At 41.6% G+C, this 144179-nt stretch overlaps 1 protein-coding gene, 1 long non-coding RNA gene and 3 pseudogenes across 2 annotated transcripts; 2 read left to right on the top strand and 3 right to left on the bottom strand.

The window, feature by feature from the left end:
- Positions 1 to 3569: 3569 nt before the first annotated feature.
- On the bottom strand, positions 3570 to 5489 carry LOC129526714 (uncharacterized protein C2orf27A). The gene is made up of 2 exons (XM_055361785.2): positions 5286 to 5489; positions 3570 to 4278 (listed from the first exon to the last, which is right to left on the bottom strand). The coding sequence occupies exons 1-2, from the start codon at positions 5320 to 5322 to the stop codon at positions 3656 to 3658; spliced, it is 660 nt and encodes a 219-aa protein (XP_055217760.2). The 5' UTR covers positions 5323 to 5489; the 3' UTR covers positions 3570 to 3655.
- A 36412-nt stretch (positions 5490 to 41901) lies between these two features.
- On the top strand, positions 41902 to 43667 carry LOC101149934 (mitochondrial import receptor subunit TOM40 homolog; annotated as a pseudogene).
- Positions 43668 to 66388: 22721 nt separating this feature from the next.
- Positions 66389 to 70990, bottom strand: LOC101151400 (double homeobox protein A-like; annotated as a pseudogene).
- A 2333-nt stretch (positions 70991 to 73323) lies between these two features.
- Positions 73324 to 111813, bottom strand: LOC101148861 (uncharacterized; annotated as a pseudogene).
- LOC129526562 (uncharacterized) lies at positions 74536 to 91189 on the top strand. The gene is made up of 3 exons (XR_008671232.2): positions 74536 to 75820; positions 82988 to 83075; positions 90441 to 91189. It is a non-coding gene; the product is annotated as an uncharacterized lncRNA (long non-coding RNA).
- Positions 111814 to 144179: the final 32366 nt, after the last annotated feature.

The raw sequence follows: 144179 nt of genomic DNA, 5'->3' as shown, positions 1-144179 counted from the left end.
AGACAGATATACGTATATTATACATATACATATATACATATATGTATATATATACACACACATATGTATATATGTATATATACAAAATGTATGTATATATATTAGACAGAGTTTTGCTCTTGTTGCCTAGGCTGGAGTGCAATGGTGCAATCTCAGCCCACTGCCACCTCCACCTCCCGGGTTCAAGCGATTGTCCTGCCTCTGTCTCCCGAGTAGCTGGGACTACAGGCATGTGCCACCACCCTCGGCTAATTTTGTATTTTTAGTAGAGACGGGGTTTCACCATGTTGGTCAGGCTGGTCTCGAACTCCTGACCTCAGGTGATCCACCTGCCTCGGCCTCCCAAAGTGCTGGGACTACAGGCATGAGCCACTGTGTTCAGTCTATTTTGTATTTTTTAATCTACCGCACTCTAAGAACACATATTTTAAATCAATTTGTACATTCAGTGCCTAGAACAAAACCAGCATTTTGTAGATTCCAAATAATTATTTGTTGTATAAATGATGAATAACTTAAATAAGTTATTATTTACAACATCTATATACAAACAATGTTACCTCAGAATACAGTGATAACATTTGTTATGTATAAAATGATTTCAGTCTCAGTTAAAAAATATTTTTTGCATGAGTTATTGTCATATACAGATGCTCACATTGTTTTGTTTAGATGAAAATGTTTGTAACTACTATGCGCATTTTTGCTACTTAAGCCTTTTGGTCTTGCTGCCATAGCAAATACTGTGCCTTTTAAGAACATGAACCTGTTTTACTTCATTTTTTAGCAGATTTCTTAATGAAATATATACCATACTATTTTGTTTAACACATAAGCAGACACCCTGTCAGAAGCAAAGAGACATCTACTCCACCATTACTACCCATCCCTCTACTAATGTGGCTGCTGAAGATGTTACCTAGAGCAGAGGACTTTGGGTTCAACCTAAGCACTTTATATCCTTTATTTTCAATTGGGTAGGAGATAAAATAATTCAGCAGCAATAAAAGTCACACTTCTTAAAGTTGCAGTCTCGCCAAGGCAACACAATGTAGCAGTCTCTCTTGTGAGGTATCACCTGGAGTTCTTCATCTGACCACCAAGATGATTAAGGAACGGGGACACACGGGTGAGGTTGGAGTGAAAGTTTAATAAGCAAAAGGAGGAAGCTCTCTGCAGCAGACAAGGGCGTCCATGTGGATTGCCGTTTTTACAGTTGAATCAAAAAGCTTTTATAAGAAACTCCTCTCAGCTATATATAAAACTGTCGGCACAATTCCCTTCATATATCCAGCTGTGGGTATGTCTCTAGTCAAGCACAAAGTGGGCTTCTCTTGTTTGTATAACTGTGGGTTTGTTTTAGGTAAGCCCCCCTCCTCCCTGCGCAAGTTCCCACAGAGGGCACCACGTATATGCCTGAAAAAGAGAGGAAAATTTTACCTGGGAGCTTGCCAATTACACAAAGAACAGAAGGCTTCTGTGCTGGACCCTGCATGCTCATCTGTGCAGGGCTTATCTCTAGGTGCAGTAGTTCTCTTACTTGTTTACTCAACTAATTTTCCTTTCCTTCTCCCTCAACATTATGCAGCAAAACAGAGTACACTTCTCTTTCCCAGTAAATCAGTGTTGTACTCCACTCTGAATACTTGTATTATTGGATTTCTTAGAAAAAAAATATTTGGGATCATAATTTAGATGCCATCAAACAATGAACAAAAATATGCTACTTCGTTTCCCTTCTCTTCTCTTGTTACCAGACAATAGCTAGTTTTCTTTTCTCTCCAACTCCTTTTTTCTGTGCTTCTACCTGATTTTTAAAAAAACTTCTTCACATTTCCAATCTTAGTATAGCAGACATGAAATATGTGGTCAAACTATGTACATAGGAAGAGTTGAATTATATAATTATATTCAAGCATTTTAAAATAATTCCCCTTCAGTTTGTTTTGCAGTTATTTTACATAATCAAATGTCTTCTGGATATACGTCCCAACCCAGTGGTTGTCAAGCTCTGCTTTGTCTCCTAACTGCATCAGAATTATCCACAATTTTTTTTTTTTTCAGATGGAGTCTCACTGTTGCCCAGGCTGGAGTGCAGTGGCATGATTTCAGCTCACTGTTGTCTCTGCCTCCCTGACTCAAGTGATTCTCCTGCCTCAGCCTCCCAAGTAGCTGGGACTACAGGCGTGCACCACCATGCCTGGCTAATTTTTGTATTTTTAGTAGAGATGAGGTTTCACCATATTGGCCAGGCTGGTTTTGAATTCCTGACCTCAAGTGATCCACTGCCTGGGCCTCCCAAAGTAAGAATTATCCAAAATTCTTATGATAAATATGGATAAATCAGCACAACTCAAGATTTAAGAAATAAAAATTTCCGAGAGAAGAAACTCAGGAATATACATTGAAAATGTCTCCCTCAGGTGATTCTGATGTGATATGTGGCCTGAGTTTAAAATGTAAGGAAAATTACCTTCCCTGCCCTCCAGTTGGCCCTTATGTCCAGATGTCCCTCTTTCCCTTTCTCATTGTGCTCTCTCCTTCTGTGCCTTTGTTCTATTCTCCCTCCACTTCTCATCCAGATGCCAAGCCCTCTTCCCTCAATTGTCCTAAAACTCCAAATGGTCAGTTTCCTCTAAACTTCCCTCTGTCCCATGAACAAGTTATGCAGGCAAATGTAGAAGTTAAGCTTGGACCAAGCTGAATCAAGAGCTGCAATTAAAGATTTCCCTAAGCCCAGAGGGGAGCAGCGAATACTTATAGGTGATTTTGGATTTCCTCTGAATGCATAAGGCTCTGGGTAACCTGATGCTATCGACCAAATGTTATTGTCCCCCTCAAATTCAAGTGTTGAAATCTAATTCCCTATGTGCTGATATTTGGAGGTGGGTCCTTGGGGAATGATTAGATCATGAAGGTAGGGACCACATGAGTAGGATTAGTAGCCCCTTTTGAAGGCACCATAGAGAGCTCCCTCATCCCTTTTGTCATGTGATGACATGGTAGAAACATGGCTGTCTATGAACCACAAAGCAAGCCCACACCAGACCTGGAATCTGCTAACCACTTGACCTTGAATTTTGCCATCTCCAGAACTAAGAGAAACAAATTCGTTTATAAGCTTCCTCATCTATGGCATTCTGTTTTGACCCCAAATTAGCTAAAAACACCAAAATATCAACTTGTACACCAAATTTTGGAAATGGATTCTAAAACTTTGATGGCAAAAGGTGACTGATCTGCCTGAGAAATGAACCTACATGATCCCTCTTTCCGCAAAGCTGGAGGGAGAGTCAACAAAAGCAAAAATAGGTCAAAGTCTTCTAAAAGCCATACCTGAAGGGTTTTCAATATCACTTGATCAGACGGCAATTTAATCACAGAAAAAACCACAACAAAACATGCAACTATCAGAGGTTTTCAACATCGCCTCAAAAACACCATCTACAATATTAGGGAGTGAAAGAAGTCATGGAAGTTTCAAAAAGTCAAACTTTATTTCAGTGTTAACAGTAGAAATTTGAAATTCTTAGTTAAGCTATGAATAAATCCTTGGGCAGGTGCAGGCATGGAGATTCTGGGGTGCAGCTGCTGAGTTTAAAAGCTTCCTTTGGAGATGCCCCTGGCCCCCTCCACCTGTCAAGAAGAGGCCATCCTATCTGCCTGTCAAGAAGAGGCTATCCTGGGCAGCACAGTAGAGGCAAATGGCCCAGATGCCTAGCTGAGGGCAAACCTCCATGCCTGGAGGAGGAGGTCGCCTCTGGGAGCAGGAGGACCTGCTGGAACCCCTGCTCACAGGCTCCTTTTCTTGCTCTCCAGCACCTCCTTCAGGCAGGCAAACACCCCCAGCAGCAGTAGCAGCAGGCCCTTCAGCAGCAGGGCTGCTGCTCTGCTGAATGAGAGGAGTCCCTCTCCAGTGAGGCAGAGGAGCCCAGGTTGCACACCCTGGTCTCTGCCTCCATAGCTTCCACTGTGCCCAGGACTGGGAGCAGTGCGGGAGCTGCTGGCTGGAGCTGTGCTGGTCACCCCTCTCTGCCACCTCTAGCTCCAGCCACACTTTCAGCTCCAGGGCTGAGGCTGGTGGCTCTACAGGAGGTGCCATGAAGTCAGGCAGCTCCTCACTGGGCTGGTCCTGGGCAGTCCCAGGGCAGCGGCAGGAGGGCTCTGGAGCTTCCTCTAGCTCCAGCGCTGTCCCTGGAGGGGAATCTGCCCCTGGTGCTGGCACTGGCTCAACAGCTGGCACTGCAAATAGCTGTATTTCTGCACCTGAAGCAGGAGCTTAAAAAGGAGAGAGGTCACCAATACCACTCACTTTCCACTGGAATTTCCAAACATGAAAACAACCTCACTGAATTTAAAGGAATTTCAGCCTGAAAACATTGTCCCTGGAAAGACTTCCAGACTGCAGGTGACCTCACCATGTGCCTGTGTCTCAATGAGCTCCAGAGGCTCCAGCTGGAAAAGGACAATGTGCAGATGTGTCCCTGGTGGGATCACTGGTGAGTCCTGGCCTGCTAGCTCCATCTGGAGCCTGATGTCTACCTGGTGACTCCTGTCCTGTGGTACCTGGGGCGGAGGGGGGCTTCTGCCAAATGGCCAGAGGCATCTGGGGTGAGGGATGAGCCTACGAGGGCGTCATCAGCAAAGAAAGGCTCTCACTCCTGCCATTCTTGAAGCCAGAGCCTGGAGATGTGGGGATGCAGCACAAGAACATCTTGCTCTCTTGAGCGTCTCCCACCAAGTGAGCTGGCTACGGGGCTAACTTTAGGATGTGGGTGCCTGGTTATTGGAATTCTTTTTTTTTTTTTTTTTGAGACATAGTCTCATTCTGTTGGCCAGGCTGGAGTGCAGTGGCATGATCTCGGCTCAGTGCAACATCCGCCTACTGGGTTCAATCACTTCTCCTGCCTCTGTCTCCTGAGTAGCTGGGATTACAGGCATGAGACATGCACCACCACACCTGGCTAGTTTTTTTGTGTTTGTTTGTTTGTTTTTTGTTTGTTTTTCTTTTCTTTTTTTTTTTTTTTTGAAACAGAGTCTCGCTCTGTCGCCCAGGCTGGATGGAGTGCAGTGGCGAGATCTTGGCTCACTGCAAGCTCTGTGTCCCGAGTTCATGCCATTCTCCTGCCTCAGCCTCCTGAGTAGCTGGGACTATTGGCACCCACCACTACGCCCAGATAAATATGTATTTTTAGTAGAGACGGGGTTTCACTGTGTTAGCCAGGATGGTCTCGATTTGCTGACCTTGTTTGTTTTTTGTATTTTTAGTAGATATGTGGTTTTACCATGTTGTTCAGGCTGGTCTCGATCTTCTGATTTCATGATCCTCCTGCCTCAGCATCCCAAAGTGCTGGGATTACAGGTGTGAGCCACCGTGCCTGGCCTGGTTACCAGAATTCTAAGTTCTGTTAGGGTCTGTTGCCAAGGAAGTGAGGTCGCTTCTTTAAGTTTCCATCCCCTCGGCCTCCTCCTTCCAGAAAACCTTCTCAGGACCCCAGTGGGCTGCTGACTGCTCACCCTCCCCACAGGTCAACTCCTTACCTGTACACAGTTATGTCCACCCAGGACCTGCTTGGACACCTGCACCTGATGTTCACCAGGGGCCTAGGAATCCACTTGCAGCCTGGGATCCTACAGGGGCCTAATGTTACCCTGCAGATTGGGTAGCCACTTGGAGATCAGGTATCAACCTGGGGACTGTGGTTGACCTGCAGGCTAATGTCCACCTGGGGACTGGTTATTCACCTGAGGCCTGATGCGCACCTGGGGCCGAATGTCCCCCTCAGGGTGAATTCCACCTCAGGCCTGTATGTCCACCTGGGGCCTAATGTCTGCCTTAGATCTATGTCCCACTGGGGCCTTGTGATCACCAGGGACTGGTATCCATCCAGCTGTGGCCTGATGACCTACTGCATCCTGTTGCTCACCTATGGCCTGGTGTCTACCTGGGGCTTGGTGATCACCTGGGAGCCAGATATCAACTTGGGGCCTGGGTGTCCACTTAAGGCCTGATGTGTGCCTGGGGCCTGATTGTCCACCTGGGGACTGGGTGTCCACCTGGGGTCTGATGTCTACCTGAAGTTAGGTATCTACCTAAGGCTTGGTGTCTACCTGTGGCCTGATGTCCACATGAGTCTGGGGTTCAGTTGGGGCCTGCTGTACATCTGGGACCTTGGTGTCTATCTGAGGCCTGATGGCTACCTGGTGACTGCTATCCTCTTGAGGCCTGATATCCACCTGGGAATGGTTTATCCATGGAAATGGTTATGTCCACCTGGGGCTGGATGTCACCCAGGGGCTAGATGTCCACCTGTGGCCCCGTGTCCACCTAGGGCCTGATGTCCATCTGTGGCATGGTTTTCACCTGAGACCTGGGTGTTTACATAGGGCCTGATGTAGAGCTGGTGCCTAGGTGCCCACCAGGGGCCTTGTGTTAACCTGGGGACTGGTATCCAGCTGGGTCTTAATGACCACCTGGGTTGAATTATTCACCTAGAATTTGGTATTCATTTAGGGCTTGAGTGTCAGCCTTGGACCTGGTGTCCACCTGGGCCTTGGGTATCAAACTAGGGGTTTGGTGTCCAGTTGAGACATCATGTGCACCTGGGGTCTGAGTGTTCACATGAGGCCAGATGACCACTGGGGGCCTGAATGTCAACCTGGTGTCAAATTCACTGGGAGCTTAGGTATCCACCTGGGGCCTGATGTCCACCTGGGACTAGGTGTCAACATGTGGCCTGATGTAAACCTCTAGTTCAGTGTCCACCTTGGGCCTGATGTCCACTGGGGGACTGATGTTCACCTTTGATCTGATGTCCACCTGGAAACCGTGTATTCACCCATGGCCTGATTGTCACCTAGGGTTGAATGTCCAGCTGTGGCCAGATGTGCAACCGGAGCCTGGGCATCCACCTGGGGCCTGATGTTTAGCTGGGGGCCTGATGTTTAGCTGGGGCCTGGAGTTCACCTGAGGCATGATGTCTGCCTGAAGCCTAATGTTCATCCGAGTGCTGGATGTTCACCTGGCGCCTGATGTCCACCTGGAGCCTGAGGACGCTTCTCAGGCCTGATGTCCACAATTGGCCTGGTATTCATCTGGGGCCTTCGTGTTAATGTGGCCTAATGTACTCCTGGGTTCTAGGGTCCTCTTGGGACCTGATGTCTACCAGGATCCTGGTATCCACCTGGGGCCTGGTATCCACCTAGGGCTTGATATTCACCTGGGGCCTAGGAATCCACTTGATGACTGGTACCCATCAGGGTCCTGATGTTCACCTTGGGACCAGGTAACCACCTGAGGCTTGATGTCCACTTAAGGCATAAGTGTTTATCTGGGGTCTAGTGTTCACATGGGGCCTGATGTCAACCTTGTGCTTAGGTATTCACCAGGGGACTAGTGTTCAGCTGGGGCCAGATGTTCACTAGGGGCCTGGTGTCAACTTGAAGCATGGTTGTCAACCTGGGACCTGATGTCCAGTCCAGTGTCCGCCTTGGGCCTGTTTTCTACCCCGGGCCTGTGTGTCCACATAGACCCTCGTGTCAATGTGGGGCCTGGGTATTAACCAGGGGCCTGGATATTCATTAGTACATTATGTCTACTGGGGTCTTTGTGTCAATCTGAGCTCTGATGTCCACCTAGAGATTGGGTATCCAGCTAAGGCCCGGTGTTTACATGGGGCCTGTAACACGAGGTTCCAGATGAACTCAGATGTCCACCTGAGGCCTCATGTCCACCTGAGTTCTGAGTGTTCACATAGGGCCTGCTGTCAGCTTGGGACCTAAGTATTTACCTAGGGCCTGGGTGTCCACCTGGGGCCTGACTTCCAACTAGATCTTGTGTCAACATGGGGCCTGATGTCCACTTTGGGCCTAGGTAACTTCCTGACGACCAATGCCCACATGGCTCCTAAGGACCATCTGAGCCCTGGTATTAATTTAGAGACTAGTATCCACCTGGGGTCCACGTATCCACTTGGGACCTGATGTTCACCTGGAGTGTAGGAATTCACGTGGGGCCTGGTGTCCACCTTGAGTGTGTGTATCCAACTGAGTGCTGGTGTCCACCTGGAGTCCAGTGTATACCTGGGGCCTGATGTACATATGGGACCTGGGCATTCATCTAGGACCTGATGTTCAGATAAGGGCTGGCGTTCTCCTGGCCTGGTGTCCACATGGAGCCTGGGTGTACACTTGAAGCCTGATATCCCAGGTGGATACCTGGGCCCCAGTGGTCATCAGATCCCAGGAAACTCTCAGGCCCCAGGTGTACATAAAGCTCCAAGTGGCCACCTAGTCCACAGGTTGATACACAGGGTCCAGGTGGACACTGGGTGCAAGATGAACACCAGGCCCCTGGTGAACACCAAGCCCCAGGTGTCTACCTAGTCCTCACGTGGACACCAGGCACTAGACTGACACACAGGTACCATGTGGCTATCAGGCCGCAGGTGAACACCAGGCCCCAGGTGGTTGGGTTACTTATAGCATAAGTGGCCATCAGGTCCCAGGTCTATAGCCACTCCCCACCTGAAAATCAGGATCCAGGTAGATACCCATGTCTTAGGTGAACACCAGTTTCCAAATGAACATCAGGCTCCAAGTGAACACACAAGCCTCAGTTCAATACCAGCCTCAGGTAGACATCAGGACCCAGGTGGACCCCAGGCCCAATGTGCATGCCTAGTCTGTTGGAATACATCATTTTCAAGGTGGACACCCACATTCCTCGTAGACATCTGGTGCCAGGTGGATATCTGGCTGCAGGTGGACATCAGGCCCCAGGTGGAGACCCAGTACACAGGTGTAAATCAGGCTCCAGTATTTCATCAGGCCCCAGTTAAACACTTGACTAAACGTGTGCATCAAGACCCAGGTTGACAGCCAGGCTTCAGATGCACACTAGGCCCAAAGTGTACACCCATGCCCAGGTAGGCATCAGGCCCAAGGTGTACACCAGAACCCAAGTGGACATCAGGTTCCAGGTTGACACCAGTCTCTAGGTAGATCCTTAAGCCCCAATTGGTCATCAGGCCCAAGGTGGATACCTTGACCCCAGGGAGTCACCAGGTCCCAGGCAGGCCTCAGGTGGACACTAAGCCCTAGGTTAACACAAGGTGTGAGATGGTTTCAGCCCCCATGTGGGCTTTAGTCATAAGGAGCTTACCTAGGCCCTAAGTGGACATCAGGTCCCAGGTTGACACAATGAACCATGTAGAAGTCAGGCTCTAAGTAGAAACCCAGGCCCTAGGTAAAGACTTTGGTCCCAAGCCAACATCAGGCCCTATGTGGACACCCAGACTCCAGGCAGATGTCAGGCCCCAGGTGAACACTGAACTCAGGGTGGTCATCAGGCCCTAGGTTGACACACAGGCCTCAGGTAGACAACAGGCATAGGTGAACTTCAGGCTCCAGATGAATGTCGGGCTCCAGGAAGAAGTCTGTGCCCCAGTTAAACACCGGGTCTTAGGTAGACATCAGGCCTCAAATGGATGCCCAGGCCCCAGGTGGATATAAGGCCTCAGGCAAACACCAGGCCCCAGGTAGACATTAGACACGAGATGGACACTCAGGCCACAAATGAACATCTGTCCCCAGGTGAACATCCATCCCAAGGTGGACATCAGGCCAGAGATGTACACCCAGGCCCCAGGAGAACCCCAGGCCCCAGGAGGACACTCAAGGGTCAGAAGGACACCCAGTCCCTAGGTAACTACAAGGCCTCAAGTGGACATGATGTTCCAGATGGATATGAGGCCCCAAGTGGATACTAGGCCCAGGTGGACCCCAGGTCTCAGGGGTACACCAGGCCCCAGGGGAACACCAGACCCTAGGTAAGCATGCAGTCCCAGGTGGACATCAGGTGCCAGGAGGACACCAGGACCCAGTTGGTCATCAATCCACAGCTGAACACCAGTTCCCCATGAACACCAGTCCTCAGGTGGGCACCTAGTCCTCTCGTGTGCATCAGGTGCCAGGCTGACATAGGCACCAGCTGAACTCTGGGCCTCAGGTGAACATCAGATCCCAGGTTGTCACCCAGGCCCCAGGTGAACACCAGGTTTTAGGTGGACACGAGGTCCTAGGTGGATGTCTATGCTCCTGGTGAACCTCAGGCCCTAGTGGACACTCAGGCCCTTTATAGACATCTGGCTCCATGTGCACTCCCAGGGCCCAGGTAGACATGAGGCCCCAGAGGAACACCAGTCCTTAGTCACCTAAGACTGAATTCCCCTAGGGCTGGAGACTGAATATTCACCTTGGGCCTAGGAATCTACCTGGGGCCAGATGTCAATCTGGGGCCTGAAGTCTACTCAGGTTCAGGTGTCCACCTAGGGCGGGGTGTTTTTCTGGGACCCAGAGTCTACCTGAAATCTTAGTGTCAACCTGGGGCCTATGTGTCCACTTCTGACGTGCACCTGAAGCCTGAGTTTTCACCTAGGATCTGATGAGCACCTGGGGCCCAGGTTTCCATCTGAAACATCAGGCTCTAGTTTTATATCTGGGCCCCAGGTATACACTAGACACCAAAAGAACTCCAGCCCCTATCTTAACGTGAGGTCCTAGGTGGATGCCCAGGCCTCATGTCTACATTAGGCCTCAGGTAGACATGACTCCAGGTGGGCATCAGGCCTGATATTGGCTCTATGTCTCCACCCAAATCTCATGTTGAATTGTAATCCGCATGGGTTGAAGAATGGGCCTGGTGAGAGGTGACTGAATCATGGGGGGCAGACTTCCCACTTGCTGTTCTCGTGATAGAGTTCTTACGAGATCTGTTTGTTTGAAAGTGTGTAGCACATCCCCCTTCTCTCTCCCTCCGCCTCCCCCATGGTCCTCTTGGCTTTACATCATGATTGTAAGTGTCCCGAGCCTGCCCAGTCATGCTCCCTATTAAGCCTGAAGAACTGTGGGTCAGTTCAACCTCTTTTCCTCATAAGTTGCCCAATATCAGGTAGTTTTTTATAACTGTGAAAATGGACTAATACAAGGCCTTAGGATAACAACCATGCTTCAGGCCATAGGTGGACATCTGGCTGCAACTGGACACTATTCCCCAGGTGGATATCTAGGCTCAAGGTTGACATTAGTCCCCAGGTAAACAACAAGCCCCAGGTGAATACCTATGCCCTAGTAGACATCAGGCCTCAGGCTGACACTCAGTCTAACCTCAACATTAGGCTCCAGGTGGACGCCCAGACTCCAGGTGGATACTAGACCCAAGGCGTACACCAGACTCCTGGTAGGCATAAGGCCCCAGGAGGACACTAGAATCCAGGTGTACATAAAGCCACTGGTTGACACCGAGCCCTCAGATGAACACCAGGCCAACTAGTGGACATTAGGCACATGAGAATACTTGGGCACCAGGCAGGTATCAGGCCCCAGGTAAACATCAAACTTCAGGTGGACATCATTCTCCATGTGAACTCTAGCCCCAGCTAAACATCAGGCTCCAGGTGGAAGCCCAGACTCCAGGAGCACTTCTGGCCACAGTTGAACATCTGTCCCCAGGTGAATATCAGACCATGGATGCATAGCAAGTCCCCAGATGGACATCAGGTCAAAAGTGAATATAGTCTCTAGGAAGACATCTGGCCCCAGGTGGATACTGAACTAGAGGTTTACATCAGGCCCTAGGTTGACAGCAAGGCCCAGGTAGACAGCAGGCCCCAAGCGAAGACCAGGCCCAGGTGTATACTGAACTAGAGGTTTACATCAGACCCCAGATTGACATTCAGTCCCCAGGTGGTCATGACACCTCAATTGGACACCAAGTCCTCAGGTCGATACCCAAGTCCCAAGTGGACACCAGGTCAAAGATGAACACAAGACCTAAGGTTGACACTCAAGCCCTAAGTGGACACCAGGCCCTAGGTGAATAATATGACCCAGGGGATCATTAGGACCCAGCTGCATACCAGTCCCCAGGTTTACACTAGGCCCCCGGTAGGTTCCTAAGCTCTAGTTGGACATGAGGTCTCCAGTAGACACCCAGGACTAAGGCTGACATCAAGCATCAGATGGACGTCTGGCCGCAGATGAACATCAAGCCTCACATGGATACCTAGTACCCAGGTAGACATCAGGCCCCAGTTTGACATCAGTTTCTGGATAGATCCCTAAGCCCAGGTGGATATCCAGTCTCCAGCTGAACATCAGCCCTTCATGGACACCCAGGCCCCAGGTGGATATCAGGTCTCAAGTGAACACAAGTCCCAAGGCAGACATCAGGCACCAGGTGCACACTCAGACCCCAAGAGGACATCTGTCCCCAGGTTGACATCACTCTCAAGGTGTACATTAGGCAACAGATGTACACCCAGGTCCAAGGCAGACACGAGTCCCCAGTAAAACTCAAGGCCCCAGAAGGATACTCAAGCCCTAGGTGGATGCCCAGACCCCAGGTAATTACAAGGCCCCAGGTGGATATCAGATTCCAGATGAACATTAGGCCCCAAATGGATACCTAGGCACCAGGTAGACATCAGACCCCAGGTGCATCCCCCAGTCTCAGGTGCACACTAGGCCCCCAGTGAACACTGGCTCCAGGTGAGCACCCAGTCCAAGGTAGACACCATGACCCAGGTGGTCATTAGGCCACAGCTGAACACCAATCTTGAGTGAACACCAGATCTCAGGTGGGTACCTAGTCTCCAGGTGGATATTGGGCCCCAAGTGGACACCCAGCCCCCAGATGAACATCAAGCTTCAGGTGGACATCATGCCTCAGGTGAACTCCGGGTCCCAGCCCAGCTGAACATCAGGCCACAGGTGGATGCCTAGGTTCCAGGTGCACAACAGGTCACAGTTGGACATTCAGCCCCAGGTGAACATCAGGCCATGGGTGGATAAACAATCCACAGGTGGACATCAGGTCAAAGATGAACATCAGTACTCAGGTGGACATCAGGCTCCAGGTTGACATCAAGCCCAAGGTGGACACTGAACTAGAGGTTTACATAAGGCCCCAGGTTGATACCCAGGCTCAGGTGGACATTAGGCCCCAGGTGGATACCTAGGCCCCTAGTAAACCTCAGATTCTAGGTTGATATTCAGGCCCCCAGTAGTCTTTTGGCCGCATGTGGACACTCAGGCGCCAGGTTCACATGATGTCTTAACTGGACACCAAGGGGTCAGTTTGATACCCAATCCTATGTGGGTGCCAGGTCCAAGGTTACAGTCAAGCCCCAAGTGGACACCAGGCCCTAGGTGAATAATACAACCCAGGTGGTCATTAGGCCCCAGAATGACACCAGTCCCCAGGTTAACAGGAAGCCCCCAGTGGGTACCTATGCCCCAGCTGGACATCAGGCCTAAAGTGGACACCCAGGATCAAGATGGACATCAGGACTCAGGTGGACATCTGGTGACAGGTGGACATCAAGCCTTGTGTGTACCTTGTCCCCGGGTAGTCATCAGGCCCCAGTTCAACACCAGTCCCTGGGTGGATTCCTCGGCTCCAGGTGGACATCCAGTCTTCAGCTGAACATTAGACCCCAGGTGAACACCAGGTCTTAGGTGGACATTAGGCCCCTGGTGGACATAAAGTACCAGTGGACATCCATGCTGCAGGTGGACACCCAGCGCCCAGATGGGCATCAGGCCACATTTGGACATTGAGGCCCCAGGTGGATATCAGGCCTCAGGTGAACCCTAGGTCCAACATAGACATCAGGCCTTAGGTTGACACTCAAGCACCAGATGGACTGCTGCACCTAAGTAGAAAACAGACCCCTATCTGGATATCTAAGATACAGGTATACAACAAGCCCCAGGCTGACATCCAGACCCCAGGTGGACACCATAGCCCAGGTGAACAGCAGGCAACAGTTTGGCACCAAGTACCTAAGTGAAACAAAGCCTTAGGTGATTACCAGGCCATAGGTAGTCATTAGTCTCCAGCTGGACAATAGTCCCTAGGTGGATACCTAGGACCCAGGTGGACACTAGACCCCAGATTAACACAAAAACCAAGTAAAAAATCAAGCCCCAAGTGGAAAACCAGTCCCTAGGTAAATACACAAATCTCAAGTTGACACCAGGCCCTATTTGGACACCCAAGCCCTAGGTGGACTTCAGGCCCCAGGTGAACACTGAACTCTAGAAGATCTTCAGGCCCTGTGTTGACTACCTGGCCCCAGGGGGACACCAGGCATAGATGAACTTCAGGCACCAGCTGTACATCAGGTTCCAGACAAATGTCCAGGCCCCAGGTGGATATCAAACCTCAGATGAACACCAGGCCCCAGGTAGACATCACAAACCAGGTGGACACTCAGGCCCCTACTGAATATCCGTCCCCAGGTGGACATCCATCCCAAGGTGAACATCAGGCCACAGATGTACACTTAAGCCTAAGGCAGACCCCAGGCCCCAGGAAAACTCCAGGCTCCATGAGGGCACTCAGACCCCAGGTGGATGCATTGGTCCTAGGTAAACACATGGCCCCAGGTAAGACGTCAGGCTCCAGTGAACAAGGGAGCCCAGGTGGGTACCTAGTCCCCAGGTGTGCATCAGGCAGAAGGTTGACCCAGTCCCCAGCTGAACTCTAGGCCCCAGCTGAACGTCATAACCCAGATGGTCACCCAGGCTCCAGGTGAACACATAGTCTTAGGTGGACATCAGGCACCACATGAACACCCAAGCCCCAGGTAGAGATCAGGCCTTAGGTGTACACCAGACCTCAGGTGGGCCTCTGGCTCCAGATGGCCATAGGTGGATAACTAAGCCTCTCCTGGATATCAGGCCCCAGGTAGACACCAGGCTGCAGGCGAACATCTAGCCCCAGGGGGACATCCAGCCCCTGGTGGACATCAGGGCTCACATGGATAAACAGTTTACAGATGGACACCTGCCACAGGTGCCTCACCTCTACTCCCTGAAACCTCGCTTCCCCTCATGGGCCTTCTGTCCGACTTGGGGTATCCCTAGCCACCCTAGGTGCACACTGGACTCGAAACAGGGACGCCAGGGTCCCTGGGGCTCAACGCAAGGGTTCATGGGAATACACTTTCGTCCGTTGGGGACCCAGTCCCCGGTTCTTGGCGGTGCAGTTGTTTTTTTTTTTTTCTCTGCCCCAGGTGCCTCACCTTCCCCTCATGGGCCTTCTGTCCACCTTGGGGTACCCCTAGCGGCCCGAGGCACACCCTGGGCTCGAACCAGGGATGCCAGGGTCCCCGGGGCACAGCGCAAGGGCTGATGGGGAGATACTTTCTTCCGTGGGGGACCCAGGCCCCGCTTCTCCGAGGCGTGTTTTTTTTTTTCCTCTGCCCCAGGTGGGTCACCTTCCCCTCATGGGCCTTCTGCCCACTTTGGGGTACCCCTAGCGGCCCCAGGCAGGTGTTGGGCTCGAATAAGGGTCGCCAGGGACCCCGGGGCCCAGCGCAAGGGTCGATGGGAAGACACTTTCACTGGTGGGGGACCAAGGCCCCGCTTCTCCGCAGCGCGGTTTTTTTTTTTGTTTTTTTTTTTCTGCCCCAGGTGATTCACCTTTCCCTCATGGGCCTTCTGCCCGCTTTGGGTAACCCCTAGCAGGCCAGAGGCGCACCCTGGATTCGAGCCAGGGATGACAGGGTCCCCGGGGCCCAGCACAGGGGCTGATGAGAAGGCCCTTTCGTCCGTGGGGGACCCTGGCCCTGCTTCTCTGTGGCGCGGTTTTTTTTTTTTTTCTTTTCTGCCACAGGTGCCTTACCTCTCCTCCCTCAAACCTCACCTTCCCCTCATAGGCTTTCTGCCCACCATGGGGTACCCCAAGAGGCCTGAAGTGCACCCTGGTCTTGAACCAGGGATGCCAGGGTCCCCTGGGCCCAGCTCAGGGGCTGATGGGAAGACACTTTCGTCCGTGGGGGACACAGGCCCCGCTTCTCCGCGGCAGGGTTTTTTTTTTTTTTTTTTTTTTTCTCTGCCCCAGGTGCCTCACCTTCCCCTAATGAGCATTCTGCCCGCTTTGGGATACCCCTATTGGTCACGAGGCGCACCCTGGGCTCTACCCAGGGTCGCCAGGGTCCACGGGGCCCAGCGCAGGGGCTGCTGGGAAGGCACTTTCGTCCCTTGGGGACCCAGGCCCCGCTTCTCCGCGGCGTGTTTTTTTTTTTTTTTCTGCCACAGTTGCTTCACCTCTCCTCCCTCAAACCTCACCTTCCCCTCATGGGCGTTCTGTCAGACTTGGGGTACCCCTAGTGGCCAGACACACACCCTGGGTTCGAAACTGGAACACCAGGTTCCCTGGGGCCCAGCGCAAGGGATGATGGGAAGACACTTTCTTCCTTGGGGACCCAGGCTCTGCTTCTCTGCGGTGATTTTTTGTTGTTGTTGTTTTGTTTTGTTTTTTTTTGCTTTTCCCCAGGTGCCTCACCTTTCCCTCAGGTGCCTCACCTTTCCCTCATGGGCTTTCTGCCCGCCTTGAGATACCCCGCGCGCCCTGGTTTCGAGCCAGGGACGCTAGGGTCTCCGGGGCCCAGTGTAGGGCTGATGGGTAGGGACGTTGGTCCGTGGGGGACCCAGGCGCCACTTCTGGGCGCCGCAGTTTTTTATTTTTTTTCTCTGCCCCAGGTGTCTCACCTTTCCCTCATGGGCCTTCTGTCTGCCTTGGGGTACCCCTAGCAGGCCGAGGCGCACCCTGGGCTCGAGCCAGGGATACCAGGGTCCCCGGGGTGCAGCGCAAGCGCTGATGGGAAGACAGTTTCTTCTGTAGGGGACCCAGGCCCCGCCTATCTGCGGCGCGGTTGTTGTTTTTTTCTCTGCCCCAGGTGCGTCACCTTCCCCTCATGGGCCTTCTGTCCGCTTTTGGGTACCCCTAGCGGCCTGAAGCGCACCCTGGTCTCGAACCAGGAACGCCAGGGTCCCCTGGGCCCAGCGCAAGGGCTAATGGGAAGACACTTTCGTCCGTTGGGGACCCAGGCTCCGCTTCTCCGTGGTGCGGTTTTTTTTTTTTTTTTTTCTGCCACGGGTGCCTCACCTCACCTTCCTCAAACCTCAACTGCCCCTCATGGGATTTCTGCCCGTCTTGGGGTACCCCTAGCGGGCCCAAGGCGCACCCGGGGCTCGAACCAGGGTCCACAGGGCCCAGCGCAGGGGTTGATGGGAAGGCATTTTCTTCCGTGGGGGACCCAGGCCCAGCTTCTCCTAGGCGCGGCTTGTTTTTTTTTGTTGTTATTGTTTTGTTTTGTTTTCTTTTCTTTTCTTTTCTGCCACAGATGCCTCACCTCTCCTCTCTCAAACGTCAACTTCCCATCATGGGCTTTCTGTCCGACTTGGGGTATTCCTAGAGGCCCAAGGCGCTCCCTTGACTCGAACCATGGACGCCAGGGTCGCCGGGGCCCAGCGCAGGGGCTGATGGGAAGGTACCTTCGTCCGTGGGTACCCAGGCCCCGCTTCTCTAAGGTGCGTTTGTTTTTTTCTCTGCGCCAGGTCCCTCACCTTCCCCTCATTGGCCTTCTGCCCTCCTTGGGGTACCGCTGTCAGGCCCGAGGCATACCCTGTGCTCGAAACAGTGTTGCCAGTGTCCACCGGGCCCAGCGCAGGGGCTGATGGGAAGGCATTTTCGTGCATGGGGGACACAGGCCACCCTTCTCCGTGGCGCTTTTTTTTTTTTTTTTTTTTCTGCCACAGGTGCCTCACCTATCCTCCCTCAAACCTCATCTTCCCCTCATGGGCCTTTTGTCCGCCTTGAGGTACCCCTAGCGGCCTGAGGCGCATCCTGGGGTGGAACCAGGGACGCCAGGGTCCACTGGGCCCAGCGAAGGGGCTGATGGGAAGGCACTTTCGTCTGTGAGGGACCCAGGCCCCACTCCTCTGCACGCGAGGTTTTTTGTTTTTTGTTTTTTTTCTCTGCCCCAGGTGCCTCACCAGCTACTTGGGAGGCTGAGTCAGGAGAATTGCTTGAGTCTGGGAAACCGAGGTTGCAGTGAGTCAAGAGATCACAGCACTGCACTCCAGCCTGGACAAAAGAGTAAGAGTCCATCTTAAATAAAGAAAGAAAGAAACTAAAGACGTAATAGGCATCACTGAAAAAGTTGGAATTAGTTAATACAGGGAAACTTTAGGATGAATGATATAAAAGAACTAAAATCAAAATGAAAATAAGTATGCTGACTCCTCACACTCTCTTTTATCTCCATGATGAAATAAATACAATTTAAATACCAAGATATGATATACATATTAAATGAGTTTTGAGGAAGGACAGTAAAAAGTAACCATGCATCTTGTATTAATGAACCAGATAACCTATTACATATGGTTTTAGCAGTAAGATTTGATAATATATGTATTTCATATTATTTCATAAGAAATATTTAAATTATACATGGATTTTTCTAGTGGCTACTTCATCTCCCGCTTCTTTTCATAGTACTGACTAGATTTTAAATTACTGATCATAATGTGTCTTAGTTCACTGAGATGATAAATAGCAAAACATTTTGAATTTAAATAAAGGAAAGAAATTTTAAGTTTGATTTTTCCACTAAGCTGAGCTACCTTCCAGTTAGATTATTTGAGATCTCATAAACAAAATAGTATCACAGCAGGACATAACCTCAGGATTCCTTTTCACTTCAAAGTTTTTTACTTTCAAAACTCCAACCTTTACACTATATTGATATAAAAGGCGGCAAGACCCGTAGACGGGAGGTAATGTTATAAATGTACAAATTTCTTATCTATATTTAGATTTATACTTTACATAAAGATGTTCCCAAAACAGAAATAATATTATTAGAAATACTAAAATTGAATTTCATTAATACCTAATTTAGATAATAATTATGAGAAAAAGCATGTATTACACTTCATTGTACCTTAAATTTTTCCCATACCTTCATTCACTAGATTCACCATCAATTCAAAATTAGATAACCCATGAAGGAGCTCGTGTATATGTATATATACTGATGAAGCACTACTATGTTACTTTTGGAATAAAAATTAATGCTTATCTATATAACTTGCCCATTAAAATCCCCAAGCATGGCAATGTGTATAGTCAAAATAGCTACTAGAGTTCATTTTTAAATTCTTGTATATATAATTCTAAGATATAACAGTAAATTAGAGTCTGGCACATAAGGTTTTTTAAATAAAAGAGAAGCTATAAAAATGCACATGAAATTACACTCATTAGAAGAGATTTAATTTTTACATAAACTTGGATTTGCCACTAGTTAGATTTGAGTCCTCAAACATAAACTATATATAAATAAGGGTTGATGTCAATTAATATTATGCTAGACTTATGCCACGACAAAAGCATCATAAAATAATACCACTCTTTATGATATAAATTATGTAATTGCTAATAAATATTATTCTTCTGAATAATTTTACCCTAGTAATTTTCTTCAACCTGACAGGGTTTCATGGACAATTCGAACCATGAGTATATGCAAATGATAAGGTCAGGATTCATATTTTCCCTCAACTACATATTATAATCACTATGCTATCTTTGTTAAGAATTTTCTATTTATTGTCACAAAAGGCATTCCTTTATGGTATAACAACCTAAATGTCAGGGTTTTCTTTATTTATTGTATAAATATCTATCTGCATTAGTTCTAAAAAATTTATTAGCACTTTAAGGGCAGAACCAAATACTGTAATACATTTACACAGCACTGAGTACATCATGTATAGTCTAAGTGTGTATAAAATACCAGCAATTGTACATGTAAAGAAAACTTACCAGACAGTTGTTTCCACATGACTGTCATTGAGCTGCCAATTATCCAGTTGGGGAAACAGTGGAAAAAGCACTTGAATCTGTCCAATTGAATGAATTGCACTATGAATTGAATGTGTTACTATCCCTTTCACATCCTATGTCTAAAAACAAAAATGTTTATTAAACTTCTATAGAATGATTTTCATCACTATTTCCTTGGTCCAAATACCTTTATAAGGGAATTAAATAACATAGTTGGAAATTTTTTAAGCCTTCAATTATAATTTTTATATACATGTAAGACAAAAAAGTGAGTACCTTTGCTAATCACTTTTAAATTTCAAATCTGAGGTTGAGACATTTTTACACTAAAAATATGAAGTTAAAATCAAATGTTATTTTAAAATCAGAAATACTATTGATGGATTTAAAGACAAGTAATTTTAATGTTACAGAATACTAGTAATATAATCTTAAAGCAAAGTATGTTTTTATATCTAACAACTAACTTATTCAGTTAATTGATTTAATTTGAAAGGCTGTATAATATATAAGATAATAGGTATGACAGATTTCCTACTAAGGAGACAAGGCCAGGGTAGACCATATTGCTACAGAAAAGATAGACATTCTTTAAAGTTTCACTTAAAAGATCTGCAAAAGCCAAAAAGAAACAAAAAGTCACAGATTTATAGATGAGCAATGTTTGATATATAAAATAAAAATATTGTTAAATTCTGACAAGAACATGAAAACAAAGCCACGATTCACCCACCTGAAGCATTAGAGCATGTTGGGAATGCACAAAAATTGATGCATCCTCTTTTGGTGATGATTCCAGGCAGAGTTGAGCATCAGTGGCCTTAGCAATTATATGTAAAGGCAATGCTACTTGCAAGTTTCCCATCGTATAAAACCTGTTTATGATGTTCTGCCAAATGAATATCACTCTTAGATTAAACTTGAAGGTACTCTGAAAAAATAAAACTAAGGTAAACACTGTTTTTAAAAGCAACAATTAAAAAGCAAAAGTTTTAAAGCAGAGAAACATTTGCAATAAGAAATTACTTGTGTACCTTTCATGTGTCAGGGACTGTTCAGTGGTGTTACTTACTTTGTTATAGTCACTTCAATTCAATGAGAGTTAAGTTTTGTTATGCCAATAAAGATGCTCAGATCTTCATTTTCTAATTTAAAGTTTTTGATTACTGGCAAAATCATTTCATTAGAAAAAAATATCAAACCTGATTTTATATATAATAGGATTTTACTTGACTACATCATAGCATAAGTTTAATTTTTCTTGTTAATACTTTAAAAAGTATTTATGTAAATAAACAGTGCCTGACACATGAATTACTTATAAAAATGACTATCATTTGAGGCTATAAAAAGTTAATATGCAAAAATATTCATATCTTTACTAAAAAGCAAATCAACCTATGAAATACCAATGCTACTCAACAATAATATCACAATATACATACTAAACTCAGAAGATAAGTTTGTTAAAACATGTTATTACTTTTTATGAAAGACAACTAAACATATGCCATCTATAACAAGAAAGGTATTGTCAGACGTGGTTAAAATTGCTCTGCAGATATGAGTCTAATAATGATAAATGATATTTAACCTTTGCAATAATCACATATCAATATTACTATTACTTTCAACTTACAACTACGAAAGCTTAATGTTAAGAAATTAAGATTTAGAAGGGAAGGGGCCAGCATGTAATTCTAAGTCTTTTGATTTATAGTCCGTATTCAATGTATCACTAGTGAAATCATCTTAAAATCCTGACTCTGCCACTAATCTTTTTCAAGCTTAGGAAGTCATTTAGCTGATGTGGCTCCAATTTTCTCACTCAATGTTATAATAGGGTTAAATGAAATGTCCCAAACTCAAGTTCTCACAGGAGGCACACAGATATGCATGTAAGCGAATTTGGCCAGATGGGGACTTCCTCAAACTAGAGAATGTTTGTCCTTTCTAAAAGTGGCCCTTACTCCTCAGTTCAAGTCAATTGTTCAATGTTGCTAGTTCTTCCATATTTTTCAAGAGAAACATGAAATCCGAATTTTTATCTAAAAGCACTATATTTTACAATTTAATTCAAACATTTTAACACTGTGAAGACCAATCATGTCAGTTTTTACTTCTGGACTAGTGTGTAGAGACTAATACAAAACTGGATGCAAACTATTAATTATTAGGCATGTGCCAAGACAAGAGCAACATGAATAATTAAAAATTTGTGTATGCTGTAGTCTGAAGTATTTCATTGATAATACTTTTTTTTGAATGAGGAGGGTAGTGTTATCACTAGAATGCTTAAGAACTCAGCATATCTGCATTCAAAAAAACAATGACTGAATTAAAACACACAAGATATGTTGTTAAACACTAAATCAGCTTTCCGTGTCTGCATTTTACAAATGCTGAAACATTTGTACATCCCATTGTCTAGAACAAAACTCTTGCTTTCATTTTGTTCATCTTGCTTACACTGGAATTAACAAGTTTTAATATATTATCTTAAAAGATTTAAAATACTTTTGTGGAAATGTAAGATGTTTAATAAAACCTATTCTTATTTGGAAATACATTGGTCTTAGTTTTTCTGAGTCCATGATACATACCATACCCTATTTTGGTTTGTAGGAGGAAAACAAGTTTATGTAATTAAATCTAACACTTTCAGGTTAAAAAAGTGTATAATGTAATTTAAATATAAACATGGAATCCATTAAATAAAAATAATTTTCTTATCTCCCCTTATTTGTACTATTAAGTTATTTCTATGTCTTTAAATTTATATATAAAGGCAGACATGCACAATGGCACACACCTGTAATCTTAGCACTTTGAGAGGCCAAGGTGGGAGGACCACTTGAGGCCAGGAGTTTGAGATCAACCTGGGCAACACAGAGAGAGACCCCATCTCTACCAAAAAATTAAAAACTAGCCGAGTGTGGTGTCGCATGCCTGTAGTCCCAGCTCTTCAGGAGGTGAAGTGGAAGGATCACTGAGCCCAGGATTTTGAGGCCACAATGAGTCATGATCATACCACTGCACTCCACCCTGGGTGACACAGTGAGACCCTGACTTTAAAAAAAATTTAAAAAGAAAAACTTTTACATAAAAATATAAGCCTTTATATAAATATCAATATTTATTGTATTATTTCTTTCAGAAGGATTTTCGGAGGAAGAATTGTTATATAAAACTGTATGAATAGGACACGGATGAGAATGAGGAGTGATTGCAAATAGGCAGGTAGGATCCTTCTGGGGTGATAGAAATGTTCTAAAATTAAATTGTAGTGATGTCTGCACAACTTTGTAAGTTTATAAAAAATAATTGACTTGTACACTTAATATTAATGAGTTGTATGGCATGTAAATTACACTTCATTAAAACTGTTATAATTATTTTAAAAGAAGAAAAGAAGGTATGAATATATTTTGTACTAATTATACTCAAATGAGTAGAGTATTATGCATGCTTTTCAATACGGACCACTTCAGCATAACAAAGAAGGTGGATGGAAGCAAAGTTATACTGAGCTAAGGAAACGACTCCAAGTGGTAACTGAATCCGCAGAAACAAATGAAGAGATTCATAAATGATAAATCAGAAGATCAATATAATAAAATCTACAAACATATACTGTATCACCTTTCTTCTCTCAGCTTCTTCAAAATACACAATTATATGAAGTAATAATTATGTCATGTTGGGTTTGTAACATATACAGATACTATATGTGTAACAATGTCACAAAAAACGTAGAAAACAAATAGAGCTATATAGAAGTAACATTTATATAACTCACTAGGATAAAATTAGTATAAATCTGAGGCTGATTCCAGTGAGTTAAGATGTATATGGTAAGCCCTAGTGCAATCACTAAGGAAATGTTTTTTTAAGTGAAAAAAAATTATTTAAAAATTGAAAATGCTATATAAGAAAATAAGCACATAATCCAAAGAAAGTGGTAAAGAAGAAATAAAGAAATAAAAAGAACATGAGACAAATAGCTAACAAAAAGTAAAATGACACATGGAAACCTATCAATAATCACATTAAAGATCAATGAAATAACCAATCCAATCAAAAGGCAGAGATTGTCAGACTGGATAATAAAGTAAGATTCAATAACATACTGTTTATAGAATATTCAAAGATAAAAACATATTTAAAGTAAATTAAATGGGAAAAATATCAATAAATCACAAGAAAGCTGGAATGGCTGTGCTAATATCAGACAAAACAGACTTTAAAACAAGATATATTACTAGATATTAAAAAGACATTGGATAATGATAAAAGGGCCAATCATGAGGAGGATATAGCAATTGTAAACATATATGCACCTAACAGCAGAGTGTCAAAATACATGAAGCAACATCTGAAGAAATGAAGGGAGAAATAGACAAGTTAACAATAATAGTTGGGCACTTCAATACTCAACTTTCCATTCATAAAATCAAGAAGGAAACTGAAGATTTGAACAAAAACCAAACATAACTAATAGACAACTCTAGAACACACCATCCCAAAGCAGCAGAATACACATTCTTCTAAAGTACACACAGCTGGGCTCAGTGGCTTATGCCTGTAATCCCAACACTTTGGGAGGCTGAGGTAGGAGGATCACTTGAGGCCAGGAGTTCAAAACTAGCCTGAGCTAGCAAGACCCTGTCTCTGTAAAAAACTGAAAAATTAGTCAGACACAGTAGCTTGTGCCTATAGTCCCAGATACTCAGGAGGCTGAGGCAGGAGGATCACTTGAGCCCAGGAGTCTAAGGCTCCAGTGTGCTAGGACTGCACCACTGCACTCCAGCTTAGGTGACAGAAGGAGAGACCCTGTTTCCAAAAAATATGTACACACAAAACATTCTCCTGTATAGACCAAACTCAGGTCATAAAATAAACCTCAATAAATTTATGAAGACAGATATAATACAAAGTATATGATCTGTCCAAACTGGAATGTTAGAAACCAATAATATATGGGAATTTGAGGAATTCACAAATATGTGGAAATAAACACATTCCTAAATAACCGATGTGTCAAAGAAGAAATAATCAAAAGGGAAATTACAAAATATTTTGAGATGAATAAAGGCACAAATACCAAAATATAAGCAGTTAAGGCACTTAGAAACTTATACGTGTAAATGTTTGTATTTAAAAAGAGGACTTCAAATCAACAACTAAACTTCCCACCTTATGACCCTGGAAGCAAAAAAGCAAACTAAACATAAAACAAGCAGAAAGAAAAAAATAAAAAGAATTATAGAAGAACTTAATGAAATAGACAATAAGAAAACAACTGTGAAAACACAATAAAATCAAAAGCCAGTTCTTTGAAAAGATCAACACTACTAACAAGCCTGTACCTAGACTGATTAACATATTAATATTATTATCTCAACAGATACACAAAATGTCTTTGACAGAATCTAACACTTTTTATAAGAAGCATTGAACAAACTAGGAATAGAATGGAACTTCTAACTACCAAAAAAAAGCATCTATATAAAACCTACAGCCAACAACATACTGCAATTTGTTGCAGGATGTCAGAGCATAAGAAGGGTAGGAAGGGTAGGTAGGAGAGCTGCCCAGTTCATGAAGTCAGAATTCCAAAAAAGTGATAAGGCGTCTACCTGAAACAACAAGGAAGAGGCAAGTGGGTTGTGCTTTGACATAAAGTTTCTGAGTATGTGCAAGGTAAGTAAGGTTAGGTACACTAAAGGCTTCTCTGTGTAGAGATTCAGAGCCTGAAAAGGGTGAGAAGGCTTCTGCCTGGAGGAGAGGGCAAACCATCGGAGGCAGCTGGACCTAGAGTGGGGGTTGAAAATCATTCATTTGGTGTGTGGCTTGACATGTTGGAGCCCGGGCAGCCAGAGAAGGGCATCCTCACAGAGGGTTGCCTGGCTCAGTTTGTTGTAGCCTGAGGAAGATGAGAAATATGCACAAAGGGAAGCAACCAGGCAAGGGAAGGCACAACACCAGCAGGGCAGGGAGCACATTGCCTAAAGGAGTAAGCCAGGGTGGGGTGTCAAGAGTTCTAGAGAGAGGGTAGCATCTGAATAAGAGGGCTGCCCAGCAGGAGGTAAAGAAACCCGGGGCTCCAGAAGGATATAGGGAAGGCATCAGCTCAACAGCCTAGCTAAGTGTATTGTGCTAGAACTGAGGAAGGGTTAAGAGGCATCCATGATGGGAGGTAACCAGAAAAGAAGCCAACACCTGCCTCAGGTTAAGAGGGCATCCATATGGAAAATGAAGGAAAGACTGAGAAGCTGTTTGGTGCATTATAATGTAAATGCAGTAAACTGGATCTTTTTACTATAAAATATGCAACAAACAGCAAAATTTTAACGGGGTCTGAGAATTAAATGGTAGTAACAAATCATTGCTAATCTCTTGATTTTATGTTACAGAATAATTATGTGAAAGAATGTTCTTGTTTGTAGGAACATAACATTCAGGAACGATGGAGCATCATGTCAGTAGCTACTCTCATAGTTCAGGAAAAAAACTGGCATAGTGCTTGTAGCTTTTCTGTAATTTTTATTTTACTTTTAAATTTAAAAATGAGAGAGAAATAAAGAAGGAGATAAAGATTTAAGAGAAAGTGAAATAAAATAAGTGATTCAAGAGGAATATTAAAGATAAGCAAAATAAATAAACATGCATAGTCAAGTCTCTGGAGAAGAAAACCAAAGCAAGGAAATAGAAGAAATTCTAAAAGTATAGTATAAGAACAATTTCTTAAAATATGAAAAGATGCAAACTACATATGAAAGTGCACACCATATACCTGAGAAATTAACTCAGAACAACCAACACCAAGACATATCTACCAAAATTACTAGATTTAAGGAAAAAGAAAAAAAAGTCCTTTGAACATCTAACAAGACTGAGTGTCTTGTAATGGAGAAGATATTACATTGTCAACAGACTTTCAATACTAATACCTCATGCCAGGGAAAAATTAGTAGCATATTTAAGACATCCAAAGAGAGAAAGAAAAGTCAAGGATTTTATAGCCAGGCAAAATGACTTTCAAGTAAAAAATACAAAGCACCTTACAAACTAGTATCAAAATGCATTTCTCAAGAAATACTGTTTCCATGAACTCTTCCTGAGGAATCTACTACAGAAAGAGCTAAAACACAGCCAAAACACATCAATATAAGGAAATAATAGAAGCCCTAAACACACAGGTACTTATAGGACTATGATTAAATGAGAGTTAAGAGAGAATGGTATGTAATAACTGTGTGTGCTCACAATGTAGATAAGACCTTGTATTAGCTTGCTGGGACTGCTATGACAAAGTACCGGAGTCTGGATGGCTTAAACAAAAGTTGTTTATTTTCTCATAGTTCTGGAGGCTGTAGGTCTAACATATGTGTGTAAGCAGGGTTTTCTTCTGAAGACTCTCTCCTTGGTTTGAAGACAACCTAACTACCTTTTCTTCCCTGTGTCTTCACATGGTCTTTCTTTTGCATGTGTCTGAGTCCTAATTTCCTCCTCTTTATAAGGATACAGTTATACTGGATTAGGACCCAATAACCAAAATGACCTCACTTAATCTTAATTACCTCTTTAAAGACCTGTCTCCGAAAACAGTCACATTTCAGGCTACTGAGGGTGAGAATTTTAATGAATTTTAGGGGAACATAATTCACCTTGTAACATACCTCAACTATTTTTAAAATGGCAAGAGGGAGAATGAAGAGAACGCATGCAAAAACAAATTAACTGTATTTTCAGTAATTATAACAATTGGGCATTATTGACATTATTATTCTGAGGCTGTTCTTTATGTATAATTATGGGATTTTCTAATCTATTATCCTGTGTGTATTTGACAGTATCCTCAATGAAGAAAGGAGATTTAACTTCAAGTAGGTCAAGTTAAAACACCACACTCTCCTGCTTTTTCTCCTTATTCCCTTGCTCTCCTCTTTCTCCTTTGCTGGTTCCTCTGCATCTCCTCAACCTACAAACAGTGGCTTTCCCAAGGACTCATTTCTCAGTTATCTTTTTCTCTGAACTCACTTCATTGGCACGTAAATCCAGTCCTTTACCTTTAAATCCTGTCCATATCCTGCCAATGCCAAATTTCTATCTCCAACCTAGATGTCACCTCTAAACTCCAGACTTACTTCATTTTTCCATTTAGATGTTTATCGGGCATCTCAAACAACTATGCCCATAACCTATGTCCACAACCTAATATTTGATCTTCTCTGCCAAAACTTATTTCTTCATAGTCCTCCCATCTCAGTAAATGACAACTCTATCAGCTCAGTTGTTCAGGCTGAAATTCATGGGGTTACTTGCTCCTGTCAGTCCTCTCTTGCTCCCTTACCCCATGTTCACAGTGATAGAAAATCCTACTGGCACTACCTCTAAAGTATATCCAAAAGCTGACCTTTTAGAGTCTTAGATATTTTAGATATGCTTTATCAAAAATCTAATCAAGTCTCAATACTTTCCAGAGCTCTTTCACTAAATAACTGCAACAGCCCCCTAACTAGTCTCCCTATTTCCACCTTTTCTCCCTATTTACCATAGTAACCAGAGTGATCCCTTTCAAATTGGTATCAGGCCAGGACACCCAAAACTTTTCAATGGCTGTCCCTCTCACTCAAGAGCAAAAATAAAGTCATAACAATCCTCTGAAAGCATATAGTTGTTCTCTGAATTAATCTTCTTTGACTCTCCCCCTTGTTCCTTCTGTGACAGTCACAGGAAAACATAGTCACAGTGTTCTTTAATCTGTGAAGTAAGCTTCTGCTAATGGCCTTCATTCTTGCTCTGGCATTTACCCTTAAAGCTCTTCCCCAGATATCCACTTGGCTAGCATCAACTTCCATCTTTTTTACCTGCTTTGTGTGTCTCATAGCTCTTATCACCATATAGACACTATATATTTTTCTTTTGTTTTGTTATGTCTTCTCCCATGATACTGCAAACCCTACTTCTCCAAAATACAGTCAAGGGGTTTTTGTTGGTTTCGTTTGATTGTTATGTCCCTAGCATCTAGAACAGTGCCCAACTGTTTAATAAAAGAATGAATGGATGAATTAGTGAAGGCTAATTATTTGTATTTAGTTAGCATTGATGTATTTTGTTTTTCCTTTCAATTGGGCTTTTGTTATCTTTAATTTGAAAGAGGGGTCTACAGCATATGCTGTGGGTAAATGAAATACTGGATACATACCTATCATTCAAGAAAAGACATGCAATTTTGACTTTGATAATTTTGTTTTAGCCATTGAATGGTAGTCAACATCATTCTATCAAGACACATTGCAAAATACATAACTTTTCAACTACATAGGTGCATTTATAGCCTCTCCCCAAATCTTTCTGTGAGTTATCATATGTATTACATGTATATACACTGAATCATCCAGGTTTTCTTCTTCAGTCAGTAATGAGAGTCAAATAACAACAAATTTTTTAAATTTTCTTTCAAAAGACTTAAAGAATATTTTCACTGGATAAAAAATTCTAGGTTGACAGATTTTTTTCTTCCTTTCAGAACTTTAAAGAATTTGTTCCACCTCTATGGCTTCCCTGCTTTCTGATGAGATGTGTACAGAAATTCAAATTATTGTTCCCTTATCAGTATCTAGTTTTCCTCTGCCTGCTTTCAAGATTTTCTCTTTATCTTTGGTTTTCCACACTTTGACTGTAAATGCCTACTTTGGTTCTCTTTGCATTTATTTTGGTTGGAATTTTCAGAGTTTCTTCAATCTATAAACGTAATCCTTTTACCAAATCTGAGAAGTCTTCTATCATCATTTATTCAAATATTTTTTCTGGCTCTTTCTCTCATACTGTGCCTATTAGACCTTTCAAAACTGCCCCCATACATCTCTATGGTTCTATTGTTTCACCCCAATTTTTCATAACTCTCTTCAGATTTTCTATCAATCTATATTCAAGTACATTTACTTCTCTATAACATTAATTCTGCTAATAAGCCCATACAGCCTATTTTTAATTCTGATATATTTTTCAGCTCTAGAATTGCCATCTGATTTTGTTTTATTTCATGGCTGATACTTCCTATCTTTTAATTCATTATAAGTAAACTTTTCTCTACCTCGCTAGTTACAATAGACCTCATGTGATATTTCCAACATGTGGGTTATCTTAGAGTTGGTATATGATGATTTTCTCTTCCCTTGAGAATAAGTCACATTTTCCTGACCATTTTTAGAATAAGTACTTTTGGATTATATGCTAAATAGTGTGACTATTACTCTGTACAATATTATGGAGAAACTTTCTGGCCAGAAAATTTCCTATAAAAGCACAAAATGGGGATATCAGTCCATGTAGACTGACTGTTCCATATTTTGACTACCCTCCAAAGCTTGCCTGCTTTTATTCAATCTCCACAACCCTCAGATAGATGTTATCTATATTATGTGCAGAGTTTACAAATGGTTATTTGTGAGAAGATCAGTTTGTTAGGAGCTCACCCCTCCACACAAGTATTGGAAATCCTCTGAAGTGATTTTTAATTTTGTAGGTTGTGTTATACTTTTTCTCTTATCAGTTAGAACTTTATTATGATATAGCAAATTATAAAAGCCATTATGCTGTCATATTCATAAATGAAAGAGAGAACTCAAAGCTAAATTTTCAAATATCTGGCCATGAAGACTAACTGCTTGCTACACGGGATTAACAGAACAATGAGAAAATGTCTAGTAATAATTATAAGATATAAAAACTTTGTTAAAATCTGATTTGCAAGCTTTTGCCAAAGGGCCACCTCATACAGAATCTTGAAGACATTAAATGACCCCAAATAGAGATCCACAGTAAACTTATCTGGTAGTAAATTTTACTATACTAGACAAATCTACAGTGAGATTTTCTGTATTTTAAATATTTTCTGTATTTCCGTATTTTCCAAACTGAATGGTTTGTTTAGTTAATAAGTGATACCCTAACTTATTTACCGTTTCCAGAAAATAACCAAGTACAGAATATTTACTGATGAGATGCAAAGCTCAAAACCAAATATTCGACAGAAAAAAATTTACCTAGCACTAGAGTGACCAACAAGTCAAAATCATTTGTGACAGACTCTATTGAATACTTAGTTTGATGACATTATTTGAAGGTAGAATTAACTTATTTTACTAACTTCAAAGCCCATATGTTGACATGCTATCCACACTAAGCTCAGAATCATAAATTTTGTCTGACCATTACAATGAAAGAAAGTTCCATATAACTTAAGGCAATAAATATAAATACTATGTTATTATACAACAGTAAGTAATTTAAACTCCATTTGTGATTTATCCAAATGTTCATTAGTTATTATATTATCTACACCTTAAAAATTCCACTGTAGCCCTCTACCCCTTCTCTTACAGAGAGTGACTTTACCAAGATAATTGTGACTATAATGTGTGAACTACTCAGCTTTTCTGTCAAAACACAGTCTGATCATTTGCATTCCTCCTTCTCTATGTTCTCTGAATTTCTAAAAAAAAAAAAAAAAGCTTTTTAATATAAAAAAAATTTGCTGATGCCTGTCGTGGTGCAATTGTACTTACAATATTTACAAATTGAGAAAATGCATGTACCTATGGATTTATCATCAACCCCCACTTACAACAAGGGTGCAGTAAGCTGAGAACTTTCAAAACTTAATAAAATACTATCTGATGTAATGCCCAAATTTACAGGTATATCTCTTAAAAGTTCTGACTTTAGGTACTCTACTGTGTGTTAGGATACTAAGGATACTCTATGTCACATGAGCTGTGCACACATGATGACCGGGTTAAAAAGAATGACAAGATGACTGTTGTTAAAAAGAATGACAAGAAAGATGTGTGAAAAGAATACTACAAACTACAGAGTTTGCAAAGCTGTTCAGGACACAGTTTGCTTCTTTGTGAATAGAATTACAAAATTGCTTATATTCAGCCTTTTTCCTTGATGTTGCCAGGAAGCTCCCATCAATTCTGAAATTTCACATTAGCAATCATATTGGATTTGTATTTTCTTGATATTCTACCTTTTTATATTTCATTTGTTTGCTTGTCACTGTATTTAATATCATTCTACTAGAGCTTAAAAAGACACTGCAAGTATTTTATGAAACAACTCAAAGAAGTAGGAAAGAAAAGCAGGCAGCATATTAATAAAAAATGTGAATTACAAAAATATTCCTATGCAAGATCAACAATGGAATAACCAGGATGCAAACCCAACAAAAAGACCCATGAAAGAAGAAGTAGCTGGACAAGCACAAATTCATTTCTAGAGCTAGTAAGACAAAAACAAAAATGATATGGAAAATATATGATAGCAAGTATGTTACCTTGACATAAAAATAATAGCATTATTATTCTTCAATATTATTATGGTTATTAAAGTCACTGAGAAAAAAAGATCTTTTAATATAGGTAAATTGAAACTTTCCTCTCTCTCTCTCTCTATATATATATATATATGTGTGTGTGTGTGTGTGTCTGTGCGTATATATATATATATATATATATGACATAAAAATAAAAAGAGAAATACCAATGCAAAAATACAAAGGCCAAAGAGGGAATTTTTTAAATGTTTTTCCTTTCCATAACACAATCTTCACATTAATTATTTAAATTGAGTTCAATAAATAAACCAAGCTTCCATACAAGACAAGTACTCCTTCAGAATTATAAACACTTTGAGTATAATGTGTAATTCTCTTTCAGCTCCAAGTAGTTTGAGACTTCACAATTCCCAATGTGATTTAAACAGAACCTTTATATATTTCCCTAGCCAGGTGTACTGCACATTTAAAACTAACTCATACATGTGCATGCTATATCTTACCTAGAGTCTTTGTTCTTAAGAATCAATGAATGAGTTCATATTAAGTGCCCATTTTATAGTTACTGCTGTCAAATAGCATTTTAAGTATCTGTTTTAATATGGATGGTTTGATTTCTGAAACAACCTTTATTCTCTTGAGAGTTAATACCCTAAAATAGAGAATATAGAAATTTTTTTTCTAAAGTATAGAAAAATACAAATGATTTATAAACATTTGAACAAGTATGCTTTCTGAAGTTAAGAGGGGAAAATTAACCGGTTTCTCCCTCCCACCAAAATATAAAATACAAACTTTGTTCTACAGATTACTTGAATGCACTATTCAATTATTTCATATATATTTTGAGAAATAAAAAGTTATAATAATCCTTAATCACTAAAATATTAGTCATTTCAAGGTATCTAAAATACTTTGAGAAAAATTCAATTTTGTCCATTTCAATTTAGAAAATAAAAATAGGCTGGGCACGGTGGCTCATGCCTGTAATCCCAGCACTTTAGGAGGCCAAGGTGCGCAGATCAACTGATGTCAGAAGTTTGAGACCAGCCTGGCCAACATGGTGAAATCCCGTCTCTACTAAAAATACAAAAATTAGCTAGGCGTGGTGGCATCTGCCTGTAATCCCAGCTACTCGGGAGGCTGAGGCACAAGAATCACTTGAACCTGGGAGGCAGAGGTTGCAGTGAGCCAAGCTTGCACCACTGCACTCCAGCCTGGGTGACAGAGCAAGACTCTGTCTCAAAAAAAAAAAAAAAAAAAAACAAAAAAAAAAAAAAAAAAAAAAAACAAAAAGAAAAAGAAAAAAAAATAGTGTGTTAAAGAACTCAAAAAAGTCAGTAATACAAAGCAACAGTGTGCTTCTATAAAAGCAAGGTCAGGTCCAGACATTTAACTGTCTAAAATGCCCACCCTTTTTTCAGGTTTTTCATTCCAGGTAATCGTTAATTTATTGCAAACTAAGTCTTTTACTTGATTCGAAACTGACATATATGTTAGCCCTGATTAAAATTAGAAGAGAAAATCTTTAAAGTAGTCATTTAACCATTGTTTCTAAATATTACAAAATTATCAAGAAGAAACCATAAAAAAAGAGCTTCAAATAAATTTAAGGAAAATCTTATAGAATTTTACATGTATAAGAATTAAAGTTTGCACATATTACCTTCTCTGAGTTTGAAACTATCCAACCAGAATGCTATCTAAATAACACAGAAGACACAATCTTTATATTCTAGAGTAAAATGTAAAGTAGAGTAAAGTAAAATGTAAAGAAAACTTTACATTTCTTTTTTTTTCAGAGAAAGATATGCCACTTTTATAATAGACAAAGTTAACCTGCCTTAATTATTAGGAACTCTTATAAATCAACAAGAAAAGGAAAGCTATTCATTAGAAACATGAACAGGTGGCCTAAACAGCAAATTTACCACGAAAAAGAAATACAATGACTTCTGAACATACTAAAAGATATTTAGCTTGTAATTGTAAATGTTTGTCTAGCATGGAGCTAACCTGCACAACGTAAACATGTACCCTAAAACTTAAAGTATAATAAAAAAAAAAAAAAAAAAAAGAACACAGGCGCTGTCCAACTGCAGCCTGGTAGTAAAGTTGCCCTATTCCACTTCGTTTCTCTTCCTACATTTCTAAAGAGAAGAGACACAAATAAATACCTATATATAGGCAAAGATTTCCTGCCCAAAGACAATTTTAAGATAAATACTAGATGTATTATCATACTTATTGGTGTACTTACAATTAAAAAAGTACTCATTCAAACAATACTTACTGAGTTCTTACTACTTCAGATAACTCAATGTACTGGGCAGGATAAATTTTACTTCCTAAAGACATGAATTGGGTTCCCAAATTACTAGCTCTATGGCTTTTGGCAAATTACTTAGTATCTCTGAACCTATTTTCGTCTCTGAAAAAGGGGAATAATAATGCCTACTTTGTGGATTCCTTGTGAATATTATAAACAGATAATGTATGAAAACTATGAAGAAAAGTTCCCAATGTATTTGGCACCCATAAATAACATACTATTCACTAAACTACTATTTTAATTTTATCTACTATGTCCTCATGATGAGGTTCATTTATGCTAAAGTTGATTATTATTTACCTTTCAGAGTCATTCATTCATTCAAAAAATGTACTAAGAGCCTACTTTATGCCAAGTACCCTGTCCCAACCTTGGATCATGGATATATAAAGACAGACAACATACGCACACTCAAGGAAGTTTCACTAGAGAAACAGTTATGAGAACAATAGAGAATATCTAAAATACAGATTTGAGAGTAATAAAAGTAATTACTATAAGTAACAGGGAAGGAAAGACAAATAGAGAAGAAAGACTATCATAGAAGTATTCACTAAAAGAATAAAATGAACCATAAGACTATGCTTGAAGGATGAAAAGGAATTGTTCAGTAGACAGGGGTAAAAAAAACATTCCAGGTGGAATCTTAATATGATACAGCACAGATGCTTGACAAAACTTTCTTCAGTGTGTAGGTTTAGAAGGAAAAACAAAAACAAAAACAAAAACAGGCAAAGACCAGATTATAAACAGACCTTTAGGAAACTGGCCTTTGTTTTTTGCGTAATGTGGTATAACTAAATAATTTTGAGCAGGAAAGTTAAACGATCAGCTTCATAGTTAAGGAAAATACCTGGCAGCAATGTGGAGGTGAGATAGGTAGGCAAGTGTGGACAAAGATAAAACTGAAAAACCACTGCAAAGGTTGAGGTAAGACACCATAAGCCGCTGAACTAAGACAAAGTCATTAGTAATTTTAAAATGAGGATGGGAATTAACTAACAGAACTGATAGGAAGTGTTAACATACAACAGGGGAGTCTAAGATGGCTTCCAATTTTCACTTAGGTGGGTAAGGGTACCATTAACTTAAGATCATTAATACAGAAAAATTAATCAGATTTGGAGTTTATCAAGATTTGCTTTTGGTTGTAACAATAATATATGATAAAATTAAATGAATAAATAAATGAATGCACTGATGAATTAATGAACTGATCTCAGTTAAGACCAGAGTACTTATTTATAAGAAAAGTAATTTTTCTCTTTCCTTGGTACATCAAACTGTACTCTACAGATAACAGACACAAGTGAGTTTTTCAATGGTTAAAAAAAGCCTAACTTTTGACCTTATATATGTTGACTAAAGAAAATAAAAATAAACTTGGAAACTAGCTGTGCATACTGATATTATGTATATATAGTGAAGTCTGCATTTAGTTTGAGACTCAAAAAGAAATTTATAAAAGAAGGACACAACCAGGAATAAGGAAAAAAAAGATCCATATAAAGAATCCACAAGATATGTATTACAAATTGAAGATATGGAAATAAATTGAAGACAAAAAAGTACAGATGATATCAATAATAGCTAATATGTCTAGAGCACATATTACCATTAGGTAACATGCTAATGGTTTATACCCATTTTCACAAGTTCTAACAGCTGGTAAGTGGTGCAGCTGGGAAAGCAAAAGTTTTAATGTAAAGATTTCTTTTTGAAAGGCCAATAAATCTCTTATTAGGAAGGATAACAACAACTTAGCTAGGGCATCTTTGGGAAATTAAAGAAAGGAAGAAATAAGAGAATAAATTTATTTTGAATAATGAAACACAATAAAAGCAAATACTTATGACTTTTCAAGGTTTTTGAGAACCTTCACAGAAGACTTTTTAAAATCCACATCATTCTCCGGCCCTGCTCCTAACTAGACCCTTAGTATCATTGCATATTGAGAGCTTTACAAAGGAGAATGTGTTTTCCACAAGCAAACAGTGAAGAAAACACAAAATAGAAAAAGTGAGAACAAATGGGTTAAAGCACTTTTTATTGGCTAATGACAATTTCATTTGGTTATAACTTCACTCTAATTGTTTGCATGTATATTCTTTAAACCACTGTTTCCTAAAACTGTCTGATGAGAAAGTTACCTAGAATATTCATTAAAAACACACAATCCTAACATGAAAAATTATAATACCAACAATCTGTACTTCTAATCAATTCCACTGAAATTCAAAATAATTTGGCAATTTTAGCAAACAATCTTGGTCTTATCTTAGTTTTAATAAAACAGAATTTCCAGAGCAAAGGCAATGTTATTGGTATTAAAGTAATCAATTTGTATTAAAAAAGAAAGAATACACCATTATAACGAACGAATATATTTATTCAGATCATTGCTTTTTAAACTATTTTCTAAGTATATATTGATGAATTATTGTTAAATTGATATTCTTTAATAGAAACCACAATTACTGACATTAAATATAAAACAAATATTTTCATTAGAATCATATAAAATCTAAACAAATTTTTGAAAATACCACCCAAAATATTTTTTTTCTGTATATGACAAGACGCACATCAGATCATAAGCTACAAGAAAACAAACAAAAAAGATATGAAAAAGATATAAAGACCTCCCCCTCACCACATTTGGATTCATCATATCTATTATGATTGTACCATTAATCACAAAGGGTAAGGCGATATTTCTGTTAGGAGGAGGCAGTGTGCCCTAAAAAACGTTGACAATCTCACTGTCATATACCCAAGAAAGAACCCTGAACCTGGAAGGGCAAAAAAGCCTTAAACATGTGAGATGGGAACTGCTATGCACTCTGTCCTTGTTTTCTTTCATCTGGACTTTCAGATGGTTTGTTACTCTGACACAAAGATGGAGTCTGGTACACAGGCAGGAAAATCTCTCTAGAAAATGCCACCCGATTATGAATGAATTATCTCTTATAATTCTAATTATACAGTTGCACATTTCTCTGCATTTTCTCTTTACAGCAGTTTTTAAAATGTGTTTTGACCTTGTTTTTGCTATTATTTGGGATATTAAGTAAAGACATATTTTATGAGCCAAAACTAACAGTACAGCAACATTCAACTCCTTGAAGCCAGCATTATTAAAGCATCAGAAATTAACAAAACCTCCACTCTTAGGAAACAAGATTCAGAACTACTAGGATTAGGTAAATCTCCCCAAGAAAACTATCTGTGCATTGCTTAATCTGGGGGTTTAACATTTAACTTTTTTAAAAAAGAGGCAAAGATTTATAACTCCCTAGTGCCTACAATGGTGTCCAATACTCAGTAAATAATAAGTATCTATTGAAAGAATGCCATAGAACAGATGAGACTGAGATAATGAGAGAATGTAAGAGAAATACACGCAAGAGATCAAAGCACTGACCTTACAGAAGATAAAAATTAGACATAAAAGTAAAAAGAAAATGCAAACAAGGATAAGAGAAAACCATTAAAAGCATAGGAAATCCAGTGAAAGAGAATACTACAGAGGTCATAAAAGGATAGCTAAGAATTCTGTCATAACAAGTGAGTTATAAAAATATTTACTTTTACCTACCTTACGTGGTTGAAAATCATATTTCACACAATGCTGAAGACATTTTCCTTTGGACTTCGATGATGTGACTATAAAACAGTTGCCAACAAAATGAGCAGAGTAACCAACTCCTTTGCTAGCATAAAAACTGTAAAGACAACTGAGAATAGTATCATATCCTCTGATAAAAAGAACTAAACACCTAATGGCTATTAAATATTCCTATAAAAATAAAACTTATTTCCCTGTATGGTAGAAGGAGTTTAATATGTGTCAAATAAAAACTAAACAAAAATATAAAAGGTTTAGTTATAAGTAAATATAAGAAATTTAAACTAGGAAATAAAAGACTATGGAAGCTTTTAGTATTTCAATCTAAAATCTCAGAAATACATAAAAACAAATTAATTGCCAACAAAACCCTACCACCAAGTAGACTTTATCTACCTTTAAGGACCATTTGCAATCAGCAAATACAGAACACATTTATACAAAGTTCACATTTTAAATAACAACCTGCTCTCTAATTCTGGTATACCTTTGAAAATAGCATACAAATTAAAAAGAAAAAGGATAAAAAAACTTGGTCATAGTCAAGTATGATAAATACTGCAGTTGATCGAGCAAAGCAGTACATTTTTAGTTTAAAAAATTAAAAAGATGTAACTATGAAATATAGTTGTTTTCTTCTACAGAAGCATTCCCTTAGCTGTAAATCTAATCATGAAGTAGAAAAATGTGTAATCATTGAAAAATGAAGGTACCACTGAAATTAATATATAATCTCCCAAAATGACCACTTTGAAGTTCAACCCCATTTATGTTTGGAAGTTCAGATGCTTATTTAAAACTCGCTCTCATGTTATCCATATATAGTATTTTATAATAGAGCTTAAAAGATAGTAATAGCGCACATATTTCTGTGCTCACATTTCTGACCCAGCCATTATAAAAGGGCTTTAAATATGATTCTCTCATTAAATCCTATGGGATAGGCACTATTCCTATCCTCATTTTATAGTTGAAGACACCAAAAGTACAAGGTGAATAGTAGGTGGTGAAGCCAGAACTTGAACACAGGCAGTCTTATTTCAGTGTATTGCAAGTATTAAATGAGTACATATATATAAACACTTACAATGCCTAACATATAGAATGGCAATCAATGAATGTTTGATGTTCTTATAGGTAAGTATGCTGTACTGTGCATTACTGGCATACTAAAATTACAGAGGTTTCAATCCTTACAGATCAACACATTGTTAAGTTGATCAACTCATTCTAGTGGTTTTCAGTAGCAATCCATTTGGTTAAAGGAGATTGAATCTTTAAAGCAAAAAATGACTGAGCTAGAGAATGTTAATGGAATCAATATTGAAGAAATGCAAGCATTAAGAGATAATGTTCATAATGTTAACAACATTGAAACCAAGAAAGGCGAAGCATGACATTTATTACTCAGAAACATAACCACTGATATTTATAACCAAAAAGGATTTAGATCCATTCATAAGCAGAAAAGGAATAATGTAGGACTCCCTTGAAAATAGCAATCAAACAAAATGTAGCCATTCTAAGGAATAAATGAGAAAGTAGCTGATTATTTCACCTGACTTCAAGAAACATCTGAATGGATTTATTCATTTTCCTAGACTTTATCCAAATTCTACATAAAAGATAATTACCCATTACGACTTTAAAATTAATCTGTTCCCCAAACAGATCCTTCACGTTGCTGATAATGGCCTTTCTCAAATACAACATGGATCTTCCATGTCAAAAATCTTCTGCATTCAGAATAAAATTTTAATTTCTTCAGGTTACACAAGACTTCCCACATGCTATGGCTCCAACAAACCCTTTCGATTTTATCCTCCTCTAGTACCCAACCCCACATTCCAAAGTACATCTAAATATACCGGCTATTCCACTTGCTCTTTTACAGTTCCTCTTCCTATACATCACGTTGCTTCTATCCAAATCATTCTTCCTTCCAACAAAATCTCAATTATTCTTTAATAGCAGACTAATATGTTCCTCATCTGTGAAGCTTTTCTGGACTTCAACCTAGCTTGGTTTCTCTTTTCAATTGTGTCCCCATAGTTTTGAGTATCTAAATCTACAGTATCAGTTATAAAACAAGCTGTATTTGCATGTCTAGCCATCGGAGTTCTTCAAGAGTAAGGAATGTAATCTACTCCAAACATAATGGCTGAAGATATAGAAAATACTCTGTAGGTGGCCAATAAATAATTTCAAAGTAGTCAAAGAATTCTAAGTGCTTGCCATGAAGAAAAATACACATACACACACATACACATGCATGCACACATACACACTATTTCAAATGAGTTAAACCCTATACTAACCTTTCAGATTTTAGTGTGTAAGCAACTAGTTCAGGCAGTTTTATTATCATACAATATAACTAGCATTTTATTATCAAACAATATAGCTTTTCTTATCAATTTGCTATAAATGTTTAATTTAGCCACCTTCCAGTGACACTTTTACTACATTATTAAATAAAAAGTACCCCATTGAACTTAACATACTACAATACATTCAGATGTGAACAGTTAGAAGTGTTTTGGTGGCTACTGGTTCTTCCTTAGTATAATATTTAAAGTTTAATTTCTCTGTTAAAAAGCAAGACAGAGGTATTTTTCTGACATTTATTCTCTTTTCTCATATCCTTCCATCATCAAGCTCTTTTGAAAGGAAATACTAGAAATTACAAAAAGTGAAAAATTTTGTGTTATTAATATTATTACTGAGAAAAAGATAGGAGAATTAAGGAGCTTTATATAATAGCAATGTCAAAATATGAACTTCTATGGTACGATCACCCTCACTGTCACTTTTACATTTCAGTGTTGATGAATTATGTACTAGTAAACTACTATGCATGTAATTTTGGCTCATTCTCTAAACTGCACTCCATAGAGTAGCAGGCAATTTACAAAAAAAAAAAAAAATTAAGAGCTTAAACTCAGATATAAGAATTGAAGGATCATATGATGTTCTATAAAACATGTGTACACATAAGTCTATATTAATAAATTCCTATTAAGTAACTCTAGAATTTATAGAAATGCTACTATTAATATATCTGTATTAAAAAGGTATTTTAAGAAACAGATGTCTGAATCTCATTTTTCACCAAGTTAGCCATCGGTCCCCAATACAGGGGTACTAAGTTATTATAAAAAAAGATACATGCCACCCTGAAGGTAATTACATATGATTTTTAATATATTTTCTCAGAAAATCAAATTTTTGGAAATATTTAAATTCAAAGCATTCTTTTTGCAATTTTGCATTCTTTTAACCCATTTTTCATTCCATTCTTTCTCATTTAATGTCTTGTTCCATAAATTTTAAACATAATTAAATGCGTAAGTCAAAATGTTTAAGAGTATTCTCTGGTATCTGAACTACTTTGCAGGATCAGATATAATACTGTGGAGAGTAATATCAGCACTTTTATAATTATGAAAATGCTTTTATGTCAGAAGATACTTAAGCTGAAGATTCACGGGTTACAAAAAATAAACATTTCAAACTTTAAACTTATTTTCTGGAATGATACTTGCTCTGAAATAATATTCAAAACACTTTTCCGAAATGCATCTAGCCACACAGGAGAATGAGCATGCAAGGAGGTAGAGGGTTGGTGGTGAAAAAATTATAGATTTCAAAGTTATTGTTTGAAATAACCCAAACAAGCAAAACATTAGTATTTTTATCTTGAAATTCTTGGTGAATTTTATGTTCTAGCCCATAATATATTAGTTTATTTTAACACAAAAGTTTCTTCCAAAATGGACATGTCCAAAAGATACACACCATGCTGGCGACGGTGGTGGCGGCGGCGGCAGCGAGTTCGGTTGCGCGTGGCGCAGCGGGTGGGAGCGGAGCCCAGGCCGGGAGCAGGCGCCACCGCCAGCGACCATAGGGAACATGTTGGCCGCCAGCTCGCCGCCCGCAGGGCCACCACCTCCGCCCTCGCCGCCGGGCTTCACGCTGCCGCCGCTGAGAGGCGGCCTGGGCGCCGGCACCACTAGGAGTGGAGGTTCGGAACGGACCCCCGGGGCTGCAACCGCCAGCGCCTCAGGGGCCGCCGAGGATGGGGCCTGCGGCTGCCTGCCCAACCCGGGCACATTCCAGGAGTGCCACCGGAAGTGTAAGGAGCTGTTTCCCATTCAGATGGAGGGTGTCAAGCTCACAGTCAACAAAGGGTTGAGTAACCGTTTCCAGGTGAACCACACAGTAGCCCTCAGCGCAATCAGGGAGTCCAACTACCACTTCGGGGTCACGTATGTGGGGACAAAGCAGCTGAGTCCCACAGAGGCGTTCCCTGTACTGGTAGGTGACATGGACAACAGCGGCAGTCTCAACGCTCAGGTCATTCACCAGCTGGGCCCCGGTCTCAGGTCCAAGATGGCCATCCAGACCCAGCAGTCGAAGTTTGTGAACTGGCAGGTGGACGGGGAGTATCGGGGCTCTGACTCACAGCAGCCGTCACCCTGGGGAACCCAGACGTCCTCGTGGGTTCAAGAATTCTCGAAGCCCACTACCTCCAGAGCATCAGGCCTTGCCTGGCCCTGGGCGGAGAGCTGGTCTACAACCGGCGGCCTGGGGACGAGGGCACTGTCATGTCTCTAGCTGGGAAATACACATTGAACAATTAACTGGTTGGCAACGGTAACGTTGAGCCAGGCGGGCATGCACGCAACATACTACCACAAAGCCAGTGACCAGTTGCAGGTGGGTGTGGATTTTGAGGCCAGCACAAGGATGCAGGATACCAGCGTCTCCTTCGGGTACCAGCTGGACCTGCCCAAGGCCAACCTCCTCTTCAAAGGCTCTGTGGATAGCAACTGGATCGTGGGTGCCACGCTGGAGAAGAAGCTCCAGCTCCTGCCCCTGACGCTGGCCCTTGGGGCCTTCCTGAATCACCGCAAGAACAAGTTCCAGTGTGGCTTTGGACTCACCATCGGCTGAGCCCTCCTGGCCCCTGCCTTCCACGCCCTTCCGATTCCACCTCCACCTCCACCTCCACCTCCCCCTGCCACAGAGGGGAGACCTGACCCCCCTCCCTTCCCTCCCCCCTCAGGCGTTGGGGGGGACATCGGAAAGGAGGGACCCCGCCACCCCAGCAGCTGAGGAGGGGATTCTGGAACCGAATGGTGCTTCGGGATTCTGAGTACCAGGGGCAGTGTGCCCAGTGGGCATGGGGTCCCAGGAGGGATTCCGGAATTGAGGGGCACGCAGGATTCTGAGCACTAGGGGCAGAGGCGGCCAGACAACCTCAGGGAGGAGTGTCCTGGCGTCCCCATCCTCCCAAGGGCCTAGGCCTGCCCCGAGGGGGCAGCGAGAGGAGCTTCCCCATCCCGGGTCAGTCCACCCTGCCCCGCCCACTTTCCCATCTCCTCGGTATAAATCAAATTTATAAGTTATGGAAGAACCAGGACATATAACAGAAAAAAAAAAAAACAACAAAAAATATACGTGGGAAAGAAAAAAAGATACACCATGCTTATCTAAGGCTTTTAGTACCTCCTGTCATAGTTGCATATATGCCAGATTGAGGGGCACAGAACTAGGGGAATTTGATAAAATGCTCATTATACAGAACTGTAATACCTATTGTGGCATTTTAATTATGTAAAAGCTTAATGAAATACTACATAAAAAGATACTGTTTATTTTTCTGATAGATTTCACAGCACTCCGTGGTACTGAGATTTTCTAAAATTTAGAAAACAACATTAGTAATTATATTTGTCTACTATAGTAAGTATATTTTTCTTCTTTCACTCTTCAGGTTTTCCATTAATATAAATAGTAAAATTTCCATACATTTCCATTTATTTTAAATCAAAGTAGTGTCAACAAATCTACATTACCTATAGAATATAAAGAGAAGTATGTGAAACTTTATAAACTTTTAAGTCATACTTTCCTAACAGACAACCCCATACCTGCTCTCATGTCATCTACAGCACTCATTTTCAGCAATACTTGTTTAATTAGCCCAACTTCTGTGCTAGTCTGTACATTCCAAACACTTTTTCATAGAATGGCTGTAAACATGCTCCCTATTTCTGCTTGACATGTTACATCACAGTGCTCTAAAAGCTCTGTCATGCGTATTATACTCTCAGCATCCTGGATAATAAAGTTCATCTCCAGTTCAAATTCTCCACCAACCAGCTGAAAGTAAACAGAAAGAAACAATAGTGTTAACATGGGAGGTTACTGATAACAGTAGAATAAAATAATAACGAGAGTTCAAATCTACTACTCTAAAAAAATTTCAAGGCTTTTGGTGTAAAATTACTTTTTATAAAAAGTATAAGAGCTACAGATAAATGACAGGCATTGTAAGCATTGAAACTAGCGAACACTGAAGGGGTGGCCTGCCACTCCACACCTGTGGGATATCTCATCGGGTGGGATGAGAGACTGAGAAAAGAAATAAGACACAGAGACAAAGCATAGAGAAACAACAGTGGGCCCAGGAGACCAGCACTCAGCATACCAAGGATCTGCACCAGCACGAGTCTCTGAGTTCCCTCAGTTTTTATTGATTATTATTTTCATTATCTCAGCAAGAGGAATGCGGTAAGAGAGCAGGGTGATAATAAGGAGAAGGTCAGCAAAAAAACATGTGAGCAGAAGAATCTATGTCATAATTAAGTTCAAGGGGAGGTACTATGCCTGGATGTGCACGTAGGCCAGATTTATGTTTCTCTCTGCCCAAATATCTCAGTGCAGTAAAGAATAACAAGGCAGCACTGCTGCCAACATGTCTCGCCTCCCGCCATAGGGCAGTTTTTCTCCTTTCTCAGAACTGAACAAATGTACAATCGGGTTTTATACCGAGACATTCAGTTCCCAGGGACAGGCAGGAGACAGTGGCCTTCCTCTATCTCAACTGCAAGAGGCTTTCCTCTTTTACTAATCCAACTCAGCACAGACCCTACACGGGTGTCAGGCTGGGGGACGGTCAAGTCTTTCTCATCCCATGAGGCCATATTTCAGACTATCACATGGGGAGAAACCTTGGACAATACCTGGCTTTCCAGGGCAGAGGTCCCTGTGGCTTTCCACACAGTGCACTGTGCCCCTGGTTTATCGAGACTAGAGAATGGCGATGACTTTTACCAAGCATACTGCTTATAAATATTTTGTTAACAAGGCACGTCCTGCACAGCCCTAGATCTCTTAAACCTTGATTCCATACAACACATGTTTTTGTGAGCTCAATGTTGGGGCAAAGTGGCTGGGGCAAAGTGGCTGGGGCAAAGTTACAAATTAACAGCATCTCAGTGAAGCAATTGTTCAAGGTACAGGTCAAAATGGAATTTCTTATGTCTTCTCTTTCTACATAGACACAGTAACAGTCTGAGCTCTCTTTCTTTTCCCTACAAACAGAAATCTAATTTTCACATAAATGGGAAAGGGTGATTTCAAATCTAGTAAATCAGAGCAAACTACAGCATGTGATTCCTGGATGGGATTCAGGAAAAATTCCTAAAAAGAGGGTTTGGCCTTTAAAAGTGATAATCAACAGAAAATATAGAATTTACTAAGGACAAATTTTAAGACATGAAATTCATTTTCCTTTTTGATATTACTAGTCTTACAGATAAAGAGATGTAACTGGGGCATAATCTCCATATATAGAAGATGAAGAAATATGAAACTGATACAACTTACAATAAATGTTGCAATAATGAAATGAATGTTAAAAATAAGTTGAACAGAAATATGCAAGGTCTTGTAATGCTTTTTTTTTTTAAGCACAAATGTGAATTGGGTAAAGAAAGCTGATTTAACAGCAACACATTTGACTTCAATATTATGGCAAATGAGTCCAAAGTCATACTGCCCCTCCCATTTGGTATTTTAAGTACAGTAATAGACAAATACACACAGAATAAAATAACATAATAATACTCTGTTACTCTCTGTTGACCGAATCCCATAGGAACTATTATATTCAGTTATAAGCATCATTCTTAAAAAAGAACACTGTCAAACTGGATATCCTTTTGGTCTAAAGAATGATAAGATTTAGGAATAAAATAATAATCATATACAACACCTCGCAAATTCAAAGTAATTAATTCCTTTGTTCATTCAATAAATAATTTATTAAGGTCTAGAAGTTACTGTTCTGGGAACTAGAATATATGAACATCCAAGATAAAGACCATGCACTAACAGTGCTAAATTCTAGGAACAAAGATTTATATGTATGTATGCATACACTACTTTATTCCAAAAAAACACTGAAGGTGGCTAGAAGTTATGTAAAGCATGTAGGAAGGCATAAAATATGAGTAGATGAGAAAAGAGGAAGCAAAGGAAAAACAAGATTAGGAACAGACAGGGAGTAGAATTAGGATCAAGAAGTAGAATTAATTTCCTATCACTGAAAGGTATTCGCAAATACTGACAGGTCACCACAGAATATGATATAAATAAGATAAATAGTAACAATACCACCACCTAATCTTACATGGCGTTTAGTACTGTTTTAAAGGTTTTACATCCATTATGACACTATTCTTATCTTCATTTTACAGAGAAGGAATCATAGGCACAGAGTTATAAGTATGTTGAAGAATGTTACAAAACGGGTAAGAGACCCAGGATCCAAGCACAAGATGTCTGTCTTCGTGCAAGTTCATATAAACATTACAATCTCATTTAAGAATATTTTTTTAGGAGGGAGGTGAGACAAGATGGCAGAACAGAAAACTCCACAGATCATCCTCCTACCCCTACCACAAGGATACTAAGTTAACAAACAACTACACAGAAAAAAGCATCTTCATAAGAGCTAAAAATCAGGTGAGCACTCACAGCACCTGGTTTTAACCTCGTATCACTGAAAGAGACACTGAAAAGACAGAAAAACAGTTCTGAGTCTCCGATGCCACCCCTCCCTGACCCCAGCAGCATGGCTTGGTGCCAAGAGCATCTCTTGGTGCTGGTGAAGGGAAAACAGAGCAACTGTGAGGCACTGAACTCAGTGCCATTTTGTTGCAGCAAAAAGGAAAACCTGACCGAACTAAGCTGAAGTCCACCCAAAAGAAGGCATGTCAACCAGCCTTAGCCAGAGGGCAATCACTGATACCAGCAGTCCAAACCTGACTGCCCGCAAACCTCAGTACCAAAGGCCACAGTGCTCTTGTTGTCTAAGTAAACTTGAAAGGTAGTCTAGGCCATAAGGACTGCACCTCATAGGTGAGTCCTAGTGCTGAACTAGGCCCAAAGACAATGGACTGAAGTGGCATGGGACATACTGAGATACCAGCTGGGGCAGCTAAGGGAATGTTGGCATCACCTCTCCCCTAACCTGAGACTGCACAGCTTGTGGATCCAAAAGAAACCCCTTTCTTCCACTTGAGGAGAGGGAAGAGTTGGGAGGAGTTTGTCTTGCATCTTGCTTATCAGCTCTGCCACAGAAGGACAGGGCACCTTGAGGTCATGAGGCCCTTGTTCCAGGCTCTAGCTCTGGGATGACATTTCTAGATACACCCTGGGCCAGAAGGAAACCCACTGCCTTGAAGGAAAGGACCCAGTCCTGGCAGCATTCATCATCTGCTAACTGAAGAGCCCTTGGGTCCTGAATAACCAGCAGTGATACCCGGGTACTACGTTGAGGACCTTGGTGAGCTTCTGAGACTTGTTGGCTTCAGGTGAGACTATGCACATTACCAGCTGTGGTGGCTATGGGGCAAAACTCCTTCCACTTGATAAAAACAGAAGGAAGAGTAAAGGGGACTTTGTTTTGCATCTTAGGTACCAACACCACCACCGTGGGGTAGAGCACCAAGTGGGCTTTTGGGTTCTCAATTCTAGGACTTGACTCTTGGACAGCATTTCTAGACCTGCCCTTGGCCAAAGGGGAGCCCACTGCCCTGACGGGTGAGTCCCAGGCCAGGCAGTATTCACCACAAGCTGATATAAGAGCCCTTGGTCCTTAAGGGAACATCGGTGGTACTTTGGCAATACTCCTCATGGCCAGGTGTGGCAGTGGCTACGGGGTAAGGCTCCTCAGCTTTTGGAAAGGGGAAAAAGTGGAAAGAGTGGGAAGGATTGTGTCTTGTGGTTTGAGTGCCAGCTCAGCCACAGTACAATAGAATGCCAAGTAGATTTCTAAGTTTTTTGACTCTAGTCCCTGACTCCTCTATGGCATCTGTGGACCCACTGGTGGCCAGGGGGACTTTGCCACCCTGAAGAGAAGGACACAGGCCCAGCCGACTTTTCTTCCTGCTAATTGTAGAGCCCCAGGGCCTTGAGTGAATATAGGCTATAGCCAAGGAGTGATTAAGACAGGCCTTGGGCAAGACCCAGCACTGTGCTTGCTTCAGGTGTGACCCAGCACAGTCATGGTGGTGGTGGTCATAGGGGTGCTTGTATCATACATCATACCAGCCCCAGCTTTAGGTGTCTCAGAACAGAGAGAGAGAGAGACTTTGTGTTCTTGGGAGAAAGTAAGGGAAGAGAAAAAGAGACTCTGCCTGGTAATCCAGAGAATCACCCCAGATCTTATCCAAGGCCATCAAGGCAATACCTCTACAAGTCTGCAAGAACCAGTGTCACTGGAAAGCCTTCCCAAGAAGGATGGCTACAAATAAGCTCAGGCAATGAAGAGTACAATAAATACCTAACTCTTCAATGCTCGGGCCCCGAGGAACATCTACTAGCATTAACACCATCCAGAAAAACATGACCTCACCAAATGAACTAAATAAGGCACCAAGAATCAATCCTCGAGAAACAAAGATATGTGACCTTTCACATGGAGAATTCAAAATAGCTGTGTTGAGGAAACTCAAAGAAATTCAAGATAACACAGAGAAGGGATTCAGAATTCTATCAGACAAATTTAACAAAGATATTGAAATAATTTTAAAAAATCGAGCAGAAATTCTGGAGCTCAAAAATGCAATTGGCATACTTAAGAATTCATCAAGTCCTTCAAGAGCAAATTGGATCAAGCAGAGGAAAGAATTAATGAGCTTCTGAAGAAAGGCTATTTGAAAACACACAGAGGAGAAAAAAGAATAAAAACCAATGACACATGCTTACATGATCTAGGGAATAGCCTCAAAAGGGCAAATCTAAGAGGTATTGGCCTTGAAAAAGAGGTAGAGAACAGGGTTAGAAAGTTTATTTTGAGTAAACCTTCAAATAACAGAGAACTACCCAAATCTAGAGAAAATATCCAAATACAAGAAAGTTATAGAATACCAAGAAGATTTAACCCAAAGAAGACAACCTCAAGACATTTAATAATCAAACGCCCAAAGGTCAAGAATAAAATAAGAATCCTATAAGCTGCAAGAGAAAAGAAACAATAACATACAAAGGAGCCCCAGTACATCTGGCAGCAGACTTTTCAGTGAAAACCTTATATGCCATGAGACAGTGGCATGACATATTTAAATTGCTGAGGGAAAAAAACTTTTACCCTAGAATAACATATCCAGTGAAAATATAATTTGACCATGAAGAGGAAATAAAGACTTTCCCAAACAAATAAAAGCTAAGGGATTTCAACAACAGCAGACCTGTCCTACAAGAAATGCTAAAGAGGGTACTTCAATCAGAAAGAAAAGGGCATTAATGAGCAATAAATGATCACCTGAAAATACAAAACTTACTGGTAATATAAGTACACAGAAAAATACAGAATATTATAAACACTGTTACTGTGGTTTGCAAACTACTCTTATCCTAGGTAGAAAGACTAAATGATGAATTAAACAACAATAATAACTACAACAACTTTTCAAGACATAGGCAGTATAAGATATAAACAGAAACAACAAAAAGTTAAAAAGCAAGGAAATGAAGTTAAGGCAAGTTTCTACTAGTTTTCTTTTTGCTTGTTTGTTTGCTCATGCAAATAGTGTCATGTTATCAGGTTAAAATAATGAGTGATAAGATAGCATTTGCAAGGCTCATGGTAACCTCAAACCAAAAAACATACAATGGACACACAAAAAAATAAAAATCAAGAAACTAAATCACCAGAGAAAATCATCTTCACTAGAGGAAGACAAGAATGCAAGAAAGAAGACCACAAAACAACCAGAAAACCAAAAACAAAATGGCAAGAGTAGATCCTTACTTAATAATAACAGTGAATGTAAATACACTAAACTCTCCAATCAAAAGACACAGACTAACTAAATGGATGAAAAAACAAGACCAATTGACCTGTTGCCTAAAAGAAACACACTTCACCTATAGAGACACACAAAGACTGAAAACAAACAGATGGAAAAAGATATCCCATGCCAAAGAAAAACAAAAAAAAGAGCAAAAGTCACTATACTTATATCAGACAAAAGAAATTTCAAGACAAAAACTAACTATAAAAAGAGACAAAGAAGGTCACTATATAAAGATAAGGGGGTCAATTAAGCAAGATGATATAATAATTTCAATCTATATTCACCCAACACTGGAGCACCCAGATATATAAAGGAAATATTATTACAGCTAAAGACAGCTATAGGCTCCATAATATCTGCAGACTTCAAAACCTCACTTTCAGCATTGGACACATCTTCCAGAAAGAAAACAAAGAAACATCAGAATTAATCTTCACTACAGACCAAATTGAGCTAATAGATATTTACAGAACATTTCATCCAGAAGCTGCAGAATACACATTATTTTCCTTAGCACATGGATCAGTTGAAAAGACAGACCATATGTTAGGTCACAAAACAAATCTGGAAACATTCCAAAAAAATGAAATAATATAAAGCATCTTCTCTGACAACAATGGAATAAAACTAGAAATACCAAGAGAAGTTTCAGAAACTATACAGATACATGGAAATCAAACAATATGCTCCTGAATGACAAGTGGGTCAATGAAGAAATTAAGAAGGAAATTGAAAAATTTCTTGAAACAAATAATAATAGAAACACAACATACCAAAATCTATGGGATACAACAAAAGTTGTACTAAGAGGGATGTTTATAAGTGCCAATATCAAAAAAGAGGAAAAATATCAAATAGACAATCAAATGCTGCATCTTAAAGGACTGAAGTATCAAGAGCACACCAAATCCAAAATTAACAGAAGAAAAGAAATAATAAAGATCAGAGCAGAAATAAATAAAATTGAAATAAAAAAATACAAAAGATCAAAGAAATGAAAAGTTTATTTTTTGGAAAGCTAACGAAAATTGACAAATCTTTAGCCAGACTAAGAGAGAAGATCCAAATAAAGAAAATTAGAAATAAAAAAGGAGACATTACAACTGATACTGCAAAAGTTCAAAGGATCATTATCAGCTACTGTGGGCAACTACATGCAAATTAATTGGAAAATCTAGAAGAAATTTATGAATTGCTACACACATAAAACTACCAAGATTGAACCAGGAAGAAATCCAAAACCTGAACAGACTAATAACAAGTTACAAGACTGAAGTTGTAATAAAAGTCTCCCAGTAAAGAAAAGTCTGGGAAATGATAGCTTCACTGTTGAATTCTAACCAAACATTTAAAGAACTAATATTAATCCCACTCAAACTATTCTGAAAAATAGAAGAGAAGGGCATACTTCCAAATAGAGGAGGAAGGAATACTTCCAAACTCATTCTATGAGGCCAGTATTACCCTGTTACCAAAACCAGTCACAGACACAAATTTTTAAAAATATATTTATTGACTGACCAAAAAATAGAACAAATGAGGGATTCTTACCCCAATTTTGTTTGTTATAAATATTTATAATATGTCTCTAGTTCTACAGTAAGGCTATAAGCTTGCTTAGTTACATGGCTTTAACAAGTTTACATCAAAAAATATCTCATAAGCCACTGGCACTGGGAAAAAGGTACTGTGATGCATTTCATTGGTTTCATTATAATAAGGTCTCTTGTAAAAATTGTCACTAAGAAAAAAATAACATAACTCTGGGCTACTAGAAAATCCTTAGTTCTTCATAAGTACAACAAACAAGCACCTAACAGTAGAATTAAATTGGACATACTGCCAGAAATTACAACAATGAATGCAAATTTGAATACTAGCTTCATAGTTCTCAGCCTCAAAAGTGAGAACCTTAAAAGGTAAAAAGACTTTGGGATGACAGTTTCAGTAACACTTGGTTGGGAAAAGATTAGTAAAAATACAAAGAATAACTTTATTCTTAGTTTTTCCTAAAAATGAATTATTAGGCAAAAATATAATGGATATCATGTCTGTAACTCATAAATTACTGACATTACACAGCATAAATATTTTTAAACAACTACATTTACATGTAAGAGTTTTTGAGATATTAGCTTGCTGGTCTAGAAGCAAAATAATTACCACTTGGGGAATAATAGTAAGGAAGAATGAGTTCATTTATCAATGTGCAATGGAATCAGAGTATCCACATTTTAAAACTGAAAAAGATGTTACAAACCATCTATTTGAATTGCTCCCTTCATGGAGAGCCTAGCTAGGCTTTTATAGAGTCAAATGGATACTGTTTAAATGACTTTTAATATTTCAAAAAGTATCACGTATCATATCTCACTGGAAAACAAAGTCATATTTATTTAATAGAAATAACAGTAGAAACTGGAGAAGAAGGTAAGGTAAGAAATAATTTTAAAAATTAAATGTTGGTAATCATGGAATCCCTACACCAAGGTCAAAAACTAAGGTAACAGACAGGTAGAATATTCAAATTTCCTGACTAGTCCAGTGATCTTGCCTACCTCCACACTACTTTGAATACAGGACATAAATAACAGATTTAACAAATGTCAAATGTTTACAATAGTGACCATGGAGCAATGAGATTACTGGCGACTTTCCATTTCTTCTTCACATATATTTTTAAGTGATTTGCAATGAGCACATATACTATTATAATAAAAACATACACACACATGCACACACACATACACACACATGCACACACACATTCACACACATTTAATAGTGAGTCTTCCTAAAGCAAAACCTATAATTGGACAAATCATGTTCAGAAATACGATTTTCCCATGTTTCCTTTTCCATTCACATAATCTTGGAGTATGTTTCGTCATTTATAAAACAAGGATAATGGTTGGTTCTTACACTATGTTTCACTAATTATTGCTGGGACCACTCAAAAGATAGATGTAAAAGTAAATCTACTAACCGATTATGCAATGAGTGCCAGTCATGTGGTATCTAATAAACAGTCTTCATTCACTAGAAACATAAGAGAATTTTTTTTTTTTGAGACGGAGTCTCGCTCTGTCACCCAGGCTGGAGTGCAGTGGCGCGATCTCGGCTCGCTGCAGGCGCCGCTCCCCGGGGTTCACGCCATTCTCCTGCCTCAGCCTCCCGAGTAGCTGGGACTACAGGTGCCCTTAAAAGCCTAAAGGAGAACTAACATTTTATTCCTTACTACACGTATCTATTGAATGTATTTTACAAGCCATGTGTAGTTTCAAGGTACAGGAAATATAGCGGTAAATGAAACAAAGTCCCTGTCCTCATATAGCTTATGTTCTAATACAGGTCACAGACAATAAACTAGTAAAATGTATATAAATAATATAATTTCAGAAAATGATACTTTTTTATGGTATTTATTTTTATGAAAAAAAATATAGTCTTGTAGTAATTTGTTATACAATTTTTTCCTGACTACCTTAGCACTACTTGAAGGCAGACACTATAGCTTATAAATAAACTCTGCAGCAATAAGCTATGCTCATTGATTGATACATGGTAAATACTTGATAAATGTCTCAATTAAGGAAAGAAAGGAGGAAATAACTTAAAGGTAAAAATTCAATACATTCAATAGTTTGATACAGATTACTTACATTACAAGGCAATGTCACATATTAAAGGAAGAAAAACAAAAGGTTTTAAAGTCAGAATAAAATCATTCCTCTAAAGGACTGTTAAACTCCCTAAAACATGATTTTGGGGGAATAATAAGGTCCTCAAAACTAGCATTCAAAGTATTAAACCATCATTGTTGTGTTAAGTAAATTATTTGGCCTCTTGGAGTCTTGATTTTCTTACCAATGAAATAGGAATGAGAGCATAGGAATGAACAGCTCTCATTATAGAAAGGGGTTGTAAGCACAAATGAGATAAATTATGATCCTTTGAAAAGTACAAAGTATTACAGAGAAAGCAATAGCATTAATTCTGGCAGCAGTCTGGAATGGAGCAGTAATTCCAGTCATCTGGAAATACAGGCAGTAGTGAGTCATGGCTGTAGACTCAGAGCAGGGAACTGGTTTGGATAAAGTGTGTGACAAGTTGTGGGGGATATTAAAAGGAGCTAGGCAGGGTCAGGTGCGGTGGCTCACGCCTGTAATCCCAGCAGTTTGGGAGGCCGAGGTGGGCGGATCACCTGAGGTAGGAAGTTCGAGACCAGCCTGGCCAACATGGGGAAATCCCGTCTCTACTAAAAATACAAAAATAAGCCGAGCGTGGTGGTGCCTGCCTGCAATCCCAGCTACTCGGGAGGCTGAGGCAGGTGAATCGCTTGAACCCGGGAGGCAGAGGTTGCAGTGGCCACTGCACCACTCCAGCCTGGACAACAGAGCAAGACTCCGTCTCAAAAAAAAAAAAAATCGGAGCTAGGCAGGTTCCACGCCCAGAGCTAGTGGTCAGGAATCAAATGGCAAGGAATCAAATCTAGTCATACAAGCCACAGCCGGGTCAAACCTGAAAAGACAGTTGCAGTGACCATGGATCCTCAAGAACAGAATAGGAAGGCAATATAAAGTTTGGTAAACAGTCAGGAATCTGGAAATGTGAAGAACAAAAAGAAAGATAATGTAAATGAGAGGCCAAATTTGAGATCTTCAAAAATGCAGCAAGGCAGTTTTGTGCATCAGCTCCAGTGTATGTATAAGGATCCTTTGAAGGAAAGCATTCACTCTTGAGGAGCAGGTGCTCAGGATTACATGATTGAGGTAAGGGAATGTGGGTGGAGCCGAACCAACACTTTCTCCTCAAGAAAATTCTGGCAATAAATATCTGAGCCAGTTTTTAGAAGAATCTTTCCAGTCATTCATTTTCTAATTGGACAGCAAGATAAAGCTTCATCAAATCTCTAGACAAATTTCCCTTGGGACTTATGCCATGTTTTCATGATACCACAAAATATTTTGAAAGTAAAAAAACTCAATCGTCAATGTATGCACTCATTATTAGATCCTCAGTATGTATGGTTTCAGCTATGAATGAAAGCATTGCCTCCTTTCTTGTTGACCTGAGTTTACTAAGTAATTGGCTAAAGTTAATTAATGAATCAATTGTACTGTAGCAACATGCATGTGAATGCTAGGCAAAACCCTCCTGTGGATGGGAGAGAATTACTGTCTTTAGGTAACTGTTTGTTTGCTTTCTATCTCTACTTTCAAAACTGACCAAGGAATGCCACTAGCTAGACATGTGTAGTGACTACCAGCGAACCTCAGGGAGGCTCACTCAGTACTGGCTACCCCCAGGATGGAGGGGTGGCATGCCAGTAAGGAACCTGGCCTTAGCAGCAAGTTGGTTTTTTTTTCTGCAAGTATCTTATATTTCTTCTCCAACCAATTTTGTTCCCTTTGGTTCTTGGGAACCATTATACTGTTAGGTTAATGGATCACTGGTTTATCCACCTGTACATTTCCTGAATTTTGGCCATTCAACCATGCATTCCTGGTGACTGGGTTTATAAGTATTAGTTTCCTAGGTCCAACATCACATTCGGATATCTCTTAACTATAAATTGGTGTAGTAACCATGATATATCAGCATAGAGATGGCTCCATCCATTAAAAATATATTGGTATTGGTGGTTTCAAAAAATTGTATATTTGTTACTGGCATATAAAACAAATGAATGGCCAGATACAAAATTGTGCAGAACCCAGATTAGTATCTCATAAAGAATTAATAAAGAATATGTATTAATGTAGATATATTCATTTACATATTGTTTTTTTCAAATTGGCCAAATTTTTCAAAACAATTACATATTAAAAACTGAGATATACGGAAATTCTAACTAATAGGTTTATAGTCATTCCTAGGGTAGGCATTAACACTTCTTGGTAAGTTCTGTAAGTTAATTATAGTTTAACTTCCTAATTAATTAATTCTGTAAGTTAATTTATAGTTTAACTTCCCAGAGGCTTTGGTGTCTTTTTTTACCCTCACTTTAAAATACACACAATAGTATATAATATATCACATTTGGTCAACAGTTCAAATTTTTTTATTCTTTAAAGCATGTACAAAAAATATACTAGTTAGAATTCCTGTGAAAAATTCTAATACAGAGGAATTATATGGCTATGTTTGGAAAGATAATATTTCTTTAAAAATGTGTTTTTTTATGTTTTATGTTTGCAATAAGGATTATTTAAGTTTGATTGAAGAACTTCATGATTTTTATGTATTATTTTCTTGTATTGAGAAATAGTGACCCACTGTTGGGCTGTATTTAAAATTAATGTGTATGAAACAAGAAATATTTAATTAGAGTTATTAATTTTCTACAAGTAATATGTGTACTTGACCTAAATCAGTATCTTTTATCATATCAGCCTCACATACAACAAAAATAATAGCAAGGACAACAACAACAAATTTGAATGTTTCCTTTGTGCCTATGCTCCTAACTATCATGTTATACTCACTCATATAAACCTAACAATTAATTTGAAGTTAGACACACAGGATTTACTCATCAGTATTAGAGCATTCGCTGTTATCCAGGAAGAAAACTATCCCTGGTGCTGAAACTTCTCTGTGTAGTCCTTGCAGTTGAAGAATTAAAACAGTCTCTTTTAGACATTTCCTTTCATTGAAATTATGAATTGGATAAGTGTTCATACCTTAAAGGAAGTATTAAATTTCACATATGTTAACATCTTAATTAATATAAGATTAATATTCTACTTATGACTATGTTTTAATATTGAAAAATGAGTTTATGATGAGTTTCATTAGTTTCCAGAGAAAACAGTGGTTTAAGTCATCTGTTGTTCATAGTGACATCAGAAAGATATTTTAAAATGATGAACTAGAATTAATTATATAAAACACACATACACACATAAATAATACTTAAATTTTTCAATTATGTTCCAATTATGTAAAATATAATATAGGAGGCACTTTATGTTCTGGCCTCAATCTTTCAATTCAAACTTATCTCCTGCCACTATCTCCTTTGAACATTGTATTCCAGCTACTTTAGAATAATAATAATATATAATATTCATAGAGCCCTTCCTGGGTTCCTATCACTGTACAAAATACTTCACATATAACATTTAATCTTTGACAACTTTATTAGGCATGTACAATTATTATCTATCTATATATCTATATCTATATATATAAAATCTATATTTTATAGATAAGAAAATAGAGGGTAAAAACTTGCCAAAATTACAAAGCTTAGAAGTGTAGCAGTTGGGATTTGAAACTAGGCATCCTGCCTCTATAGTCTACAGTGGCTTTCTTGTGCCAAAAGCCTTGCAGTTCCCTAGACTTAACATTTCTCAAAATCTGTGTCTTTCACATGCTCTTCCAATTGTCTGGAAAATCTTTCCCAACCTCAGTCTAACTGTGGTACTCATGTTCACCCCACAAGAATTGACTCCATCTGTCCCCTCTCCATGAAAATTTCTTTGAATCTCAGCACTTTGGGAGGCTGAGTCAGGTGGATCGCCTGAGCTCAGGAGTTCGAGATTGCCCTGGGCAACATGGTGAAACCCCATCTTTACTAAAATACAAAAAACTCACCAGGTATGGTGGCACATGCCTGTAATTCCAGCTGCTCCGGAGGCTGAGGCAGGAGAATTACTTGAGCCTGGGAGGCAGAGGTTGCAGTGAGCCAAGATTGCACCACTGCACTCCACCTTGGGCTACAGAGTGAGACTCCGTCAAAAAAAAATAAAAGAAAGAAAGAAGAAAGAAAGGAAGGAAGGAAGGAAGGAAGGAAGAAAGAAAGAAAGAAAGAAAGAAAGAAAGAGAAAGAAAAGAAAGAAAGAAAGAAAGAGAAAGAAAAGAAAGAAAGAAAGAAAGAAAGAGAGAGAAAGAAAGGAAGGAAGAAAGAAAGAAAGAAAGAAAGAAAGAAAGAAAGAGAAAAGAAAGAAAGAAACAAAGAAAGAAAGAAAGAAAGAAAGAAAGAAAAAGAAAGAAAGAAAGAAAGAAAGAAAGAGAAAGAAAGAAAGGAAGGAAGAAAGAAAGAAAGAAAGAAAGTTTCCCTGGTAAGGGTTCATGCCTTGGCACTGAGGGCATCTTGCAAAACTCAAGGATGCCACTTGGCATAGCAGATAGAAAATAATTGTGATATGAGACAGGCCTGAATTGGATTTATGGCTCTATTGCATATTGGTTTTGTGATTTTGGGAAAGTCATTTAATCTCTCCGAATTTTAGTTTCTTTAGGGATTAATAGTACCTTTTCCAGGGAGCTGTTATTAGGATGAGACAACGACCAGAACATAGCAAGAATTCATTAGTGCTCTCACCACCCTTCCTCCGTTGCAGCCCTCAGTACCTGAATGGCAATCGTGCATCTTCTCATCGGCCTGGAATTGCTTCCCCTTTCATCTTTGGCTCTACAGTATTCAGTGTCACTAGTGAAATGTGTGAAATGAATGAATCGACAACTGATGCTTAATACCTAATGAGACAAGTGAATGAATCTTTTTGCTCATTTTATGGCCAGAAAGATAGTGTAATTAAGTAATAACAACTGGCAAAAAAGAGAAACTCAACCTATACTTTGTCCTTTTCTCAAGTAGCATCTAAAACGTTTTCCTTCTGATTAAAAAATTATCACTGAAGGATCTCTTTGAATGTGTCTTGAATTTTATATAAGCAGATGATCACAGCTCAGCATAATATTAGAAGATTATATGATTTTAAAAATTGGTTCATAGTTTTATAGTCTTGGAATATCTTTCTATCTGTCTGTCTGTCTGTCTGTCTGTCTATCTATCTATCTATCTATCTATCTATCTATCTATCTATCTATCTATCTAGGTATCTATCTTTCTACCTACCTACCTACTTACCTACCAATCTGTCATCTTCAAATATATTTAGGCTGCTTTCCTGAGGCTAATTTTTTATTCCATTCTTTCATCTTTTTCAAGATCCTGGTATTCCCTGGTGTATTGGGTCTAGGTATTTATGATTAGGAGAAGAAATGATTCAGTGGCAGCTCCCCAGGATTTTGAATTATGAGATATGAAACTAGAAATGGCAACTTAGGTGGATTGTTTGAGAACACTGCGTATTACTGCTTCTGTATCAACTTCTATTCTCCCTTGTTCATACTTTTTTAATACGCATTTCAAGCACTATATATTGGTGAACATTTGAACCCAAATCATACAACAATAGAAGATGCCATAGTTGGAAAGGCATAAAAGGTCATTCTAAATGTGTGAACAAATTAGAGAACTACAAAATTAGAGATCATCATAGCTATATTGCAGACAGACTTCATTGCTTTTCACAGAAATTAAGCCATAGATAACAATGACAGGTTGAAATAGGTCATGATTTCTAAAACTAATGTCATGTAAATTACCTATCTAAATACATTAAAATATGAATTATTTGAAAAAATGAATAGCAGGTCCTCAGAATAGCCCTACACATAAGTATATAATAAAAGCATGAGTTCAAGAGCAGAATGCTAATGAAGCTCCCTGCCTTGGTTTCTTTAATAAGATTCTTCTATTCCGCTTTCTGGAACTATTATGTTCCCATTATAAACTTTGTACCAAGTTAAAAGTAAGGCCCCTTTTGCCCCTTTTTTCTGTCTTCCTGGCTCTCTGGTCCTAGGAAGTTAAAAAGAGTCAGAACATCCCATCTTTTCTTCTATGAAGTTTGGGAGAAAAGTCAAGATAGGCTATAAAGTGTTGCACGTGATAATCCAAGCATCCTTCTACTGATAGTAGTCTCATTATCCTTCCTCAGATATATGCAATGATGAAAATAGATAATGAGAAAGCATGCATCCAAGTAACTCTTTGAGTGTATAAGGGCTGATTAAGTTGAAAGAAGATTGTCAGGCGAGGTGGGTCACGCCTGTAATCCCAGCACTTTGGGAGACTGAGGCAGGCAGATCACTTGAGGTAATCCCAGCACTTTGGGAGACTGAGGCAGGCAGATCACTTGAGGTCAGGATTTCGAGACCAGCCTCGCCAACATGGTGAAACCCCATCTCTACTAAAAATATAAAAAATATTCGGGTGTGGTAGCGCATGCCTGTAATCCAGGTACTCGGGAGACTGAGGCAGGAGAATCACTTGAACCCAGGAAGCAGAGGTTGCAATGAGCTGAGATGATGCCACTGCACTCCAACCTGGGCAGAAGAGTGAGACTCCATTAAAAAAAATTGCAAAGTATCTACTAATCTAAAAAATGCACAGCCTCAGTTCTCAAAGAGTTTATGTTGTAGGATCATGTCAGTTCCATATATAATTTGTTTATCACAACTGCACACTGTTACTGAATCTGAAATGCTTCAAAATCTGAAAGTTTTGAGCACTTACATGATGCTCAAAGGAAATGTTCATTGGAGCATTTCAGATTTCAGATTTTCAAATTAAGGATACTCAACTGGTAAGTATAATGCAAATATTCCAAAATCTGAAAAATATCCAAAATCCAAAACACTTCTGGTCCCACGCATTTTCGATAAGGGATACTCAACAAGTATTTTAAAAGATCAAAATAAGGGTAAGAGAATATGGATATTTAAGCTTATGGTTATTTACATGGAACAGTTGAGGCCATAGGCAGTGGAAGGCTGAATTCAAGAAAAAGTCTCAGAGCTGAGGAAACAAAGAACCTATGAGGTTAAGGTGTTAAATGAGCCAACCACATGAGTGTGAAAGGGAGGCCAAATGAGAAAATGATGTTGCTTGGGTGTAGAGGAAGTTCTGGAATAAATGTGGCAGTTGTTAGAAGACATTATAGTTAGAAGACATTATAGTTAGATGGATAGACAGTAAAGAAGGGGCTTTTGTATTAAAATAGAGGAATAGTGGTTGGGAATAGGAAATATGGAGCTAAAATTATGCCAACCCACTTCTATTAAATAAATTCTATGACACCTTAGCCTTTGGGAAAATGACTAGCCTTCAGTGGAGCACATGTCAAGGGAAGCAATGTCCCCATATAGATAGCTGAATTTTAATTAAAGCAAAGAAATGGAGTCAATGTCCTCTAATGAGGTTTCCAGAAGTCACATTGAAAATATTTGGGAGGGAGGGAAGATTGATTCAGAAGTAAAACACAGAGCAGTATGGAGATAAGACACTGGAGAGCATAAATGAGTTGAGTTTTCAAAAAAATAGAACAAAATTTTTTGAAGTCAGTTGCCTATTAGCTTCCCTCACAGTTCTTAGGGAGATATAACTGAAGGCCTCCGAAGAATTTGTGTCTGTCCATAAGGTACAGAATAAACTTATTTCAAAGATCTCCTCCTCCCAGAGTTGATTATTTGACTTAGGGCAAAAGACTGAATGTAAATAGTAGCGAAAATGTCTCTGATATTATTGTAAGGAATAAAATAATTTTGCTTTGTAAATAAAATAGAATATTTTCTAGAGAGAACTGACCCAAACTCAATTTTAGGACTGGTCCTGAAATTCAGAAATGCCTTTCCCATATTGCCTAACTGTGCCTTTTTCACTGGAAAAAAAGTGCTGCCTTCAGGGAGCACGCCTCCCCAGAGATCAGTAAAATCAATGAGAAATGCAATATCCATTTGTCAGTAAAGACATCCGAAGTTTGATGGGTTTCTTGGGACTGGACAACTAGTTAAAGATTCTAAAGAAAAATTAAGTGGGACATAGAAACCAAAAATCTCAAGAGATCTTTGAAGAAGGAAACATGAAAAATGAGGACAAATTTAGAGAAATGTTGCTGGCATAGATGTTAACTTCCAGAAGAAGATGGAAATAGACTACCATGCAAAACAAAAAGACAGAAGAGAATATTAGCACTCTGTTGCAAAGGAGAATAGGTATGCTCAACTGGTAAGTATAATGCAAATATTCCAATATCTGAAAAAAATCCCAAATCCAAAATACTTCTGGTTCCCTGCATTTTGGACAAGGGATACTCAACAGGTATTTTAAAAGATCAAAATACAGATCACAGAACATGGATATTGAAGAATACGAGCAAACGAGAATAAGAAAAAATGTTGGAGGACTTTTAAAAACGTATAAAGGAATTAATGAATGCAATTAGTATTATTTTTTAAATCAGTCATTAATAGGCACTTGCCATGATTGCCAGCCCCTTTGATGAGTACTAATTTCAAAATTATTAAGGAAAGGCAAATATTTAGACTCACACAGGTTAAAAGAAAATATTTTCAAAATTTCAAATTTAAGCTTATAAATGTTCTAATCTACTTTTGAATGTGTATTCGTGACCCAAGATTGGTTTTTCCGGGCCCCATCATTCTAATGACTTTTTTTTTTTTTTTTTGAGACAGAGTCTCTCTCTGTTGCCCAGGCTGGAGTGCAGTGGTGTTATCTCGACTCACTGCAACCTCCACATCCCAAGTTCAAGCAATTCTCCTGCCTCAGCCTCCCGAGTAGCTGGGACGACAGGCACATGCCACCATGTTCGGCTAATTTTTTTTTCTTTTTTTTTTTTTTAGTAGATACAGGGTTTCACCATGTTAGCCAGGATGGTCTCGATCTCCTGACCTCATGATCTTCCCGCTTTGGCCTCCCAAAGTGCTGCGATTACAGGCGTGAGCCACTGCACCCAGCCCAGAGTTTTTTTTAACAAGGTTCTTCTCAGCAATTCTAGTATCCAGACATAGGCCCATCATAGACATCACACAAGCGTGTACTTCATAATCCTAGTGAATACAGAAGTTTCCTGGACTCGACGAGCTACTGCTTTCGCTCCTATATCAGTGTTTTCAGCTGATGTCATTTGTGATTGTGTTTCTGACTTTCTGTAGGTAACCTGCCAAACTTTCATTTTTTTTTTTGCTTACATGCACATAAATGTAAGCGCTAATTCTTATATTAAACTGTTTATTTCTATAATACTTAATTGGCTGTTTTCCTGGCTGAACCAAACCAAGAGCATAAGGGATGATAACCTTCAAAACTGATTAAATTAGAGATCAATAAATGGAGCTGTTTTAATTCTATTATTCTTCTTTCATAGATTAAATAGAAAATTTTTGTAAATAGTTTTTCTTCACTGTCTCTTTGGTTACCATGAGGTACTGCTTGTAGTGAAAAGGTAGAATAAATACGTGATTCTTTCCCTTTATTTACCATTTTCTATTTATCAGTTACTTTTTTATTTGCCAGTTTTCTAAGTAGTAATATGGTTTCCTAAAATCCTAGAAAGTACTTCAAGAAATTAAAAATGGATTGACTTTTTAAAAATTAATTTTGGGAATTATTCTCCTGACTCTTCTCAGTCTGATGAAATTTTTCTGTAAGATGTTGTATTTTTAAGTACTAGAATTTTTTTTAAAGTTTTTATCTCTGCTGAGGCTTCACATCTGTTTGCTCAATTTTATTTTTATTTCAATCCTTGAGCATGTTTATAATATAGTAGTATCCCCTTATTGTGGCTTTACTTTCCTCACTTTCAGTCACCCACAGTCAAAAAATATTAAATATAAAACTCCAGAAGTAAACAGTTTATAAATTTTAAGTCACGCCTTGTTCTGAGGAATGTGATGCAACCTCCCACCATTCTGCTGTATCCAGTTCAGGATGTGACATACCCCTTTGCTCAGCAGATACACAATTCCTGCTTCCTGCTCATTAGACACTTGCAGCTGTCTAAGTTATCAGATGGACCTATCTCAGTATCGCAGTGTTTGTGTTCAAGTAACCCTTATTTTACTTAGTAATGGTCTCAATATGCAATAGTATTGATGCTGGCAATTCAGATATGCAAAAGAGAAACCTGAAAGTGCTTTGAGAAACTGAAAAGCAGAAAGTTTTCCACTTAATGAGGAAGAAGATATGCTGAGATTGCTAACATCTAGGGTAAGAACTATTCCTTTATTGGTACGATTGTGGAAAAGGAAAAATAAATTCTTGCTAGTTTCGCTTTTGTACCTCAAACTTCAAAAGTCACAGACATAGTGTGTAGTAAGTGCTAATGTAGGGTTCGGTATTATCCATGGTTTAAGACATACACTGGAGGCCTTCCAAAGTATGCCCCACAGATAAACAGGGAATACTGTAGTCTTTTTATGCTAATTCCAATATCTGGATAATGTATTTATTCTATTGACTGCATGCTTTAACATCATAATAAGCTCAATGATTTAAACATATAAGGTGTGCACCTGCTCATCGCAGTCATCATCATCATCATCATCATTATTTTGGTTTGTTTGTTTTGTTTTTGAGACAGATCTTGCTTTATGGCCCAGGCTGGAGTGCAGTGGCATAATCACAGCTCACGGCATCCTCAGACTCCTGGGCTTAGGTGACCCTGCCACCTCAGCCTCTCAAGTAGCTGGGACTACAGACACAAGCTACCACGCCTGGCTAATTTTTTGTTTTCTATTTTTGGTAGACAGAAGGTTTTCCTATGTTGCCCAGGCTTGTCTTGAATACCTGGGCTAAAGCAATCCACCTGCCTTGGCTTCCCAAAGTGTTGGGCTTACAGGTGTGAACCACCGTGCCTGGCTTGTGGTCATCAATATTATTGATGCTTATATTAGTTCATGTTTGGAGAGTGGGACTTCCTTCAAGTTGCCTCTTGGATCCTATGGACACGATCCTAGGGGGTATAAAAGTGCCCTTGCATTCCAGTATGACGAGATGCTCTAGATTGATTTTGCACATTGCCTGCCTGCAGCCAGAAAGCAGCCATTTCTCCGAGAAGCTTTGGTTCCTTTTAGTGAATGATGACATGGAGAATCCAAAGTTATGGCACCAAGGTGCTTTCTGCTTCTGTTTTATTTAATGCTTCCAGGACTTTTCAGTGGATAAGTCTAAAAGATAAGTGTATTTTTTAATAAAAATTTATAACTTTTAAACAAACCTTTCGGTTAACAGTCTTGATTAGAGGATTTTAATTATGCTCAGAGATATTACATCTGTATCTTCTTCTATTTCATTAGAAAAGTACCAGTTTTCAATGTCACACCCATAATGAGATGGAGTCTAGCTCTGTCACCCTGGCTGGAGCGCAGTGGTGTGATCTAGGCTCACTGCAACCTCCACTTCCGGAGTTCAAGCAGTTCCCTACCTCAGCCTCCAGAGTAGCTGGGATTACAGGCAAACTCCACCACACCTGGCTAATTTTTGTATTTTTAGTAGAGACGTGGTTTCACCATGTTGGCCAGGCTGGTCTTGAACCACTGACCTCGTGATCCACCCACCTCGGTCCCCCAAAGTTCTGGGATTACAGGCATAAGCCACCGCGCCTGGCACTTTTTTTTTTTTTTTTTTGAGACGGAGTCTCGCTCTGTTGCCCAGGCTGGAGTGCAGTGGTGCAATCATTCTCCTGCCTCAGCCTACCGAGCAGCTGGGACTATAGGCACGTGCCACCATGCCTGGCTAATTTTTTGTATTTTTAGTAGAGACAGGGTTTCACCGTGTTAGCCAGGTAGGTCTTGATCTCCTGACTTCGTGATCCACCCGCCTCAGCCTCCCAAAGTGCTGAGATTATAAGCGTGAGCCACTGTGCCCAGCCGATTTTTTTGTATTTTTAGTAAAGATGGGGGTTTCATCATCTTGGCTAGGCTGGTCTTGAACTCCTGATCTCATGATCCACCCACCTTGGCCTCCCAAAGTGCTGGGATTACAAGCATGAGCCACCGTGCCCAGCCCCATAACTACTCTCTTTTTTTTTCTTTTTCTTTTTTTTTTTTTTTTTTTTTTTTTTGAGACGGAGTCTCACTCTGTCAGCAGGCTGGAGTGCAATGGCACCACCTCGGCTCACTGCAACCTCCACCTCTGGAGTTTAAGCAATTCTCCTGCCTCAGCCCCCTGAGTAGCTGGGACTACAGGCACATGCCACCACGCCCAGCTAATTTTTGTATTTTTAGTAGAGAGAGAGTTTCACCATGTTGGCCAGGATGGTCTCAATCTCTTCACCTTGTGATCTGCCCACCTCAGCCTCCCAAAGTGCTGGGAACTAATCACTTTTTTAAAATCCTGCAATATAAGACAAACCAATAGCCTAAGACTAAAAATACAGCCTTCTGAAAAATAATAAGCAATCTGAGATTATTTTTGTGCATTATTTTGTTCTTAGTCTATATTTCATCATGAATATACAGTCATATTATTGCTTTTTAAAGTCAGTGTAATTCTGATTGACAGATGACATAAATATATTGATTAGAAAATAAAATATTATTTTCCAACCATTCCTAGACAGTGTTCTAACATGATTAACTTTAATTGCCAGAAGTAAAATCTTTTATTTTACATGATTACACTTCATTGTACTAGAATATATCACAATCTCTATTTCCTTGAGACAAACAGTTTCCCTAATATGGTATTATAAAACTGTTTAAACATATAAAAAGGTTGTGGGAAGAGCATATTTATAGTCCAACCACTTAGATTGTACAATTATCATTTTGTTATATTTGCTTTATTACATATCTATCACTCTATCCACCATTCTATCCAATTATCAACTCACCGTTTCTTACTTACGTCAAAGTATATATTTTTCTTACATACTTAACATATGTATCATTATTGTTCAGTATTTGTGTACAGCTCATTTTTTTTAAGTTACTAAGGTTTTTTATTAACACCTCAGAGTAGAGGTTATGAAAGGACCCTGAATTGTTCTAGGAATTTTCTTCAGTGAGCATTTGTGAAGACTCAGGGATCAAGGTTGGGTTAAACTTTGTGATGGGTCCATTGGCAGTCTAGTCACAAGCACCTCCTCGATCCTTAGGTCCCAGCGGAAAATGATGCCAGACTCTCAAACTGCCACAAGGTAGCCTGGAAAGAACTCTACAGTCCAGAAAGAGCCTGGAAAGTGGTTTTGTGAGATGAAATTTACTCCTGGTGAAAATGCTGTGAATATTGTTTAGCCTACAACAAAGGATTTAGAATATTGATAAACATAGTAAAACAGTGGCAGGGTGTGAGAGGACTGACTCCAATTTTGAAAGAAGTTCTACTATGGGTAAAATGCTTATCAAACAGTATCGCATGGTACACTGAAATCTTTCGTGGAAGGAAGAGTCAGTTAATGTGGCAAATTTCATTGGTTTCTTTTAAGAAATTGTTACAACCACTTCAATATTCAGCAACCATCGCCCTTATCAGGCAGCAGCCAACAACAGCAAGGCAAGACTCTTCACCAGCAAAAAGACTAAGACTCCCTGAAGGCTCAGATGATCATTAGCATTTTTAGCAATAAAAGATTTTTATATTTTTTCTTTGTTTCAAATAATTGAGCTTCAAGTAAGGGCACCAAGTAGTTTTTCTTCTTTTTCTTTCTGTTTTTCTTTTCTTTCTTTTTTTAAAGACGTGTTTTGCCATGTTGTCCAGGCTGGTCTCGAACTCCTGAATTCAAGTAATCAACCTGTCTTGGCCTCCCAAAGTGATGGGATTACAGGCATGAGCCACCGAACCCAGCCAGCATCAAGAGTTTTAAAATTAAGGACATAATGCCATTTCACACTTTAAATAGACTATAGTGTAGTGTAAACATAGCTTCTTTTATTAAATAGAGACAGGATCTCCCTATATGCCCAGGTTGATCTCACAATTCCTGGGCTCAAGTGACCCTCCCGCCTCCATCTCCTAAAGTACTGGGATTATAGGCATGAGCCATCACACCCAGCCAATATAACTTCATATTCACAAGGAAACAAAACAATTTGTGTGACTTGCTTTATAGCAATATTTGCTTTATTGTGGTGGTCTCGAATCAAATCCACAATATCTTTGAGGTATGGCTGTACTTTCTAAGCATTTCCTGAGTCAGCCTACTTTTTCTCCATTTTTATTGTCACTATTCTATCCATTTTTTGTTTTGTTTTGTTTTGTTTTCTTGTTGTTGTTTGGAAGCAGGAACTTGCTGTGTCACCCAGGCTGGAGTGCAGTAGCACGATCATAGCTCACAGCAGCCTCGATCTCCTATGTTGAAACCATCCTCCTGCCTCAGGCTCCTGAGTAGCTGAGACTACGGGTGCATGCTACCACACCTGGCTCGTTTTTAAAAAGATGTTTTTAGAGATGGGGTCGCATGATGTTGCCCAGGCTGATCTGGAACTCCTGGCCTCAAACAATTATTCCACCTCAGCCTCCTGAGTAGCTAGGGTTGATCCACTGTTGAAGAGTACATGGATGTTACTTTGCAGACTGTCAACCTGAATTTGTATTTGCTTGACATTGCCTAATTATTAGTTTCAGTTTCAGCTTACCCACTTTTTGTCTGCAACATGCAGAAGAGACAGTGCCCTTTTTAGTGTATCATATCAGGAATCATCTCACATTGGTTTGTGCCATTACTGGTGCAGTGACTTTCAGCCACTTGGTTAAGGTGGAGTTGGCCATATGTCTCCACTGCAAAATTACTGATTTTCCTTTTGTAATTAATAAGTGTGTGTGCAAAGATTCTTTGAGATGAGGTATATATCTCATTCTTCATCAAACTATAAGTTTTTTTTAAGTAAAAGAAAATTTATTATGAAACTAAAGGAATAAAAAATGAACACTCCATAGGCAGAGAAGCGTCACTTTAAGGTTTTGACGTCAATTGATTTTTGTGCAAATCAATAATTACTGCAATGATTGAAAAATGATTATTACTAAGTTTATTTTCATTGTCTCAAGGTCTGCTGAACTCTGGATCCAGGCTGTGCCAACAGGGTAGTGTGGTGCCTCCTGTACCTGTCTTGGCCTCCTACAGTCCTTTTTACTTGTTTTTTAGAATAGAGACAGGGTCTTACTATGTTGCTCAGACTGGTTTCAAACTCCTAGGCTCAAGCAATCTTCCAGCCTCAGCCTCCTAAAATGCTGGGATTACAGGCATGAGCCACCACACCCGGCCAAGTTCTTTACCATCTTCAGAAGGCTTAGCTTGCACTTTTGGAAGAAGAATAGACTCCCAGGAAGACTGTGAGAGAGATTTGGGGCCCAAATTGATATTATCAAATACACTGAACTTGACTGTATTCACCATGTTCTGGCTCTTGAGAAATGAGAGTGCTAGTGAGGCTGGTGCCATTTTGTGTATCTTCTGTACCTTGAAGTCCCTCAGAAACCTTGCCTCTGGTGTTCTCATTCTAAGGACATAACAGGTTCTCTTTTTCTCTGGAGATGAAATCTAGATCTTCAATTTTGGAACCAAATTTGGACTCTTGACTCTGGAGCACCAATTTCTTCAGCAAGTTGTTCTCTGGAATCAATCCCAGGGTATGGGTTTTTCATAAATGCATGGATGACTGTGTGTAATTGAAAGGTGCTATAGGTGGTACGACACTATCTGGCTTCTCTATTTTGAAACTCCACACAAGGTTAATCTTGTCCATGGCTGTGGCTTAAATCTAAAGTCAGGTTCTGGTCTTTTCTGGAATCCATGCCTAGCTCTTTGATTCTGAAACCAAATCTGGATTCTGGACTCTTCTGTATTGATTGCTAAAGCAAGTTTTTGTTTGGTAGCATAACCTGGGTAAGGTTTTTGAGTGAAGGTATTGATGAGGATTTTCAATTGATCTTCTGTGAATTTGGTGCAATTGCACCTATGATTTGTTGCTACCATCTTGTGTGAAGAGGTGTCTTCAACTATGCAGAAAGAGAGTTCTGGAGGCTGAGCTACTGTCTGGGAGACTGCTTACAGCTCATTTTTTAAAAAGAAAGGTCACATATAATACAATATAAAATTCACAAATCTAAAGCTTATGCTTTTCTGGGTTTTGACAAATGATAACACCTGTGCAACTTCAAGCCTTACCAGGATATGGATGAGGGTTTCTACCCAAAAGCACCAGTATTCTAACAAACAACTTTACATTTTTTGAATTGTCCAGTGCCTGTGAGGATTCCTTACTCCAAGCGTATGAGAAACATATTCAGAAGGCATAGTCTACAATTAGTGTTTGGGTAAGTATTTTCATCAATTGTCTGATTATTTGCTGTGAATTTGAAGTATGCTGATTTTTATGTAATTGTCTTCTGAGAAACATTGTGCCATTTTTCTTGTGGAAACCACCTGTAGAATAAACAGAAATTATGAACGCACAGAGTTGGTTGTGATGGGCATGTCTACCTGTGGCTGCCATTTAAGTGGAAGGTGGAATCCGACTCTGGAGCATCGGCAGCCTGAGCTGCTGCTGGGCTCACATTAACCCTGGGAGTGCTCTATGCATGCTTCACCTTATGAGGGGTGCAGAAGGAACAAAAGTATAAAAGTGTGCTCTACTTTCACGTGTTACCAAACGACAGAGGACACTACCAAGGATTTAGAAAACTGTTAAGTGAGGATTTATTCTTCTTAATAGCCTTTCAAACAAGGAATTTGAAAACAAGATTCTACTCATCCCACACCAAAATGTAAACAGATATATTATTTTCTATACTCCCAGGATAATTTTGGTTTTACTTAAGCATCACTATTGCCCTCAAATGTCAAGTGGAAAAATAAATGTGAATAATCCCACCACTAGCCTCCAGACTTGATGTTTATGCTATTTCGTTTTTAAAATGACCTTTTAAAAGTTATAAATTAGAAACGTGGAAGTAGAATGGCTTCATGCAAGAAATACTGGAATAAGATCCCTGTTCTGGCCCCAGAGTCTTAGACAAGTCATTCAGCCTTTCTAAGCATCAGTTCTCCCTTCAGGAAAACATGGGCATTCATCTCTACAGGAGCTGCTAGCTCTAACTGTCAGTGAGTTTCTGAAACTTGCCCAGGAAGGAGCAGCCCCAGTGTGAGTGCATGCCGCCCCTGTGCTTGCCTTTTGCCTGCTTCTTATCCTTGAGGTAGCCTGCAGGCTCCTCCTCATTCATCTCCTAAGCCAGTGCTATCTGACGGCACGGAATATGTTTCCAATTCTGGTCTCATCTGAAATAAATTTTTCCTGGAAGAAAGATTACATCCATGACCTGCAAAGCATTATGCTCCTCTCTGTATTCCGGATCTTGTGTTATTTTTTTAATATGGGAAAATTTATGATTTTTTTTTTTCCTGAGATGGAGTTTTGCTCTTGTCACCCTGCTAGAGTCCAATGGCATGATCTTGGCTCACTGCAACCTCTGCCTCCTGGGTTCAAGCGATTCTCCTGCCTCAGCCTCCCGAGTGGCTGGGATTACAAGTGCCTGCTACCACACCTGGCAAATTTTTGTATTTTTAGTAGAGATGAGGTTTCACCATTTTGGCCGGGCTCATCTTTAACTGCTGACCTCAGGTGATCCACCAGCCTCAGCCTCCCAAAGTGCTGGGATTACAAGCATGAGCCACTGCTCCCAGCACGATTATGTCTTTTTATATGAGAAAAAATTCTTGAGATCATAAGGAAAAAAAAATCCCTGAGCCAAAAAATGTCAACCAAGAAGAAAAAGAAAGTGAGAAGTAAGAAAAATATGTATTTTAAAGAAAGTGAAGTAGGCATAGCAATCACATTGAAATCCGGGTATAGAACAACCTTCATCTCTAAAATTTATATTTAGTCAACCACTATGCTAAGCAAGGTTGTGGTAGGAATACCTGCCACCTATTCTAGGCCACATGTCTCTTATGGGCAAAAAGTAAAGCAAAGCCATAATTGTGGTTCGATATTTTGGATGTATTAATTCTCATTTCAGCATTTTCATAGTCTCACATTTTGGAAAACAAAATTGTGGTGATTTCACTTGTCTCTCCATATCATGATTATATTCAAAACTAGGAAACAAATGTAGACTAAAGAAGCAAATACTGAAGAGTGAGATCATGCAGGTTAAACAGATACTCTTTCTCAGGGAAAAGTCATTTACCCATCATGAGCTGATATACTGTTGTGAGTTTATATGGTTTACTGTATTTACAACTTAAGTAAGTATACATGATTCACTGTGTACTGTAGAATATAATTAAATTGACATTTGCTGGTACGGAATAAATTTGCACATCAGTGAAATAAATGATGAAAATAAATAAAGTCTGAGGCCAGATAATTCCATTGGTTACCAATTTATGTCTTCAGCTCTACACCAAAGCAAATATTACAACTCTAAACAAGCAAACAGGTGAAGAAGAGATTTGCTGTAACCTCAGATGTCAGAGAATGCATTTGTCTCTGAAAACATTTGTATTGGTTCTTTTTTTTTTTTTTTTTTTTTTTTTTTTAGTCACGCTGTACTTTATTTAAAGGTGGCCATAGCATTAAAGTGTGAATTCATTTTGTACAACCAGAAATGGAAAAGGAGTCAGTCAAGGTGGGGCAGAAGTTTCTAACAAAGTCTAAAGCATAGTTTTATATAACTAATAATAAGGACACAATGTTTAGCTTACTTAATTCCCAAACTGAGGTCACTAAAACTTAAGAATATCTACCAAAACTTAAGCAAAATCTCAAAGAGAAACTTTAAAAATAACATTTTATTTTTGATCATTCAAAATGTTTCAATCAATATTCTGAGCCTAAACGTGTAGGCGAGTGCTTTCTCCATCTTTGCACATGTGAAGTGCGCCTGAACCATAGCCCCACATTTTCTCAAACACCATCACACTCATAGAACAGAAAGGAAAGGGCAGTTTCACCAGCTAGCCCCCATAAACCACTCCCTAGGGTCCTCCCCAGCACCTGCTAAATTTGGGAGGCCTGATTCCAGGGGGCTGGATAATGAGCTGGCAAAATAAACCCAGAAGAATCGTAATTGCAGACAAAGATAAACTCAGGTTCCAGCACAGACAGACAGCCCATACCAGTGCTTTTGATATTAGCTGCAGTTAAGCGGGCAGGAAAGGCTCCCACTCTATGGCCGGTGGTGTGGTCAGCTCAGCGCCGCCACCTCGGCAGGCTCCATCCCACCATCACCCTCCCAATCAGGCTGATAGTGTCTCCTTATGCCAAGTGGAAGGAACTGCAATCAAATTCTGACACGACCTGCAAATCCTCCAGGGCCCTGGGCTACTGGTTAGGCCAGTAGGGCTGTGTATCAACCGATTAAACCAATTAATAACTGGCAGCACAGCACGGCCTCCTTCTCAACAAATTACGATGCTGATCCCCAGACTCGGCCATCCATGCCCATGGTCTATTGTTCTTACGCTTTCAAAACGCCTCCCCTGCTTCATGCTTTCTAATCTTGAGGACTTGGCTTAAACATGCTTCTGAATTGCCACTCCCTCTTGTTGACAATTCTTTTTTTTTTTTTTTTTTTTTGGGAGACGGAGTTGCTCTTGTCACCCAGGCTGGAGTGCAGTGGCGCGATCTCTGCTCACTGCAACCTCCGCCTCCCGGGTTCAAGCAATTCTCCTGCCTCAGCCTCTTGAGTAGCTGGGATTACAGGCATCCACCATCACGCCTGGCTAATTTTTGTAGCAGAGACGGGGTTTCACCATGTTGGCCAGGCTGGTTTTGAACTTCTGACCTCAAGTGATCCGCCCCTCTCGGCCTCACAAAGTGCTGAGATTACAGGCGTGAGCCACTGCACCCGGCTGACAGTTGTTTACACCGTTCTCCAGTTGGGGCGGAGTGGGAGACACCACGGAGCCTACCTCTGCAGGAGGCATGGCTTGGCAGAAGGGAGACACCAGCCAGAGGAAGGGTGCACTTTAGGCACCGAACTTTAGGTAAAGCGCTCTGGGTCAGGCGTCTCCTCCAGAGTGGTCTGTTTAAAGTTAAAAAGGTCGCCTTCAAAATAGTTGTAAAATCTATACACTTACCCAGACATACACATTTTTCGAGACAGGGTCTTGCTCTGTCGCGAAGGCTGGAATGCAGTGGTGCAGTCGCAAGCCATCTTCCTGCCTCAGCCTCCCGAGGAGCTGGGACCACAGGCCCGCACCACCACACCCGGCTAATTTCGTTTTCTGTTTGTTTTATTTTCGTTTGTTTGTTTTGGAAGGATGGAGTCTGACTGTGTTGCCCAGGCTAGTCTCGAACCCCTCTGGGCTCAAGGGATCCTCCCTCCTCGGCCTCGCCAGGTGCTGGGGATTAAGGCTTGAGCCTCCACACCCGGACCTATTAATTATTCTTAATTAAAACATTTAAAGGACACAGCATTTGGGGTCAGCGCAGCATTTGCAGTGGCTGCTCCAGCTTCGGGGCCGCAGGTCACCGCGGGGGCCCGGTGCCTACTGGCCCGGCCGCCTTGCGGGTCAGCTCATGGGGATTTCTGGAGAACCCTGAGCCCACCTCCTGCGCCCCGCCCAACCTTGGGTCCCCAGGCCCAGCCTCCGAGGCCCCGCTCCCAGCGCTGCCGCCAGAGCTCCAGGCTGCCCTCCCCTAGGCAAAGGCGCCACAGGCGTGTCCAGCGCAGCCTCCTCCTCCAGGCGGCGCGTGTGAGTCAATGGAAATGACCGTGGCGGGCGGAGCAGCCACCTAGGACATCGCGGAAGCCTCCTGAGGGGACTTCCACGGCTTGTCCCAGGAGCTTCTACAACAGCTGGCATTGAGAGTTCAGTTATAATATTTTTCGCCAGTTTTTCCCAGCCCGGCCCCCAAGCGTCTGATTTTAAAGTTCCCGCCTCAGGCTCCGGGGCGCCTACCCTGCAAGGGCGCCAGTTCTCCGACACCTGCTAGGGAATGAATCCCCATCCCAGGAGGAGGGCGTGGCGGGGACGGAAGAAACAACCACACGATCTGTGACAGTGACCAAGCTTTAGAGGCCCCGCGTGCCTGCCGGGCGCCTGAGCCCACACCGTCCACGCTTCCCTGCCCCGGCGGGAACCAGCTGTTCTCCTTGCACCGGCGAGGGCGCGGGGTCACCCCCGCCGGGCCGACCCCAGGCGTGAGCTCCAGAACCCCCTCCCAATCGCCCCGTCTTGGGAGCGCAGGGAGCCTGGCTCTTCCCTGCCAATAACGAAGTCATCACGGACATTAGGAAAGCGGGGCGAGGCTGGGAAGGGAGCGGCTTTTATCCGGGGTCCGCCCCCTTCAATTCTCCAGAGCAGCGGTCCCTAAAGTGGGGTCGGGACGGGGATTGAGGCTGAGCTCGCTTCTTCCTTGTTTTCCGGTTCTTGCGCCTCTGAAGCGAACTAGGCCTGGAGGAGTGCTGGGGGTCGAGAAAACAGGGTTGGGGGTGACCGAGAGAAAGGTGGGGCGGGCCCCTGGGCCCCGGTCGAGGCGGATTCCGAGGCGGAGCCGCTGCCTGCCTGCGCCTCGCCTGCTCGGTCCACCCAACAGCTCCGCCCTAGACTCGCAGCTGCGGAAGCGGTGGGCCGGGTGGTGATTACAACCCTGAGCGCTGTCCCTTTGGAACCTGACTCCCGACTCCGCTCAACAACCGGGACGTTGCGACCTCAAAGCCCTCTGTGCTTCTCCATCGATACCGGGCCGCCTCTCTCGCCTGCAGCGCACGCCTCCGCCCCCAGGGGCAGCGCAGCGAGGCGGAGACCCTCCTGCATTCCGAGCGTGCGGGGCAGCCCTCAGACTGAAGACCTGCGACTTCGTGGGACGCTGGTGTCCGCCACTGCGCCCCTCCAGGGAGCAGAGGCGGCTCTGGAAGTCGGTTTAGGGCGGACACCGCGACTGGAGGGGCGCAGAACGCTCTTCCCAGCGTCCCGGGCTCCACCGGCACAATTTTAAAACCAGGGGCGAAATCCGAGTCCTGCCGCCACGCGGGGGTGGAGCGTGACCGCCTCGCCGCGCGCTGTCTCAGGCTCCGCCGGCTTTAGCGCCGCGAGGCTGCCAGGTGAGTTCCAGGGCTCTGTGGTTCCTAGAGCGCTCCCGGGAGTCTCCTGGCTGCAGCGGGAACCGAGCTGGATGCCCGGACGGCGCCGGGGTCGTTTTTCTGCCCCCGCACCGTGGCCGGAGCCGCAGGCCTGCCGCTACCCCCACCCGGGCCGCGCCTTCCTTCCTCGCGGCCGGACCGCGCCAGAGTCCCGGGCCCTGGCTGGAAACTCGCAGGCCCCGGGCAGCCGGGGCCGCAAGTGCATGAAGAAGCGGGGCCCGGCGCGCACATGTGGTGCCGGGCAGGAGCCCCGGCCACCTCGTGCCCTTCTTCTCGCCCACGACGGTGGCCGGCGGCGGCCTCTGCTTCCCGGACCCGAACAAAGCTGGAGATGTGGCTTTGGAGTCGGCCCTGGGACCTGCTTCTTCTCTTGGCTTCGGGGCCCGCAGCCCAGGGCGTTCCCTCCGGATCGGTGGCCAGGGCTTGCGGGGCGTGTGCGACTCGGGACCCCCAGCCGGGCAGCAGCGGCCGCCAAGCATGGCAAGGAGCAGCGCCAGCCTCTCCCCACCGCGTCCCGGGATGGCGGGCGTCGGGTGGGAGCCGGCCCGGGACATCCAGGTGGGATAGGCCACCGCTCAGGCGCTGTCCCAGGCGGACGCGGCCAGAGGCAGTCTCAGCACCACGCAGGCCGCGGGCTCAGTGGGCAAAGAGAGGGGCCCCCGGTTTATGCCAAAAACGTGTCTTCTCCAACCTCCTACTTAAAAGCCCCTGTCTCATATGCTGGTTCCTGTCTCTAATAGTTCCTAGGTGTCTGGGACCGGAGACTTGGCCCCTGTTATCCCCGAGCTCAGCCGCAGGCTTCAGGGACCTGGGCAAAATGTGGATAACCCTGCCCCCCTTTTGGGGAGGAAAGCCAGTTGCTCCCCTAGCCTCCACTGTGGCACTAGGAAGCAAGGGCAGCCAAGCTGATCGCTGGTTTCATCTGCACCACCCCACTCCCTCTGGCAGGTGATGAGATGGCCAGTGACGGGTGGGTTGGCAGCTGGACTGGCGTGGCATGGCTAGCTGCCCTGGGCACCATATTCCCTGCCTGTCACCACTCCTGGTTGTCCAACAAAGCAAAGTCACAATGACAAGATCCAGAGAGGGGAGTCTCCAGCTGGAGATGGTGCCGCTGTCACAGGGCACCAGAGCAGCAATGTGACAGCTTCTCATGGAGGCAGACTCTGTTCCCAGTCCCTACCCAACCCTGGCTTGATCCTTGTCGGTGTCTTATTTCTTTGCCTTGCCTTTATCTCAGCCTGGCTTCCCTTCCAGGCAGCTCTGAGTGGCTCTTGGTCCAGGCTTGTCTCCATCTCTCCTTCCTCTTCCCAACTCCCTAAACTCAGGACCCAGTCACTCCTGCTCCTTACATACACACACACTCACACTAACACACGCACGCACTCACTCTCACCCTCTCCCCCACACACACTCACACACACTCCCACCCTACCTTAGGAAACAGGTTTCCTTCCAAGAACCTTTATTAAGACCTGCGGGGAATGACCAGGATCTGGGCCCCCAGTGTGTCTGTGAGCCAGCTTGCGTGTGTGCAAAGGTGTGAGTGTGTGAGCATCCATGTGGCTGTGGAAATTAGAAAGCATGTGTGTACACACGCGAGTGTGACAGTGAAGTGCTGAGAGTTGAAACAGTGTGCATTTGGGGTCAGTGTGACCTTGGCTGTGTGGGCACACAGGTGAGCTGTGGCGACGGTGGAGGGATGTGAGTGACTCTGAGTGTGGAAGCTGAGCCCAGGGCAGATGGACAAATGCATCCTTTGAGCTCCTGTAGAGGCTGCCACTCCATACCTTGCTCAACTACTCCCTCTTTGTCATCCTGGGCTCCCTCAAATCAGGATGGGGTGCAGGAAAGGGAAGTGAAGCTGGTGACCTATGGGAAGGGGACTGTCTGCTTCCTGGGCCTGTCAGCCACTGATCTGTTCCATGTTCCTATAAATACTTACAAATCCCAGCTGCTGAGGAGCAAGACATCCTCCACCAGCCAGCTGGGGCTCCTGGCCTGGAGCTATGGAGCGAGACACATGGGGGAGGGGAGGGGGGACCACATCAGAAAGGCTGGCATCAGGGACTCCTGAGTTCAGCTCCTAGTTTTGCCAAAGGTTAGCCTGGGCACCCCAGTATGTCTTCATCAGGAACTGCAGAGCCAGACACACCATCCACGCCTCTGCCCCAGGAAGCAGCCCTACCTCTGCCTGAAGAGAGAGACTCCCACCTCAACAGCCAGCTTTCTGCCTTCTAGTCACGCCTCTCAATTAGGGGTAAAAAGAGGGGTCTTCTTGTTTTTTGTAGTGGGGGGTGTCTCACTGTGTTGCCCAGACTGTTCTCTAACTCCTGGCCTCAAGTGATCCTCCTGCCTGTAGCTCTGAAAGCACAGCAATTACAGGTGTGAGCTGCCACACCCAGCAGCTTCTTACCCTTTAAACGCCACACAAAATTCTCCTGGAGTTCCTGGGGGAGATTGTCTCTTTGACATCAAAATCTTTCCCAGGACACCTTGATCAATCCTTCAGGCTCTTTCTGGATTGGAGGCAGAAGAAATTGCAGCTCGGTGACCCTCCCTTTGCAAGGGCCCCCTCTGCAGCCCTTGAGGGAAGTGAAAGCATTTTCATTTGGCCTCATGCCCAGCTGCAGCCAGCTCTTTCACTTCTGGAGCTGGGCTGGTTGTGATAACCTGGAGGAGGGGGAATGAGTTGGGATGACTCACTTGCCCCAGCCCATCAACCCTGGCCTAGGCTTGTGGCCAGACACCTGGTTAACCACCCCAAGAGAGCTTCCTTTCTCAGGGAAATAATGATTATTGATTATTGATCCTCTATACCCACTTCCCAGGACACTGTCAGGCACACCACAGGCCCTTGGGCATTTTTGTGGCATCATCAGCCTTATTTCCGGATCACCATGTCAAGCTTTCCCAATAGCAGTTGGTGGCAAACTCCAACTCCTACTGTCAGAAGGCATCACAAGGCCCAGATATCCTGGGCCTCCTAGCTCAGGCAAGCCCAGCTGTCAGGGACACAGAAACCCCTGACACTGAGCCAAGATATTTTCCCCCTGTCTTGGCTTGAAATTCAGATATATTGATGTTGAGCCCTCCTGGCCCGCAGTGGGACCCCCCTTAGCCTTACACAGGTAATGCCTATATCATGGCCTAGGTCTTTCCAAAAAGCCAGACTCTGGGAAGAACCTGGAGTGGGGGAAAAAACCAGGCAGAGGTAACCCCATGAGGGGCTCTGGCATGTGACTCCCTGCTGGAAACGTGCCCCTAACAGGGCATCAAAGCCAGGCAGGCAGGGGCTCCTGCTCTGCCAGAGGCTGGATATCAGGACTGCAGCTCCCCATCTTACTCTGGGGATGCAGGTCAACTATTTTTCCTCAGATGAGAGACGCTGAAGTTCCAATTTTATAAGATGAGAAGAAGGGCTGAGGTGATGCCCATTCTGCCACTTTGCTGAGTCCAGAGCTGTGATGAAGAGGGAGAAGTCACAGGACAAAGAAGGGGGCTCAGGGACCCCGGAGTTTTCCTTGGCAGAAGTCAACTTGCCCCACCCCTGAGAAAACTGACTTCAGCTGCCAGGGAGGAAAGCAGGGACTGGGGAGGAGGGGACAAGGAGAGGGAATAGTCTGGTGCTCTATGCTCTGGGAGAGAAGTCTGATGGCGGCAGTGACTCAGGAAGGGTTAAGAATATTCCGAAAATAGCCAAGCCACAGCCTAAGCCAGTTCATGAATGCCTCTTCCAGAGAGCAGATCAGTAGCAGGAAAATTCAGCCTGATCTTCGCCCCACTGCCTGCCGCCTGCCCCTGGCTACTAGTTAAGCCTCCCACCCTGTCCCCTTCACCAACTCCTGTCCTAGTGGGGATGGGGTAGGAGTAGTCAGAGGGGCCAAATCTCCCCAGTCAACAGGGAACTCCAGCTGGGACCAGGAGTACTGGGCCCCAGTGCCCGCCACCCCCCCCCCCCCATCCACACTTCTGGTCTGAGTCAGGTAGGAGGACTTGGGACAGACAGGCAAAGTGCAGGCCTTGTACATGGGATGGAAGGTGCCAGAAGAGAGCAGCCAAATTCTCCCACCCACACACATGCATCACCAGCCATGATCAGGTGGGACCTCCAAGATCATCCTCAAATACTGCCTTCTCCTAGCTCTGTGTTCCCCTTTACTTAGGGCATCTTGGAGTGAGATGGGCAGGGAGGGGTCGAGTGAGTCCCTTCATGAACAAACCTTATCTTTGTTTCAGGGACAGGACTGGGTACATAATTTGCAGGACCCGGTGCTAACTGAAAATGTGGAGTCTGTTCAAAAATTGTTAAGAATTTGAAGGCAGTGACAACATAGCACTAAACCAAGTTCAGGTCCCCTCTGACAGTGGGGCTTTTGCCACTGCACAGGTGGCACCTCTATGAAGCCAGCCTTGTGCAGGGGTTTGGTTTAATGAACATTTACTTAGCGCCCACTGCTCAGCTCTTCTGGCTCTGTAATATGGTGTGGCTCTGTGTCTGCACCCAAATGTCATTTTGAACTGTAATCCCCACGTGTTGGGGGAGGGGCCTTGTGAGAGGGCATTACATCATGGGAGTGGTTCCCACATGCTGTTCTCGTGATACTGAGTGAGTTCCCACGAGATCTGATGGTTTTATAAGGGGACTTTCCCCTCTTCTGCACTTCTCTCTCCTGCTGCCATGTGAAGGATGTGTTTGCTTCCCCTTCCACCATGATTGTAAGTTTCCTGAGGCCTCCCCAGCCATGTGGAACTGTGAATTAAACTTCTTTCCTTTATAAATCACCCAGTCTTGGGTATTTCTTCATAGGAGTGTGAAAATGAACTAATAAACTCTGTGACCTCAGAGACTCCCTCTCAGTGACCCTGTTCTCAAATGTATGAAGATGGGTGCTCAAAGATCTCTCTCTAAACATGGAACAGGGCCTGTCTGAAGACATAAGTGATTAACTTCTAATCTATAACTAAGGTCTGAGTCCTGAAGACCTTCCTCTGAAGGCTAAGTAGTTAATCTAGATGGGTCCAGGTGCTGCGGGTGATTACCTTTATCTTGTTTCCTGCAAAATCATGGAGGTTTGGGAAGTTCCTTTACACCCACTCTCGTATGGAGGTTTGTTTTCTTCTTTTTTCTTTCCTGCAAGGACAAACCGAATTCTGTGATGGTTTGTGTAGCATTTTTGAGTTTATTGCCAAAAATTGAGGCTCGTTTGTAGACTATATTTTTTAATAAAATAAAACTTTCTAGACAAAGAAATGCAGGTGAAACTGTTCCTTTGACACCATTTTCCAAATCTACACAGAGTTGATAGCAAATTTTTCTCTTTATCTTTCCTTAAATTGTATATATTCATATAAATGCTCTTAAATTCTTAGTGCAACCGAGTGGATTGTCATTACAGAGCATGTCCTTAGCATAGAGCACAAATCTTCCCACTTTCAACTGGGCTCTGTTCACAAAGCACCCAGAGCTGGCCTTCAACTTCCACTCCTCAGTTCCTTTGCCTACCTTATTTCTAAAATAGGGAAGGTATTTGTCTTTTTAATATTTAATAAATGACATTTATTATCATTCTGCCTACTGAATTTCACTTGTCTGTCTGGTAATAACCTACTCCCGTAAGAATCAATGAGTTCTTGGTACATATTGGTCTAAATTTGCCTCCTCTTTGAACCTTTTTCCAGTTTTCCAGGCAAGGTTGATTTATCTATCTATTTATTCTATGTTTCCATAACAATCTTTCCAAGCATAATACAGTAAAAAGAGAGCTGATTCATCATGTCCTGTCCGTTTCCCTCTGGAGACTTTGGAGCCAATGTGAGGGTACAGGTATGCTCCTGTATAAGCTCTTGGGTCGCCTTTGTCAGTTTAGGACAGTTCTCAGTATGTAATTATTCTCAGGTGCCATTAAACTAGACCTGAATAATTGAAGGATTGAAAGTGTTCAGAAATCACCCAGGATGCTTCAATAATTCATCCTAATTAGGGATATGGGGATAGTTTGCATGAGAAAGAAGTTTTTCTTTTTGAGGAAAAGTTAAAATTCAGCAGGCAGAATGAAAATAAATGTCAATAATTTTTTATTTTAAAATATTCATGTTTTACTATTTTGATATAATTTTTAAAGAAAAAGGCAGAAACCACTGCTTATTAGAAGGCAGATTTTATTGATTTTATACCCCTAGACTTGTTGCATATCAAACCTATGTAAAAACATCTATAAATCAAATCATTAATTGCACCTAGTGTAATAATTCTATATATGGAGGTAATGTTTGATTCTTCAGGAGCTTTAATAACTTGAAGCCCATTTGATTGCTTTAAAATTACTTCTCATTGTATTTGTTTATATTGTATCATTAAGCAAAAGTACAGAGTAAGCAATTAGTGTGATTAATTCCTCTTCTATAATACAGTAAAGCACTGCCTCCATAGACCAATTCTCTGGGATCCCTGGAAAACATCTGGCATCCAGCAAGTCTTGACCCCTCTTTAGAAAGCCATGGAGAAACTGGAGGCAATTCTGTTAATTATTTGCCCTCTAGAGGCAATTGGGTTAATTACCCTCCCTTCCCTATCCATGACACAATTTCTCCAGTTACATGTAGAATGCTGTTATGTGTCTCCTGACCAGACCCCTTATTTCACAGATGTGGAAACTGAGGCCATGAAGGATGAGGTGACTGTTCACAATCCACATGGCTAGTTAGTGTCCAGAGCCTGGCCTGGACTTCTCTCTTGTTCTGGGGCCTTGAGTTCTCTCCCTCTTCTTTAGTACATATGGCCACAGGTAACATAATCTGCGTACCACATTTGCATTTGGAGTGCATCTGTTTTGCATTCATTTAATCTTGTTGAGATGGTTTGCTTGTTGACCTACTCAGTCAGTTATCTTTTCACCTTTGTGAGTTGAGAGCTTTGTGTATTAAATCTGTAAAACTTTGCATCGTGGAAAGTGACATAATCTGTAGCAGACCCATGCTGTTTTTAGATGCATCTTCATTGTGGTAGTGACAGTGATTGAGAAACTTTACATGTTTTTCTGTGCTATTTCAGAATATGCCTTCTGAATTCAGCTAGAGGTGGAGTCAAAAACAACAGAATACTATATTTTTGTTTCTCTGATTTAGGTAAAATACCTCTTTTCTGACAAGACTAGGACTCTTACATAGACTACCATGAACTAAAAGAAGCACAACATTGCCAGAGTAACCTGTGGTACGTGTGTTAATCACTTACTGAACATTTTACTTGCATTCTTTCAAGAAAATGAGTTTATTTTTAGATACTTAGTCAAATTATCTTGACTTTCTGATGTTTTTAAAGAGTATTTATAATAGATTTAGTTATTTCATTAATATTGAATGTATTTAAAACTAAATGCATCCCAAAGGAAACTGAACAGTTAAAACATGGTTTATTTCTGCAAATATTAACTTAGTGAGAAATCCCAGGGAATCTGCACATTTGTGTTTTCTATCTAACAATCATGAATTTCTTAGTGTATGTTTTGATCAGGCTGTCTTCTGATCACAGTTTTGTGACCACTCTGTTATTCCTCTCTCTGGCAGTCATTTCCCAGAATTGACAAGGAATTCATCCTGAGATGATTTCTGCTAAGTAAATCCTAGCACTTCTTGACACTTTAGAAAAGGCTTTGGAATAATTTTATATTAGCATTTTTCACCTGCATATTTTTACATGTAAATATAAGCTGTGAATGCATTACTTTGAAGGAGAGCCAGGATAAAATTTAAAGAAACATGGTTTTAGAAGTCCAATGGTAGTATAAGATTTCACAAAGAAACAGACTGCTCTTCATTCAGTACTTCCTATTTACTCCCCAGACACAGCCAACTTCAACATTCTTTACTTAAAAAATGTATTTTTGTATTTCCAAATAACATGTTTATGTGACCTGTCTCTCACCCATCCTGCCCTACTCTGGCTTTACCCCCTTCAGAATATTTAAAATTTCTTGAATATCCTTAGCATATACCATTCCAATCATGAATCTTGGGGTAGGCTTATTTTTTTTTAATTTGTGCATTTAATAAACCCCTAGTGGTACATGTCTGTTTTTCTTGTTAATTCTTGGAAATGTCTTTCTATTGTTTCTATAATAATTTTCTTCCCCTCTAGCTTCCCTTTTTCTTCTGGATCTCGTCAGGTATTGAACCTCTTGAGTTGATTTTCTAATTTTTGTCATCTCCCTCTCTCATTTTTTGTATTTTGTGTTTAATTTTCTGGTATCTAATTCACCTTGATTTTCTATCTTTCTGGTGATATTTTCATATGCTGTCACTCTTACAGTTGTCAAACGCCTTCTCCTGACCTTGCCCTTGTGTTCTGTTTACTCTGCCCACCTCTTCGATTCTCCCCATTGCTACCTGGTGTTTTGGTTTCTTTTTCTTTTTCTTTTTTTTTTTGAGACAGAGTCTCGCTCTGTAGCCAGGCTGGAGTGCTGTGGCGCGATCTCAGCTCACTGCAACCTCCACCTCCCGGGTTCAGTAGCTAGGACTACAGGCACATGCCACCACACCCAGCTAAATTTTGTATTTTTAGTAGAGACTAAACATACATTTCACCATGTTGGCCAGGATGGTCTCGATGTCTTTACCTCGTTATCCACCCATCTCAGCCACCCAAAGTGCTAGGATTACAGGCGTTAGCCACCGCTCCCAGCCTTGGCTTCTTAATTTTGTTTTATAAGCTTTCTTCAAAGGCCTGGTCATCATTTGCTGTGTGTTTATATATTTTTATTTTTTCAGTGGGCAAAATACATGTAACATAAAATGTATCACATTAACTATTTTAAGTGTACAATTCAGTTGCTTTAACTATATTCATAATGTTTTGTAATGATTCCCACCATTCCTCTCTAGAACTTTTTCATGTGAAGCTCTGTACCTGTAAAACAGTAATTCCTAACTCCTGTCATCTTCCAGTCCCTATTAACCACCATTCTACTTTCTGTCTCTATGACTTTGCCTATCTTAGGTACCTCATATAAGTGGAATCATATAGTATTTGTCTTTTTGTGTTTGGCTTATTTCCATTAGCATAATGTATTCAAGGTTTCATTGTTCATCCACATTGTGAAATGTGTCAGAATCTCCTTCCTTTAAAAAGGAATAATATTCCAATAATATTCCATTGCGTGCATATATCACATTTGTTTATCCATTCATACACCAGTGGGCATGATGTTGCTTCCACCTTCTGGCTACTGTGAGTACTGCTGCTGTAAACATTGCTATGCAAATATCTTTTTGGGTCCCTGCATTTAATTATTGGGGCTATATACCTCAAAGTGGAATTACTGGGTCATACAGTAATTCTATGTTCAACTTTTTGAGGAACCACTGTGCTGCTCTGTAGAGCAGTCCACCACTTTACACTACTATTAGTAATGCACAAGGGTTTCATTTTCTCCATGTCCTTGTCAACACTTTTAATTTTCCATCTTTTGTTTGTTTGCATTATAATCGCCATTTTAATGGGTATGAAGTTGTACCTCTTTGTGATCTTGCTTTACATATCCCGTATGACTTGTGATATTTTCTTCACATATTTTAAGGTTTATATACTAACAAAGCCGATTACTAGGGGTGTGTGTGTAGGGGGAACTGTGTGGCTGCTGAGTGGCTTCCCTGTGGGATGATCAGCCAGAACCCACTGTTGTATCAGGAAATCCCCAGGTGTCACCATCTATGGGTCTTTTGTAGTTTTTATGGGTACACAGTAGGCATATATGTATTTATGGGGTACATGAGATATTTTGATACAAACATATAATGCATAATAATCACATCAGGGTAAATGGGTTATCCATCATCTCAAACATTTATCATTTCCCTGTATTATGAACAATTCAGTTATACGCAGTTATCTTAAAATGTACAAAAAACTATTGCTGACTATAGTTACCCCGTTGTGCTATCAAATAAAAGATCTTATTCATTGTAACTACATTTTGTACCTATTAACCATCCCCACTTCCCCCCACTTGCTACACTTCCCAGCCTCAAGTAACAACCATTCTACTCTATCTTCATGAGTTCGTTTTAATATTCAGCTCCCCCAAATGAATGTGAATGTACAAAGTTTATCTTTCTGTGGCTGGCTTATTTTACTTAAAATAATATCCTACAGCACCATTCCATGTTGTCACTAATGACAGAATCTCATTCTTTGTTATGGCTGAAAAGTACTCCATCATATATAGGCACATTTTCTTTATCCATTCATCTGTTGATGGACACTGAGGTTGCTTCCACATCTTGGATATTGTGAATGGTAATGCAATAAACATAGGAGTGCAGTTATCTCTTCGATATATTGATTTTCTTTTTTTGTGTATATATCTAGCAATGAGATTGCTGGATCATATGATAGCTCTAATTTTAGTTTTTTGAGGAACCTCCAAATTGTTCTCCATAGTGGTTGCACTAATTTACATTCCCACCAACAGTATGCAAGGGTTGGCTTTTTTTCCATATCCTCACCAGCATTTGTTATCACCTGTCTTTTGAAAAAAAAAAGCCATTTTAACTGAGGTGAGATGATATCTCTTCATAGTTCTGATTTGCATTTCTCTGATAATCAGTGATGTTGGCCACCTTTTCCTAAGTCTGTTAGTCTTTTGTATTTCTGTTTTTGAGAAATATCTATCAAGATCTCTTGCCCATTTTCAAATCAGATTATTAGATTTTTCTCTATACAGTTGTTTGAGCTTTTTATATATTCTGGTTATTAATCCCTTGTCAAATGGATAGTTTGCAAATACGTTTCCCCATTTTTTGGATTTTCTCTTTGTTGACTGTCTCTTTTGCTATGCAGAAGCTTTATAACTTAATGCAATCCCAATTGTCCACTTTTGCTTTGGTTGCCTGTGCTTGTGGGGTATTGCTTAAGAAATCTTTCCATAGTCTAATAGCCTGGAGAATTTCCCCAATGTCTTCTTGTAGTAGTTTAACCTACCAAGATTGAACCCATGAAGAAATTCAAAACCTGAACCGACCAATAACAAATAATGAAATCAAAGCCTTAATAAAAACTACCAACAAAGAAAATCCTGGAAGCAATAGCTTCACTGCTGTATTTTACCAAACACTTACAGAATAACTAACACCAATCCTACTCAAACTATCCCCAAAAATAGAGGAGGGAGGAATATTTCAATGCCTGATACTTAAGCCAAAGACAAATTAAAAGAGAAAACTACAGGCCAATATCCCTATGAAAAATTGATGCAAAAATCCTCAAGGAAATTTACAAACAAAACAAATCCACAATATATTGAAAATTATTCATAATGACTAAGTGGAATTTATGCCAGGAATGGAAGGATGGTTCAAAATACGCAAATCAATGTGATCATCATATCAACAGGATGAAGGACAAAATTTATATAATAATGTCAATTGATGCGGTAAAGCATTTGATAAAATTCAACATTTTATTGTAAAAACCCTTCAAAAAACAGGGTATAGAAGAAACATACCTCAACACAATAAAAGCCATATAAGACACTCCCACAAGTATAGTATCTTACTGAATGGCAGAAAAACTGAAAGCCTCTCCTCTAAGCTCTGGAACAAGAGATGCTCATTTTCACCACTCTGCCTCCTGAGTTCAAGCAATTCTCCTGCCCAAGCCTCCCTAGTAGCTAGGACTATAGGTGCATGCCACCACACCTGGCTAATTCTTTTCTTTTCTTTTTGTATTTTTAGTAGAGATGGGGTTTCACCGTGTTAGCCAGCATGGTCTCAATCTCCTGACCTTGAGATCTGCCCACCTCAGACTCCCAAAGTGCTGGGATTACAGGCATGAGCCACTGGGCCCAGGCCTTCCTGTCTTCTTCTAAGCTCTCCAAACTGTTCCAACCTCTGCCCATTACCCACTTCCAAAGCTGCTTCCACATTTTCAGATATCTTTATAGCAATGCTCTACTTCCCAGTACCAATTTTCTGTATTAGTCTGTTCTTGCACTGCTATGAAGAACTACCTGAGACTGGGCAATTTATAAAGAAAAGTGGTTTAATTGGATCACGATTCTGCAGGCTGAACAAGAAGCATGGCTGAGGAAGCCTCAGGAAATTTACAGTCATGGCAGGAGGTGAAGAGGGAGGTGATACGCCTTACATGGCTGAAGCAGGAGGAAGAGAGAGCAAAAGGGGAGATGCTACATACTTTTAAACAATCAGATCTGGTGAGAACTCACTATACAAGAATGGCAAGGGAGAAATCCTCCCCCATGATCCAATTACCTCTGCCCAGACCCCTCCTCCTACACTGGGGATTACAATTAGACATGAGATTTGAGTGGGGACACAAATCCAAACCATAAGGTTAGTATTAAAAGTTAATTGCTTTCCTATATACTAGCAATGAAAAAAATTGGAATTTGAAATTTCAAATACAATGCTATTTACATGAGTACCCCCAAAATGAAATATGTAGGCATAAAGTAAACAAAATATGTACAGGATCTATATGAGGAAAACTTCAAAACTTTAATGAAAGAAATCAAAGGAAACCTAAATAAATTGATATATATTTCATGTGCAAGGATAGCAAGACTCAGTATTGTTAAGATGTTAATACTCCCCTTCTTGATCTATAGATTCAACTCTACTCCAATTAAAATTGTAGCAGGTTATTTTGTAGATATAAACACATTTACTCTAAAGCTTATATGAAGACGCAAAAGACTCATAGTCAAAATGCTGAAGAATAACAACTCAGAGGACTGACACTACCCAACTTTAAGACTTACTCTCCAGCTAAATAATTGAGATAGCATGGCATTAGTGAAAGAATATGCAGATTGATCAGTGGTTCAGAAGAGAGAGCCCAGAAATTGACCCATGCAAATATAGTTAGCTGAGCTTTGACAAAGAAGCAAAGGCAATTAAATGAAAGAATACAGTCTCTTCAACAAATGGTGCTTAAAAATTGGACGTCCATGTACAAAAAAAAAGAATCTAAGTTCAGACTTTACACCCTTCTCAAAAATTAAAGCTCAAAATGGATCAAAGATCTAAATGTAGAATGCAGAATCACAAAACTTCTAGATCAAGAATATCCAGGTGACCTTGGGTTTGGTGATGTATTTTTAGATACAGCTAAGTGTAGGTGCAGTGGCTCACACCTGTAATCCCAGTACAGGTGTAGCTGTAGGGAAGCTGAGGGAGGCAGATCGCTACAACTCAGGAGTTTGAGACCAGCCTGGTCAACATGGTGAAACCTAATCTCTACCAAAAATACAAAAAATTAGCAGGTGTGGTGGTACGCATCTGTGGGGCCAGCTACTTGGGAGGCTAATGGGGGAGAATTGCTTGAGCCTGTGAGGCAGAGGTTGCAGTGAGCTGAGATTGCACCACTGCACTCCAGCCTGGCGACAGAGCAAGACTCTGTCTCAAGAAAAAAAAAAAAATGTCGTTTTATCCACTGGGTTTTGTTTCCTACTTTTTTGATTTGTGTTAAGAAAGGGGGAAAAAATCACAAGTTTGTCTAACCATTCAGTAGAAAAACAGAGCATTTGCAGACAACTTGGCAAGGGTAGAGAAATGGATGTACTGTTTTTCAGTATTTGGGGAAGGTGGTTTGAGCAGTATTTATTGACAATTTCATTAGTGGGGATGTTTCTATTAAAAACACATAGTAAGATCATTAAGTGTTCTTGCAATATAAAGTAATAATACCACCAGTGTTTATCTTACTCTTTTCATGTTCTAAATGCATGCACCTGAGTAAAAGGATCTGGGCTGCAGTCTAGGCTGAGAGATGCCAGCAAAGGCTGCCTAGGCCAGTGCAGTCCAGTAAATCCCTCTTTAATCTTCTCTTCCACACAGACAGCAGTGATGAGCATGCCCATGAACCCACATGATTATTTTGGGAAAAATGAAACAGTTGTATTCTTTTTGTGGTAGTAATTCCACTTCAAGGGGCAAATACATTTTGATTATTTTATCACCTTTCAGTGAGTTGTTTTTGTTCTTTAACCAAGGATGTATGTTTGAGGTAAGAAGTAAAGCATAAAGTATATGATTTTTTGTGTGTATTTTTATCTTGCTATACCCATAGGGAATGTTTAATTCTGCCTTGGAAGTGGCCATATTTGAAGGTGCCGTGATTCAAACTGTCAGCGAGATAAGGCAGCAGATCAAGAAAGCACTCCGGGCTCCAGAAGGAGCCTTCCAGGCCAGCTTTGAGCATAAGCTGCTGATGAGCAGTGAGTGTCTTGAGTAGTGTTCAGGGCAGCATGTTACCATTCATGCTTGACTTCTAGCCAGTGTGTCGAGAGGCTGGAGTCAGGTCTCCAGAGAGTTGAGCAGCTCCAGCCTTAGATCTCCCAGTCTTATGCGGTGTGCGCATTCGCTTTGTGTCTGCAGTCCCCTGGCCACACCCAGTAACAGTTCTGGGATCTATGAGAGTAGCTTCCTTAGTGAGCTTTCCCTTCAAATACTTTGCAACCAGGTAGAGAAGTTTGGAGTGAAGGTTTTGTTCTTTGTTTCTTCACAATATGGATATGCATCTTCTTTTGAAAATGTTAAAGTAAATTACCTCTCTTTTCAGATACTGTCTTCATGCGAACTTGGTATCCTGTTTCCATCCCAGCCTTCTATAACCCAGTAACATCTTTTTGGAAACCAGTGGGTGAGAAAGACACCTGGTCAGGAACGCGGACCACAGGACAACTCAGGCTCACCCACGGCATCAGACTAAAGGCAAACAAGGACTCTGTATAAAGTACCGGTGGCATGTGTATTAGTGGAGATGCAGCCTGTGCTCTGCAGACAGGGAGTCACACAGACACTTTTCTATAATTTCTTAAGTGCTTTGAATGTTCAAGTAGAAAGTCTAACATTAAATTTGATTGAACAATTGTATATTCATGGAATATTTTGGAATGGAATACCAAAAAATGGCAATAGTGGTTCTTTCTGGATGGAAGATAAACTTTTCTTCTTTAAAATAAATTTTATTTTATATATTTGAGGTTGACCACATGACCTTAAGGATACATATAGACAGTAAACTGGTTACTACAGTGAAGCAAATTAACATATCTACCATCTTACATAGTTACATTTTTTTGTGTGACAGGAACAGCTAAAATCTACGTATTTAACAAAAATCCTAAAGACAATACATTTTTATTAACTATAGCCCTCATGATGTACATTAGATCTCTAACTTGATCATCCTATATGTCTGCTACTTTGTATTTTCTTAATGTACGTCTCCCCATTTGCTATTGGTCATTTCCTATTTGGCTCATTTTTCAACTGGGTTGTTTTCCTGTTATTAAAAGAGTTCTTTACTGATTTTTGGACATTAACTCTTTATCAGATATGTGATCTGCAAATATTTCCTCCAGTCTGTAGGTTCTCTTTTCATTTTGTTGGCTTTTTCCTTTGCTGTGCAGAAGCTTTTTAGTTTGATGCAGTCCTCCTTGTTTATGTTTCCATTTGTAGCCTGGCTTGTGGTGTGATATCCAAAAAATAATTGCTAAGGCCAATGTCAAGAGGCTTTCCCCCTATGTTCTCTTCTAGGAGTTTTAAGGTTTCAGGTCTTATTTGGGTCTTGGGTCTTGTATCTGTTTTGAGTTGATTTTTGTGTATGGTGTATGATTGGGGTCCATTTTTATTCTTTTGAATGTGAAAATCCAGTTTTCCCAGCACTATTATTGAAGAGACTATTTTTCTTTCCATTGTGTTGTCTTGTTTGCCCTTGTCAAAAATTAGTTGACAGTATATGTTTGGATTTATTTCAAAGGTCTCTGTTCTGTTCCATTGGTTTATACTTTTTGTTTTTATGCCAGTATCATACTGTTTTGATTACTATAGCTTTGTAATACAATTTTAAATCAAGAGGTGTGATGCCTCCAACTTTTTCTTTCACAGTAATCTGTTGGCTGTTTGGGGTTTTTTGTGGTTCCATACGAGTTTCAGGATTGTTTTTTCTGTTTTGTTTTTTTTTTCTTGAGATGAAGTCTCACTCTGTTGCCCAAGTTGGAGTGCAGTGGCACAACCTTGGCTCACTGCAACCTCTGCTTCCCGGATTCAAGCAATTCTCCTGCCTCAGCCTCCAGAGTAGCTGGGACTACAGGCACATGCCGCTATATCCGGCTAATTTTTGTAGTTTTAGTAGAGACAGGGTTTCACTATATTGGCCAGGCTGGTCTCCAAGTCCTGACCCCGTGATCCACCTGCCTCGGCCTCCCAAAGTGCTGGGATTACAGGCATGAACCACAACACCTGGCCAGGATTGTTTTTTTCTGTTCTGTGAAGAATGCCACCAGAACTTTGATGAGGATTGTGTTAAATCTATATATTTGCTTTGGGTAGTGTGAACATTTTAACAATATTAATTCTTCTGATCCATAAACATAGGATATCTTTTCATTTGTTCATATCTAAATTTCTTTCATCAATGTTTTATGGTTTTCAAGCGTACACATCTTCCATCTTATTGGTTAAATTCATTCCTAAGTTTTTCTTTGATGTTATTGTAAATGAGATTGTTTTCTTGATTTCTTTGTCAGCTAGGTTATTTGTATATAGAAATGCAACAGATTTTTATATGTTGAGTTTATACTTTGCAGCTTAACTGAATTGATTTAGTACTTCTCAGAGGTTTTGTGGAATGTTTGGAGTTTTTTACATAAAGGGTCTTGTCATCTGCAGATAAGAGATAATTTTACTTCTTTAATTTAGTTGCTTTTTTTCCTCATCAGATTGCTCTTGCAAGTACTATGTTCAATAAAAGTGATGAGACTGGGCATCCCTATCTTGTACTCAATCTTAGTAGAAAAGCTTTTAGTTATTCCCCACTGACTATGATGTAGGCCATGGGTTTCTCATAAACGGTCTTTATTATGTTGAGGAACTTTTCCTTCTATACATAAACTATTAAAAGGTTTTATCAAGAAAGGTTGCTAAACTTTGTTAAATGCTTTCTCTGCATCAATTCAGGTGACCATGTGGTTTTATCTTTCATTTTGTTAATGTGATATATCACATTGATTTACATATGTTAAACCAGCCTTGCATGCCAGAGATAATTCCCACTTAATCATGATGTATAATCTTTTTGATGTGTTGTTGAATTCTATTTCCTAAATTTTTTTTCCTGATCAGCCATTTATTTTTATATACATATACATATATATATATATATATTATTACACTTTAAGTTATAGGGTACATGTGCACAATGTGCAGGTTTGTTACATATGTATACATGTGCCATGTTGGTGTGCTGCACCCATTAACTCGTCATTTACATTAAGTATATCTCATAATGCTATCCCTCCCCCCTCCCCCCACCCCACAACAGACCCAATGTGTGATGTTCCCCTTCCTGTGTCCAAGTGTTCTCTTTGTTCAATTCCCACCTATGAGTTAGAACATGTGGTGTTTGGTTTTTTGTCCTTGTGATAGTTTGCTGAGAATGACAGTTTCCAGCTTCATCCATGTCCCTACGAAGGACATGAACTCATAAATTTTATGGCTGCATAGTATTCCATGGTGTATATGTGCCACATTTTCTTAATCCGGTCTATCATTGTTGGACATCTGGATTGGTTCCAAGTCTTTGCTATTGTGAATAGTGCCGCAATAAACATATGTGTGTATGTGTCTTCATAGCAGCATGATTTATAATCCTTTGGGTATATACCCAGTAATGGGATGGCTGGGTCAAATGGTATTTCTAGTTCTAGATCCCTGAGGAATTGCCACACTGACTTCCACAATGGTTGAACTAGTTTACAGTCCCACCAACAGTGTAAAAGTGCTACTATTTCTCCACATCCTCTCCAGCACCTGTTGTTTCCTGACTTTGTAATGATCGCCATTCTAACTGGTGTGAGATGGTATCTCATTGTGGTTTTGATTTGCATTTCTCTGATAGCCAGTGATGATGAACATTTTTTCATGTGTCTTTTGGCTGCATAAATGTCTTCTTTTGAGAAGTGTCTGTTCGTATCCTTCACCCACTTGTTGATGGGGTTGTTTGTTTTTTTCTGGTAAATTTGAGTTCATTGTAGATTCTGGATATTAGCCCTTTGTCAGATGAGTAGATTACAAAAATTTCCTCCCATTCTGTAGGTTGCCTGTTCACTCTGATGGTAGCTTCTTTTGCTGTGCAGAAGCTCTTTAGTTTAATTAGATCCGATTTGTCAATTTTGGCTTTTGTTGCCATTGTTTTTGGTGTTTTTAAACATGAAGTCCTTGCCCATGCCTATGTCCTGAATGGTACTGCCTAGGTTTTCTTCTAGGGTTTTTATGGTTTTGGGTCTAACATTTAAGTCTTTAATCCATCTTGAATTAATTTTTGTATAAGGTGTAAGGAAGGGATCCAGTTTCAGCTTTCTGCATATGGCTAGCTGGGCAATGTCAACTTTGTAAATTAACTGAGAACTGTCTCAGATTTTGAGGGTTCACAAACTATACTCCAAGGATATAGTAACCAAAACATCATAGGTCTGGTACAAAAACCATGACACAAAAGCCAATGGAACAGATTAGAGAAGGTTGTAGGCTGCACTCCTACAACCATCTGATCTTTGACAAAGTCTATAATTAGAAGCAATGGGAACAGACTCCCTATTCAATGAATGGTACTAGGATAACTGTTTAGCCATATTCAGAAGATTTAAAATGGACAACTTCCTTCCAACATATTAAAAAAATCAACTTAAGATGGATTAAAGACCTAAATGTAAAACCTAAAAGTATAAAAACCCTAGACAAAAGCCCAGAACATAATATTCTGGACATAGGCAATAACAAGGATTTTATGATCAAGTTTCCAATAGCTATTGCAACAAAAACATAAATAGACAAGTGGGACCTAAGTATACTAAGGAGATTATGTTCAACAAAAGAAACTATCAGCAGAGTAAACAGACAACCGACAAAATGGAAGAAAATATTTGCAAACTATGGATCTGACAAAGGTCTCATATCCAGAACCTGTAAGGAACTTAAAAAAATTTTTAAGCAAAAACTAAACAACCTCATTGAAAAATGGGCAAAGGACAAGAACACACACTTCTCAAAAAAGACATACATGCTGTTAACAAGAATATGAAAAAATGCTCCATTTTAAAAATCACTAATCATTAGAGAAATGCAAATGAAAACCACAATGAGATACCATTTCATACCAATCACAATGGCTACTAATAAAAAGTCAGAAAATAACAGATGTTGCTGAGGTTGCAGAGAAAAGGGAAATCTTGTACACTTCCGTTAGGAATGTAAATTAATTCAGCCATTGTATAAAGCAGTGTGAAGATTTCTCAAAAAACTTAAACAGAACTACCATTTGGCGCAGCAATCTCATTACTGGGCACATACACAAAGAAATATGAATTGTTCTACCAAATGACACATGTACTTGTATGATTATCACAGCACTATTAACAGTAGCAAAAACATGGAACCAACCTAGAGGCTCATCAGTGGTGGACTAGAAAACAAAAATGTGTACCGCCTGACGTGGTTGCTCACGCCTGTATTCCCAGCACTTTGGGAGGCCGAGATGGGTGGATCATTTGATATTAGGAGTTTGAGAAAAGCCTGGCCAACATGGTGAAACACCATCTCTACTAAAAATACAAAAATTAGCCAGGCATGGTGGTACATGCCTGTAGACCCAGCTACTTGGGAAACTGAGGTGGCAGAATAGCTTGAACCTGGGAGGCGAAGGTTGCAGTGGGCCCAGATTATGCCACAGCACTCCAGCCTGGGTGTCAGAGTGAGACTCTATCTCAAAAAGAAAAAAAATTGGTACATATACACCATGAAATACCACGTAGCAACAAAAAAACAATAAATGTATGGCTTTTGCAACAAAATGGATGTAGCTGGAGGCTACATCCCACAAATTAAGCAGATTAACACAAAAACAGAAAAAGAAAGCATATATTATCACCTATAAATGAGAGATAAACATTGGCTCCACATGGTCCAAAACAAGGACCAATAGATACTAGGGCCTGTGTGAGGGTAGAGGGTGAAAAATCGGTGAAGATTGAAAAATTACTTATGCCTATCAGGTACTATGCTCACTACCTCAGTGACTAAATTATTTTTTCCATGAAACCCCAGCAACATGCAATTTACCTACATAACAAAGCTGCACGTGTACCCCCTGAACCTAAAATATAAATTAAAAAAGAAAAAAATGAATATCAACAAGATACTTAGTAAACACACAAGTGTTTGGAAATAAAACAACAAACTTCTAAATAATTCACAAAGAAACATCAAAATAAAACTTAGAATACATTTTGAATTGAAAGATAAACATCTGAAGTGCTGAAAGAATAGAGATGGCTTTAGTCTCAAAACTTACATATAAAAACATTGAAATTTCAATCAGATGGCAATTGGTATGTGATTTGATAATCTACTTTAAAGTTTATACAAAACTGAGAACCCGGTTAGGTGCGGTGGCTCACGCCTGTAATCCCAGGACTTTGGGAATCAGAGGTGGGTGCAACACGAGGTCAGGAGTTCAAGACCAGCCTGGCCAAGATGGTGAAACCCTGTCTCTACTAAAAATAAAAAAATTAGCCAGGCGTGGTGATGGATGCCTGTAATCCTGGCTACTCAGGAGCCTGAGGCAGGAGAATCAATTGAACCAGGGAGGCAGAGGTTGCAGAGAGCCAAGATCATGCCACTGCACTCTAGCCTGGGTGAGAGAGCAAGGCTTCATCTCCAAAAGAAAAAAAAAAATTGAGAACCCAGATAAAAATAGCTAACTTTCTTCTCCAAAAGAAAAAAGAATGACAGTGAGTAGAGGTCTGCTTCTATTGGCTATCAGATAATCTTATAACCCTGCAGTACTGTGATGGTACGAAGCACATCCACAGCAGTAGTATGACCGCCAGGTATCAAATAGACAAGAACTTCAGAGAAGACAAATGTAACATTTGAAATCAGTAGAAAGAAGTATTACTTTGAGAAAGTTGGTTATTATTTGGAATTTGAAGAAATAAACAATAAATTTCAAATAACTTAAAGAATGAAATAAAAAATAAAATTAATACTACAAGGAAGTTTTTAAAATATTCATGCCTTTTCCTCATGACATGAAATATAAATATCATGAAGTAAAAGACAAATTTTACTAACTAAACAAACTCATTTTTAGCAAACAATTGATAAATACCATTGAGACAAATAACAAATTAGAAGAAAATATTTACATGGTATATATAACAAAAAAATGGATATTCAGAATGTATAGAGATTATCAAATAATAAAGAACTTGCAAATCCCAGTGGGAAAATGAGCAAAGAATATAAAGAGGAATTACACAGAAGAAAAAGTATGCTATGTATTAACAAATGAAAAGTTGCTTCATCTGTGTAATGGCCAAAATGTATGTTAAAATATAAGACAGCATTTCTCCCATCTCATTGGTAAAATAAAAAATACATATGCACTTCATAAATTCATATGTCACTTCAGCATTTTTACAGTTAATATCACTTTTGTTATTCTTAAAAAGTTGAAAAATTAAATGAGTTAAAAGCAGTATGAGAGAAATTATTGCAAATATGTGTATAATATTGTTAGGAGAAACCCAAGTAAGACCCCAGAGGTGTAAGTTTAAATTGAAGACTAATCAGTTTATATATATAATAATTTAAAAATATTCTGTGCATTATAAAACTCACAAAAGAATTAAAAGGCAAAAAAATCAAGAAAAAATAATTTCAAAATAAATGCCACAACACAGCTTCCTGTGGTCAAGATTTCTCTCCATTCTACTTTGACGTCTAAATAGATTTTTGGGCATCTAGACTAATATTGGGTTTGTATACTCCCAGAAAATTCAAGACTACTAAATGCACCCAACCTTACAACCCCGAAGCATATTATCACATAGGGGTCTTGTGTAGTTTGCTAAAATGTAATGTACTACCCGTCACAGAATGAGCACTTAACTGATGTTGGGTGTGATGTAGCATAGTAGCAAAAAACTTTAGAATTAGGCCACAATGTTTTTAAGGGCTTTGCACGACCCATTATTTTTTGGCACTTAATTTAAAAAAATCTGCATGTTTATTTTAATTTTGTCATTACTTGCCATTGTATCCATCTCAGGACACTGATCAAATAATCACAAAAATCACAGAGATGATACTCTGCTAATTAAGAAAGTTTTCTTTTTTTCTTTGTGAAACCATTCTTCATTTTTTTTTTTGGTATTTAGAAATAATTTCTAGTGCTAATTTATTTTTAGTGACATTTTGCACAGACTCTCCAAATAAAAAACCAAGAATGACCAATTTTATTGGGAAAATACTAAATGTAACAAACTTTATTTTTTGGTAAGTGAAGACTATTTTTCTAATTTTGCTTAAAAATTTTAGGTTTAGCCTTAGGTAATAAAGTTAATAGAGAGAATGTTTACTACCATGCATAAATTCAAAAGACTTGTTAGTTTAGATTGTCAATTTAATGTTGAACAAAGTTGCTTGAAATTTTCAGATAAAATAACTTTAGGTAAGCTTAAGAAAAGTTTGATTGCATTTTGTTTATAATCTTGTACTTCTATTTTCATTCTGATTTAGTAGGCTGCACATTTTAAAAAAAAAATTCAGGTGGATTGTGGCCATTCCTTTTCCTCTTAAGTCTTATTTGATTGTTCTTCCAGAACAAATATTAACATTTGCAGTCCTGCATCTGGATCAAGCAGTTTGGTTAGAGAAATTTAAACCTTTAAATCACAAAACAGCTTATTTTCAATTGTCATAGCTGACACTGAATCTATGCCTAATGGTGTAAGCAATGTGGATACTGGAATGTCTCTGAGTTTTATTTTAATAAATTTACTAGCTAAATAAGTGATGTAATCATCTGTTGATGTCTGAGATGAAGAGTGAGTAAAAACCACATAAAAATCTTCCATAAAACTAAATTTATCTTGGAATTCTTTGTAAAAATAATTTCTGTGAGATGGAACTTTGGAAAGTTTTCCTGTAATTTCTTGAAATCAAATTTAACAGTGCATGGTAGTCTGACCATTCTGCATTCTCCTTTCTGTATGAAAAACATCACTATTTCAAGGCCAGAGAGCCCCCTTTACATGGCTTGTTAAGAATTCTTCAAAATCCAGCATGATTCAAGATACTGATGGATTTTGGGTATTTGAAGAGAATTCCTCTGGTGGCTAAAATGCTTTGAAGATCATTTGTGCAGCAGTCACTCAAGATGAAAGGCTCCCTAGTTAATTGTCCAGTGAGATTACAGTTCCTGTGACAGTGGCAGAAGAAGTCCAGCAAGGAGTTAGCAGCAGCCTAGTTGGCTTTTGTTGCATTCTCAATGAAAGCAGAAACTAATGAATAGCACTCAAAGTAATCAAGTTCCTGCTTTCTTGTCAAAAAGTGAAGATGTACTGCTCCAGCTACTTTGGGGCTTAACACTTTCTCCAGTTAAGAAGAGATGTTGAGAGCTTCTAGGAACCCATCATCCAAGACTGCAGCACTAAAAAAACACACCTGAGATTTTACTCTACGAAGTTATTTTCTATTAAATTCACTGCCTTTTTCACATCAGAGTGAATAATGACAAAACATTGTAGCTTGTTCATTTTGCACTCTTCATTCTGATTTTGCAGCAACTTGCATTCCTTTCAACTGCTCTTAAGTTAAAATTTCTCAATGAAGTAATCACAACAGAACTATCTCCTTGGACAGTTTGGAGTTTCCTGAAAAAAACAGATATACCACCATATGATCCAAAAATCCCACTGCTTGGCATATACCCAAAAGAAAGGAAATGAGTATATCAAAGAGATTTCTGCACTCCTAGGTTTGCTGCAGCACTGTTTACAATTACTAATATTTGAAAGCAACCTAAGTGTCCATCAACAGATGAATGAAGAAAATGTGGTACATATACACAGTGGAGTACTATTCAGCCATAAAAATGAAAGCCTGTCATTTGCAACAACATGGATGGAACTGAAGATGATTATGTCAAGAAAAATAAGCCAGGCACAGAAATACAAACATCATGTGTTCTCGCTTATTTCCAGGATCTAAAAATAAAAACAATTAAACTCATGGACATAGAGAGTAGAAGGATGATTACCAGAGCTTGGGAAGGGTAGTGAGAGAGTGAGGGGGAGGCAGGAATTGTTAATGGATACAAAAAACAAAAAAGAAATAATATATAATAAAAACCTACTATTTGATAGCAAACCCAGGTGACTATAGTCAATAATAACTTAATCATATATTTGAAAATAACATAAAGAGTATAATTGGAATATTTGTAACTCAAAGAATCACTGAGGGGATACCCCATTCTCTAGGATGTGCTTTTTTTCACATTGAATGCCCGTGTCAAAACATCTCATGTACTCCATAAATACTATGTACCCACAAAAATTAAAAATAAAATACAAAAAAGAACCATCTTCTCTCTGTGTAACAAATACTATAGTTTCAAATCCAAGGCTAGAGAGCTGCCCTGAAATAACATACACTCTTTTGACTTGAAGAGTTTTCTCTTTGCTCTATACATACGTATTTGTAGAAGTTAACATTCTGGAACACTGACTTCCAACACAGCAAGAGGGACAGCCACATATGTAAAATACAATGACAGAGCAGGACTCACAAGTGCATTCTGCTGAAAATGTGAGCAAGCCAAATTCAAATTATTTTTCAAACTCATTGATTTTAGCTACTGAAAGGTCTATAGGACATTATCAGACAGAGTTTTTGTAGAACCTAAGATTTAGAAAGTGAACTTGAATGTGACTGTGATCATTATGCAACAACTGCTGTAAAAACTCATGTTGGTGTTGGCCACATAGGACTACAACACTCTTGTGTTGCCTTGACAAGCTCCTCTAAACGTGGCAGTAAACTTAGTGCCTTTCAGTATTCTCCTTTTTCCCATAGACTCACAGACAGCGAGAGACACCTGGCTCCCCCACATCACTTCCTTAGCAGCCAAGAACAGCATGTCACCCAGAATGAATTCTGGCTGTGGCAGAAAATGGCCCACATAGAGAGATGTCTGGCATTTGGTAGTACCTGGGTGAGAGCTTTCCAAGCTCTTATGAAGTATACAATGCATAAGGTCCATTTCTAAATACTAAAAATATCTTGCTGTGAAAGCACATAAAGTCCATAGTTAAGATGATGATGCCATGCAGAAAAACACGTGGCAATGTAACCACCAGTCTTTACTTTTTCAATGGCCTTGCACATGGCTGTTACTGTACTGCTGAAGTCCAGCGTCAGCAGTTTATGTTTCCCCATTGTGTCATCAGCCCAATGCAAAGTACCATCAAAATAACACCTGGAGGTGCTAACAGGAAAATAATCTGAGTAAATCCACACTTGCTGTCTCAACTTCCAAAGATTGGTCATCTAACAGTGTGTTTCTGTCTTTCTATCTTGGCTGCCACCTTTACTACACTGTAGGGGTCTGAGGTTTGTAGAGTGGATATCGCAGAGTTCTGGTTGTCCTTGTGAGGTTTGATATGATAAACTTTTTAAAAGAAAGTATGCCTGATTACAGAAATGAGTATTGTCCCGACAATCCACATAGAATTCTGGGGCATTCTTCTCTTTACATTCAATAATAGCTTCCGCTAAACTTGTAATGTTCTGTGGGAATGTATCACTTCTTCACCTTCTTGCTCACTTCCCACCTTCTTGCTCAGAGCTCCAATGGGCTCAGAGCAATGTTTGGAGTGCCAATCACCCAGAGCTCAATCTTGCTCTGAGCATCATCTTCTCTGAGCTCCATCTTACACTGAGAAGCACCTGCTGCAAGCTCCATCTTGCTTGGAGCTCCTTCTTGCTCCAAGCTCTATCTATTCCAAGCTCCATCTTGCTCAGAGCTCCATCTGCTCCAAGCTCCATCTTGCTCGAAGTGCCAATCGCTCCAAGCACTATCTTGCTGTGAGCAACATCTGCATAGACATTCATCTTACTCAGAGCTCCATCTAGTCAGAGATCCATCCACTTTGAGCTCCATCTTGCTAGGAGTTCCAATCACTCCAAGCCCCATCTTGCTGGGAGCTCCAATCACTTCTAGCTCCATTTTGCTCTGAGCACCATGTGGACAGAGCTCATCTTACTCTGAGCTACATGTGCTCTGAGCTCTACCTTGCTTGGAGCTGTAATCACTGTGGGCTCCATTTTGCTCTGAGCTCCAACTAAAACCAAGCAACATCTCCTCCAAACTCCATCTTGCTTAGAGCTCCTTTTTTGCTCAGAGCTCTGTCTGCTCTGAGCTGCATCTTGCTCAGAGCTCCAATTGCTCAGAGCAATGTTCAGAGTGCCAATCACTCTGAGCTCCCTCTTGCTCTGAGTACCATCTGCTCTGAGCTCCATCTTATACCAGCAACATCTGCTCCAAGTTCCATTTTGTTTGGAGCTCCTTCTTGCTCAGAGGTCTATCTGATCTGAGCTCCATCTGGTTCAGAGATCCAATAACTCCAAGCTCCATCTTGCTCTGAGCTCCGAACCAGATGGAGCTCAGATCAGATAGACCTCTGAGCAAGAAGGAGCTCCAAACAAAATGGAACTTGGAGCTCCATTTTGTTCTGAGCATCATGTGTTCGAAGCTCCATCTTACTGTAAGCAGCATGTTCTCTGAGCTCCATCTACTCCCAGCTCCATCTTGCTTAGAGCTTCCATCACTCTGAGCTCCACTTTGCTCAGAGCTCTGAGCAAAGTGGAGCTCAGAGTGATGGAAGCTCTAAGCAAGATGGAGCTGGGAGTAGATGGAGCTCCATTTACTCAGAGCTCCATTTGCTCCAAGCTCCATCTTTCTCAGAGCTCCAATCCCTCCAAACTCCATCTTGCTCTGAGTACCCTCTGCTCAGAGCTCCATATTCTCGGAGCTGCATCTTCTAGCTCCATCTTGCTGATATCTCCAATCACTTCCAGCTCCATTTTGTTCTGAGCATCATGTGCTCGAAGCTCCATCTTACTGTAAGCAGCATGTTCTCTGAGCTCCATCTGTTCTGAACTCCATCTGAAACTGAGGAACGTTTGCCCCAAGCTCCATCTTGCTTAGAGCTCCTTCTTGCTCCGAACTTCATTTGCTCCAAGCTCCATCTGCTCCGAGCTCCATCTTGCTGAGAGCTCCAATTACTTCCAGCTTCATTTTGCTCTGAACACCATCTGCTCAAGCTACATCTTACTGTGAGCAACATGTTTTCTGAGCTACATCTTGCTCAGAGCTGCATCTGCTCCAAGCCCCATTGTGCTCGAAGCTCTAATCACTCCGAGGCTGATCTTGCTCTGATCACTATCTGCTCAGAGTTCCAATCCTCCAGAGTAAAGTTTTTAAGTTCCAATCGTTTCAAGCTCCATGTTGTTACGAGCATCTGCTCTGAGCTCCATCTTACACCGAGCAACATCTGCTCCAAGTTCCATCTTGGTTGGAGCTCCTTTTTGTTCAGAGCTCTATCTGCTCCAAGCTCAATATTCTCTGAGCTCCATCTTGCTTGGAGCTCTAATCATTCTGAGCTCCATCATGCTCTGAGCACCATCTGCTCTGAGCTCCATCTGAAAATGAGCAACATTTGCACCAAGCTCCATCTTGCTTAGATCTCCTTATTGTTCAGAGTTTCATCTGCTCTGAGCACCATCTTGTTCAGAGATCCATCTTGCTCAGAGCTCCATCTTGCTCAGAGTTCCAACTGCTCAGAGAACTGTTGAGAGTTCCAACGACTCCAAGCTTTATCTTACTCTGAGCTCCATCTTACACAGAGGAACATCGGCTCCAAGCTCCATCTTGCTTGGAGCTCCTTCTTGTTTGAGCTATATTTGCTCTGAGCTGGACACTCCATGCTCCATGGTGCTCTGAGTTCCATCTGCTAAGAGCTCCATCTGCTCCAAGCTCCATCTTGCTTGGAGCTCCAATCACTCCAAGCTCCATCTTGCTCTGAGCACCATCTGTTCTGAGCTCCACCTTGCTCAGAGCCCCAGTCACTCCTAGCTCCATCTGGCTCTGAGTACCATCTGCTCGGAGCTCCAACTTGCTCTGAGACCACAGGCTTGGTGCTCCATCATACTCTGAGAAACATCTGCTCCGAGCTTCATATTAATCGGAGCTCCATCTCACCTGGAGCTCCATCTGCTCTGAGCTCCATCAAGCTTGGAGCTCATCTTGCTCAGAGGTCCACCTTGCTTTGAGAACCATCTGCTCCATGTATGGTTATAGCAGCACTATTCACAATGGTAAAGACCTGGAACCAACCCATATGCCCATCAATGATAGACTGGAAAAATAAAATGTACTACATATACATCATGGAATACTACACAGCCATAAAAAGGTATGAGATCAAGTCCTCTGCAGGGACAGGGATGAAGCTGGAAGCCATCATCCTCAGCAAGCTAACACAGGAACAGAAAACCAAACACTGCATGTTCTCGCTCGTAAGTGGGAGCTGAACAATGAGAACACATTTTAATACTATTATGCCCTCTGAAAATGGTCTCTGTTTCTCTTAACAAAGGATATTTATACTTTGTAATTTTTTTCTCTCTAAAGGATTGTGGCTTCCTCTGTCTGTGCCAGACTAGGGTACAGGTTGACTACCTCACTTTGAAATGACCCACCCCATGTCCGTCCGCACATGGTTGGTCCCTCCTGTAAACTGTTTGTTCACAGACTGTTACCACCTGTGGGTCATTTGACGGGAGGTGACCTCACATAGCAATGCACCAGGCAAATCACCAACTGAAAGAATCACTGAAACAACATGTGTCTGCTTATTTCAAAGAATGAATAGGAGTCAGTTGAAGGTGATTAAGTCAGCAACATCTTAAGGTGATAAGATGTCAGTAACATCTTAGATGACCAAGAATAATCTTGTGGGCCCCAAGAACATATGACAATATGGACTACGCCAGCAAAAATCTCACCCATCAGACAACAGCAAATGACACTGTGGCTCAAATGTTAAATGTCCTCTCTTGATGTGTGAAAGCACATGACCAGCAGGAGGCACAAACATCAGGGAGACAAAGGCTTTGTTGCATATCTGTGGACTTCAGTCTCCAGTGAGACACTCAGAGCCTACATCTCCTCTGTTACCACTGCTGTTTTTATTGCACAGAACATTTCCATATATGTTTCATTCTACAAGAAACGTTTCGACAAACATACATCTGATAAAAGGCTGTCTTCAAAATGTCTAAGCAACTAACACTACTTACTAGCAAAAACACAAAAGAGAAACTAATAACCAAACAAAACCTGAATAGACATTTCTACAAAAAAGACATAACATTGAAAACAAGTTTTAAAAACTTGAATAACATCACAAACCATGAGAAAGATATAAATCAAAACAACACATATATCTCACTATAATTCAAATGGATGTTATCAAGGTGATACAATATATTAAAAGAGACACAAATGCTGGTGGAAATTTCCAGAGAAAAACCCATTTGGTAAGAATGTTAATTAGTATACAGCTGGGCACGGTGGCTCACGCCTGTAATCCCAGCACTTTGGGAGGCCGAGGCCGGCAGATCACGAGTTCAGGAGATCGAGACCACCCTGGCTAACACGGTGAAACCCCGTCTCTACTAAAAGTACAAAAAATTAGCTGGGCATGGTGGTGGGTGCCTGTAATCCCAGCTACTCAGGAGTCTGAGGCAGGAGAATGGCGTGAACCCAGGAAGCAGAGCTTGCAGTGAGCTGAGATCATGCCACTGTACTCCAGCCTGGGCAATACAGCGAGACTCCATCCAAAAAAAAAAAGAATGTTAATTAGTATACATACTACAGAAACCAGTGGGAGGTTCCTCCAAAAATTAAACCTACAACTACCACTTCATCTAACAATTCTACTACTAAGTATACTTTCAGTGCCAAAGAAATCAGTTTACGCAAGAGGTATCAGCCATCCTATGTGGACTGCAGCACTATTCACAATCGCCAAGATAAGGAATAAACTTACCTGCCCATCCACAGATGAAGGGATAAAGTAACTGTGGTGGACATACACAAAAAGAATAGTCTTCAGCCAGAAAATCAGAATGAAATTTCATCATTTGGAGCCATACTGTTGAACCTGGAGGACAGCATGGTAAATGACCTAAACCAGGTAGAGAAAGAAAAACATTGCCACATCTCACTCATGTAGAACCCAAAATAAAAGGCTTTATTGCAACAGATCTAGAGAGCGCAACAGTGGTTTCCAGAGATTGGAAGGAAGCAGGGGCATGGGCAGGGATCAGAAATAGGTACAAAATTACACTTAGATGAGAGGAATGAATTGCTCCTGTCTGTTCCACAGCACTGTGACCAGAGGTTAACAAACCATCACAGCTTTTTCACAAAATCTGGAAAAGAAGATTCCAAATGTTTTCACCACAAATAAATTAACAACTGTTTGTGATAACAGAGACTCTAAATATCCTGATTTTAACATTCCTCTGTGTCTGCATTAAGCAAAATGCCCCACTCTAACTCCCCCCATTGTATACCTTTACTATATGGCCAACCTTTTAAAAAATATGTAAATATGCAATGCTAAAATTCATGCAGACCACAAAACACCCTGAATTTCTAAAGCAATCCTGAGAAGTCCACACTACATTGGTTGTGTCACACTTCCCGATTTTAATTTTCATTGAAAAGCTAGGGACCCCATTTCACACAGAGCAGTGGAACAGATTAGAGGACCCAGATGTAAACCCACACCCCTAACACCATCTGATCTTCAAAAAAATCCACAAAAATAAGCTTTGGAGAAAGGACTCCCTCCTCTCAATAGATGGTGCCAGGATAAAGTGCTAGCCAGTTGCAGAAGAAAAACAGTGGGCCCCTGTGTCTCACCCTGCACAGAAATTAACTCAAGATGAATGAAAGATGTAAACACAAGACCTCAAACTATGAAAAGCCTGCAAGAGAACTTGGAAATACCCTTCTTGACAGAGGATTTGGCAGAGCATGGCTATGCCTAAGTCCCCAAAAGCAAGTGCAACTAAAACAATTATTGACAAGTGGGGCCTAATATACAAAAGAGCTGCTGCACAGCAGAAGCAATTACCAACACAGTAAACAGACAGCCTACACAATGGGAGAAAATGTTCCCACATACGCATCTGATGAAGTCTAATATCCAGGATCTACCTCAAATACATTAAGCAAATAAATCAGAAAAACAAAAACTCAATGAAGAAAGGGTAAGGGGCATGAAAACATGCATCTCAAAAGAAGGTTTACAGCAACCAACAGACAAGATATCATTTCTTTACCTCAGGAATCATCAGAGAAATGCAAAGCAAAAGGCCCATGAGATAGTATTTCACACATTCTGATGAATGACAATTATGACACAGTCCACAAGAATGAACACCAGCAAGGCAGAGGAGGAGGGATGCTGGTCTGCTGTTGGTGGAAATGCAAACTAGTTCGGACACCATGGAAAGCAATGTGGGGATTTCTCAAATAACTTTCTCGACATCACTAAACCTCACAAAAAGATGTCCATGAAAACCACACTAAGATTCCATCTCATTCCACTCAGAATGAGTACTACCAAAAACAAAACACAAATTTTTGAAGGTGACATCCAGTGTAGACTTACAGAAAGGTAACCTCTTAAACACTATTGGTGAGGATGTAAATTAGTATACACACTATAAAAAACAGCTAGAGGTTTCTGAAAAAATTCACAGTACAACTACCATGTCAGCTAACAGCCCCACCACTGGTTCCACATTTAAAGCAGTTGAAGTCCCTAGGTTGAAGAGAGCTATCTGCCTTCCCACGGGTACTAAAGCACTCTTAACTGTGGCCAAGGTAGAGAACCAACCCACCTGTTCAAACACAGCTGCAGGGATGAGGAAACTGCTGTACAGATACACCACGGAATATGTTTCAGCCATAAACCTTTGGGAAATCCTGCCATCTCCAGCCACATGAAGAAACCTGAAGAACATGAGGTTCAAAGAATAAGGCTGGTAGAGAAAGTCCCATGCCACGTGATCTCAGGCATGCAGACTGAAGAAAGCTTTATCTTCTAGAAGTGGAAAGTTCAATAAGGCTTACCAGAGGCTGCTGGGGAAGTGGAGGCAGTCTCAGAAGGAATCAGTGATGGGTACAAAGTTACTCTCAGATGAGACTGATCAGTTCTGGCCTTCTATTCCACAGCAGGGTGACTAGCCTTAACACAAATGTATCATATGTTTCAAAGTAGCTAGAAGGAAAGATTCTGAATGTTGTTACCACGAAAAAATAATAACTATATGAGATGAAGAGATGCTAAATAACCTGATTTTATCATTACTCAACATATACACGTATCAAAATCTTCCTTGTACCTTTTAATTGTATACATTTAGTATATGACAAATAGTGTTTTAAGAAATATAAAGAAACAATGCCAAAATTTATGTGGAAATGTGAAACACCCTGAATTTCCAAAGTTATTCTGAGAAATACAAACCATATGGGATGCGTCATATTCCCTGAGTTCTAATTAAATGAAAATCTGTAGTTAACAAACCCATATGTTACTGGCGTACACAGAGAAACACAGACCAGTGAGCAAAATGAATGTGCTCAATAATAAACAAAAATTTATATGGAATGAACACATTTTTCAAAACACCACCAAAATGACACAACGGGGAAGATTTCCAAAACTAGATATCCATATGCAAAAGAATAATACAGGACTCTTATGGTACTAGATACACAATAATCAACTCGAAACGATTAAAGATTATACACAAAACTTGCAACCATAAAGCTCCTATAAAGACAACCTCAGGTGTGCGTATATTTAGGGCAAGTTGGATGTATGCTCAGGGTTCGCAAAAAGTAAACAAAAATACAAGGGAAAAAAATTATTGACAATGAACTGCTTTGGTAGTGATTTGTGATTTTGTTTTTTCTTGATTAGTAACCAACAGCACAGCCACCAAGAAATTATGCACATGTGGGACCACGTCAAGCTGAAGCGTTTGTGCCCAACAAAGGAAACAATAAAGAAAATAAAAAGGCACACTAAAAATTACAAGTTTGGGATAAGGGATTATTTTTGAAAAGGTACAAGCGAGTCATACTACCAGCTGGCAAGAAAAAAAAACAAAACAACAGAACAATTGCCAGACAAAAACTGGGCAAATAACCGGATTAGATATTTTTCCAAAGAAGACAGGAAACTGACCCAATGTCTACAAAAACGTGGTTAACATTACTACTCATGAGAAAAATGCAGATCAAAACCACACTCAGATCTTATCTCACTCCAATAGAATGAACATTACAAAAAGATCAAAATATTTAAAAAGACAATTCCTGGTATGAATTTCCAGAAAGGGGAACTGTTTGTGGAAACATAAATTAGTATTAACACTATAAAAAACAGTTGGAGGTCTTGCAAAGAATAGGAAAAAAAGAAATACCATATCATCTAGCAGTCCCATTACTGGGTATAAATTCAACCTACCTGTTCATCCACAGATAAAGAGATCAAGAAACTCTCATATACATACACTAGGAAATATTCTCCAGCCATCAAAATAATGAAACAGTGTCATTTAGAGCAACCCAGATGAACCTGGAACACATTATGTTAAATGTAATGAGCTAGGCCTAGAAAGACAAACACTGCATGATACCACTCATGTGAAATCTTAAGATGTTTATCTTAATGAAGTAGAAAGCACAATATTGGTTACCAGAGTTTGGGAGATAGAGGGGGAATGGGGAAGGATTGATTATGGAAACAAAGTTATCCTAACATTAAAGGAATAAATCTGAAGTTCTCCTCCTCAGCCTGGTGACTGGAGTTAACAATATCATATTTTTCTAGAGCAAGAAGGGAGAATTTTGAATGTTCTCCCCACACACACACACACACAAAAATGCCTGGACGAGCAAATAGAGATCCTAAGTACCCTGATTTGATCATTACCCAATCTATATGTATGAAAGTGTACCCCTAATTATGGACCTTTATGTTGTGAAAAAAAGTTAATAGAAATAAATAGGTATTGCTAAAAATCACAGGAAACCACAAAAGCAATGAATGTCTAAAGGAATCCTCAGAAATACAAAGTGAAGACCCACAATCCTCAATATCAAATTACACTGCCAAGTTGTAGTTATACAGCTGATATATGATACTTGCATAAACTATGGACAAAAACAGGGAGAACAAAAACATGATCAACACAAATATGGACACAGTCAACTGACTTTGATAAAGAACACTGCAATGTGGAAGGCAGAGAATGAATACCTTTGAGAAAAATGATATTCAGATGCAGAAGCGAGAAATAGGACCTTATTTTACATGATGTATGAAAATGAACACCCCCTCCCCCAAATTGAAGGCAAAACAAAAGACCATAAACCACAAAATGTTTTTAACTAAAACACAGGATGAGCATATATTTTGGGTCACTTGAATCTCTGCTCACCTTTGCAAAGAGGAAAATAAACAAACACCCTAGAAGAAAAACCTCATTGACAATTAAATGCTTTGTCACTGATATATATTTTCTTATATGGGTGACAAAAATTACATGCATGAAACGCAAAAATAAATATATGGGACTATGTCAACATGAAAAGTTTCTGCACATCAAAGAAAACTACTTTCCAAATTAAAAAGCATCCTATAGATTAGGCAAAAATTTCAGGCAATCATGTAATTCACGAGGAGTTGTCATCTAACATGTACACAAAAAACACTACAAAGTAGCAAAAGCATCCAATCTAATATTTTGCAAAGAACCTGAACAGACAATTCTGCACAGCCATAAAATCGAACAACAAATAAGAGATAAGGTCCTCAAAATAAACTATTCATTAGAAAACTGTAATTCAAAACCACACATAGATAATCTCACACTTACTGAATATTCCTAGATTTTTTATAAAAAAAATAAGAGGGGCTGGGAATGGTGTCTCATGCCTGTAATCTCTGCACTTTGCGAGGCCGAGGCAGGTGGATCACCTGAGGTCAGGAGTTTGAGACCAGCCTGACCAATATCGTGAAACCCCATCTCTACTAAAAATACAAAAATTAGCTGGGCATGGTGGCGGCGCCTGTAGTCCCAGCTACTCCGGAGGCCGAGACAGGAGACTTGCTTAAAACCAGGCAGAGGTTGCAGTCTGCCGAGATGGCGCCACTGCACTCCAGCCTGGAAGACAGAGCAAGACTCCGTCTCAAAACAAAAACAAAACAAACCCCAAACCAAAAATAATACGAATGCGGGTGTGGTTTTGGAGAAAGGGAAACTCATACACTGTAGGTGGAAATGAAAATTAGGATACACACCATGGAAAACAGCTAAATAGCTGGAGACTCCTCAAAGAACTGAAACTACAGATGTCCCCTGCTCTAGCGAGGTCTCTTTTTAAAGGTGCTGAGGCATCAAAAATAATCCTAGACTCCAGCTCAGAGGCCCCTGAGGCTCGGAGGGACCCAGGTCCGGCGTTTCACCGCCGCTCTGGGCCAGGGCGCTCCTATACGCTGGACGCGGGTCGGACATTGGCATAGCCTTCCCGGCCGGGGTGCGGACGCTGCAGTAGCCAGGACCCCACAACCGCCCCCACGCGGAGGACTCGGGCCCAGATGCACACGAAGAAGTGAAAGCACGAAAACAGGGAGAGGCAGGGAAGGAGCCGGGAGGGTTCCCGGTGGGGTCCACGCCCCCGCCACTTACCGCGGAGACCTGCCTCCTACTCCACCATCACATGGAACCCACCACTGCTTCTCCGAAGCTCGCTCTGACCACGCCGCTGCTGCTGCAGGGGCCTCGCAGGAAGTGCAGTCTCAGCTTCCGTAGGGACACGCACGCTGGCAGCATCCCTCGTGCCAGGTTGAAGCTCCACCCCCTCTTAAAGGGACGCGGCTCGGACTTGACAGAAGCAGCTTTGGGTTGCAGCACAGGCTGAGCCTCTGCCCAGCCCCAGGGGACGACGAAAGACCCCTGGTCTCTCATCCTCCCCAGCTTTCGGGCCCTAGAAGTCGCAGGGACGCTCCCTGTGACCCCCTCCCCGAGATCCGCTCCCTTTGCCTAGGGAGCGCCCGGGACCTGCCCCTGCCCTCCTCTGGACCTCAGTTTCACCATCCGCAAAGGAAGCAGCCTCGCTGGAGCTCTGGGGTTCCTCAGGCTTGGCGTCTCAGGATCCAGGGTGTGCTCCCCTGCCCCTCTGCAGAGGGGGTCCAGAGAACCACAGAAAGCTGGGGGCTGGAGGGACAGTCCGGAGGGCAGCAGGGCCTCCCCGGCCTCACTGTCCGCATCTGTCATGTGGGAGCCCGGGGGCCTCGCTATGGCCCAGACACCCACAGCCTCACCAGGGCTGCCTGGGTCACCGGGCTCCCCAGGAGGCAGGCAGGGGCCCTGGGGTCCAGCGCTGCCCCCACCTCAACTCCATCCTGCGTCAGGGCCCGCGAGGGGCCCTGTGGACTGGACCCAGGCCCGCCCATTCCCAGGGAGAGGCTATTAATTATTGCCTCAATTTCAGAGCCTGTTATCGGTCTATTCAGAGATTCAACTTCTTCCTGGTTTAGTCTTGGGAGGGTGTATGTGTCAAGGAATTTATCCATTTCTTCTAGATTTTCTAGTTTATTTGCGTAGAGGTGTTTATAGTATTCTCTGATGATAGTTGGTATTTCTGTGGGATCAGTGGTGATATCCCCTTTATCTATTTTTATTGCATCTATTTGATTCTTCTCTCTTTTCTTCTTTATTAGTCTTGCTAGCGGTCTATCAATATTGTTGACCTTTTCAAAAAACCAGCTCCTGGATTCATTGATTTTTTTGAAGGGTTTTTTGTGTCTCTATTTCCTTCAGTTCTGCTCTGATCTTACTTATTTCTTGCCTTCTGCTGGCTTTTGAATGTGTTTGCTCTTGCTTCTCTAGTTCTTTTAATTGTGATGTTAGGGTGTCAATTTTAGATCTTTCCTGCTTTCTCTTGTGGGCATTTAGTGCTATAAATTTCCCTCTACACACTGCTTTAAATGTGTCCCAGAGATTCTGGTATGTTGTGTCTTTGTTCTCATTGGTTTCAAAGAACATCTTTATTTCTGTCTTCGTTTCGTTATGTACCCAGTAGTCATTGAGGAGCAGGTTGTTCGGTTTCCATGTAGTTGAGCGGTTTTGAGTGAGTTTCTTAATCCTGAGTTCTAATTTGATTGCACTGTGGTCTGAGAGACAGTTTGTTATAATTTCTGTTCTTTTACATTTGCTGATGAGTGCTTTACTTCCAACTATGTGGTCAGTTTTGGAATAGGTGTGGTGTGGTGCTGAAAAAAATGTATATTCTGTTGATTTTGGTGGAGAGTTCTGTAGATGTCTATTAGGTCTGCTTGGTGCAGAGCTGAGTTCAATTCCTGGATATCCTTGTTAACTTTCTGACTCATTGATCTGCCTAATGTTCACAGTGGGGTGGTAAAGACTCCCATTATTATTGTGTGGGAGTCTATATTTTGGTTGATGTTGAGTTTCTAGTCAAAGAAAAAAACACATGAAGGGCATTCATGTTTCCAGGAACAGAAGCATCCTGTCTGGTTTTTCAAAGGTGAAGGGAGCAGTCTGAAGGGGCCATGGCATACGTGTGTCTATAATCAAAGCTCACAGCCAAGGCCCTGGGGGAGGGTCAGGGGTGCCCCAGGGGGTGCGCCCCATCCAACACTGCACTGCCAGGGGCCTCGTCTTTATTAAATTCTGGGCCTTTTCCTGGGCAATAGTTACACAAGGTGGGTTCAATGAACCCTGTGTCCTGTGGCTGCCACCCATTTCAGGGTCGTAAAGGTAATGATCACCCCTTCACCTTCTGCTGAGGGTCCAGGTGACCCCCTGGTGGTGTAACCCAGGCCCTCGCCCCTAAGGGGTCCTGAGTCTTGCTCACCACTGAGTCCTTGGTCTAGGGCTCCCGCACTTGTCCAGGTACCATCAAATGCTGTGTACTGAGAGGCACTTGCGTAGAGCCCCTTCTTCCCCAGGCAGCACAGCCCTGCTCCTGCTGACACCATGGTCCGGGTGGTACACATCTTTCTGCCCGCAGGTCCCATGGAGGAGCAGCCTGAGAACAAAGCAGCACCCAGAGCTTGTTTTTTTCAGAGAACCTGGCTCTGTCCTGTCTAGAAGCCCCACAGCTGTGGAAACCAGGGCCTCCTGCTTTTCAGAGCCTAGATGTGCAGGATATAGATGCACCTCAGAGGTCCTGGGTGTGAGGTGGAAGGTTGGGGGACACTGGGCTTCCTACTGCTGTGCTCCCATTGCCACATCTTCTACCTGGTGGGACAAGGCAGCTAGCAAAGGTGACAGATTCACCCAGACACTGTGTCTTCCCACATCCTGACCTGGCACCTGAGCCACACTGCTGGCTCTGAAGTTCCCAGGAGCGTGTGTGTGCTGTGACCAGCGGACCTATGGCATGTGCCGTCTTCCTCCCTCTGTGGCATGGTATCAGTTCCTCTGATGGTGTCATGTGAGGTCTCGTCCTGATGGGCAGAACTTTCTATAAACCATCCCGTGGCCCCGGGGAAAGGCAAGCTCATCCCTGCAGGTTTAGTTGTTTCTGTTAAATGCAACCCTGTTCTTCCCAGGATGTCAGGGCCTGGTGCAGTTGTCCCAGCCTGGCAGGCAGTCCCCTTGATGGTTTTGTGGAGCGCGCAGCCTGGGCCTAGCTCATGACCCTGGCAAAGGGCAGGTGAGCCCTGGGGCTGACCACCTGCACTTTCTGTTTGGTGGTGGGAGATGTGGGGCAATATTTCTTGCCTTTCCTTTAGAGATCATCTCCCAGCCTGCACAGACAACTAGACCCCTAAAAATGTGATTTGTAGGCAGGGCCTGGCTCTCTGTGGTGCTTTTCTCCCCCCTCCAAGCACCTGTGACTCCCAGGCCTCCAGCCCTGCTGGTTTCCCCCATCTGTGCTCCTGATGCAGGGGGAGGACTGTATTATGGCAGACAGCATGCTGGTTTACACAGTTCTGGGACAAAACTGTAGGTATACATTATTTTATGTCCCAAGTAAATGAATCCAATTTCTGGATGCTTTTTTGACACAGAGGGAAGAAATGCATTGGTGAGATCCATGAGCCAGAGCTCAGGTCCATGCTCAGGCTCTGGGAGCAGCTGTGCAGCTCTGGAGCTGTTGCGGGGCCCGGGGAAGGCGTAGGTGCTGTGTCTTTGCTCACTGTGTTAAAGGCTTTATTTGTTTCTTTGTTCAGTTTGTTTTCTTTGATCCCTGTTTAGCAATACTGAAAATCAAGCATTTCTAAGAGGCGGAGACCTTGATTTGGAGCAGGGACGGGGCATTGGGTGGAAATGGAAAATAGGTTGATAGTGGGAATTTCATTTTCTGGAGCTCACGTGCAGCCTCTTGATGGCCCCGTCACAAGTTCACCTGATGACCTGAGTGGCCACTGTCCTTCTCCTGAGTGGTTTGCGTGCTTGCCAGGCACATGAGCAGTGCATGCTCACATTCTTCAATCGAAGGAACTAAGAAGGGTTTGTCAGCAGATTGTAAGCCTGAAGCTGCCAGTGTTTGGTCCACAGTAAACCACATGTGGAGAGCTTTAAAAAATTGCCTTCAAATCTGGCAAGAAAATTACAGTAATAAATTATTACTATAATACACATATTTATTTAGTTACAATTATATATATAAAAAACAATTTTGCAGAAGTTTCCCATCTACCAGCATTTATTATTATTATTATTTTTTTTGCACGATAAGTTTCCAAGGAACCTTAGTGATGGGGACTGTCTCTTTTAAAATTAAATTGTGTAAATAACTCCCAGAGCCATGCTGGTAAGAAACAAAACAAAACAAAAAGAACTAGAAACTTGAAACAAACGTAGGATTTCTGCTGGTAAAAGGATGCAAACCAGGCCTGCCTGCTGCACTTCCCCAGAGCTAATCCTTGAGCCAAAAGAGCTTCCTGGTGAAGCCTCGCACTCTCCGTAACAGGATGTGGGAGGACCGAGACATGTGGGCTCCAGACTTGACCATCTTTACCTAGTTATGGGATTTCAATCATGTCTTTTAAATTCTTTGAGCTGCAGTTTTCACATATATAAAGTGGAAATATTTTTAAAATTTTAATTTGTATTATAACCTTGTGTAAAGATAAATAGTACACTTGAAAGCATTTTAGCTGAAGTCAAACGTTCATGTGTGTGCATGCGATGGCTTAATTATTTTAGGGCTTATCCTGGTTTTACTGGTACTGTTAGTAGCACTGCTACTTCTCCATATCTCTGAAGACTATGAAATACTTAGAACTGAAGCAACAAGAAGCACCTGTTAAAGGGTTCTATGGCCGATGACAGATTTGACACAACTGGATATAATAATATGTTAGATGGTGACTAGAGCACTGCTGAGCAGAGACTTCATGCTGTTCAAAGTCGAAGGTGTCCTTAGAATTCTGAACCTGCTGAAGCAGCATTCAGAACTGAAGTTGAGAAAAGTACATTTTCAGTTAAAGAAAGTCTGAGAGAATGTGTTGCCATCACACCCAAACCACAATAAATGCAAAAGAAAGCTGTTCAGCTTGAAGAAAAATGATAACAATTGGAAATTCTAGTTCTCAGAAAAGATGAAAGTGTGCCAAAAATAGTAAACATGTGGAGGGGAAACTGCTGTTTTAATGACATCCTCCAGGAATTACAACATGTGCAGAAGAAAAATCTATGACAACATGGCACAAAAGATGAGAGAAGGGAGGAGGGTAAGGTAAGGTTTTTATATTTTATATACAGTGTTATGATATTTAATATACTTTAAGTATTTTTATTTTAATTTCTAAAGAACTCACTAAAAATAAATAAATGAAACAAAGAGTCATAGTTAAGAAAAACACAAGATACAAAATCCATACTAAAAAAAAAAGAAAACCCCATAAAACAAACAAACAAATGAAAACTACAATAATCCAGAAGAAGACCAGGAAGGCAGAACAGAGACTGTCAAAGTAGGTAAAAAGGAAACCTCAATATCAGCTTTTAAAACGAAATACACTTATGAGGTAAAGATACAAATAGATTCAAACTGAAAAGATGGACAAATATACGCCATGCAAATCTTTGTTATCAAAAACTGCAGCCAGTGTATTAATGGCAGATAAGACAGACTACAAGAAAGACAAGCATCAACAGGGATAAAGAAGGATGTTTTATGCAATAAGTCCATTTGCTTAGAAAACCTAATAAGCATAAGCATGTATGCACCTAAGAAAAATAACAAAATACACGAAGCAAAAGTTATTGAATTAAAAGGATAAATGCGTAAATCCACAATTTGACAATTCTAATTCTTATATCTCAGAAATTAATAGAAAAAAATAACTACGACAATAAGGCTACAAGGTATTAATAGGAGAGATTATAACCAGAGCACTGGGAGAAAAACAGCAATATCCAATATGCTTACAATATTGGTTGACAACTCAAAAGTTCCCAAAATAATTTTTGACACTAAAGGTAAATAGCCTGGAAAACCTAAAAGCCAGCATAGGAAGGAAGTGGAAAATGAAATGCTGATTGAAAATAAATCTGGAAGTCCGGGCGCGGTGGCTTATGCCTGTAATTCCAGCACTTTGGGAGACCAAGGTGGGTGGATCACCTGAGGTCGGGAGTTCGAGAAATTCTGTCTGTACCAAAAATACAAAATTAGCCAGGTGTGGTGGCACATGCTTGTAATCCCAGCTACTTGGAGGCTATGGCAGAAGAATCGCGTGAACCTGAGAGGCAGAGGTTGTGGTGAGCCGAGATTACCCCATTGCACTCCAGCCTAGGCAATAAGAGCAAAACTCCATCCCCCACCCCCCCCCCAAAAAAAGAAAAGAAAAGAAATCTGAAAAAAAGAAAAGAGAATTGAGGATAAAGCTTTGGGATACAAAATCCAAAATCAAATGCTAGAAATAAGTTCAAATATATCACTTTTTCCTACCAAACATAGAAGGATTAACCTCATATATTAAAATACAAAATATCAGTAACAAAGCAGCACTTTCAAATTAAAGAAAGCAAAATAATGGGAATAAAAATTTTAAGTAAATATTCACAGAAAGCAAGCTGCTACCACAAAATTAATTTTAGTTCAAATAAAATTTAAGGAAGAAATAATGAACAACAGGATAGACACTGCACATGGAGGGACCATAGAACCGAGTAGGTGAAGCAACGTCAAGTCCAACGCTGGCCTCACCTCCAGGACATACAAAGAAACTAACAGGAAGAGCAGGTCTAGAGAGGGATGCTGGAACTCATACTTCTGAATTTAAATGGGAAATAGACAAAAATGTTATGTGTTTATAAAAGATTTTAAAATCACAACAAATGCTGAATATACATCATTTCCTAGTATATGTAATACTTACTAAATGGGACTCATATTAGGTTGCAAGAGAAATTACAAAAAAACTGGAGCTAGGGACCAAAGGACTAACAGAAGTGAGAACAAAAAACACACCCCATATATTTTAGGAAAAAACGGCACAGTGATTTAATGGCAAGTCACTATAAACATGAAGGGAAAGACTGCCATCCAAGGAAGCGCAGAAAAGGACACCCCTCAGGTCCTGGTTGGAGGAGGATGACCCCCAAGTCCTGGATGGAGGAGGAAGACCCCCAATACTGGATGGAGAAGGATGCCCCCAGTCCTAGATGGAGATGGATGCCCCCCTCAGTCCTGGATGGAGACGTCATGAGTAACTGTCGGTAAGAAACATCATGTTCCTCATTCTGCCCTTGCTCCTTGGGCTCCAACAGGAAAAACCAGAAATTCTGTGGATATAAAACATGGAAACATTCATTCTTTAAAGAAAAAGGCTGCAGAGACAAGAACAGCGAAAGGATGTTATTGAATACATACAAATGGATAAAATATGAATGATTATGTTCTCATGTTCAACCCAATTTTTAAAAGTGGATGTATGAGTAGTGCGAGCATTTAGTCAGGCCATGGTGAGCCTGTGGGCAGCGGTGGCAAACCCGGACTCTGCCCGCCGACACCAGCGGCCCCGAAACCCTAGAGCCAGAGGCCACCTAGTGGCCAAAGTCAGGCAGTCGGCCCACAGCTGCAGGACAGCTGCAACCCGCCCTTCAGCGGATTCCTGGAGGCTGCACAGTGCCCAGCTCCCGCCACCCGGTGCTCTGGGCGCGGGCAAATGACACTCAGGCCGTCTGGGACCGGACCAGCCCTGCAGCCTCAGCGGTGGGCTCAGGGACGGCTGCCACGTGCACACGGTGAACTATAGCAGCTGTGGCAGCCCCCGACCCTGTGCAAGCCACCGGCAATGCAGACCGCATGACCAAAAGCCGCCGCGTCCCCTAACGCAGACGGTCGGCCCCCCAGCAGCCAGAGGGAGGAAACCTGCAGCTCAGCCCCATCCCAGCGCTTGCACTGTGCTCAGCGCCTGTAATCCCACTCTCTGGGTGCGGACAAGGAAGACTGGACCTTACGGTGGGAGGGCGGTGCACTCGGGGACCCTCAAGCCTTCTGGAACAAGCCCTGCCATCCTCCGCCGCGGGCTCAGCGGCAGCTGTCACCTGCACACTCCTGGAAGCAGCAGCGGTGGCAGCTCTGGTCTCTGCCAGCTCCAGCAGGAGCGCGGACCGTAGAGCCAGAGGTCACTGCAGCGCGTGTTAGGAGGTTGGCCTCTCAGCCGCAGGAGGGCAGGAATCTCCGCCCAACCAGATCCTCATGGCTGCACAGTGTCCAACGCCCACGACCCCGCAATCTGGGCGCTGGTCTAGGAATAACGGACCCTAGGGTGGAAAGGCGGTGCACTCACCCACCCTTGGGCAGCCTCAGGCCAGCCCTGCCAGCATCTGCCTTGGGCTCAGCTGCAGCTGGCGCCTGTGCATGGTGCAGGGCAGTACCAGTGGCAGCCCTGACCCTGCCCTCAGACACAAGCAGCAAAGACCCCAGGGCCGGACGCCTCCAAGGCACCTAAGTCAGGTGGCCGGTCCCATAGCTGCAAGAGGGCGGGAATCGGCTGCTAAGCCCCATAGCAGCTGTGGCAGCCCCCATCTCTGTCCATGCCACCAGTAGCACGAACCCCAGGGCCAGATAATGCGGTGGCGCCTAATTCAGACTGTAGCTGCAGCAAGGCGGGAATCGGCCGCTCAGCCCCATCCTGGAGGCTGCTCAGTGTCTAGCGCTCGCACACCACGTCCTGGGAGCAGTCTAAGGAACAGGAGACTCTAGGGTGGTAGGGCGGTGCACTCAGCGACCCTCAGGGTGTCTGGGACCAGCCCTGCCAGCCTCTGCCATGCTCTCAGCTGCAGCTACCATCGCCAGGTGGCGCCCGTTAGCAATGGTGGAAACCAGACCCCCATCCCCCGACCTTGCCTGCCCCCAACAGCAGTGCAGATTCCATGGCTGGATGCCTTGCCAGGGCGGGAACCAGCCGCACAGCCTATTCTGGGCAGCTGCACAGGGCCCAGCGCCCGAAACCCCGAGCTCTAGGCGCGTGCCAAGGAAGAGTGCACCCTAGGCTGGGAGGGTGGTGCACACCGCGATCCTCAGGCTTTCTGGGACCAACCCTGCCGACCTCTACTGAGAGCTCAGCTGCAGCTGCCACCTGTACAAGGGCACGACAGCAGCAGAGCAACCCGGCACTTTGCCTGCACCAGAGCCCTGACACCGGCGACAACGCAGCCTCAGCGCCTAATTCAGGCAGTCAGCCCCGCAGCTGCAGCAGGGCAGAAACCTTTGCCCTCGGCCCAGTCTCCTTGGCTGCACAGTTCCCAGTGCCCGCGACCCGGAACTCTGGGCTCAGGCAAAGGAACAGCGGACCCTAGGGTGGGATAGTGGTCCACTCAATGACCCTGAGGCTGCCTGGGAAACGCCTTGCCAGCCTCCGTCATGGGCTCAGCTGCAGCAGCCACCTGCACATGGCGGGGGAGCAGCCTTGATGGCAACCCCAGACCACGCTGTCACGCCAGCCAGGCAGACTCCAGGGCCAGGCGCCGCCCAGCGGCCAATTCAGGTGGTCCGGCCCCAGCTTCAGGAGGGCGGGAACCGGCAGCTCAGCCATTTCCTGGCGGCTGCCCTGTGCCCAGCCCCTGCACACCCTGATCTGGGCACCTACAAGAAAGAGCTGACTCTAGGGTGAAAGGGCCTTCCACTCAGCGACCCCCAGGCTGTCTGGGACCAGCCCTGCCTGCCTCTGCTGTAGATTCAGCTGCAGTGGTAACCTGCACAAGGCGCGCAGCAGCAGCTGTGGCAAATTCTGACCCTGCCAGCGCCACCAGCAGCGCGGACCCTTGGGCCAGAAGCCTCCACGACGCCTAAGTCAGGGGTGTTGGTCCCCAGCTGCAGGAGGGCAGAAACTGGCTCTCAGCCTCACCTCAGAGGCTGCATGGTGCCAGAGCCAGGGCCCAGCTCTTCTAGCGCAGGTTGTGGAGGGGCCAGGGGCCCCCCAGGCTGGAGAGGCCCCCCAGGCTGGAGAGCAGCGTCATGAACACAGCTTACTGAAGCCTCAACCTCCCAGATTCAAGCTACCCTCTCATCTCAGCCTCCCGAGTAGCTGGTAGCTGGGACTACAGGCGGGTGCCATCATGCCTGGCTATTATATTTTATATACATGTTGGAGAGACAGGGTCTCACCATGTTGCCCAGGCAGATCTTGAAAGCCTGGAGTTCAAGTGATCCTCTCACCTTGACCTCTCTCAGTGGTGGGATTATATGTGTGAGCCACTGTGCCCTACCTGCCGCTTTTCTTATAAGGATACTTGTCATTGGATTTAGGGCCCATCCTAATCATCTCAAGGTGCTGGATTTAATTACATCTGCAGACTGTTTTCCAAATAAAGGCACATTCACATGTTCCAGGTAGACATATCTTTTGATAGACCACCATGCAATCCACTCTAGGAGTATTAAAGTGCCAGTGTGGACTGAGGCACCAAAGAATCACATTATTATGTCATATAACTTGCCTTATTTGTAGTGACCAGTGGGCTTGGAAACAACCATTTGCAGCTGTCAGGGAAGTGCACAGTGCCTGACCTTTCCCGCAGCCTCCTCCCCACTGGTCTTCCATGAGAGGATCACCCCTTGGAGTGTCCAGAGATTCCTGTTAAATGCTAAAGACCACAGGAGAGTTTGGGAGGGGGAAGATGTTTGGGGAGCAGCTTAGTTGTCCTGAGGTGCCCATCACCCTTCACCGTTTCAGCAATATGGATCTTCCAAGGATCTGGGAATGGGAACCAGGCATAAGACAGATACATGTGGATGAGAAGAGGCCAGAGTCTTTCTCTGTGTAGGCACCATCCAGCCCAAGATGAGCATTGCTCCAGAAACACATGCACTCATGATGCTAAACCCAATCTATTGAGGACTTAATACAAACTACGATTTTTTTAAAGCATTTAATTCTTACCACAGTCTTTTGACATCTTATTATCTCCATTTTACAGATAAAGAAACAGGCACAGAGGGTTTAAGTAACTTGCACAAGGTCACACAATCACAACTAGTAAAGCCAGAATTAAAGTCCAGTCGGTCTGCATTCAAAGCCTGTGCTCCTGCCCCAAAGTGACAATTAGTGACTTAAAGCCAAGAAAAACAGACCCTCCTCTACCCACCATCCTCATACACAGCCTTCCAGCCCAGGATCTGAACCATTTATTCATTTTCTCTCATATTCATTCATTCATTCAATTCTTCATCACACATTTAGTGAAGCTCTGCCGTGGAATGTTAACACAGAAGGTACAAAAATGAGGCAGGTGTATTTTCTCCCATCTAACAGGGGATGACCACATGAAAAGAACTGGTGGCCTGTGTGTCCCATGGCCTTACAGGGCAATGGTGGAGGGTGGCCCGGTCATCCACTTTCTGGGGAGGCAGAACCAGAAGCACCAGTTGGACAACTGCTAAAAAGATGTTTATGCAGCCTCATATGTTAAATCGTATATTTTGAAAACTTTTTAAATGTTTTCTTTAAGAAGATTTTAGATGCTTATCACTGAGTACCAGAGGGATGTAGGCTGATGCCCTTATCAACAAAGTCAGGGACTGTGGCACACAAGGATTGACTACTGCAGACAGGGTCACAATGCTACCTCTAGAGGGCCTGAATCCCCCTGCCCTCTCTGGTGGGGAGAAGGGCTGGCAGAGCCATTAGCATGGGCTCCGGCCAATCCTGGCCACTTTGACACTCCTGGTGCTGACCCAGGGTCCTGGAGGAAGGGATGAGGTGGGCAGTAGAGATGCTCAGGGCAGCGGCCCCTTTCCATCCACACTGGAACTATTTCAGTATTTTACCACCAATTCAGCCATTCCCTTGTGCGCTGGCTGAACATCAGCCCTGCTCCAGGTCTCAGTTTCCCCTTTGTAAAGGGAAAGCTCTGGATTCAGGAGTGATGAGAGGTCATCATGGTCTTGAGATTCCAGGCCTGTAGGCAGGGGGTGAGAGGTTCACTAGGAGCACAGAAGGCAAAGGTTGGGGAGAGGCAGCAGAGAGAGTGGCTTCCCTTCGGCCCAGGTGGGAGGTTCACAGAGGCAAACTTCCTTCTTCCTCAAGGCAGGACTTGTTACAGTGAGCTTCAGGCAGTCTGGCTCTTAGGACTAACTGGGATGTCACCCTCCCTGCAGCATCCACTCCACAGACAACATGAGAGGGGTGTGTAAGTATAACTAGGAACAGGCTAGTGTCCTGATATTCTCTGTGATGGAGGGGACAGCCCTCCTCAGAGACACGGGGGAGCCCAGAACCATGGGCAGCCTGAACACACCTTACTTTCTCAGCAGTGACAATCAGAACCTTGGCCTACTAAAGCAGAAATTAAAAAGAGAAAAACCTAAGTTCTGGCCTGTTGCAGGCTGACTCAGTCCAAGGCCCTGCTAGGACTAAGATAACTTTATATACAAGGCCAGGAAGAGCCCAGAAGGAATGGACTCCAGGAACAGGGATGAGAAAAACAAGTTCTTATCAGCTTCCCTCTTTGAGATTCTTTCCCAGGCCAATATTTCTTTGCTCTGCTCTCATAACTATTTTTGTAACTATTTCTGTAAGTTTATAAGGATCTTTTAAGTTCCTGTTTTCCATCGGTGTGACCCTGAGAAGGTCACAAGACATGCCTGAGCAAGCCTAAAATAGTTGCCATCTGCTGAGAGCCTGCTGGGTGGCCCAGCAGAGGTCACCAGACATGTTTGAGTCATACACTTGTCACTGTTTGATTAACTGCCTTTGTTCTGCTTCTGTAAGCTTGCTAAGCCTGCCCTGTAAGTTTTGCAAAGCTGCATGCTTAAAAACCAGGCCCCATCTTTTTTCCGGGCTCAGCCTTTTGGATGCAAATCCACTGGGCAAGTGGTCACTTTAATAAAATCCTCCTCTCTCACCCATTGGTCTCTCCAGTCTCTTGACTCCCTCAACACTGAGACGGCTCCAAGATAGCATGTGAGATTTAAGTAATAACTTTTTTGTTTGTTTGTTTGTTTTTATTTTTGTATGAGACTGAGTCTGGCTTTTTCACCCAGGCTGGAGTGCAGTGGTGCAGTCACAGCTCACTGCAGCCACTTCCTGGGCTCAAGCCACCCTCCCACCTCAGCTTCCCAGGTAACTTAGGACTACAGGTGTACACCACTATCATTGGCTAATTTTTGTATTTTTTCCAGAGACGAGGTCTCACTGTCTCACTGAGCTCAGGCTGGTCTCAAATTCTTGAGCTCAAGAGATTTACCAGTCTCAGCCTTCCAAAGTGCTAGGATTACGGGCATGAGACACTGTGCCTGGCCAGTAATTTTGTTTTATTATATTAAGGTCAGGTTTATACCACCTTCTTCTGATTACAGAAGTAATACATGCTCATTATATAACACTGAAAATGTAAGCAGTATAAAGAAGAAAATAAAAAAGAATATGAAAATCACTAGTGGTCCCATTGCCTACCGATACACTATGTGCTGCTTTCTAATCTTTACTTCCTCTCCCTCCATGTGTGTCTTTGTGTGTGTGTGTGCCTGTCTGTGTGGTTTTTTTTTGGCACATAGGACAACAGCTGACATTTATAGCTCCCCTACCAGTGTTGAGCATTATGTTAAGCAATTGAAAAAAGTGTATTTTAACTCCTACAGAAAACCTATAAAGGGGAAGGGCAGTATAATTAACAGAATTTTCCAGATGAAAAGACTGGGACCTGACTTCAGGTCACATTTTATATACAGCATTGCATTTTACTTCAGACACTTAACAAAGTAAGTGTCCTGGAGAATCTTGGTCTGTTAGTCTATATAATAACATAAGCATCTTTTGTGGGATTAATAGTTTTTCCAAAGCATGCCTGGAATGCTTGCATAACATTTTAGAGTTTAAATATGTTGTTTATCGCCAGGCACGGTGGCTCACACCTGTAATCCCAGCATTTTGGGAATCTGAGGAAGGTGGATTGTCTGAGCTCAGGAGTTTGACACCAGCCTAGCCAACACGGTGAAACCCCATCTCTACTAAAGTACAAAAAAATAGCCAGGCATGGTGGGGTGTGCCTGTATCCCCAGCTACTTGGGAGGCTGAGGCAGGAGAAGTGCTTGAATCTGGGAGGTGGAGGTTGTGGTAAGCCGAGATTGCACCACTGCACCCCAGCCTGGGCAAGAGTGAGACCTTGTCTCAAAAAAAAAATGATTTTATCAAACCATTTTCATCTTTGAAACATTTTAGGTCTCCTCTTTGGCTTTTTCACATTATAAATAATACTGTGATAAACATCCTTCAGCAGAAACCTTCATAGGCTAGCTTCCTAGAAGTAGAGGTATTAGGTCCAAGGTTGTGAATTGTTTTAAAGCTATTGATTTTTCTGGATAAAATTGCTTCCAGATATATTGTCCCATTGCATTGCAATCAGTGGATCTCACCTTCAGTATTTGTGCAAAAAAAAAGAATGTTTCTCCTTTTAAAGATTATATTTAAAATAGCTTTTAAATATTAAAAATTTGTATCTACAAATAAGAGACAGTGAAAAAAATAATAAAAGAAACACAAAAGTAGAAAGTCGATGAAAACATTAAAATTCAGATCACAGGCCTCTGTCATGGAGAAGACAGCTGCAATAGCTTTTTTGTTCTTTTATCTATCCTTGATACATTTTTCTTTTAATTAATTTTTACCCCAACTTTTAGTGCTGGCTGAGTTGTCGATTTGTTGCTGGGATGGAAAGAAGAAATTTGCACCTTGTCCTTTGCAGGTTATGAGAGCCCTGTCTGTCCTCGTGGTTATGTGGATGTCTTTTAGATTATTGTGAATATTGAGCTTTGAAAATAACCTAACAGTCAATCAATTGCTGAGATTCTATTACCAGTAGTGGGACAAAATGTACATCATGCAGAGAGGCAGACTCGTCACTGACAAAAGGGCTGACCTCTGGAAAACCAGCACAGAGCCAGCTCTTCTGTCTGAATCCACTCTCTCCAAAACATAACATAAGTCATGGAAAGAAATGAGTCTCAAGAAATGAGACTCTTACCGTGATGAGAGGGGGACATTGAAAAGCTACTTTAGTGATTAGGAAGAGAAGTCCCCTTTTGCATCCCAAATCAAGCAGAGGACTGGTAGTCCAAATATAATTTTGGAATAACCTGAGTCACCTGGGCCTTGAGGAATCCTGGCCTCTTAGTCCACATTTGCAGAAACATCAGGAGGTCAATCAGGAAGCTGGTTAGGCATCTCAACACAGGGTCAAAAAGCTCCTAGGTACGCAAATAAATGTGCACACTGGAAATTGAGTTCAGTAACTTTTCCATGGCCTAGAGAACTATGATGATGAAAATGTTCTACATTTGTGCTGGCCAGTTCAGTAGCCACTAGCCACATGTGGCTATTGAGTAACTGAAATGTGGCTAGTACAACTGACCAACTAAATTGTAAATTTTGTTTTATTTGAATTAATTTTAATTTTAATAGTCATCTGTGGCTATTGGCTACTGTACTGGGTAGCACAGAGATGAGAAATAATAGAAACTTTTTGTTCGGTTGTTTCAAGGGCTAACATTGTCAAAAGCTCAATTCCTGTTTTATGTAAGGTTTTGGTTTATATTTTCTCAAAGAAGTGAAGTACAGAAAAAAGAAAACAAAACAAAAGGATGATCAAGCAGAACTTTGGTAAGGAAGGGCGAAGCAGAGATTCTTAACTCAGGGTGGGGACAACAGCAATGACCTTGTTTGAAATGCAGCTCCTGTCTCTGTGGCTCTCTGTGCTCTGCTGGGGCATCAGTTCCTTTACTTCTTAGTTAAAGCAGTTATTTCGATGGTGCAATGCTTTTTTGTTCAATAAGCATGATTTTTTACACAGCTGGTTTATCTCCAGTATGGAAGCTCTCTGCTTAATCATCTTGATTTTTCTGGGCTTGTTCCCACTCTGCAGATGAGATGTAAGCATGACACCTGTATCTCTCTCCCCAGGCTCTGATCTAGGATGACAGTTTCTATGATGTGCCCATCTAGAGAAATACTCAAATTGCAACTTTAGGAAGAGAAAAAGAGGGCCCTGCAAAAGGCATCTACAGGCCCCATGTGCTGTTCACCTTTCTTATTTATGGGTGAAGTGAGTCCTCATCCATTTATTGGGCAGTTACAAGCAAAGGAATTAAATGACTATGACAACGCACCTTGAGGTACAACAATTTTGTCTGTTTTGAGTTTCCACTGTTGAAAAAAACCTAGTTATTCTAATTAAGAATATTTATAGATAGTACAGTGATAACATTTTTTTTGAGACAGGCTCTTGCTCTGTCACCCAGATTGGAATGCAGCAGCATGATCATGGCTCACTGCAGCCTCAACCTCCCTGGGCTCAGTGATTCTCCCACCTCAGTCTCCTGAGTAACTGGGAATGCAACACATGCCACCATGCCTAAATTTTTTTTTGTATTTTGTTTTCTTTTGTAGAGATGGGGCTTTGCCATGTCACCTAGGCTGGTATTGACCTTCTGGACTCAAGTGATCCTCTCTCCTCAGCCTCCCAAAGTGCTAGGATTACAGGTGTGAACCAGCATGCCATGCCTATAGTGATATCTTTAAGTAAGCCTCTCCTATCTTCTTTTGAGCAGTTTTTCAAAGCAACAGGCACCTTATTAAATTAGAAAGTTGATGTGCTTCCCTAATGCCTGCTAATAAAGTAAAGAACTAAAGAACCTCTGTGATTTCAATGAAGTCCATTCAGATGTTATGGGCTACTTGTTACTGACAAGTATGGTAGGAAATGTAGGTCAAGCTGTCATAGGCAAATAGATCTTGCTGAAGAGGAAGAATTATTGGCTAAGATAACACCCTAGGACACCTGGCATACTTTAGACACAGCTAAATTGAATGCTTTCTGAGGAGGAGTGTATTAATCTGTTCTCACACTGCTATAAAGATATACATGAGAGTGGGTAATTGAAAAAGAAAAGGGATTGAATTGGCTCACAGTTCCGTGGGCTGTACAGACTTATGCTTATAGGGAGGCCTCAGGAAACTTACAATCATGGCAGAAGGTGAAAAGGAAGCAAGCACATATTCACATGGCTGAAAGGAGTCAGGGGAGGTGCTACACACTTTTTAAACAAGCAGATCTCAGGAGAACTTTATCATCAGACAGCACGAGGTGAATGAGGCTAAACCATTAGAAACCACCTCTACGATCCAGTCACCTTCCAGCAAGCCCCTCCTCCAACACTGACAATTACAATTTCACATGAGATTGGGGGTGGGGGGTGCACAAATCCAAACCATGTCAAGAAGCATTTTAAAAATTGAGGGAAGTTCTAATCAGATAGCAATTCAGGACAGGGCATTTCATCAGCATAACACTTCTCTCAATACATGCCAAAATGGGAAAAAAGGAAAAATTGCAAGGACGAAGATGGGACGCAGCAAAATGACAAGATGACTAACAAGATGACCCCTGTGGAAAGCATTTACTGATTCAAAAACCAAATAATGAAGAAAATAAGAGCAAATTTGCTGAGTTTATATGCTCTTTATGCTTATTAGGGAAGGGCAAAAGCCAGCCCCTCAACACTGTTATTATTAATTAACATCATCACCACCTGCTCTTAAGTGTCTAGATACTTTCTAGAATCTAGTATTATCTTCACTCAAATGTTTTTTGGATATGCCCTTCGTGCATGTGATACTGCAAAACATTCTACATTAGCCACAGCAAGATGGCTATGTAATAATTGGGATCACTTTAGAGGAGGGTATTTGTACCACATTTTGAGACAGAAAATGAAGTAAAGATGTCCATTTGTCAATTTCTTCTACGTTATGTCAAACATTCAAAGAGATTATTTTATTTATTTCAAAGATGTATACATGTTGAAATTAAAATTTAAATTAAGAAAATTTATAAACTGAGTCAAAAGAAAAGTAAGCGAGGCAGTTGGTTAATGTGTCGGTTAATGCCACCATAGTTCTGCATGCCCTGGAAGTGTCAGGCATAAACAACTCTGAAGTATTTGGCATGCAGCCAGGTGTGGCAACTCATGCTGTCATTCCAGGACATTGAGGCTAAGGAAGGTGGATTGCTTGAGCTCAGAACTTTCAGACCAAGCAAGGCCACATGGTGGAACCCCATCTCTATGAAAAATATGAAAATTAGCCAAGCATGGTGGTGCCCGCTTTTAGTACCAGCTACTGGAAAGGCTGAGATGATCATTTGACCCCAGGAGGTTGAGGCTGCAGTAAGCTCTGGTTGCACCACTGCACTCCAGCCTGGGTGAAAGAGGGAAACCCTCTGCCCAGGACTCTTGGGATATGACTATACCCATAGGGACTGCCTGCAGTAACCTCACATTTGAGTGGAAGTGGAGATCATATGTACCTACACCAATATGTAGCAAAAAAGAAAAACATAAATGATAGCAGAAATGGCCCGAAGAATAAAAGAAGGTGGGGGTAATTGAGAGAGGCTTTCTGGTGATAAAATTTGAATTGATTTCTGGAGAATGGGTTTAATTCCAATAGGGGGAGATGGACCAAATTTAATTTTGATGAGGGAAATGTCTTGAGCAAAATCTAGAAAAGGAAAATATGCCCATTTTAAGTTTTAATGAGTGGTCCAGTTGGGGTACAGTGCAAGAAGAGAGTTCTAGTGAAAAGATAGTTGGTCTGATAGGTCAGGGTCTTGCAGGCAGAGGCAGATACTATCATTATTCCGTTTTTCAGATTGGAAAACAGACACAGAGAGTCCAAGGTCACAAAGACAGAAAGGGAATCTGGGTAGTCTAGCAGTAGCACCCTCTTCTTAAATGATCCATTAAAGGGCCTCTTCTCCAGGCACTCTAAAACCCTTCTCCATCTTTAGTTCCCCAGAGTACAGTGAGGCCCCCTGTCTACCTCACAGGACGGGGTCTCAGAAAAGCAAAAGATCCCAACTCATACTAGCTTTTAAATAAAAAAAATTATAACCTTGCAAAACAAGAAGTGCAGAGGTTGGGCAAGAGCCAGCCCTGGTTCATTCAGCAGCTCAACAATAAATCCAAGGACCTGGGTATGGGTTCACCTCTCCACACCACCGTCCTCATGGGCCAGCTTCTACCTCCTCCTGAATACTGTGTCTTTGCCTAGTTTTCTCCCTGATTTTGGCTCAATTGCTGCTTCCTGGAGGCATCCTTTCCTGCCTCTGTCTTGGGGTCAGTCCGCCTTCACAGGCTCTTGCAGCACACCTGGGTCTGCTGCACTTTCCCTCATTACATAATTTTGTGACTAATGTCAGCTCTTTCTGTTAGATTCTAAGCTCCACTAGGGAAGAAATTCTGTGCATTTTTGATCACTATTGAACCCTGGAGTCTACCACTCAAATATTTGTCAAATGAGTAAATGGTAGCTCTGTGCAGGGCCAAGGAACCCAAGAACCACAAGAAATAATCTGCCAAAATAGTCATTACAGCTCACTCTCCTCTGGTGACATTTCCCTGAGGCACATTCCTGTTGGTTTCTTCCCCTCAAGAAGCATTCTTCTTTCTCCTTCCTATAAAAGCCAGGTTTTTCTCAGATAGCCACACCATGCCCCATGCAAAGAGATTCGGATTATTATACCATCTTGAAGCATTTCTGTGGAAACTGCTATCAGCCAGGTGGCCCATGACCTAAGTTGACCCAAGCCGACTGAAGGGAGGATGTATTCTATGCACCGTATGGAATTCCACAGGGTGCTGGTTTCCCCAGCTGCTGCTGGTGGTCATCATGTAGTGAACATATTTCTTTTTTCAGCATAGGCCTCAAAGGGTTCCAAATATCCACTTGCAGATTCTACAAAAAGACGGTTTCCAAACTGCTCAATCAAAAGAAAGTTTCAACTCTGTGAGAAGAAAGCACACATCACAAAGAAGTTTCTCAGAAAGTTTCTGTCTAGTTTTCATGTGAAGATATTTCCTATTTCCCCTTAGGCCTCAATGGGCTAACAAATATCCCTTTGCAGATTCTACAAAACGACGGTTTCCAAACTGCTCAATCAAAAGAAATGTTCAATTCTGTGAGATGAATGCACACATCACAAAGAAGTTTCTCAGAATGCTTCTGTCTAGTTTTTATGTGAAGATATTCCCTTTTCCACCATAGGCCTCAAAGTGCTCCAAATATCCACTCGTGGTTTCTGCAAAAAGAGTGTTTCAAAACTTCTCAATCAAAATAAAGGTTCAACTCTGTGAGATGAATGCACACATCACAAAGAAGTTTCTCAGAATGCTTCTGTCTAGTTTTTAAGTAAAGATATTTCCTTTTTCACCATAGGCCTCAAAGTGCTCCAAATATCCATTTGCAGATACTACAAAAAGACTGTTTCCAAACTGCTCAATCAAAAGAAAGGTTCAACTCTGTGAGATGAAAGCACACATCACAAAGAAGTTTCCCAGAAAGTTTCTGTCTAGTTTTTATGTGAAGATATTTCCTATTGCCCCATTGGCCACAATGGTCTCACAAATATCCCTTTGCAGATTCTACTAAACGACTGTTTGCAAACTGCTCAATCAAAAGAAATATTCAACTCTGTGAGATGAAAGCACACATCACAAAGAAGTTTCTCAGAATGTCATGTAACCAAGGTATTGCTAGTGCTTATGGAGAAAATAGAGCAAGTGGAGAGAAACTGAGTAGGTAAAAGTGGACAGGGCTTGGTGATGTTTGGGATATGAGGGATAAGGCAGAGGATGGTCTTAGGAAAATCTCCTGTTCTTTCTTTTTGGACAATGGTATAGATGAATAAAAGTTCCAATCACTGGGATAGAAAACACTTGGAAAATATGAGATTCATCCAGGCGAGTCTTTCATAAACTATTCCATAATCAGTTTTATAAGTGAAAGGGAGTCAGAACTCATCTCAACCTTGTTTGCTTCTATCATACTGTGTTGTACCCTGTTGGATCTACTTATCATATTCTTCCTGGTAGCAGACTTACCTACTAATGTTTGCACTTACTCCTTGCCGGCCTGGAAGCTCTGAGGCAGCAGGAGCAGTGTGTGTGCACATGTGTGTGTGCACTTTCTTGGGTGTGTGTGTGTCTGTGTAATTGGATTCCCCACAGCACATTATTGTTTTATCCATAGTAAATGGTGGATGAATATTTGCAGTATTTAACTGGACTGCAGCATTGTGGAGATAACAACATTTTGATAGACAAGTTGCATTCTAACCTTGAAGCAAACAAAATGCCCATCTTATCAGCCTCCCTCACACTGGCTGTGCCTTTCCTTTGTGGTTGTATGTTTAAAGAGCTCATCCAACAAGCTTCTTAAAAAGGGGATTGGACCTTTGCCAGCCTCTGGCTGCATGGCAGGGTGACTGTGTCTTTGAATATCCCTGATGGAAGCTGGTCATCCTTTTGTCTTTGGGTGAATAGACTACTCAGGAAGGCAGGGATGAATGCACCCCCCACCCTGCTTTCTTGTTAATGAGTTTGCAATTTATTTTGGCAGATCTGAAATAATATTTCGAAGGCAGTGTGGAAGCAGATGGGGACATTACTTGTAATTGTTTAATACTGTTATGACATGACATTTGCTACAGAAAGAGAGGCAAGCCACCATCTTCAAGGGAGGGCATAGTCATCGACTGTGATCCTGGTGTCCATGTTGGAATATCATGGCAACTATCTCCAAGCACTGGACTTGATTACTTCTACTGCATTCCCAGTGATAGCTGAGTTGCTTAATTTACTTTCTTCAACACCGTTTGTGAAAGGGAAGCTAGAAAACTGCACTATGTATGGCTTAGTGCACTGAAAATTTGACGTTATCAAAGGAGCCATGATCTCGTCTCTCTCTATCCCTCTCCAAATGTTTTCTATAATTATATTCAAAGGCTCATGGGTCTTACCATGGGTCATCGAGGAAGGGCTGGTAACTCTTTAAACCACAGGTAAAATATTACAAACATCTGAAACCTGCATTTTTACAGGTGAGAGAAATGAGGCCAGAAAAGTTAAGTGCATCATGTTGAATACAATTTTATTTGGTGATCAGGCAGCCCTGGGTTCAAATCCTGGCTCGATTGCTACCAATTAAGCCACTTAACTCCATCTGAGCCTCAGGTTGTCCATCTGCGTAATAAGCAGTAATAGCAGCTATCCTGTAGGACTACTGTGAGAATTACAACTCAGGCAATGACCATGATATTTCTTGGCACAGAGGTGTTCACTACTTAGGTAGTGTTATTATTATTATGTCTAAAGTCACAAAGGGAGTTTTTGAGAAAGCTGGAATGAAAACTTGTTTCTCTCAACTCTGACCTTATTAGAGCACACTGTCGCTTGAATAAAGCAGCCCTGCAGTCTCACAGTGGAGGGTGTTTGTAACATCTGCTCAGGCATGGTTTCATTTACTATATACCCAGAGACTAGCACTGTACAAGTTGTGGGGAGATACTCATATGAGTTGGTGGACATTTGGTCAAATATTTTCCCTAAACCCAGGTCTCTATGGCATTCTACAGAATACTCTGCATCCTTCTAAGGGACACTCGAAGAGCAAATGGATTGTACAGTGAGTTACAAATAAAATGGCCAATCTCAGCATGAAAGACTGAGGGTGTTACCTGAATGAGGATGCAGACCCTCCATCTACATATAAGCAAACCTAGGTGACCATGAGCCTGCCACAAAGAAATCACATGCTATGTAAAGGCTTAGTAACAGTGATGAATATTTGAACTTGAAATCCAGCTCCAGAGCAGTTCAGTGGCCTCTCTTCCAGGAACAGAAGCCAAAGCAGCTCAGGATTCTTGAAGGCTCTGAAAGGTCAGTGAGAATCCTGGTATATGTTAAGACTTTCCCACCAAAGAAGGGCTCCGTGTGTAGAGACTTAGAAAGGATTCCCAACTTCCGCCCCTTCAAAACCAGAAACAAAGGTGGGGGACAGCCCAATTAAGTGGCCCTAGAGATTTGCCCAGGAGCTGGAGCCCTCCGCAGAAGTCCAGTTTTCCTATGCAGGGAGAGGACTGGGAGTTCTCTGGTCACAAGCGTTCTGCCTTTGTTTTCATGAAGCTATGTCTCTTACTTGGTAAGAAAAATGGAACTTCATGCAGCTGCTGAAAACTTTAACCAAAACCCAAAGATGCTGGCACAAAGAAAGGAGGCCTGAAGAAAACAAGTGACCATGGAAACACATTTAGCACTTAATCTGACCCATTTCTCATGGGCCAGGCCTGGTGCCAGGAATGCGGTGATGAATAAGGCCTGAGCTGAGATTGTGAGGATGAGAGGGAGTCCACCCTGTGGGGATCTGGGATGATAGAAGGGCTCCGCAGATAGAGGACCCAGGTGGCCAGAAGTTCTGCTGAGTGGAAAAGGGCTTGGAGTAACTGAGGTCAGCTGGATTCCTTAAACACTGCCCAGAGCCCTTGAAGCCATCTAAGGGCACACTTCTCACGGCTGCTCCGAACCACACTCAACTGGGAATCTTTTAAGGACAGCTGCTGGGTTAGGCTTGCCAGAGATGGTGCAGTTTTTCCCCGCGGCGGTAGAGGAACAGACCGCCTCTGTGCAGGAGCGGGGCCTCACAGTGCCTTGGACTAGGGCAAAGGAGGATCTCCGCCTCTCCCCGTTCTGGGCTAAGACATGGCAGGACGCCGACCCATGGCTCCATGGACTCTGGCACCAGAGGACCCCCGCTCTCCAGCGCCCTAGACTGAAGCAGAAGACCTCAGACCTGCTCCGCCCTGAACGAGAGTACAGTGGGACCCGCGACCCGCCCTGGTCTCAGGCACTGGAGGACCCCTGCAACGCCATGCGCTAGACTATGCTACTGAAGGACCTCTCCCCCGGCTCCGCCCTGGACTAAGGTACCAGAGGATCCCCGCCCCGCCCCGCCCCGCTGTGTCCTGGGCTGTGCCACTGCAGAACCCCCACCCCTCCACACCCTGGACTGTGGCTCCCGAGGACCTTGGCCCTGGCTCGCCCTGAGCTATTCCTGCCCCTCTGTGCTCTGGACTGTGGATCCAGAGGACCTGGTCCTGAGGCAACCGGGACTACCGCGTGGACTCCAGGACCTCAGTCCCGCCAGGCCCTAGACCAAGACAGGGGAGAACCTCTGACCCACCACCCCCTGGATAGGGCACCAGAGGACCCATACCTTGCCGTGCCCTGGACTACAGCACGGAGGGACCCCGATCCGCCGGGCAATGGGTTCCTGCACAGAGGAACCCCCGCCATGGAGATCTGGACTATCCTTGCCTCACCGCACCCTGAACTACTGCACGCCAAGACCCTCGCCTGAAAGCGCCCTACACTCTGGCATGGGGGAACCCCGCCCCGCAGAGCCCTGGACTCTGGCATTGGAGTACTCCCACTCCATTACGTCCTGGACTTCTGCACCAGAGGACTCCTGCCCCACCGCACCCTGGACACATGCACTAGAGAACCCTGCCCCGTCGCCCCCTAGACTATGGCACGGGAGGACCCTTGCCACCGACTTCAGCACATTAAGACCCCTGACCCGCCATGCACTGGATTCCAGCACTGGAGGACCCCCTGCCACGGCGCTCTCTGGGCTGCTGCTGCCCCACCGCGTCCTGCACTACAACACAGAAAGACTGCCGTCCGTCCGCACACTGGACTAAGGCACAGCAGGACCGGGGTCTCGTGCGTGGTGGACTGCAGGACGAGGTGACCCCCTCCCCGCCGCGCGTTGGACTATGGCACAAGACGACCACCACTCCCGCATGCCCTGGACCACTGCAGGACAGGTCGCCCACTCCGCCGCACCCTGGAATATGGCACTGGAGGACCCCTGCCCTGCCGCTCCGAGGACTCCACCACCGAAGACCCTCGCCCCCCTGCGCCCACGACAATGGCAAGCGAGGACCTGGCCTCACCGCCCCGTGGGCTATCGCATAGGAAAACCCCCACCCCACCCCCACCCCGCGCCAGAGACTCTGACAAGAGAGGACCCCTGCCCCCTGCTCCCCGGACTACAGCGAGGCAGGAACCACACTCCTCCCAGGTGCTCACTATGGCAACTGTGGACCCCCGCCCTGGTACCCATGGACTAAGACACTGAAGGACCGTGACCCCACCACGCCGTGAACTCCAGCATTGGAGGACCACTGCCTTACTGCGGACTCAGGCACTGGACTATCACAGGGCAGGATCCCTGTCCCGCCATGCCCTACATTATGGCATGGGAGGACCCAGCCTCACTGTGCTCTGGACTCCAGCACCGGAGTACTCCTACACGGAGGACTCCCGTTCTGCCACGTCCTGGACTCCTGCAGAAGAGAACCCCCGCCCCGCTGCACCCTGGATATAGCAAGGCAGGAATCCTGCCCTGAGGATCCACGCCCCAGCGTGCCCTGGACTACTGCTCCGCAGGACTCCTGTTCTGCTGCACCCTGGACTACGGCACCAGAGGACCCAGCTCCCGCCGGCCTGAGCTATGGCACCAGAGGACCCAGCCCCCCGCTTCCTGGACTATGGCACCAAGAGGACCCAGCCCCCTGCGTCCTGGACTGAGGCACCAGAGGACCCAGCTCCCGGCAGCCTGGACTATGGCACCAGAGGACCCAGCTCCCGGCAGCCTGGACTATGGCACCAGAGGACCCAGCCGCCCGCTTCCTGGGCTAAGGCACAGTAGGACCCCGCCGCATCATGTACTCCTGCTCAGGAGGACCCTCGCAGGGCGGCGCACTGGACTAAGCTACTGAAGGAGCCCCACCCCTGCCTAACCCTGGACTAAGGCACTGGAGAACTCTTGCTCCGCAGAGCCACGGACTCTTCCATAAGAGAACCTCTGCCCAGCCGTGCCCTGGACTGTGGCACAGTAGGGCCCACACCACGCCATGGACTCCTGTATTGGAAGAAGAGTAGTGATAAATGTCCAGGTTTACAACTTGAAAAGTAGCAATCAATGTGCCACAATAGATGGATGTGATGTAAAATTATAAATGATGAAAACATTATATGTGTAATTGCCCAGCCAGAACAATTACACAAGACAAAGACGTAAAAGAAATCCACATAGGGAAGGACGAGGTAAGACTGTTTCTGTTTTTTGAAAATATAATCTTAAGATAGAGAAAATCTTAAAGATTCCACCAAAATAAATGGTTATAGCTGATGAATAAATTCAATAAAGTTAATAGTTACAAAATCAACATACAAATATCATTATTGTTTCTATTAACTAATGACAAACTACTACCTGAAAAATAAATTAAAGGCAATTCAATTTATAATAGAATCAAAACAGATATATAAATATATAAAAGACAGGAGTAAATTTAATCAAAAACACAAAAGATTTACATACTGAAAACTATAGCACATTGATAAAAAAATTAAAATGGCATAAATAAATGGAGAAACATCCTTTATTGATGGATTCAAAAATTAGTATTGTAAAAGTGTCAATGCTACCCAAAGCAATCTACAGATTAAATGCAACCACTATCAAATTCCAATGTCATTCTTCACAGAAATAGAAAAATTACTGCTAAAATTTGTATGGAACCACAAAAGACCTGGACCAACCAAAGCAATCTTGAACAAAAAGAACAAACCTGGAGGCATCAGACTACCTGACCCCAAACTATATTACAAAGCTATAGTAATTAAAACAGCATAGCAATGGCATAAAAACAGACACGTAAAACAGTACAAAGGGATATAGAACCTGTAAATAAATCCGTGTGTCTGTGGTCAATTGATTTTTTGATAAAATAACTAAAAATACACAGTGAAGAAAGAAAATTATTTTCAATAAACGGTGTAGAAAAAACTGACTATCCACATACAGAAGAATAAAATTTGACTTTTATTTTGCTCTTTATACAAGCATCAAATCAAAATTAAAGTTTAAATGTAAAACTACTACAAGGAAATATACAAGGAGACTGTATGACATTGGCCTGAGCTATGATTTTCTGTAGATTATTCCAAAAGGCAACAAAAGCAAAAACACACAAATGAGACTGCATAAAACTTAAAAGCTTTTCCACAGGAAAAGAAGCAATGATAGAATTAAGAGAACCCACAAATGGGATAATATTTTTAAACCATACATCAGATAAGGGGCTCATATAATAATATATAAGCAACTCAACCTACTCAAAAATAAGAAAAAAACTATGCGTATTAAAAAATAAGCAAAGAAGCAGAATAGACATTTCCTACGTCATACAAAAGGCCAACCAGGTACATGAAAAAATCATAAACATTCTTAATTATCAGAGAAGTGCAAATCAAAGCCACAATGAGATATCACCTCACACATTTTACTAGGACTATTATAAAAAAAGATGGAAGATAAGTGTTGGTGAGGATGTGGAGAAAAAGAAACCCTGTGCACTGTTGGTAGGAATGGAAATTAGTACAGCCATCTTGGAAAACAGTACGAAGCTTTCTCAAGAAATTATAAATATATTTACCCTATGATCCATCAATCCCACTTCTGGATATGTGTCCAAAGGAATTTCAATCAATATGTCAAAAAGAGACATCTGCAATTTCATGTTCATTGCAGCAATATTCATAATAGCCGTGAATTAGAAACAACCTAAGTGCTTATCAACTGAAGAATGGATAAAAATATGTGGAAAAATTGGAACCCTTCTACACCACTGGTGAGACCTTAAAATGTAAAACAGTCTGGCAGTTCTTCAAATGGTTAAACATAGAGTTATCATATGACCCAGCAATTCCACTCCTATGTATTTACCAAAAAGAAAAGAAAACAAATGCTACACAAAAAGTAGTACACAAATGTTTATAGCAACAAAAAGTAGAAAAGAACAGAAATGTTCATCAACTGAGGAGTGGATGAATAAAATGTGGTGTCTATAAAATAGAATCTTATTTGTTAACAAAAGGGAAAAAAAGTGTTAATGCATGCTCCAAAATGGATGAACATTAAAAATATGTTAAGCGAAAGAAGTGAGTAAGAAATGACTATGTGTTATTATGATTCCATTTATCTGAAATGTCCAGAATAGGCAAATTCATAGTCAGAAATTAGATGAGTGGTCACCTAGACTAGGAGGGGTTTTAAAAAGGCTGGAAAAAACAGGGAAAGATTGCTAATGGGTGCAAGTCTCTTTTAAGGAGCATTAAAATGTTCTAAAATTATCTTACGAAGATTATTTGTCCACCCAGTTAATATACTAAAGGAATTTGAAGTTTGTACTTTAAATGAGTGAATTACATAATGTATGAATTATATCTCAATAAGGCTGTGGAAAATTAAAAGTATATGTAGGATGCATACAAAAATACTACTTATCTTATAAATGAATGAAATTCTGTCATTAGCAAAAACACGGATGAATTTAGAGGACATTATACTAAGTAAAATAAGCCAGACACAGAAAGACAAATATCTCATAATATCACTTACATGTGAAATCCAAAAATGTGCACTCATAGAAGTTAAGAGTAGAATGGTGGTTTATCAGAGGCTGAGCAGGTCGGGCGGCGGGGGTGGAAAAAGGGGAAATATTCAATGGGATAATGCTTCAGTTAGGAGAAATACATTCTGGTGATATGGTACACAGCAAAGTGACTGCAGTTATTCATAATATAGTGCATATCTTAAAAGCGCTAAAATAGTACATTTTAAATGTTTCACCATAATGTAATAAATATCTGAGGTGAAGGATATGTTATTTAGCCTAATTTGTCCATTTCACAATATTTACATGTATTGTACCACATTGTACCCCATATATATTTATCAATAAAAACAAAATTTTCAAAAGCTAGAAAAACAGATGTGCTAGATCTTCATCTAAAGACTTTCTGAGAAAAATGTATCTGTTTTCTTTCAGAAGAAATTTACACTTAATAGATATTATGGTAACTAAAGTAAGGCAGATAATTTTGGCCATCAGCTTATATTGTGGGATAATCTCTTTTTGCTGACCTTGTAAAAGCTGTGGCATATTAACAACAAGTAGGAAAATTTTTTTATCACGATCAGGTAAAGGTTCTGCATGCTTCTATTTTGAATAATATTTTCCCCTTAGAATCACAAAGTGTGAACGCCTTTTATTTCAGAGGTCTAGCCCTAAATGGTTTAGTCAATTACATCATGCATTCTGAAATAAGTACTGGTGCATTTGTGAAGGTACTATATATAATTGTGTTTTTAATTTAACCATCATGTAAGTCTACTTTTCTAGTTAAGAGTCTATATTTTATAGAGGCCCTCCATATATATATAAGAGTTTTTCTGACAGTATATCCATTAAATTTCAAAGATAAGTAAAGGAACAATTTTGCTTTCATTTTTTATTATTGTTATTATTTTTCAAGGCTAGTCAACTGAAGCAGTGGGAGTGGAGAAGGAACTGCTTTAATTTTTATATGTTGGTGTTACAGGCTATATGTGACAGGCTATATATTTGTCTGCTGAATTTTAGAAACAAAGTAAAATATTTATTTCATATTTCATTAGATAGGGATGATGATTACACTGAGGGATTGGGACTAGACTGAAGGCACCACATCATCAATCACTTGGAAACAAAATTTACATACCTACAGTGAAGTCATTTTTGACAAAGGTGCCAAGAACATACACTGGTGGGAAATGGTATTGAAAAAACTGGATATCCATAAGCAGAAGAATGAAAACAGACTAGTATCTATCACCAAATACAAAAGTAAAATCGAAGTTGTTTAAAGATGTAAAGCCAAGACCTCGAACTATAAAACTAGTACAGAAAAACTTTGGGGAACACCTCCAGGACATTGGTCTGGGCAAAAATATCTTGAGCAATACCCCACAAGCACAGGCAACCAAAGCAAAAATGGACAAATGGATCCATTGCAAATAGATCACATTAAGTTAAAAAGCTTCTGCACAGAAAATGATACTATCAACAAAGTTAAGAGACAATCCACAGAATGGGAGAAAATATTTGCAAACTACTCATCTGACAAGGATTAATAATCAGAATATACAGAAAGCTCAAACAACTCTTTAGGAAACAATCTAATAACCTAGCTTAAAAAAAGGGGAGCAAAAGATTTGAATAGGTATTTCTCAAAAGAAGACCTACAAATGGCAAACAGGTATAAGAAAAGTGCTCAATATCACTGATCATCAGAGAAATTTAAATCAAAACTACAACAAGATATCATCTCACCACAGTTTATATGACTTGTATGCAAAAGACAGGCAATAACAAATGCTAGCAGGGATGCAGAGAAAAGGGAACTCTTGTACACTGCTCCTGGGAATGCAAATTAGTAAAACCACTAAGGTGAACAGTTTGGATGTTTCTCAATAAACTAAAAGTGGAGCTACCATATGATCTAGCAATCTTACTGCTGGGTGTATACCAAAAATAAAGGAAATCAGTATGTCAAATACATATCTGCACTCCCGTATTTGTTGCAGCACTGTTTACAACGCTAAGATTTGGAAGAAACCTTAGTGTCCATCAACAGATGAATGGATAAAGAAAATGTGGTACATATACACAACGGAGGACTATTCAGCCATAACAAAGAATAAGATCCAGTCATTGTCAGTAACATTGATGGAACATTATGGATCATTATGTTAAGTGAAATAAACCAGGCACAGAAAGACAAATGTCACATGTTCTCACTAATTTGTGGAATCTAAAGTCAAAACAAACTCATGGACACAGAGAGTATAAGGATGATTATCAGAGGCAGGGAAAGGTAGCGGCAGGGGGTGTTGTGGGAAGGTGGGGATGGCTAATGGGTATAAAAATAGAGAGTTAATAAGACCTACTATTTGATAGCACAATAGGGTGACTATATTCAATAATAATTTAATTGTACATTTTGAAATAACTAAGACTGTAATTGAATTTTTTATAACTTGAAGGATAAATGCTTGAGGGGAGGGATACCCTATTCCCCATGATGTGCTTATTTCACATTGCATGCCTGTATCAAAACATCTCATGGACCCCACAGATACATACACATACTATGTACCCACAACATTTTTAAACAATCTAATACAATTTTTTAAATGGCACTTACTTGTTGTTACCTTCAACTATTGTAAAATATATTCTATTATTTATGATTAGCCCTGTTTGAAAACAAATTTTAAAAACACTATTTAAAACCAAATAAATGGACTAGGAGTAACTTGCATAAAAGTGACAGAAATTGCTACTTCTTCTAATTATTGAGATGGTATTTCTATATTTGTGAAATTATCTGTGATAGAAAGTTGAATTGTTTCCAACATTATTTTTATAATTAAATATGTTATATTGCTACTTCTTTAAAAGTAGCCTTTAAAATATTACCAATCTACTTTAAAGTCTACTTGCCAAAATATTAAACTATTCTTAAAAAAAGTAATTTAATTACCTAACTTCCTCAAAGCAATGTCCTAATTTTCTCAAGCAATTATCTGATTTTCTCAAGCAATTGATATTAGCAAGTTTTGCTAGTTAACTGCTGAGAATCATTGTCTACATATCAGATAAACCATCTGTCAATCCTTTAAAGAAGACTTTATGAGCCTTAGAGATGGTAGTCCAATCTGTATCACTGACTTTAAACACTGGATAATTGACACTCCATGTTGCCTGTAAGCCTATTTCACAGCAGCTGAGTGATGTTAATAGGTACTTCTTGGAGTGCCATTTTCCTTGTAACCCTTAGATTAATTCAGATTGACTGAGTTCTGTGTCAGTGGAAATTGCCAGAATTACATCATTGTGCTTTGCATCTAGTTTCACTTTTCCAAAAGCCTACACAGATTTCAGATGTTTAGAAAATAGCTCTTGTTTTCCTTCTGGGTAATCTTTTTCATGTCACCACTCTTGTCAGCATCTGCACTGGGCAAATTTCCTAGGACCTCCCTTCTGCTTCTTTTAAAATACGAAAACAAAATCAATGTAGCGCAGCAAGCCAGGGAAAGTCTGCTTTGATTGACTTACGACCATAGTCACCCAGCAGTTCCTTCAGAGGTGGCTTCCCAAGTCAGACACTGGGTCCACGCGCTGTCCTCCTGCCTGCAGAAGTGGCTCTGAGAGCTGTTTGAGGAGAAAATGGGGGACTTTGGGCTTCAGCCCGAGGAGAACACGGTGGAGATGGAAGAGCCCCTGGGGGTCCGCAGGTTAACTGAAAACATGAGAGGACACAAGCGCGGGATCAAGTCTGTCACTAACCTGTAAAGAACTCTGACCAAGCTGACTGGGCACTCTGCGCGCCTTTCTTTGCCACCACGTGTGCGGGAATGCCTGGGGCACGACTGGGCCATCCCAGTGTTCTTGTTTCTAGCCATTCCGAGGTTACCCCTCAGCAAAACGCCAGAGGCCGGCAGACACAGTGGAGCATCCTGCAGTAGGGATCGGAAGGGGTGGAATCTCCGAAGGGCCACGACTGCTTCCCAGAAGCTCTAGCACGTTGCCGGAAAGCCCAGATCGTCTTTGGCAAGACCTCCCGGATTGTGGTTGACTTGCATTTCTCTGATGACCAGTGATGATGAACATTTTTTCATGTGTCTGTTGGCTGCATAAATGTCTTCTTTTGATAAGTGTCTGTTCATATCCTCCGCCCACTTTTTGATGTGATTGATTTTTTCTTGTACATTTGTTTAAGTTCTTTGTAGATTCTGGATATTAGCCCTTTGTCAGATGGGTAGATTGCAAAAATTTTCTCCCATTCTGTAAGTTGGCTGTTCACTCTAATGGTAGTTTTTTTTTTTTTGTTTTTTTTTTTGCTATGCAGAAGCTCTTTAGTTTAATTAGACCCCATTTGTCAATTTTGGCTTTTGTTGCCATTGCTTTTGGTGTTTTAGACATGAAGTCCTTGCCCATGCCTATGTCCTGAGTGGTATTGCCTAGGTTTTCTTCTAGGGTTTTTATGGTTTTAGGTATAACATTTAAGTCTTTAATC

This window comes from Gorilla gorilla, chromosome 15, assembly GCF_029281585.2.
Source record: "Gorilla gorilla gorilla isolate KB3781 chromosome 15, NHGRI_mGorGor1-v2.1_pri, whole genome shotgun sequence".
Classification (NCBI taxonomy): domain Eukaryota; kingdom Metazoa; phylum Chordata; class Mammalia; order Primates; family Hominidae; genus Gorilla; species Gorilla gorilla.
The sequence above is the reverse complement of the archived record's forward strand: the minus strand, read 5'-3'. Positions and strand labels throughout refer to the sequence as shown.

Bases quoted from the DNA above. Each gene is read 5' to 3' on its own strand.
- LOC129526714 (XM_055361785.2), bottom strand. From the start codon at position 5,322: ATGAAATCAGAAGATCGAGACCAGCCTGAACAACATG. The intron at 4,279-5,285 runs GTAAAACCACAT...CTCCTTTTTAAG, and splicing joins AGACCAGCCTGAACAACATG to CTCCTGCTTCAGGTGCAGAA.